The 144179-nt window shown below is 44.1% G+C and overlaps 1 protein-coding gene across 1 annotated transcript; it reads left to right on the top strand.

The window, feature by feature from the left end:
* The first annotated feature begins 45379 nt into the window (after positions 1 to 45379).
* On the top strand, positions 45380 to 99137 carry SH3BGRL2 (SH3 domain binding glutamate rich protein like 2). Its single transcript, XM_084754096.1, has 4 exons — positions 45380 to 45607; positions 78696 to 78881; positions 93904 to 93984; positions 97564 to 99137. Exons 1-4 carry the CDS (start codon positions 45563 to 45565, stop codon positions 97573 to 97575), a joined length of 324 nt encoding a protein of 107 aa, XP_084610222.1. The 5' UTR covers positions 45380 to 45562; the 3' UTR covers positions 97576 to 99137.
* The last annotated feature ends 45042 nt before the right edge of the window (positions 99138 to 144179 follow it).

Here is a 144179-nt window from a genome sequence, read left to right as displayed (position 1 = left end):
CATGTCTGCGGGGCACTTTCTTGACTGCTTATTGTGGTGGTTTGAGTAAGACTGGGCCCACAGAATAGCTGGTTCCCAATTGGTGGGTCGTTTGGGTGGCATTAGAAGGCGTGGCCTTGTTGGAGGAAGTGTGTCACTGGGGGTAGGCTTTGACGGTTCAGAAGCCTGCAAGATCACTTTGCCTTTTGCCTTTGGTCAGGTTGTAAGCTCAGAGCCACTGCTCCAGCACCATGCCTGCCTGCCTGTCTGCCTGCCTGCCAACCAACATGCTCCCCCCCCCCCCATGTTGATCATGGTCTAGCCCTCTGAAGCTATAAGCAGGCCCCCAACAAAATGCTTTGTTCTGTAAGTTACCTTGCTCATAGTCTTGGCCATCTCTTCACAGTAATAGAACAGTAACTAAGACACTAATTGACGTGGGAGGGCCCAGCCAACAGGAGTGGCACCACTCCTAGGCATGTAGGTCTAGGCCGAATGGAAAAGGAGACTGAAAAGGAGCAAGGGCACGGGCCAATAAGCATTATCCCTCAACGGTCTGCTTGACTTCTTGTCTCTAGGTTGCTGCTCTGACTCCCCACCCCTCACACCACGTTCATTTTCAGTACTGGGTATCAACCCCGAGACTTTTCACATTCTAGGCAAGTGTTCTATGACTGACCTACATTTCCCCACACTGAAGTTAGTATTTGTACGTGGCATAGAAACCTTCCTATATTAAACATTCAGACTTAATGAAATTGATAGACACGAACATATGTACACCATCTTAATAATAAGTTGTGGAAATGGACAAGTGGAGTTTGGATGAGTGACAGGAAGTTTTGGGAGAGTGACAATGTAATATGTGTAGGGGAAAATTATAAAGGATAAGGGTTGGTTTTAGTAAGATTGCTTCAATAGATTTGTCTTCATTATTTATTTATTTTTTTTATTGCTATGGTAAGACACCATGACCAAAGAAACTTATAGAAGACTTTATTGGGGGTATACTGGCTGGTTTTGTGTCAATTTAACACAAGTCAGAGTCATAAGAGAGAAAGGAGCTTCAGCTGAGAATGGTTCCATGAAATCCAACCGTAAGGCATTTTCTCAATTAGTGATCTATGGGGGAGAGCCCAGCCCATTGTGTGTGGTGCCATCCCTGGGCTGGTGCTCCTGGGTTCTGTAAGTAAGCAGGATGAGAAAGCCAGGGGAAAGCCAGCCAATAACCATCACCCTTCCATGGCCTCTGTATCAGTTCCTGCCTCCAGGTTCCTGCCCCGTTTGAGGTCCTGTCTTGACTTCCTTTGGTGATGAACAACAGTGTGGAAGTGTAAGCCAAATAAACCCTTTCCTCCCCAACTGGATTTTGGTCATAGTGTTTCATCACAACAATGGAAACCTTTAAGATAAGAGGTTTGCAGCTTAAAAACCATAGAGTCCATGACCATCAGGGCAGGGAGCAAGGCAACAGGCAAGCAAGCAAGGCTCTGGAGTAGAAGCTAGGATCTTACACCTTAATCCATAAGAACAATGCAGAAAGAGCTAACATGGGATGCCATAGGCTTTTGAAACCTCAAAGCCAGGCTCTAGTGACACACAGACTCCAAAGAGGCTAAATATCCTAATCCTTCCCAGGCATTTCTGTCAACTGGGGATCCAGTATTCAAACATATGAACCTATGGAGGCCATTCTCCTTAAAAGCACCCCCAAGATGCATCTCCATATCAACTGCCTGGGCCTAACAAGAAAGATATCAGTAGGATTACATTCTCTCCCTGGAGTCACAGTGGATTGTGAGGGAGAAAGTGTATGGTTGAGGATACCATCCTGCATCTCTTGTTGTTCAGTCGCTTTCAGCCCAGAATAATCAGTTTACTAAAGTGATAGGTTTTGAGATGATGCAATTTTATCCCCTTCACAGCTAATCACTTAGAATGCACAGAACTCCCAGGGGTAAATCATTTTATGAAAATAAAAATAAGTTCTTTCAAAAACTTAAAAAAAAAAAAAGTTCTTTCACATAGATGTCATAAGGTTAAGTGCACTGAATCATTCTCTCGTCCATACATAAAGAAAAGATTTTGCTGTTGGTTTTGGGCACTTCCCAGAGTCAGGTCTGGGATGGAGCCAGGATCGAGCTTTCTTGGCAGCCAGTATAGTTGACAACTGATGGTTCCAGAGTCACATAGACAGCGACACCACATCTGATGAGTTGCTAGCGTGCTTCAGAATGCCTGAGAGTTAAAAAATACAATTACAAAAGGAAGCTAGTAAACAATTTGCTAAACTTTATGAAATGTAAGGTTAAATCAGTTTTACTAATCCATAAAACTTCATTATCTCACAAAAATGCCACTCTTTAGATGTTATCATTTAGCCGAAATTCTCAAGCATGCTTGTGATGTGTGGTGAATCTTCGAGACAGGGTCTCTCCGTGTAGCCTTGGCTGTCCTAGACTCACTTTGTAGACCGGGCTGGCCTCGAACTCACAGTGATCTGCCTGCCCCTGCCTCCCGAGTGCTGGGATTAAAAGCATGCGCCACCACCACCCGCTTGTAAACCATTCTTTATGTTAATTAATAATTGCTCAAAAAAAGTAAAATACCTATAATGAGGTCCAATTCATTTTTAAGGAAGCTTTTTTTTTTTTTAAAGATTTATTTATTTTTATTTTATTTACCTGAGTGTTTGGTCTCTGTGTATAAAAGTGTACCACATGCTTGCAGTACCTCAAGAGGCCAGCAGAAGGCATTAGATCCCCTGGAACCACAGTTACAGGTAGCGGTGATGGGACATGCTTTTAACAAAATCTTAATAGTTCACTTTTACCAATGAAGACCTGAGGAGCCAGATGTGGGGGCGAAAGCCTGCTATCTCAGAAAGGCAGGGAAAGAACACAGCTGACCTTCTTCCTCAGCCGACGTCCCAAAGGGAAAAGGAAAAGCGAACCTCCTTCCCCACAGTTTCAAAAGCCTTCAAACTGAATGGTCCTCCTTCCTACTTCCTGTGCATCTCTCTATCTGTCCTCCTGACTTCCTCTTACTCTTCATAGTTTTTTTCTATGTTTACTACCTATCAACTGGTTGCTTGCTCCACCTCTTGACTTAGGTTAACTTTATTTAATTCAAGCGGAAAGCCCTTCAGTTAAAGGTATGTGCTAGGACTGAACCACAACCGGAAACAGGTTTTTCCAGTAAACAACAGAATCTCCGGTTCCCAGTGTGACCAAATGTCCTACAGCAGGGACATGTGTATGCTAGGAACGAAGCCCCTGGTCTGCCCATGCTCATAAACATGACCCATCTCTCCAGCCCTGTGATTTGAAATGGAAATAATCCTAATAATTTAATACATAATACACTTAATACATAAACAAACATTCTGATACATTTGCTGAATAAAAGGGCTCAGGTTACAAAAAGAACTTTGTTTCTGTTTTTCGAGACAGGGTTTCTCTGTGTAGCCTTGGCTGCCCTGGACTCGCTTTGTAGACCAGGTTGGCCTCGAACTCACAGCGATATGCTTGCCTCTGCCTCCCTGAGTGCTGGGATTAAAGGCGTGCGCCACCACTCTCAGCTTACAAAAAGAATGGTAAATGACCAAAAAGCAGTCAATAGTCTTCAGGGTTTTTATTATGAACATTTTAATTATATGTGCTAAATAAAAATTTAAAAAGTAAGCCACAACTATAAAATAATTTTTTTGGCTTTTGTTTTGTTTTGGGGACAGGGTTTTTCTGTGTAGCCTTGACTATCCTGTACTCGCTTTGTAGCCCAGGCTAGCCTTGAACTCACAGAGATCCAAGTGTCTCTGCCTCCCTGAGTACTGGGATTATAGGTGTGCACTACCACGCCCAGTTTAAAATAACACTTTTTAAAAAGATTTGTTTATTTATTTAATGAGTGCTCTGTTTTCATGCACACCAAAAGAGAGAACCAGATCTCATTACAGATGGTTGTGAGCCAACATGTTGTTTCTGGGAATTGAACTCAGGACCTCCAGAAGAGCAGCCAATGCTTTTATGCAATGAGCCGTCTCTCCACCCCCTAAAATAACATTTTTGATGGTTAAAAAAGTAACAGTTTTTTTAAAAATATATATATTATAAAGCATGTTGGTATTTGTAATCCTCTGTAGAGTTTTTACTGGATATTTTAAATATATCTTTCAATTTTTTTCTGTGTCTCTTAAAAATATTTAAGCTCTCTAGACATAATGATATTTGAATCCCAGATTTGGTTTTATATTATCTTTACATTTTAATTTGAATGCACATTGAACAACCCAATATTAGAGTTAGAATTAGACTCTAGCTATTTTTAAAAAGGACATCATGAAATGTGCAGGCAAATGGATGGAACTAGAGAAGATCATCGTGAGTGAGGCACCCAGACTTGAATGACAGCCACGGTACATACTATGAAACAATCAAGAACTATGAAACAATCATGAACTATGAAACAATCAAGAATTATATAAATGTTACATTCATAGTGTTTTGCTATTTGTTTTTGGCAACCTTGAATAAAACATATTTCCTATCTTGGTGAGCTTAAATTCTGAATATAAATCAATATCTATCATATCTCATCTCTATCAACTTAAAGCATCTATCTAGACCTAAAAACATCTTAACCCATAAACAACTAAGCTTAATTGTAAAACTGAACTATCTGGTCTTCAACTCCATCAGAGACTTGAGAAGGAATAAAATTAATTATCTGAGTAGACAGGAAGTGCAGGTTAGCAGCTTCCAAAATGGGGAAAAAAAAAAAATGAAAGAGACAGTTTGCTGCCTGAACAGTCACCCAAAACTATAACGTTGGAGCATCATCTTCAGCCTTCTGGCCCATAAGTCGATATTAGCCATAAAGTATAGGATAACCATGCCACAATCCACAGACCCAAAGAAGGCCCAAGAAGGGACACTTGAAACTCACTGAGTAGGGTAAATAGAATAGACATTGGGGTGAAATGAGGGAGGGAACTGGGTTAGGGTGGGGAGAGGAGCAGGAGGGATCTTGTGGGAGAGAGGATGGAGAGAGAGCAATGGGAGAGAGAAGTGGAATTGCTGGCAGGGGCATCTCTCAGAAGAGCTAGAAACCTAGGACAATAGAAACTCCCAGGAATCTCTGAGGGCGACCCTAAGGCTCCTAGCAATGGAGGATATGGAACCCGAAAGGGCCTTCTCCAGTAACTCGAAGATTTCCAGTGGAGGGATTGAGAGACATCAACCCACCCACAATATCTTTCACCCACAAATTTTCCTGCCTACAAGAGGTGTAGGGGTAAAGATGGAACAGAAATTCAGGGAAAGGCTAACCAATGACTGGTCCAGCTTGAGGCCTATGCCATGAGAGAGAGACTACCCTTGGCACAATGACATTCTGCTATGTTTGTAGACAGAAGCCTAGCACAACTGTCATCTGAGAGGCTTCACCCAGCAACTGATGGAAACAGATGCAGAGACCCACAGCCAGACTTTACGGGGAGTTTGGGGGAATCCTGTGGAAGAGGGGGAGAAAGGATTGAAGGAGCCATAGAAGTCAAAGACACCACAAGAAAATCAACAGAATCAACTAACTTGCCCCACAGGGACTGAACCGCCAAACAGAGAGCATTCATGGCACAAACCTAGGCCCACTGCAGATATTTAACTGTTGTGCAGCTAGATCTTGATGTGGGGCTCCTAACAGCAAGAGCAGGAGCTGCCTCTGACTCTGTTGCCTGCCTTGGGATCCCTTTTCCCCAACTAGGCTGCCTTGTCTAGCCTTAAAAGGAGATACACCTCATCCCACTTCAACTTAATATACCAAGGCTAGTTGATATCCATAGGAGGATTTTTTTTTCTAAAGAGAAAGGTAAGACTGGAGGATGTGGAGGAAGGGAGGTAAGAGGAGGGACTTCAAGGAGAGGAAGGAGGGGAATATGCAATTGAGATGTAAAGTTAATTAATTAATTAATTAATTAATTAAAAATATACATTGATGAAAACATTAAGTGGCAGTTCCATCAAAGAAATCCAGCTACAGGCCTCAGGCTACATGATGATGCTTAGCCTTTTGAGTTGGTAGAAACTACTGGTCTGTTTATTCCAAAGGTTAGGGTTCTGTTTGTGTGTGTGTTTGTTTGTTTGTTTTCTATTGGTCATAGGATGGTAAGTCTGACACAGGTGGGCAAGCAATGCCTATTTAGGAGGCCAAAGATATCTCAATAAATTATAGTTAGGCTCTGGACCCGCAGCATTCCCACATCTCCACATCATTGTAGTTCTAACCAGCCAATCTACCTTGAGAAACACAGCTTCTTTCCAGGAATTTTTGTTTGCACGGATATTTTTATTTTTCCACAAAAACTAAAAGCCTCATAATATCAGGAAATCTTATTTAAAAATGGTAGGTGAGTAAGACAATTTTAAAACACTAAAGTGTCATCTTTTTGGATGTACACTGGTACTCCTGTAGATGCTGAAATCTTCAGGTGTTCAAGTACCTTTCATAAAACAGCATTGCATTTGCATGTAACATATGTACATTCCACATATATTTTAAATTATTTTTAGGCTACTTAGAACACTTAATACAATGCAATTACTGTGTAGACAGTTGTCACATTCTATGGTTTAAGGAAAGGAAAAAAAAAACCTTCCCTTGTTTAGCACACTCACTTTCATTTTGTACATGACTGAGTCTACAGACAATAGACTTCTGAGACAAAGAGCCCACAGTGTTCTCACTCCATGCACTTCTCAGACTACAGTCAACCGACTCTAAACTTTAAAAAGTAGTGAAAATGCTAGAAAAATCTCAGAAGTACATTACTGTATCACACAAAATAAAATCTCACAGATGTTCAAAATTAAACAGAACTTGTTAGAGTTTTGGGGTGAGATTGGGGAGAGGTCACACAAGCCTCTTTTACTCCTTCTTTGGAACAGGATTCTTTCATCTGTTTTCTACCTTAACAGCTTCAGCAGGAAGAGATGAAGCAACAGAAGACTAAGCCTGGAGTCTTCCTGGAGAAGAGTCCACACTATGCGTATAAGACTCCACAGGGCTACTTGCAGGAAAAGGATGAAGAAGAAGAAAGCCTAGGGATCAGCAGGAGACTGAAGGGAGCCAGGCAATCTCCATCCCATCTCGGAAAGGGAGAGAGAAATTATTTCATAATAGAAAGTGCAACTCAATCACTTTTCAGTCACTTTTCATAGAAACTGTGTAGTCTGAGAAAACTGAAGGAAAACATAAAGTAGTGCCAATCCACAGTGGCCTGTATGACCAAAGCAAGTGAACATCCCTGTATAATGACACGAAGACGCCAAGACAAACAGAGCCATTCACAATGAGTTCTGTCAAGTGCAAATGTAATCAGTCTGGGAGAGAAAACTAAAACGAGGTGGCTGAATCTAGCATTGAAAGTTCCTAAACACAGTCTAGGAAATACGCTTAATGTATTGAAAGAAGCAGTGGACAAGTCTAAAGCAATGAATACTACACTTGACATTTTAAAGGATTTTGGGATAAGACACAGGAAAAAATGAGAGTAAAATTGTTCGGCTGGGGGACAATGATGAAGATATTATTCCAAACCGCTCTCCTCTGTCCTGTCGTTTCTGTACAGTTATCGTCCTTGACTGGAGATGTGCAGAAGCTGGTCTCCTAAGTAACAGTGACTTACTGGTGGTCAAGTTTCTCCCAGATGCTAGGAGCTGTGTGTGACATTAAGCTTCTTGTCTTTTCTCTTTTGGGCATCTCTTCTGTACAGTGGTCCATCCCAAATGAAAGAAAAAGTTCTCTATCCCTACCTTGAGCACTGGTTAAAGGAACAGAGGCTGTGGTAATTTAGGTTGGCCTGGTGCCAGGTCTCGGTGCTCCCACAAGAATAAGCACAACAGGGCGGCATGGAAGCTGGCATCTCCATGGAGCGCATGGAGACAGTTGGCAGATGTGGCCGCAGCTGCAGAAGCCAGGGAGTCATTTAGGAACTCTGCAAGAGCCATGGAGCTGCCTAGGGAAGGAGAGTCTGGGTTCAGGAACTCAATTGTGTCCAAAACTATAGGACATCCATGAGGGACAATACAGTATCCACTCCTTAAAACAACTCCTGGTAGAGCATAAATTAAACTGAATAAGAAAACCTTTTTAGAGAAATACAATTCCATGCAGTAGAGAGGGGACTTTTAAGCAGGTCTTTAAACTGCAGAATGTAGACTTAGCATTTTATAAGATGGGCTTAGAAATCTACTCTCCATCCAAAGACTACACAGACAGACAACTTTGGATAAAATTTTGAGATATATATATATATATATATATATATATATCATATTAAAAAGTATATATATATCATATTAAAAAGTTGAGATTAAGAGGCCAGGCGTGATGGCTCACGCCTTTAATCCCAGCACTCGGGAAGCAAAGGCAGGTGGTTCACTGTGAGTTTGAGGTTAGCCTGGTCTACAAAGTGAGTCCAGGACAGCCAAGGCTACACAGAGAAACAATGTCTCGAAAAAAAAAAAAGTTGAGGTTGTATAAAAATGTTTTTGTTTATAAATCAGCTAGAAAAGAACAAATAATTAAATAGAAAAATGGGCACACTATATGAATAGTACTTTGGAGAATAATGCAAATGGCTTGTGATGTTTTCTTTTTTCATGTTCAAACTGAACATCTAAAATCAGTTCATGAAATAACCCACAGTATAGAATGTAGGACAAAAAGCATTTGATTATCTCAGTAGACACACACAAAAAAAGCATTTGCTTAAGTTCAGCACCCTTCATGACAGAAACACTCAATAAATTAGAAACAGAAGGACGATTCTACAATCTGATTAAAAATATTTATGGAAAAAATTACAGCTTCTGCCTACTTGCTTTCTCCTGATGAAAAGCAAGAAACAGATGTCTGCTGTCATTTCTGTTCAACATTATGCTCAATAATCTAGCCTGGGGCCTATGGCCCAAAAAGATTAAAGGCTGGGAAGGAAGAAGTACAACTACCACTTTTGGATGGGTTTATCTCATATTTAGAAAACGTAACTTTAGCGTTTAGAGTAAATTGACAGAAGTTAGAAACTTAAGCTCTGGAAATTACAAAAGCTTTTGAAAGAAACTGAAGATCTAAATAACTAGAAAAACAGTCTGTGTTCACAAAGCGAAAGACCTAATAATGTAAAAATGAGAGGCAGTAATCCAACATAAATGAACGTATAGACTTAATGCCGTACACATCAAAACCCCAGCTGGCGTCCTTAGAGAAGCTGACAAGCTCAACTTAGAATTCATATGGAAATTCACAAGACCCTGGGCGGGCACAACAATCTTGAAAGACAAGAAAGAGTAGAGGAGTCACACGTTTGAATGAGAAGAAGATATGAAAATACAGAGCTGGGCACAGGAAAAGGCACAGGGTAAAATCACTGGAATGGAGCTGAGAGTCCAGAAGTAAACTTTCAGGTTTGGGGAGGGTTGATTTCCAACAAAGCTGCCAGAACAACTCAGTAGGGAGAAAACTGCATAGTTTTCAAGAAATGGTGTTGAGAGGGCAGGGTATCCACATGAACAGTCAGGAAATCAGATCGAATGCAAATTTAATCCAAGGTGGACCTGTGAGCTGGAACTGTGAGCTGAAAGGACATCTCAGCAGAAAACACAGTGAGTCTGCTTGACCTTGATAGAGGCAGTGACTTCTCAGGTATGACCAAAGTACAAGCAACAGAAGCAAGAAGAGAAACAAGAACAGAAATACAAAACATCTGCATATCAAGGAAGTAAAAGGGAAAAGGCAACTAAATGGTAGAATATCATCATCATCATCATCATCATCATCATCATCATTATTTGCAATTTCTGTATCTGAAAAGAGGCTCATCTGTAGAGTTTATGATAAACTCTTACTATTGCATCATTTAGAATAGACAAATAAGCTAACTTTAAAATGAGCAAGTGACCTGAATAAACATTTCTCCAGAGAAGATGCACAAAGGTGAACTCCCAGCGTCATTAGCTGCAGGGAAATGCAAATAAAAACCAAATTGAAATACTGCTTTACATCTGCAAGGTCAACTAGGAAGAGGTCAGATAATAGTCAAGATGTGGACAAATTGTAACCTTTATATCCTGTGTATGTAAAAAAAGCTCCGCACCTTTGCAAAAACAGTCTGGCAGCTTCCTCAAAAGATGAGCAAGGAGCTATCACATGACTCAGCATTTCTACTTTTATGTACTGTGGTGACTTGAGTGAGAAATGTCCCACAAATACTTATGTATTTGAAAGCTTGGCCCCTAGTTGGTTGTAGTATCAAACCTCTAGGAGGTGGAGTTTTCCTTGAGGACATACATTACTGGGTTCAGGGTTCGACAGTTTATAGCTTTGTCTCACTTCCTGTTCTAGATCTCTGTTTCCTGTGTGTAGAGGAAATGCGATCTCTCTGCTTCCTGCTCCTACACCCATGCCTTGCTTCCTCTGCCATGATGGACTTTTATCCCTCTGGAACTGTAAGCCAAATTAAACTCTTTCTCCCCTAAATTGCTTTTGGTCATGGAGCTTATCAAAGCAACAGAAATGTTGTTAATACAACTACACACCTAAGAAATAAAGCATACATCCATTGGAAAATGCATGTGTGAATATTCATGGAGACATTGTTTATAATAGTCAATGGAGGGAAACAACACAGTTGTTGCATATATATGTGAATATATATACACACATATACATATATACATATTACAATGTGGGCAAACTTTGAAAATATGCTAAGTAGAAGAAGCCACAAGGACCATAGTAACTGATTCTGTGTACAAAAACACCAAGAGGAAGTAATCTATAGGCATAAAAAAGGCATCAGGGCTGAGGCACACTGGGGAAGATGATAAATGGATGTTCCTGGGTGGATACCAAGATTCCTGTGGGGAAAGCATCCTGAAGTTGCTTGCAATGATGGCACAACTCTGTACATAAACTGAAAACTCTTGTCTTCGGTTGCTTAAGTGATTAAAGAATAAGGCAAGTAAATGCAATCTGAATTAAATTGTCCTAAAAACTTAAAAAGTACTCAGCTCCATTCAACATCAGCTAGGTGCAAATCAGAGTCACATTTATAAATAATTTTGCTGAGGACAGGTAGAAAATTTCTAAACTTTGGAAAATGGAAGCTACAAGAGTAATTGCTGAACAATGAGAGTGCTCACTTGCTGCTTAGGAAGTGTGAATTGGCGAGCACTCAGACCATAACTCAAAAGCCAACCCAGAAAATTCCCTCTCTTGCAGCTTAGCACCAGCAGATGAGTAGCAATGTAGACATCTCCACAGCAGCAGGAGACGAGGTTCTCTAAATGTTTGTCAGATATGGAATGGATTCCACTGATAGGAACACAGCATACACCGCACAGACTATCCCATCAAAATTGCCCCCAACAGGAGAAGATATTCTGGAAATAAAAACTAGGCATTACAAAGAAGAGGAGGAGGAGGAGGAGGAGGAGGAGGAGGAGGAGGAGGAGGAGGAAGAGGAAGAGGATCACTACCACAAAGTCAACACTCTCTATACACAACTTTTTGTTTTTTACTCAGTTTGTTCAGGTCCCTCAAGCCACTAAAATGTTGCTTCCTGTTATTAACCCACCCCTGAGACCATACTCATAGGGCAAAAGTATGAGAAAATGGGAGTCTTGTGACTGGATACTTTCTCTGCATATTACCTTTTTCATTGATGTGATAAAACATCTGCCCAGAGCAGTTTTAAATGGTACACACCTTTAATCCCAGCACTTGAGAGACAGAGGCAAGAACACCTCTAGGAGTTTAAGACTAGTCTGATCTACATAACAGGTTCCAGACCAACCTATGCCTCATAATGAGATCCTGTCTCAAAGAAAATAAAAACAAACCAAAATAGAAGGGAAGGGATTGGTTTTGGCTCAGTTTTAGGTGGGTCGGTACATTATGTTGGGGAAGCCACAGCGGTAGGAGTGTGAGGCAGCTGGTTTCTCTGTGTCTATTTCTCTGTCAGGAAGGAGAGAGACAGAGAGACAGACAGAGAGAGAGAGAGACAGAGACAGAGACAGAGAGACAGAGAGACAGAGAGACAGAGAGACAGAGAGAGACAGAGAGGTGAATGGTGTTGTTCACCTCTCTCCTTTTTCATTCTTATTCAGTTTAGAACACCAGCCCATGGTATGGTACCACTATTTCAAGTGGATCTTCCTTTCTCAGTTAAACCTCTTTGGAAACACCTTCAGGCACATCTAGAGGTATGTCTCCCAGGTCATTCCAGACCCAGTCACGCTGACAATGAAAATTTACCATCACCCTAAAGATGGGACTGTATTGAGGACGACCATATAGAAAGACCAGCACTCCTTGCTTTCACATAGGACATGATCTCCATTTGTCCCCTAATCACACCCCCTTGGCCCAGACAAAGCAGGCAGGTGCTAGGGAATTAGAAACAAGGACATAAGCCACTGGACCCTCCACTCTCAGCTGCATTTATCCTCATTAGCCTGTATCATCAGCTCCCCATGGGCCAGGAAGGAAAATCAAACTCATCCTCCCGCCTGTCTCTTCTGGTCCTCCTTAGACAGAGAAAGTGGAAACTGTCCCTCTCCTTTGTTTCTGGAAAAGCACTTTCATCAAAAATAGGCTCCAAGCTTCTTCTCCTACCACTAAATTATTTACCAAGTGTGACATTTTTCCAGTCCCTTCTATTAATAAACTTTCACATGTCTCACCATCCTCCCAGGTGACAGTGATGTCATTCGTTTGCTGCTCCCCCACAGTCTCGCACCTTTTAAGTGTCAGGCGTCCTTCCCAAAGCTCTCCCCACTGTCCAGGACAAACAGCCCCGGTGTCAGCCGAAGGCTTTCATGCCCAGAGTCTGCGTGTGGCAACAGCATTTGTCTAAGGTGGTAAAACCCACGAGTCACACAGTTTTTATGGTTTTCTCTTCTTTGTAAAAGGGCAGCAGGGAATCTATAGGCCACAAAGAGGAAGGTGAATAGATCTGCAAGGGTATCCTGAGGGAGGAGGTCAGTAATTGCAGTGGATTTTATACTTTAAACCAAAGTTATATTTTTACTGTATTGTTCAGTGTTTTTTGTCACCATTCTTGTCAATATTAACATTTTAAAATTATTTTTATTATAATTTATTCAGATTACGTCCTGATTGTTATCCCCTCACTTGTTTCTTCCCATTCTTACCCTCCCTCCCCCTTTTGCCCTATTCCCCTTTCCTGGACCTCTGACAGAAGGGGACCTCCTCCCCCACCATATGAAACACTAAAAGTTAACCTTTTACAAGCCACATCATTTTCTCTACAGAAGTCCTGAAATATTATATTGCTATAAAGCTTTCATATTATTTTGGTTAGCACATTCTGTGTTACTTGCTTTTACGAAGCATTTGAGATACCTTACCAAATGATAACGAATGCAACTAACAATAATAAAGGGGAAAAAACCCCACATAGTTCTAATTTTCTGATGCTGTGGTAAGTACCTTGAACAAAAAAGCAGCTTACAGTAGGGGAAATTTTATTAAATTAACAAGTCATTTGTTGTGTGACACTACTCCTGGGGAGACATGAACAAATATCTGCTTACCCTAGACAAAGAACTGATGACAGAGCAAAGTAAGGACACCACCAAAGTCTAGCTTGATGAACCAAAGAGTTATATTAGAGTTCATTACAAGCATATGGGTGAGAAGTTCTTTACAGGAGCAGAAATGACTCAAGGGCAGCTGAATCACCAAAGCCTGCCCCAGCCTGGGTGACAGTTCACAAAAGCCTGGAAGGCTGGGGGACACTACACAACCTGCAGGTAGCTCTATAGGTAGGAGACTATCCTTTCTTGGGAGTTCAGTTGGTCTGAGACTCTTGCGGAGGTGGGGGGGGGGGCGGTCTCTCCTTCTGTCAGGAAGAAGTGCTTGTCTGAGAGTGTTTCTCAACAGTCCTTGCAGCTATTTCATGCTTAGCAATAGAGGGATTTAGTGTATCTGGTCAGTTTCAGGGACTTTCTGAAGCCTTTGAGTTGTGTATTTCCTGAGTTTACAGAGCTTCCCTACAGGATGGGATGTTTCACCTCCCCTTAGAACATTCAATTGTTTCACTTCCTTTCTAATATCCTGTGCTTTAAGGAGCTTCCCTCTAAGAGAAAGCTCATTGAAACACCGGAATCTAAGAGGAAGTGGGCACACAATTCCAGGTCACAGACCATTAGTGAAAGCAAGTCAAGGCAGGAACTCAAGTGGCTAGTTAACTATGGCTCACACACACAACCAAAACCAAAGAGCTAAGGCACAAGCTACTTGGTTGTTCTCGGCTAGCTTTCTTCTCTGTCCAGGGCCCCTTCCTAGTGGATGGTGTCGCCTACACTGTTTTTTAAGGGAGAAATGGAATAAATACCAATATTTTCTCTCCAGCTTCCCACACAATATGACCTGCTCCCTGCTTCATGTTCTTGCTGCCATGACATTACTTTCATGAATACTTTTTTTTTAATGATTTACTTTTTTTAATGTGCATTGGTGTTTTGCCTGCATGTATGTCTGAGTATCAGATCTTGGAGTTACAGACAGTTGTAAGCTGCCATATGGGTGCTGATAATTGAACCTCTGTCCTCTGGAAGAGCAGTCAGTGCTCTTAACCTTTGAGCCATCTCTCCAGCCCCTCTTGAATACTTTTAAAAGTATAAAATGTACAAGAGTGAAAGAGTCATGGAGGCTGTGCTAAGGTAAAAAGAGATACTTCAGATAGGAAATATGTGGGACAAGGTTAGTGTCCCTGCAAGAAAGCCCTTGTGTTAAATCATGGAAGTAAAGATAAGGTTGCTGTGGGGACTTTGGGATGTTAGAGATGCCAGAACCATGGGCTGTCTGCTGAAGAAAGCTATTGACAGAGTGGAGCTAGACCAAGAGAGAGGCTGTGTGTGCTACTAGTGGCAGAGCTGGAAATACAGGAAATGTCCAAAGCCTTGGCAACCCAGATGATTCCATCATACACCCAATGGTCTGGACACCAAGCTACAGATGTTAATATTTGCCCTAATAAATTTCAGAGTTGCTTCTTCATCTGATCTTTTTTTTTTTTTTTCTGTGCCTCCATTTCTGTCAGTTGGATGAGGAATATTAATTCTGCGCCTGGTGTGATGGTGAATACCTTTAATCCCAGCACTCAAGAGGTAGAGGCAAGTGTATCTCCCAGAGTGCAAGGCAGCCTGCTCTACATAGAAACAGGGTTGGGGGTCAGGGGGACAATCTCGTGCATGGAGTCTTGGAAGAAAGACTTTGACTTTGGACTTGTAAACAGTATTGGGACTGTTAAAACCCTATGGAGATGTTAAAGTTGGAGCAACCAAATTTGCCATTATGAGAGGACGGTGAGCTGTGAGGGCCAAAAGTAAAATGTTATGATTAGAAGTGATGTTTCGGGTGTTGAGTGGACAAAGGGTAGCGCTTGGTGATTAATCTTAGTTGTTAACTTGACTAGATTTAGAGTCACTGTGTGTGGTGGTTTGAATAGGTGTGTTCCCCAAGGACCCGTATGTTTGAATGCTTGGCGCTTAGAGAGTGGTACTCTTAGGGGGTGTGGCCTTGTTGGAGGAAGTGTGTCACTGTGGGGGCAGGCTTTGGGGTCTCCTATGCTTAATCTATGCCCAGTGACACAGGCTCCTTCTACTGCCTGTGGCTCAAGATGTAGAACTTGCTACTGCTGCATGGTGGCGCACGCCTTTAATCCCAGCTCTCAGGAGGCAGGGGCAGATGGATCTCTGTGAGTCTGAGGCCAGCCTGGTCTACAAAGTGAGTCTCTGGGCTACACAGAGAAACCCTGTCTCAAATAAATAAATAATTAAGAACTCTTAAACTTCTCCTCCAGTACTATGCCTGCCTCTGTGCTGCCATGCTCCCCACCATGATGATAATGGTCTAAAGTTCTGAAACTGTAAACCAGTCCCAATTAAATGTTTACCTTTATCTGAGTTGCCATGGTCATGGTGTCTCTTTCCCAGCAATGAAACCCCAACTAAGACACAATAGAAAAACACCTCTGGGTATGTCTACCAATGTGCTTCCAAGTAAGGCTGAGCTGAAGATAGAAAGCCCACCCTGAATGGAGGGGAACCAGCTGATGGGCTACAGATCTACACTGGATAAAAGGAAGAAAGTAGGCTGAGCCCCAGCCCTTAACACTCTCTGCTTCCTGACTGCCACACAATGTGAGCAGCTTTCGCCTCAAACTCCTGCTACCATGACGCCCCCACCATGACGCCCCCACCAAACTAACTTTTCATTCCAGAAGTTCCTTCTGTCACAACAGAAGATCAATGAATACACATATTAACGTCTCTAATATGCAAGACAGGTTTTTATTTTGTCTTCTTTTGAAGCCAAATTCTACAAGTTGATAAGAAAGGAAACGTTCATTCACACATTTGAAGCGCATCCACTGAATTCTTACAGTCATCTAAAGTGTACAGAGGCCACTGGGAATACAGAGCCAAACATTTCAAAGCGGTCTCTACCTCTCAGTGCTTGCTGTCTTCTGGGAGAGATGGAAACAAATAAAGTAATCAATAATACATAAGTAATATGAAATTAATTGATAAAATAACTGAGGGCTGGCAAGGCCTCTCTGACATTTAAAAAAGACAGGTAAGAGGTGAAATGTGCTTCCCTCGCCGAGGTCTGACTCAGAAGGAATAGGGTTCCGGCACTGCCCGTACGCAAGACTTGACTCTGCAGTGCAGAGCCCCAAATTCATTTGCCAGAGACCTTGCTGAGTGAGGTCAGAGATGGAAGTCAAAGACACAGCTTTGCAATCAGTGCCTCAGTTTGGGATCCATGATCCAGAAGGAGTGAGTCTCTGGGTGCAAAAAAGCCAAGGAAGGCTTTAAATACGAGTGTCGCCAGAAGATGAAGTTTTCTCAGATGTTTCTAACCCTTAGCGGTGTGCATACCCACTCGGGCCCCTGTGACCTTGCCTCTACTTAAAGGTTGAGAAAATTCGTCTCCCTTGGGTAAAATGTGGCTTTATAATTACCCCACATACCCTCCTCAAGTGAAAGAGAGACAAGTTATGTGATTAAAACACGGTGCAGATTGATATTTAAGATTTGAGCAATTTAGAAATCGTAAGCACGAAAAAGTGATTGGAAATCTATTTCTTCATTCTTTAGTAAACACTGATCAGAAAGGGTGAGTTAAAAAAAAAGAGGGATTAGGATAGAGGAGGGAGGGAGAGAACATAAAAAGGGCATGATGTTGAAAAAGACTGACAGGCAGAAACAAGCTCAAATCTTGTTGCTATGGAAACCCTGTACCCTCTGCATTCTACCCAATCTACACGGGAAGGTTATATGACCTTGTAGTCAGCTAAATATTAAAGTGGCCCTCGCAGTGGAAGAGGTTGTTTTGTTGTTTCTGAAAAGGGCATCTCAAAGTCAAAATGAAGTACTGTAAACCTTTCTTTACATCTACTCTGAGAGCCCTGCAGGATGCAGGGACAGTTTTCCTCTGAGCGTCTCAAGAAAAATCTGAAGTGCCCTTTTATTTACCTTTTGTGGTGGTTTGAATAGGTATGACCCCATAGACTCCTGTGTTCAAATGCTTGGCCCATGGGGAGTGGCATTATTAGGAGGTGTGGCCTTGTTGGAGAAAGTGTGTCACTTGTGGGGGCTTTCAGGCCTGCCTCCTCTGCTCAAGCTACTCCTGATGTGGCCCACAGCCTTCCTCTGCTGCCTGGGGAATCCAGCTGAAGAACTCCCATTTCCTTCTCCAGCACCATGCCTGTCTGCATTTTGCTATGTTTTCTGCCATGAAACAATGGAATCAGCCTCTGAAACTGTAAGCCAACCCCAATTAAACGTTTCCCTGTATAAGAGTTGCTGTGGTCACGGTGTATTTTAGCAACAATGAAGGCCTAACTAAGGCACCTCGTCATGAGGCAATGCCACAGCACTTGATGCATCGATAAGCTCCCAGTTGCAGTTGATTCAGCATTGAGCCAAAAGGCAATCTAAAACAAAAGCTGCCCTGGTTGAGGCCAAGAGACCTCAGCTGCTTAAAAGCAAACCTAACTCTCCTCAAATGTAGGAATAAGTGATACACTCTCCTGTCACAGAAAAGAGAACACTCTTAAGTCCGCATCACTCATTAGAAACAGAATCTTCTTGTCCAACTACATGGGAATTGTCATAGGAACTGTGGAACCATGCCTGATAGGAAGCTTAGCTCTGGGCCATTGCCCATAACGCTGCCCCGCAAGGTGACAGGTTAGAACTTTAGGTCTCTAATAAACAGCCTCCAACCACAAGACAGAATCCGGGAGGTACTGGATTTTAGCAGTTTCAGCCAGACCTCTTCCCAGCCTTCCTGGAGAACCTACTTTAAAGATCTCCTCGAAACCAACCATTTTGAAGTCTATGTTGGTGCCCCTCAGTTCCTTCTCCATACATACCACAGAGACATTTCATGTGTGGAAACACTACTCCAACTTTCCCACAAGGCACTACATGTCTTCTCTGTTGCAGTTACTATCCAATCTGGAAAGGTCTAAGCTACCTTAGCATCCTCCAGCCGTGTATCTTGAAAGTTATCTCACCGCTCATCAGTCTGCCTACGTTTTCCCCAGTTGTCACAGTATAAGTCAAGTGGGAAAGTGTGGAGGATGTGCTCAGAACAGTGCCTGCCTCTAGTAGATGCTCAGGAAGGGACAGTGGCTTCATGGTCATCCCTGGCCTAAAGACTTCTGTGACATTCTCTGCCCCCTTAGGAACTCCAGTTGCATACAGTATTTGTCCCTCATAGCCTTCCATATCCGCCTTTCCTTTTTACTCACTGTCCATGCGGAGAAGGTAAACAGCCTGTTTAGTTAACCACCTTCCTGAGAGAAAGCATTTCTCAGCCAGATGAAGGAACACAACCCCTTCATCTCTTGTTTGCCCCTGGCTGATGACTAGACCCTAAGCTTTGAGCAGACGCTATTCCAGGATAAGCTTTGGTGGGAGGCGGTGACCAGTGCTGCTCTATGTGAGAGGAGCAGGAGTTGGCACAGCGGGGAGCAGTTTTTGAAAGAGGCAGTGTAAATCCTGTAGGTCTTTTGCAATGTGAATTTCTTCTTTTCTCCTTTAAGAGATGAACTCTTTTCTCTCTTTAAGTCTAAACTAGCTTGCCAGGTGGGCATGGTGGTACACGTCTCTAATCCCAGCACTCGGGAGGCAGAGGCAGAGGGATCACTGTGAGTTTGAGGCCAGCTTGGTCTACAAAGCAAGTCCAGGACAGCCAAGGCTACACAGAGAAACCTTGTCTTGAAAGTCAAGACAAACAAACAAACAAACAAAAAAACAAAACAAAACAAAACAAAAATCTAAGCTATCTTAATGAGTTGCTTGGATTGAAAAAAAAAATGACATCAACAATGTAGATCTCAAGGCTTTGGCTTAATAGGTTCTAAAACACCATTTGCAATCTTGAAATTACTTTTCTAAGGATATTATTTTACCAGATCGGATGACACAGGCCTGTAATTGCAAGCTGAGGCAGAAGGATAAAAGCCCAAGGCTTGCTGGGGGCCACAGAATGAATTTACCTGAGGTACCTACCAGCTTAGGTACCTTGATAAGAACTGGTCTCAAAGTTTAAGAGTGCTAGGGATATGTCTCCATGGTAGAGTACTTGCCTAGCATGCTTAAGCGCCTGAGTTTGAGTCTCAGCAACTCCTCCCCCCAAACAAAAACAAACTCAAGAACAACAACAATAGTCCAGGACTGCTTAGGACTCTCAGACCATCAGCTAGCTCGTGCTGGTTACTTACTTGAGTGGCCACATGCGATGATATCACCGCACCATGGCTCACAGCCTCCACTGAGCCCACGTCCTAATCTGCCACAGGGATGGAACCACTAATGATGCTGAGAGAGATCAACAAAAGAATCCCCCAGACAACCGACATCATTGTAGACAACACAATAAATTGTGGTGCTATTAAACCGTGCAAATAAACAATACCTTCATAATCTAGCCCCAGTCTTCTGTGGCAGTTCATTCAGTACTTTATTCTTGTCCTTGAAGTTGTATCAGGGAGTGGTCAGACAAATAGTAAGGTCATAACTTTTTTTTTAAACTCAGAACTCAGGATGTAGAAGCAAGCATAGCTCTGAGAGTTCAAAACTAGCCTGGTCTACACAGGAAGTTCCAGAACAGCTAGGGCTACGTAGTGAGGCTGTGTCCCAAAAAGAAAACAGAACAAAACAAAAACAAAAACAAAAAAACCAAAAACATTATTTTAAAAAATAATAACTTTTATCACAGTGTTGCTAACTTCAATTTTCAAAGTCCTGAAAAATCTGTATGTAATATTCACAGTAAATTTTAAAATAGATGAGTTAATTCAATGACTATTACCTAAGTTCAAATTTTAGATTCCAATAAGAAATGCATGGGCATTGAAGTAGCTAAGTAGGCATTGCTATTATCCAGGACTGCTGGTGTAGCTTTCAACACATGGGAGTCAAAATGGAAGTCTCACAGCGACTTTAAACATGTGTTATCACCCTAGTCATTTTCACTAGACACACAAATGATAAATTATTCCTGTTGAGTGAATAAAGAAACAGAACTCATATCTGGAGGATTTATGGTAAAGTTTGTCACCAGCAAGCAAATTTCTCCTGGTTGTAGAATCTTGATTTTGGTTTTTTTTTTCTTTGTTTTTTTTTTTTTTTTTTGTTTGTTTTTTTTACTGAGTTACTTTTTCCTGAATGGTCACTAATCAGCACATTTTAATCCAAACGGAAAGCATCCAGAAGCCAACTTAAACAACAGAGAGTTCACTTGGAAAAGCCCTTCAGTCAAGCCTAACAGTTCAAGTTAGAGCCACAAGATGGGAAGGAAAAAACAGACTCCCTGCAAGTTGTCCTTTGACCTCCACATGTGCCCTGGGACACAGCTGTGCCCTGCCTCAAAAAGTAAATATAAAAATAAATAAATAGGGGCTGGAGAGATGGCTCAGAGGTTAAGAGCACTGACTGTTCTTCCAGAGGTCCTGAGTTCAATTCCCAGCAACCACATGGTGGCTCACAACCATCTCTAATGTGATCTGATGCCCTCTTCTGACATGCAGACACAGCACTGTACACATAATAAATAAATAAATAATACAAAATAAATAAATAAAATAAAATAAATGACAATATAATGACATTTTGTCACTCATTGTAGACTAATAGGAGATTGGCTGGCTGTGTGAACCTGAGAACTGATACCATGGGGCCACACGTGATCCACAGTGCAAGTTAGGCAGAATGCGTGGTTGAGGGGATGTCACAAGCCACCTGGCCTATGTTTGCCTTTCTACTGAAGGAAAGGAAAAGTCTACCCTCTTTAGAATCCCCAGTGTGCTTAAGGCCTAAGGAAAAATGTTTATGCACTGTCTTTAGGGTTGGAGTAGTGAGAAACGTCTTTCGTTTTTCCTGTTTGTATGTATATACAGTAATGTATCTACTGCCTTTGTATAATGATCTCTTTTGTGTTGTCAAGTCTCTGGAAAATTTGCTTTCTTCATGTTAAGTGTTCGATGTCCTTTCTGGAAGAATTTAGACCTTGCTGTTGTCACAGTTACATTTACACTACATCTCTGCCATAACAATGAATACAGCTGGCTCTCCGGTTCTGGGGCTGACACTGGTTGGTCCCACACAGAAAAATAGCCTGGCCCCTTGGTGCCTGGTTGGCTGACAGACCCTTCAGAAACCATAATAATAATAATAATAATTTAATAATTTTAATTATTTTGCTTTTATTATTATTGTTGTTAAGATGTCACTGATTGTTGTGTCAAAGGCATTTGATCTTTGCTCTTTTAGAAATCAGAAACCTACATTCTTTCTTTTCACTTGATACCATAATTTTGATATTTAAGCCCAGAAAAATTCCTTAGAAGAGCTTATATAAGTTAACAACTTTTGTCATTCATTTATATGCCACAATTTTGGAAGTTTGGCTAAAAATAAACATTTTGTAAAAAATACTATTAGCAATGCATCCTTTCAGTTTTTAAAGGAAAACTTTTCTTTTTCTTTTTGGTATCCATTATTTTCAGAATTCAACATTAGGTTCCAGTTTAAAGATAGACATAAACATTTTTTTTCCTGGTTGTTTAAAAGCAAAACACACTTTGCTTCTTCATTAGAATAGAAATAAACACCCCTCCTGACATATTTTTGGAATCTGCTGGGCCTTTCAAAGGGACTCATTGTTAACTTTACTATGAGAATTCCCCCACCTACCGCTTACCTGTCTACTGGTGTATGAGACTGTAAACGGCCTCTGCACACAGGCCTGGTGGCTTTCAGTTGCGCTGGGCATGCAGTTTGGCTTGGCTGAAATTTCTTCAGTTTTAACTACTGGCCTGTGATAGTTTGAATAAGAATGACTTCCACGGGCTCATATATTTGAATGTTTAGTCATCAGGAAGAGGGACTATTTGAAAGGTTTACAAGGATTAGGAGGTGTGGCCTTGTTGGAGTAGGTGTGGCCTTGTCGAAGTAGGTGTGGCCTTGTTGGAGGACCTCAAAGTTTTCAAAAGCTCTTAGGGACTGCTCCAGTGCCACGCACACCACCATGTTCCCAGCCATGATGATAATAGACTAAACCTCTGAAACTGTAGGCAAGCCCCTGACTAAATGGTTTCTTTTATAAGAGTTGCTGTGGTCATGGTGTCATTTCACAGAAATAGAACAGCTACTTAGACACTACCTATATACCACTCTGGTAACTGTGGCTTTGAGCTCCAGCAGCCGAGCTCTGCCTTTGCTGTTTAGTCTGAAGGAATAAAAAAAAATCAACCACCTGTCAGACAGAGCTAAGGGTGGGCTGCAGAGTCTGCAGTACCAGGCTCAAAATGCACCTGCAAGCAACACTGCTGTGCTTCCACATTCCAAATTACTGAGCAGGAAACACACTTCACCTTTCTGAACTACAACAGACTCTTCTTATTTATTATTTATTTATTTATTTATTTTTTTACTTTTTTTCTTTTATTGAAGATAAAGGTATAGATTCTTCTCTCATACAATATATCCGTATTATAGCTTCCCCTCCCTCTACTCTCATCTTATTTTTTTTTTAATCTTTATTATCATTCTATCCTGTCTTTAAACCACTGCTGAGCATTTTAATCTTGATTATATCCAATCCTTCCATTCTACAATGCCCCATTCCGACACTGTGAGCGAGTGGCACCCAGTTCAGAGGCATGGCATGCTCAGTGTGTCTTCTACTGCTGTGAGAAACAGCAGAAACCAAGGCCAGCGCATCCCCTCCAGGGACAGCTAGCAATGGCACCGGGACCACCTCAGCAGCGCCTTTTGCTCTTGCAGTCTATGGATTCTTGTCTGATTGTTCACGGTTAGGAATCTGGCTTTCTAGAGAGTGGATTCGGCGCTCGCTTCCTGCTGACAGAAAACACTTACCTCATCCTAAGAAGTTCTTACTTAATGCGCTGTAGAGATTCTGCCAAAAAGATCGCAACTTAAATCTATCATAGGCATTCTGACAGTAGTTCATAAATATTTATAGAGTGCCTTGGCAGTTACTCTTCTGTGGGAATGTTTAAGATACAAAGGTATGTGTGTACGTGTGTGTGTGTGTGTGTGTGTGTGTACTAGAAAGTTCAACACAAGAAGCTGACTTCTTATCTTGGATATACCTCAGAACCATACAGAGGGTTTTTTTTATTGTTGTTGTTGTTTTGTTTTGTTTTTTGTTTCTTTGATTGATTGATTTTTCCCAATAGTATTGATCCAGAGCTTCCAATATGCTATGCCAGTGCTCTATTACTGAGCCCTATCCCTGAATTTTACCCCCTTTCATTTTCTTTTCAGACAGGACCTCTCTAAGTCATTCGGCCTAACCTAGAGCATACCTGGTAGCCCAGGCAGGCCTTGAGATCGTGATTCTCCTGCCTGAGTTTCCTGAGTAGCATGGATTGCAAGTTTGGGGTGTTTGTCCGAAGCACAGACGCTCCCCCCTACTTAGTTTCCTTCATTAGAAATTTGGACTCATTAGCTACTAGATTGTAGTTGAAAATACACTGTGTGTCCAATCTGATGGTCTCATACCTGTGGGGTCTTGATACATGGTCCTGCCAGAATGCCGAAAAGCACAGGCCAGTGCTAAGGGGGAGGGGGAGGGGGACGCTAATCCTCCCACTCTGCAGAATGGCTGGGGAAGCTGTGGGCTCAGCATTCCATGGGGCTTAACACTGTGCTTCCTGTCAGGGCTGGAATAGGGGAGGGGTGAGGATTCAAATCAATCATTTATACTGAACATGCACTAACTAACAGAATTTTCCATTCTGTGCTAAACACCTTTTCCACGTAGGACGTGGCATTTTAGCACGCCTGCTTGAGGCTGCTTGCTGCTTGTCGGTCTAGTTAGTTTGCATTGGCTATAAAATGAAGGTTCTATTGGGGCAAAATAAAAGTGTGTGTAAGGCAGAGTGGATCATTCTGAGTGTGAAGCCAGCCTGGTCTACAAAGAGAGTCTAGGACAGCCAAGGCTACAAAGAGAAACCCTGTCTCAAACAAAACAAAATGAAACAAAACAAAACAAAACAAAAACGTGTAAAGGGAAAGGAAGGATACTGGGAATATCAGAAAAGTCTCCCTTTTCCTACTGAGGTCATTGCTGATGCCGCTGGATAATTGACCAGAAGAGGGAAGGTCATACCCGGTGCTGGCATTAATTCAAGAATTGGTCCTCCCTTTCCAGACCTGGGTCTAGACCCACATCTGCCCTGACCTCTCCTCTGGATGTCCAGCTGCTCTGTCCTTTCCCCACTGTCAGGGGCTTTCCCAATAAGAGGAGTGTTTTCTTTTGCTTTTGTTTGTTTATTTGTTTGGTTTGTTTTGCTTTTCAAGTTCTGTCCAGCTTTATCCACCGCTGGTTACACAGCACGGTTAAGGCAGTAAAACTATCAGAGTTAGCAGATTGTTTTTTTCTGTGACAATTATTAATGGTTCATTCACACACAGGTACATTGATCCAAGAAGCCGCACCGCTCCACCCCCATTATTGGTCAGAATTTCAAACTCAGAGCCAGCCATGTGTCATCCCGCCTGCCTGTTTTACAAATACAGTCCTGCTTTCTTCTAATGCTGCAAACATACTGTGGGCACAGAGCTAGAAGAAGCTGGCTAAAAGCTTGTCCATTTATTGACTGAAGAGGGCAGGCCATTCAAGGACCATTTTTCATGTATTCCAGCAAATAGAAGTGTGATTGCATTTCTGCACACGGAAAGTGCATTTCTAATGTCAAATTAGAGAACCGTAGACATATCATCATCTGATCGTCTGATCTGTCTTAGGGAAAATGCTTGCTTTCCCGTACCCTGGCTTTATATCTACTTCTTCAAAGATTGCAAGGCATTTTGCTAACATTTGTACTCTAAAGAGAAGGAAGGCAGGATGATACAACCCTTTGTTGTAAGGGAGAAAAACTCAAAAGAAGCAAATCAGGAAAATAAAATAGGAATCTGACAGACGCTGTGAGTTCAAGATTGCAATCAAATACTTAAATCAGTTTGGATGTTCGTTTATCTCGTGAGCTTGCTTGTCTCAGTCATACCTTTCTTTAATTCTATATGTACTTTTTGAAAATTTGCAAGTTAAAAACTGAAAATAAATCTTTTTTTTTAATTAGAAGGTCTAGAGAGATGGCTCAGTGGTTAAGAATGCTTACTGCTCTTACTTAGGAACCAAGTTTGGTTCCCAGCACCCACATTAGGCAGCTCACCACTTCCTGTAACTCAGGTTCCATGGGGAGATGATAAATCTGGCCCTTACAGGCACCTGCACTCACACACACACATATTCCCACACTGATGCATGGAGATGTGTGTATGTGTATAAATATATATATACCTACACACACACACACACACACACACACACACACACACACACACACACACATATATATATATAATAAAAATGGAGCCTGGAGTGGTGGCGCATACCTTTAATCTCAGAGGCAGGTGGAAGAGCCAGCCTGGTCTACAAAGTGAGTCCAAGATAGCTAAGGCTACACAAAGAAACCTTTTCCCAAAAAACTACTACTACTACTACTACAAATAATAATAATAATAATAATAATAATAATAATAATAATAATAATAATAATAATGAATCTTTAAAAGGTGTCTATTCTTGGAGCTAGAAGAGCCTCACAAATTAACTGCTTCATCAGCTAATGACTTCAATTTGAGGAGACAGCAGCAGTGTCCCATTGTTGAAGCCAATGGGACAGCTGCCCCCTAAGCCTGCCCAGTGCACAGTGGGTCCTGCTCCTCACCGTCACAGTGGATTCTAAGTCATGCACATGACAAATATGGCCCCTTGTTATAAAAGCAGATGCTTCTCCTTAGTCTTATTAACGGCATTAGGATAAATCATCCTTGTGTTTTGGGAGAACTGAACCAAATGGTTGGAATTCATTTTGTACAAGACAGATCACTGAGGCGGTTTCTACATTCTCAACTAGCATCAGGCAGAGGCCACACCCTCTAGCTTCAGAGCAGATTGGACGTTTTTCTTACTGTGGTCCATACCTGGTTTAGATGGATGTCCGGGCTGCATGATTGCTATCTTTGTCCTACCTTCTGTTCAAGATCTGTCTCTGGGATGGGAGACCTGGCTATCCATGGCAATAAGTAGGTTGTCAAGTAAGAATTATCCATATAATCGAGTCTGTGTTCTAGTTTGGATTCACACCTTGCTAGGTAATGTGTAAGTTTGGAGAACAACATTTTAAACATATTTAGAGTGGGAGTGTTAGGATGGGTCACCTTGACTGCCACTTTGGCTCCAAAAATATTATTTTATCCTAGTTTTAGCATCAACTTGGATCCAAAGCGTAGTTTTCCTGAGTAACATTCAGCCCCTCCCCCAACTGCTCCATTAAAGGGTGGTACTTATCCTCTAAGCTCATTGTCCTCATTGGTAAAGGTGAACAGCGGCATGATTTGTCCTGTGGATTAAGAAACCTAGAAAACATTCAGAAGGTACAAATGACAGTCACTGTTACATTCATTGTTAGGTGACAGGATTTTCCTCTAACTGTTTGATCAATTTGCCTCCAATCAACTACAGTTAGCAATTTAAATCTCCAGTCTAGAAATAATTACTATAGACTTCAATATTGAGCAAATCCAAATTCTAGAGACAGCACTTGCTTACTCCAGTGTAACCCTAGGTGGGTCACAGAACCATTCAGAATCTCAACAGCCCCATCTAGTACAATAAAGCATTTTACCAGGCAGATGCCTCAGTAGGCAAAATCACTTGCCATGAAAGCCAGATGACCTGGGTTCAGCTCTTCAGAGCACACATAAAAGTCAGGCATAACAACGCAAGTCCCTGTGGTCTCAGTGGATCTACAGGGAATGGGTGACTTAGGTGGGCAAGTCTCCTTACAGGCCAACCAGCCTGGTTTATGCAGTACAAGAAGACCTCTTAAAATGGAAAAGCAAGGATGCACACCCAAAGGTTGTCTTCTGATCTCCCACACATATGCTATGCCACAGACACACATGAACATACACACTTGAATAAAATACACACACACACACACACACACACACACACACACACACACATACACACACACTCTTAAAGAAAACTTAAATACATCATTTTGTATCTTTGGTTCTCCATAAGAATTTAGTGTAGGTAAAGAATTTGCCAGAGAAATGCCTTAAGAAAGTGTATCATCTTAAATTCACTTATGTGACTATCATCTTAAGTAAGACCTGGGGTTTCATAACTTCATCTCTGAGAAAGAACATGCCTGTGTGCTCTATTAAATTATTTTTTCTTTCTTTTTTGCATCTATTTTATTTTGTGTTTTTAAAGTTTTTATTAGTTCTTTTCTTTCTTTTTTGTTCTCTTTTCGTTTTGGGGGGGGTTGATTTTGGGATTTGGTTTTTCTTGGTGTTTTGTTTGTTTGGTTGGTTGGTTTTTCAAGACATGGTTTCTCTGTGTAGGCTTGGCTGTCCTGGACTTGCTTTTGTAGACCAGCTTGGCCTCAAACTTACAGTGATCTACTGGTTTCTGCCTCCCAAGTGTTGGGATTACAGGATAGAATTTCTCTGTGTAGCACTGGCTGTCCTAGACTCATTTTGTAGAGTAGTTTGGTCTCAAACACACGGAGTTTTTATTGGTTCTTTGTGAGTTTCACATCCCATTCATCTTCCCACCCCCTCATATCTGCCCACTACCCTTGAAACCTCCTCTTGCCACCAAAGAAAATAAAAAACACACAAACAAACAAAAAACAAACAAAGCATAGAAACCATCTTATCATGGAAGCCGTGGTGTGTCACAGTGTGCCCCACAGTAGATCTCTATGTCCACACATCCTCGTTTGCAAATGTTCATTGCAATGAGTCATTGGTCTGGTTTGATTTCTGGCTTCTGTGACACCATTGATATCAGATTCTAACCTGGTCTTCTCCTGGTTATCCTGTTGTTGCCTTGTATCTTGGAGATTCTGCATCTTCGGATGAGCAGAACTAGCCCGTTCACGTGCTCCAACAGTTCACAGATGATGTAGATTTTGTGGCGGGCCAATGCAAAGCCTTGACTCTCTACTAGGTGCTTATATGAACTGGTCAGCCTGCTGGCTCTCTCACATCTGTACCACCAGGGTGAATTCTCTAGCACAGCTCCAGCTAGGTCATCCAATTGGCAGGAGGCAGGGTCAGATCTCCCACTCTCAAGCCCTCAGGACTCGCTCACCTATACCTCTTCCTCCAGAGCCAGCTCCATGGTGTGGCCAAGTCCAGGTGCAGGACCCGCTCTCTCAAGTGCTGCAGCCACTGAGGGGCTGTGACAGCTCTCCTGCTCTCACATCCTCAGGACTGGCTCACTGGTGCCTTCTCCATTAGGGCCAGCTCCATTGTGTCGTCCAAGTGAGGAACAGGACCCCCACTTCTCAGTGCTACAACCAATGAGGGGCAGGGCTAGTTTTCCTTCTCTCATAACCTCAGAGCCAGCTCTTCTGACTATTGCAAGTGGTGAGGGGCAAATAGGGGAGAGGGCACCACACTCCCGTGCCCATTCTACCTCATGGCAGAGGAGTAGTGGGACCTACTCTCCTGCGCTTACACCCTCAGGCTAGCTCCCCCATGCCCACTCCCCCAAAACCAGCTCTCTGTTCTGCTGCTCAGGCAAGGTGTCTGCTCTCCCAGTGCTAGTGCTGCATCTGGTGAGGGGCAGGGCCAGCTCACCCACTCCCATGACCCAGGGGCCAGCTCTTCAGACTACTGCAGGTGGCAAGGGGCAAGGCAGCGGGGAAGGGGGGAGGCAGAGTATCACCCCCACACTCATGCCATCTCATGGCAGATGAGTGGCTGATGAGTGGCAGAGCTATCTTTCCCCTGCTCTGCCCATCAGAGCCAGCTCACCTGCAGCCCCACCACCAAAGCCGACTCTGCTGTGCTGTCCAGTCAAGGGGCAAGGCCTGCTGTCCTGAGTGCTGCCAGTGATGAGAGGGGAGGCCAGCTTCAGAATGACAAAAGCAGGGGGCGGGGGCAGCTCTGCATAGCCCTGTTTTACTATACGGTATCTACATGGTGTCTACATGGTCCCAGGTGGCTGCCCAGACCAGGGACATCCTCTCTAGTGGTAATATGAGCCATGGACATCACACTGACTCCTGCTGCTGCATTGCCTCACACCCAGACATGGCCCTCAGCAGTACCACAGGCTGTGATTTCACCATGGCCTCAGGTGGCAGGGCTGGCTACTCACAATGGGCTGTTCCTCATCTCTTTCTCTCCCATCTCTCTACCACTTGGCACATTGTAGTAGCTCCTACTGCAGGTGAGCCAGATGGCTGCTGGGCTTCTGGGTGGCCTCCTCTGCCCATACCAGTGGGGTGGTGGCAAATAGGCCTCTGTGCTCTACCACATTCTATTTTTCTATTTATCGTATATAGCGACCTATGCCAGTGTTCCCCAGGAAGATGTTATTCCTCAACCCGACCTTTACCTGGCATCCCAGTTTACCAGGGATCTGATGATAAGTGGGTGGGGAGCATGTTTCCAGAGAAAGGACAGTCCCTGGATCCTATTTCCAGTGATGATGCCATCAATTACAAGCTCCTGCGTAATGTAGACCAGAAACTGTTCTTCTTTGTCTTTAGACTGAGACTGATTTCTTAAGGGTTTCGATTGCTGTGATAAAATGCCATGACCAAAAGCAACTTTGGGAGTTTATAAGTCCTGGGTCACACTCTGTCACTGACAGAAGTTGGGCAGGATCTCAAGACAGGAACCTGGAGGCAGGAACCAAAGTCAAGGTGATGGAGGTGTACAGACTTGCTTGTTCCTTGTGGTTTGCTCAGCCTGCTTTCAGGGGCATTTTAAGAACACCTGCTGAGGGTGGCACAATTTACAAAAAGTTAGGCTCTCCCATGCCAATCATTTTTTTAAAAAAGCCCTACAGACTTGCCCACAGTCAATCAGATGGAGGCATTTTGTTAATTGAGGCTTCTGTTCCCAGATAGCTTTAGCTTCATTCAAGTTGAAAAACAAAAACAAAAACGAAAATGAAACAAACAAACAAACAAACAAACAAAACCAAAAAAACAAAAACAAAAACAAAAACTAACCAGCACACCTGAGATGTTTTGGCAACAAACTCCTTCTAATCAGTTCACTTTCTGTTTCTTGAGCTCACATTATCAGAAAGCAGGGGGAGGCAGCTCAAAACCTACTCGGTTTCAGAGAAGTCCACTTCGCTCAGTGTTGAACATCTGTTGCACAAATACCCCAACAGTACACAGGATTTGTGTAGTCACTGAATGGAAAAATGCTGCAGTGTACTGATTCTGTAAGTTTAGCAGACACTGGTCGGTCCTATCCACACACATCCTGACTGGCCACCGTGGACCTGGCAGGAGACCACAGGGATATCTCATTATTGACTTGTGTCACTGATGGCAAACATGCTTTTCATCATTACAAGGGTACCTGAAATAAAACAAGGTATAAGGAGGAAAGGCTTACTTTGACTCTTAGTTCTAGAAGTTTTAATTTATCATTGGTCAGCCCTGTTGATGGGGGCAAGGTAGCACCTCATGGTGGCAGTGTGTGTAGAGGTACTTGGCTCATGACCAGGAACTAAGAAGAAAAAGAGGAAGAGGCCAGGATCCCTTTACCCTATTAAACTGCTTGCCCACAGTACCCTAAAGGCCTCTCCCTCGATACAGTTCTTAAATTTCCTATCACCTCCTCAGGTTGGGGAACAAGTCTCTACTACATGCCTTTGGGGGACATTTAAAGTGTGACTCATGGCAGCTGGAAGAGGTTCTGCACAAACCTGTGGACACCTAACCTGTCTGGAACTTTTCTTAACTGAGAAGTTGGGGGCTGGGAGCGGGGGGGGGGGGAGGGGGGGACCACTCCGCAAGGCTGGTTAACCACCAAAGCAAGCAACATACAGCTGGTGGAAAACCAAACCAAACCCTGCCTTTCACAAACCAGAAACGAAAGCAATCTGCGGTTCGAAAGGAGAAACGTTTTGAAGTTCCTTCATGCTTATCCCAGCACCAAACTCTGAATGAAAATCTATCTGATCAGATATCTGAAGCTTCGTTCTTAAAATGCTGGAAAAGTTATGAGCAAAGAAAGGCGCTTCCGCTCTTTTATATTTTATACCAGGCAACACAGGCTCCTTTTAAACCATCATGCGATTGTTTACAATACATATTACAGCCTTTACTTTCTGGGTGTAGTTTAAAGAAACTGTGTGGAGAGGGGGTTGAAGTCATTCCCTGCATCTGACAATATTTGCTCCCAGAGATCAGGCTCTTGTATAAATTTGTGACAATGTTTGCATGGACTTTGGAGTCCCTACCTGCAGTTACTCCTGTCTGCGGTGGCGGAAGCAGGGTCTGTGCGCGTGCGTGCGTGTGTGTGTGTGTGTGTGTGTGTGTGTGTGTGTGCGCGCGTGTATATTTTGACCTATCCTTTCCCTGAAGAAACACCATTCAGAACATTTAAGCGATGTGAAAGCAGGGTCCTCTGTTACCTGGACTTTGGCTCCGGAAGGGTAGAGTTGGGAAGGATGAGGGCATCACAGTGAGAGTCCAGAAGACAGCTATGGTACCCAGGGAAGGGGCTCCATGCATATGCATTGCCGTGGCCCACACAGCCCCAGCTCGTAGGTTATGTTCTCTCTCTCTCTCTCTCTCTCTCTCTCTCTCTCTCTCTCTCTCTCTCTCAGCATTCCCTATGCCCTCCCAGGATTCCTGCCTCATTGTTTGCTCCAGGGAGACACCAGACACAATGGGTAGCCAAGCCTTGGAAGAGGAGCTAGTATAGGGACAGGCACCACAGGACTAGGGGACATGGAAGGGAGAGCCACCCAATCAGAAAGAGCCAGCCTTTCCTGCATTAGAAAGAATTCTTTGAGTCTTTACCCAGGGGGGACAAAGAACATGCTTGGCCCTATTGGAACCCTGTGATGAGGAAGGGGCCAGGCCTCAAGACAACGACAGCAGGGAGCTCCTAATAAGGACACTCACAGGTCCTTAGTGCCTAGGTTGAGTGAAGAGTATGTGGCAGGCATAGTCAACAGCCTCACCCACTGTGGGGGTCCTAGAGCACCCATGTTTGCAGAATACTCATGTTTTCAGAAGCCGGGACTTTAGGAAGCAATCAGGCATAGTCAGGGTGCTGATAAACACTCACTGAATGGTGATTGGATCATGATCTTGAGAGCTAAGATTTGAACTTGTGCTTCCTGTGGGAGTGAAATGCAAGACCATAGCAATACGAACCCTTCATTTCAGTGCACTGTAGTACCACAGTATTAGTTTACTATAATTGGGACTTTAATGATCCACAGCAGGAAGGGAAAATCTACAGAACCATAGTATGATTTTGGAGAAAGAAATATTCATTATTCCTCTTCCCTTTTACTTCCCTGCCACATCCTTTCCGCCCTTTTTTCTTTTCACTCTCCCTTCTGTGTTTGTGTATGTTTGGTGGTGATGGTGAGGGGTGGTGCATGTGCCTGTGGAGGAGGACAAGGTTGATGGTGGCTTTGTCATTCCTCAGCCACTCTCCACCTTATTTACTTACTGGAGTCAAGACTGGTCTCTGAACATGGAGCATGCCCATTTCGCCGAAGCGGCTGGTAGGCAGGTAAGCCCCAGAGATCCACCTGTCTCTGTTTCCCCAGTGCTGAGATCACAGGCCTGGGTCTCCACAACTGCCTTTTTCTGTGAGGGATGGTAAGCCAGACTCAGGTCCTCATACACTTCATTAACTAAGCCACAACCCCATCCTCTTTTCTCCTCCTCTTACCCCCTGTGGTGGTTTGAATAGGTACAACCCTCATAGACTCATGTGCTTGAATGTTTGACCCATAGGGAGTGGCACAATTAGGAGGTGTGGTCTTGTTAGAGTAGAGGTGGCCTTGTTGGAGGAAGTACGTCACTATGGAGGTGAGCTTTGAGGTCTCCTATGCTCATGCTATGCCCAGTGTGGTACACAGTCTCCTCCTTCTGCCTGTGAATCAAGATGTAGAACTCTCAGCTCCTCCAGCACCATGTCCGCCTGCCATGTTTCCCGCCATGATGATAATGGACTAAACCTCTGAAACTGTAAGCCAGCCCCAGTGAAATGCTTTTCTTTATAACAGTTGTCATGGTCATGGTGTCTCTTCACAGCAATAGAAACCCTAACAGACACACCCCCATTCTCCTTTTCTTCTTGCCTTGGGAGGTGTGCTATAGTTTAAGGAGCTCCTGTTCATGGCATGTGTCAAGGCTCTGAAGGGTTTCTTATAATCCCAGTATATGAAGTGACTAACTAGACACCATGCCACCCTGGAAGTGTAGTGCCTGTCACTGCCCTGTCACGGACATTCTTGGATGGAAGAAGCACAGCATAACTGCCTCATCAGCAGGATCTGGAGTTGCTAGAGGTTGGTGTGGATATTTTTTTTCTTAAAAAAAGTAAATATCATTTTCTGCTTCAGATTTGAAAGGAAGAGCTGCAAACATTCTACACATCTTGTTTTGAGTTGGAACTTTCTAGACAGAAGTGATTTAAGCATTTTCCACTATGATCCACAGTAAGAAAAACATTCACATATGACCATTCCATATGCCAAGATCCAACCCTGATCCCAATATCTGTTCTTGTTTGTTGTTTACCCCTTTTTAAAAATTACAGTTTTGTTTACGTCGTGTGTATGAAGAGAGGGTTGGGGCCATATGCCAGAGAGTGCCTCTGGAGGTCAGAGAACAAGTTGGTAGACTCAAACTGTTTCCTTTCACCAAGCGGTCCCAGAGGTCAAACTCACATCATCAGGCTCGTCACCAGGCACTTTGACCTGCTAAACAATCTTACAAGCCCTGTTTGTTGATCATTCTAACTCATATTTTAGTATTTGATTTGACACACTAAGTTGGGTCCAAGTTAAAAAGCACTATCAAAATTACAATTCAAACAATGTTTCTGGGGTCACACAGGAAACAGTTACAGAGAAAGGAGTGAGAAAAAGCAAGAACTAGAAGTCAGGTCTCGAGATCATTGACTCTCATGGCATGGTTCAATGATTGGAATCAGTGACAAATAATTAAGCAAGTCTCTCTGGAATGGACAGTGTTGGACGGGGACTGGCCGGTTTGTACCATTGCTGGCAGTGGTCACTCCTTCTCCAATTCATGCTATTAGAAGGTAAAGCCAGAGTAGCCTTCATTCTCCATATTCATTTAACCATCATCCATCCATGCATCCGTCCATCCATCCATCCATCCATCCACCCATCCATCCATGCACTCATTCCACCTCCATCTGCTTTATAGACCTAATGTTGAAGGGCAATGTTTGGACATACAAAGATAATTGAGTCTAATGTGTATAGTAAAGGAAATTTAAGCCCAGTAATTTATGACATAAGAAGCACGGGCACAGAGTCAGCGTGGACTTTTGGGGTGCCACAAAAGAGGACACTTAAATCAACTCGATGAACCTAGGAAGGTTTCCCAAAGTGTTGAAGAAAGTCTGACGGCTCACTTGGCATAGTTTAGGGCACTGGTTCTCAACCTGTGGGTCACAATCCCTCTAGGGGTCGAATGACCTTTTTGTGGGGTTTGCCTTAAGACCCTTGGGAAACACATATTTACATTACTATTGATAACAGTAGCAGAATTACAGTTTGAAGCAGCAACGGAAACAATTTTATATTTGGGGGTCACCACAACATCAGGACATATGTTTAAGGGTCACAGTATTAGGAAGGTTGAGACCCACTGGATTAGGCAATACCATAAAAAGTAGAGAAAACAGGCAATTTCAAGGAAAGATACAGCAGAGAGAGACACTGAGGGGCAGTTGCAGAGAATGAGGTTACTAAAGTTAAAGCATAAAACTCTCTGATACATATTCTGGCTTCTATACACAAATGCTCTATTGTCTTTGGAAGTGCAGGAAAACCTTCCAAATCTGTTTATGTTTCAAACGGTCTTGTGAGAGGAGAAAGTTTCCTGCAAAAGGTTGTCACCAGGATTAAGTGTGAATACACCAACAGCATGCCTCCTCTAGTTTCTGACACTCATTAAACATTTGACAAATTATTTTTAACTTCAGAAGCCTTTGGCTCTTCCTGTGTGGGTTGTATGTAGCTCACAATACTAAATGTCAATTTTTTTTCTGGGTTTATATTTTCTGATATTTTGTATTTGCACAGGAAAAATACCGTTTTCCTGAATGCTCCTGATTCCTTCAGGGTTTTATTTGATGATACTGCGAGCTACAGCCATCTCCTTCTGTTGTGCTTGGAAGGCAGCAGGGCCCTGAACAGCTGTTGGTGAGTTGTTTTTTTTTTTTTTTTCCTCAGCAGAATGGCCCCACATGGCTCCCATCAGATGGCAAAGCCAGACCAACCCAGGAGAAGCAAGGGCTCATTTACATGACATAACTCATGAATACTCCAGTGAGAAGGATGCAGAAAAGGTTATCTGCAGGAAAAGCCACAGAGGCAGAAAAATACAGGGAGGCTGCAGAGGCCCTAGGGGCCAGTAATGAGGCCAGATAGCATGGCAGATGTCCTCTGAGTCCTTTGTATATATTTTTCTCTCTCTACTCTCATAATGGCTATGTGAGCATCGTTTACCATCCTTGTTAACTGACAAGAAAGATACATCTCAGTGACATTAATTGCCTTGCTCAGAAAGGCTTTGCATCCGTATCTTTCTCATTCTGGATCTCAGTCTCCTCCTGGGAAGAAGGAAGAAAGCCTTAAGGAAGCTAAGCCTGACTCTCTATCAACCTTTGTGTTCAGGGACCAGTCTCCTCCCTTGGCAGCATTCTAAAGCTAGAAAAGATGTCTCCATACTCCCTTCTACTTTCATGTGCTGCTTTGTCACTTTGGGGAAATTCTGCTTGATAACTCAAGGGGGAAAATGCATAGATTATTTCAATGGTTCTCAATCTGTGGGTCATGCCGCATTTGGGGTCAAACTATTTTTTCAAAGGGGTTGCCTAAGACCACCTGCATGTTAGATTTTTTATATTATGATTCATAATAGTATCAAAATTATAGTTATGAAGTAGTGGAAAAATAATTTTATGCTTGGGGGGTCACCACCATATGAGGAACTGTATTAAAGGGTCATAGCATTAGGAGGTTGAGAGCCACTGCTCTCTTTCTTAGCGGTCAGATATTATCTCTGACTCTATTTTGTATGAAAATATCACTTTGATTCAATCACCATTAATATTTTATCATTTTTTTATTCTTTGGAGCATATGTACTAACTATCAAGTTCATTTTATATAACAAGTAATAGACACTTTGGCACTTCATCCCTGAACATTTCATCATGAATTATAATAGGCTCTAATAAGCTGCTTTTGCTATAAGCCATTGATGCCTCCCTTGTGCTCACATGGCAACTAGGGCAAGAGGAAAGCCTGGCATGGATGTCTTCATTTCTGTGTGTCTTCTTTGTTTCAGCTCAGACCTCTGCGTAACTCTGAACAGGCTTGTCAACCGACAAGGTGCATCCATTTTAAAACCCTGGTGCCAAAGGTACCAAGATAAAGAGTCCTTATTCTAAACCTACACACGCCTTAGATTACAAAAACTCCAAAGCCTGTGAGACAGACCACCCCTCAAAATGAGGGAAGATTTTCTCTGGTAGAGAGGCAGCGATCATCTCACAGGAACCAGATTGTTCCTCCCGTTAATCCGAGAATAAGACCACCATCACAATTTTGAGCCAAATTTGAAGTGAGCTTTAATTAAACACTGACCAGGATGATGGCCTGTGGCCAGGGCCATTCCTGGGTTCCCAGGACATGGCCAAGAGTCACATTTTTGTGAGGCTTATAAAGGCAAACCCATAAGGTTAGGTATTTCCCGTCAAGGCCAACCGGGGCAAACATACATTTTTTTAAAAGATTTATTTATGTATTATTGTGTATACAACACATGTACACTTGCAGGCCAGAAGAGAACATCAGATCACATCATAGATGGTTGTGAGCCACCATGTGGTTGCTGGGAATTGAACTCATGACCTCTGGAAGAGCAGCCAGTGCTCTTAACCGCTGAGCCATCTCTCTAGCCCCAAACATACATCTTGATGAACTTCCTTCCTACGGATGTCCTGCCTACACACGATCAAGCACATCTGGTGTAGCTGAGTCGAAGAAACTTATGAGGGGAGCAAAACCACGTGGCTTGTTATTGTATACAAAGTTTCCAGCATCTCAGGTAGTATCTGTCCTTGGTCAACGGGCTTCTAGGTTAGAGGCATTTTTTTTTTGTTGTTATATGGATCTCTTAGGCATAGCGATTACAACTTAAACTATAACTCTGGCTCTTGCACTCTCAGGGAGGACAGTGATAACACCTTCTTTGGACAACTTTGATGACCCAAACCAGAGATAACCAGATGCGTTTTAACTAAGGCTGCTTCATTTTTACACACCTCTCACCTCTGCCTCAGTTCTTCATCTTTAAATCTAACGCTCACGTCAGTATCTCACAGATACTTACCTGTGCCCTTACCTGTCTTACTTCCTGATTTTAAATAGATTGTACAGAGAAAACACCATTAGTCTCTGTTTTCCATCATTAAACCATTGTTTCTTTTTTTTTTTTTTAAAGATAATTTATATTTTTTAACAGCACATGCCTGTCTTTTTGTTACAGTGCCAGGGCTCAGCAGTTCTGTACTCTTGCTGGTCTCTGAACAAAGCAGTTCAGCGTTTATCCCTTTGCTGTGGGCCTTTTGTTTTTATTTATGCCCTCTTGTCCTCTCAGACCTCCGAGGTTTGGACTCCAGCTAAGGCTTTCCAGATGGGCTGAGCAGGAAATGCCAGGTACAGCCCAGGCCTACGGGACGCCTCCTGCCTGCTCCACTTACCCTTGGAGGAGATGAGGGCAGATACGGTCCCAGCTGTTGCTGTTCTCCTATGAACCATTTTCAACCACAGGGCTGTGCCCTATTTAGATGGAAAGATGAGGGGAGGGGTGGAGCTTGGATGCAGCGTCTAATAGACACAAGAGGGAAACATTTTCCTCTTAGGCTATCTTCAAGGCAATTTAGGAAGAGAGACAAAGGGCCGCAGCATTTCCCTGCTGCTCAGAAGTCGTGGTTTGGATTTAGCGGAAAATGAGGAAAGGTTCTCTTGCAAGATGAAGCTGAAATGCCCATTTTTCAAAGCAAATGTTTCTTATGTCTCAGAATAGCATTCGGTTCTTGCTTATCGGTGCGCTCTCCGCTGACTTTTCCACGCTCCTCTCCAAAGCCCACAGCACATAACTCCCCCGCTTTCCTCTTCCTGCATTTGGGTTTTTCCTTTTTTAAACAGGGAAGTATCATTTCATTGTTTTATGACAGCGAAAGAAACTGGTGTTTAGTGAAGAGTCTGTGCCTTTCCTCAACTCATAGTCAGTCATAGAGCTTGTAAACACTGACACTTGCAAAGATTAAACAAGGCAACCAAGGGCAGCTGAACCCAAAGGGCCTGGCTGCTCTCAGGTGCAACTTTGTTATTTCCAGCTTGGGCGTGGGCTCCACTCCCAGGGTTCTTGGTTTTAGGGTGGCAGTGTTGAGGGACGGACTGTTGGGGGCCCTTGCTGGGATGTAGCTCAGGGGTAGAACTCTTGGGCGCGCAGGGTGTTGGGGTGTGGGGGGGGAGGGGGTGAGGGGGTGTGTGTGTGCGGGGTATGTGTTATGAAGGGATTGTGAACATCCAGTCTCTCTGGGCCTGTTTTTATCATGCATTCTCTTTCTCTCACTGGGCTTCCTCAGCACAGGTGCCATGCTGCGGAACCTCCAGCCCTGTGTGTGATCTTAAATCCCTCTTTTCTCCATAGTGACCCAGCTACCAAGATTTCATGGTAGGCTCAAACAACAGAGTAATGGACCTTATAGTTACTAACTCATCTTAGACACTCACAGGAATGCGTAGAATTGTGTCCCTACCCCTAACTTATAGGTTGAATATAATCTTAGATGAAACTGTTTGATGTTGGGGGGTGTTCAAGTGTAGATTAAATTAAGACCATGTACATGCATATGGAGGCTAGAGGTCACTCATGGGTGTAGCTTCTGAGGAGGTTTCCTGTATTTTGTGATAGGCTAGGCTGCCTTCCTAGGGTATCCCAGGAATCCACTTGTCTCTGCCTCCTCAGCCCTAGGATTGCAAATGAGGTCAGGACCTCCTGCTTATGTAGCAAGCACATTACCACATGATCTGTCTTTCTACTCTCTTGATTGACAGAAGGAAAAGAGGAGGAGGAGGAGGAGGAGGAGGAGGAGGAGGAGGAGGAGGAGGAGGAGGAGGAGAGAGGAGTAGTACTTGTTCTGTGGGCAGCTAGTGAGCCCCTTCATCTATGTCAGGTGAAAATGATAGAATCTCATCATGAGGCAGGAAACAGGCTTTCTCCTTCACTGGGCACTAAGGCTGCTGGTGCTTTGATTGGGAGCTGCCAGCCTGCAGAAATGTGAGAGATAAATTCCGGTTCTTTGCATCTTTCTGTACACACTGTTGTTGCTATTATTTTAATGGAAGAACTCGATGTCACTACTGTTGCTTCAGGTTTGTCAAGTCTGGCCAGGTCAGGCTGACATGGAGCCTGACATGGAGGTGGATGGGGGAACAGAGAAGTCTGTCTTTAAGACCGACAGGTTTCTACTCACTACTGAAAAAATGCCATTTCCCCTGCACTGGCAGTCCTCCGAATTTGACTCCCTGGTACATGCGCGGTGTGCATACACACCCACACCCACACCCCTAAGCTACTAACAAATGAACAAAGGCAAAATGTAGCAAAGAGAAGAGAGGGGTTGTTTTTAACCACCATGGACTTTTCTACTAGCAACTTTTGCTCATACTACAGAGATTCTTTTCAGCGGAATCACATGCAGCTCTCACTTAAGATAAGAACACAGAAACACTATTAACATTTTTTTTTCTGGACTTGAAAATCATTAAAAATGGATGAAGAGAGGAGTTTGATGGGTTACTGCTGGGAGTCAGGTACTCAACAAATGATTTGAACTAAATTAAACAGGCTGATCTGTTTCTAGCAAATGTAGACAGGGAATAAAATGACAAATCGTTTGTTTCCCTATGTTGCTCTCTGAAGAAGGGGTTAACGAACTTTTCCACACAGTGCAGAAGGATGCAGTTTTAACCCAAAGCCCTGGCTGCTCTGGAGGGAGTGTCGGGCAGTGCACGGTGGTACCTGCTACTTAAACTGCCCCGGAATGAGTGGATAGAGACGGAGACTAATTACTGAGGAGTAGCATTGAACTCATGTCAAGTTGTTTTTTTGTTCTATTTTCCCTTTTGGTTTTACTTTTAGGAAAGAGGTAAGGAATTAAAAGAAGACCCTGTTATTCTTTCCAAAATTGTACATCTTCTGGTATTAAAAAGCACTAAAAAAAAAAAAAAAAAAGCCAGGCATAGTGGTATATGCCTGAAATTCTAGCATTAGGAAGGGTAGAGATAGGGACATCAGCTTGAAGCCACCCCAGGCTGTATGAGACTCCTTCTGTCTTTAAAAAAAAAAATGCACTAACACGAAGTGTTCATAATTTTTTATCTAGAATGTCTTTCAAAACTTCAGAAAAATAATAAAAATATAATTGCTACAAAATTTAATTTTCTATACTCGTGTCTCTATATAAACTTCTTATACTTTTGCTGTTCCAATTGTCATAAATGGCCTTTATAAGCCTGGCATAATGAGAAATTAAATTGAATTCACAAAAGTCACTAGCAATGTATTTCTGTGGAATCAAAGATAATTTCTGAATTCAACTAGAACTTAAATGCAAAATGTTATGTTTATTGTAACATGGCAATTATTTACAAAATAGCAGACTAGTAACTAAAATTTAGAGTATTAGAAATTCCTATAGTCTGTGTCACCTAGAACTATTTAGGCAGTAAGCAGCTATTTTCATGTCTAGTTATGTGTGTCTTTATGTCTGTGTGTGTAGGCACGTGCTTATGTAAGTGCTAGAGGAGGGCGGAGTTACAGGCAGATGGTTTAGTCTCAGTGCATCAGTAAAGACCAAGATGACGTCGAAACAATTCAGAATATTTTACACAAGTATGTAAATTGTATGTTCGGTACTGTCTGTTCTGTTCCTCATGCTGCTGGGTCCTAAAGCTATACGAATATATGTCTCTCAGCCTCACCTCCCCTGTTTATGCCACTGGCAGAATCCCAAAGGAGCATTACTTACTGCTTTCCGGAGTGTCCTGTTCTCTTTAGGACGAGGGACCTCCTTATGCCAGTGCAAGAGACAGGAGAGGGGCTGGGAAGCAGCAACGCAAGTGTGGGAGCTGACAGACATGGATTCGTGAAAGCGAAGAGTGAAAGTGAGGCCATGCAGTCTGTTAGCTCACGTCTCTCAGTCACAGTGCTTTCCACCCTGCGCCAGCTTCCTCTCCTCTTCTCTCCTCATCCGTTATTTTCAACCTCTTCTTGCCCCAAAGTACATAATGCTTCTCATCTCCGTCTCTGCATCGCAGCATCCCCCATCGCATTTCTACTACCCTTTCAACCCCCCCCCCCCCGCCCCCGCAAGTAACATCCTGAGTGAGGAACTTGATGGACCAGGATGTATTGGCAAGCCCTGCCGCCCATTTGGGATAGTGTCACGTCCTCTGTAGTCTTTTTGAGAAAGAACCCATCAGCTTCATTAGGGATAAAGGGCCCCTGGTTTTCTCCTTGAGGTGCTAAGGATCTTGGCGGGCCATCTACCATGATCCATGGGGGACAGCAAACCCAACGTGACAAGGCAGCAGCTTTTGAGCCACTCGGCTTCCTGAGTCTCGTCATCAGCTTTTACCTGCCTGTTCTATTTATAGACCAGCATCTAAGTAGCTCCAAGGCACCCCTCCAGCTTTGTGTTTTTAAATTCTAGGTCTCTACTTTCCTCACTTGGTTCCTGTCTTGAGAATATATTTTGTGTGCTGCATGTAATCTCTAAAAATACTTTAAAAAAAAAAAACTAAACTGGAAAAAAGTTATCATCACAATAATCCTCAAATAGTCCTTGGACTGTTACAGATGAATCATAAAATTGTTTGGGTTCTTCGTGCAAAACAAAAGCCACTTGTAGTGCCTTAAGCCAGTCAGAGGATTTATGATATAGACAAAGGTGTGTCCCTACCCTCCTCCCGTCAGTAATAGCAGAACCTGTTTAGCCAGAACCAGATTGGCAAGCTGTCTCTGTAAAGTAGTGAAAGCATCTGCCCAGGAGGGTCATGGAGTCTCTCATGTTCTGCCATTAATAATATGGAATATGCACCGATAAAACTTTATTTGTAAAAACAAACCAGGCTGTAGGTTACAGCACTGCCAGGGCTATTTTCTGAAGCATCTGTCACTCCCAGTCTGCTTCACTGTCACCCCTCTTACTGGTGTGCTCCTCTAGCTACTCTGGCTCGTAGGAAACAGCCAACCAGACATGGCTTCAGTTACGGCTAGGATTGTGCCCGTCTCCCAACGGCTCATGCTCTGAAGCCTTGGCCTCCAGTCTGTGGGGCTCTACTCGGATACAGTGGGACTTTTAGGGGGCGAGGTTTCATGGAGGGAATAAGCCACTATGGGCATGGCTTTGGAGGCATGCTGAGATCCAGCCCCCTTTTCCTTTGCTTTGCTTTCTGGCCTCACCTCCTCCTCCTCCTCTTCCTTGGTCTCCAAGTGGTGGGATAACAGGTCCATGTTATCACATCTGGCTGACCTTTGCCCTTGTTAAGTTATCCCAGGTGATTTGCCACAGTCACAGGGAAATGACTAACACAGCTCCTCAAAGCTGTGAGTTCTATGTCACAACTTCATGCTGTCTGATTTCCTCAGTTCTGGTTCCAATTTGCTGACTGAGGAAATGACTTGGTCATTTTCTTTTTTTTTTAAATCCATTTTGCTCAGAGTGATTCTGAGTTCATTTGTTAGGCTGTTTATCTTCACTGTTACATTAATTCCACACTGCAGAAAAAGGGTGTTGTTTTGTTTGTTTTTTGGTAAAGACCCATATTTATACAGGAAACATGTATCTACTTCTTTGAAAATTATTTCATGTTTTATATGCATTTATTACCATGTTAATTGCAAAGTTAAAGAACATTAACAAAGTGTTACTAAGTACAGCAGAACTTATAATTGAATTTTTAACATGAAAAAAATAAAGTCCCATCAGGATTGTATACTCTTTTACTCTACTAAGTTTAAAGAGGCCTATGACAAAAGTAGATTAAGACAAGCAGTATCGGACCAGGCGGAGGTGGCACATGCCTTTAATCTCAGCACTTGTGAGGCAGAGGCAGATGGATTGATGTGAGTTCAAAGCCAGCCTGGTCTATAAAGTGAGTCTAGGACAGCCAAAGCTACCCAGAGAAACCCTGTCTGGAAAAACAAAAACAAAAACAAAACAAAACAAAACAAAACAAAAGACAAGCAGTAGAAGGGCCAGCGAGATGGCTCAGTGGGTAGAGGGGCTTGCTGCTAATCCTGGTTCACATGGTAGAAGGAGAAACTCCCACAAGTTGCCCCATGACCCCCACAAGTGTGCTGTGCTAAATGGATGCACACTAACAAAACATAAATATAAATAAAACTGTTTAAAACATAAGCAACAGGAGAGGCTGGAAACTTGAAATATTAATGAACTTAAAAACCAAAAAGTCCTTCAAGCAACTATCTGTGCCACAAACTTGCAAAGGAGGGAGACTTCATCACGAATTTCCTTCTCTCTAGAATTAATTAGCCTCATTCCCAGACGCTGCTGCTAAAGTCCCCTGCTGAAAGGAAGAAAGTAAATACAGTTCTGTGAGAAAAACCGTTCCCTTCCACAAAACTTTGAGTGGCTTGAGCATTAGCCAAGCAAAAAACAACCTGCTAAAGAGCTATTCGTAACCTCTTAGCTACGACATGAAAGCTTTCTCTTTAATGGTATCCTCCAGGGATACTGCACTGGAATGCACAGTGATTAAAAAAAAAAAAAAAAAAACAACAGCAACAAAAGGCACAGATTTGGCTCAACTGTAAATATCAGTAGGTGCACAGAGGCAAAGCCATTGTGCAGAGTAGGAGTTGAGGTGGGTGGGTTCTGATTCCAGTGTTGATAAGAGGATTTTCATTTCTCTCGGCACTTATTTTGTTTTTTTCTCTCCTAAAATTACAGTCTTGCAAAGAAAAATAAAATATCGGTCTTGTTCTCATCTGGGTTTCCAATTTTCAGTGTCTTTAGAATAAAGGAGAAAGCCTGTTTCATTTACCTAAGAGATTCCTTTTACAAACTAGGCATGGTGATGCATGTTTGAAGGAGCAAAGTGAGTTTCAGGCCAGGCTGGGCTGCACAATAAAACCACTTCCAGGGAGAAAAAAGAAAAGAAAAAGGGGAAAGAAAAAGAAAAACTCTTTCTACAGTTTTCAGGGCTGCAGAAAACAAAACAAAACGAAACAAACAAAAAACCCAGATCAACCTACTGTCACATGTCTGAACCCTTGAGCTGCCCAGACTCTGGGGCGTGCCTGCGCAAGGCAGCTCTGACGCAGTACAGTAGGTCTCAGCAGCCCTGTAGCTGCTTCTAGCGGAGGATGCTCCACCCGTCTCCACCGCATTCAAAGCCCAAGCTTGGACTCTGCACCCAGCCCTTTGTCTAGTTTGTTTTTGCCTTTGCAAGCTGGATTCCCAGCACGTAGCTTCTCCCATTTAAGGGTCCTTCCTGAGTCAACTGGGTGTACGATTAATTCATTAATTCATGGGAAGCAGGAGGCAGATTGTAGGGAGCCCAGTAGCTAGTCACGTTGGGTGCAACGGAAACTACAACTCCCGTCAGGCCCCGCGGCCGCCTGGCCCCACCCTCGCCTCCCGCTCAGCCCGCGGCGGAGGCGCTGGGCTTTCATCCGCGGAGCGGCGGGAGCGAGACGCGTCTCGGCGGTCCTCTCCGACGGTCGCTCGTGAGCCGCTTTTAGTCTCCGCGTCCGTGTCAGCGGCGGTCCCCGGCGCAGCGAGAGGATGGTGGTCCGCGTGTTCGTCGCCTCGTCCTCGGGCTTCGTAGCGGTGAGCGGGGCGGGCGGGATCGCGGGAAACGCGCGGCGCGTGCGCTCGTGGGAGACGCGCGGGCAGGTAACCGCCAGGCTCGGACCCGGTGGACGCGCCGGGCTCGCACGCCCCGCGAGGGGAGCCAGGGGAGCGAGTCCCCTGCCGCAGCTGTAAGCTCCGCGGCGTCCCTTTGCTGAGTTTAGAGATTCCCGACGTGGGACGATCGTCGGCTTATGTTTTCTATGGGAGTTGAGACTACTTTGATTTGCTGATCTGGCGTCTGAAGGAAACGCGTTTAAAAAAAAATTGCTCTTCACTTTCTCGTCCACAACAAGTCCATGTATTTTTTTTTTTTTTTTAAGTTTTACACGTGAGCAAAGAGAACAGCAAACTACCCTTGTTCTGTTGGACTGGAGTTATTTGTTTTAATTATCGCTTTTTAGCCTAGGCTGTTACAAATACTTTTACATTTGTAAGTAAACCTGTGTGCATTTGTCCGTTCCCCCGGTGCTGTGGTACATTTATTTTAAGAATGTATAAATTGTGTTTTCTGTCTTTAGCTATTCTGTTAATAGAGTGTTAAATTCTTTTAGGGATATTCTTTAAAAGAATTAAGTAGCTAGAGACCTCATACTTCAAGGAATAATGCAGAGGTATGCGAGACACCCCACTGACTAAGACACATGTAGTGCGTATGTTTTATGTGATTATTAAGACTTGATTTTCTTGGTTAAAAGTTAAACTACATCTCCAAACGTCTGATTATGAGCTACTTAATCAAATACAGAAGAAAGGACAAGAATGATTGTTTCAAAGTTTAGTCTGCCTGGTTGCCTGCCCAGTAGGCAGATTGTGCTAGGATTTAAGTAGTGGTGAAATAAAATACTGCTTGAAAAATCCCTGCAAACCACTGAAACTTTTAACCCAAATTTTTACCACAAGGACCCCCACTTTTCACTAGAGACAAGAGTCGGAGAAATGCTAGTGTGTCTGCATGTGCAGGGGTGCTGTGGTTCTCAAACTCTTAACGTTTCCGATTTTTCCCATTGCTTAGTCATAGGTGACTTTTACGGGCTTTTCCTGGTTAGAGCTGAGCTTCACGGAACGTGATATTTCCCAGACAGATTTAAATGTATTCCGTACAGAAGAGCTTTTGGTCTTACCATGAACTTACCGGCTTCAGCAATTATTTCAGGAGCAGTTTATTGACTGTGGAAGGGATGTGCTGTGGTGTTGATCTGCAGTTGTGTTGGGAGAGTCAAAGGCAATTTCCCTGTCTTATCCACCGTGTATCGAGACGGACTCTGCATCCTGTATCTCATTTTCACCAATTCCATTAACACATAGACATTTGTTGCCTGCCTACTGTGTGACTTAAGTTTAGGTTTAATGCTAGGCACATGGAACTAAACGGAGGAAACCAGTGGCCAGGGTAGTGGGGGCAGTAGTGCCTCAGCTCCACCCTAGTTTCTCTCCTGTACCATGAAGGATTTTTGAAGCACCCACAATTGTGCTGCCTTTTAAAAATGCTTTGCCTGTCAGTTGAGTAAATGTGGGTGAATGCCCATAACAGCTTATTTCGTTTGAACAGGATAGTGGTTAACTTCAAAGTGGCGTTTTTCCACTTTTCTTTCTTTCTTTTTTTTTTTTTAACTGAGACTCAGATCCTCATGGTCTGATGTGGTTTCGTTTGATTGGGAGGTTACGCTCAGTCACCACATAGACACAGCTGGTAAACACTAATTATTCATTTCCCTCTGCTGTTTGAAAACTTACTCTTTTCAGGTCCTACAAGTAGTCACTGAGTCTCCCCATTTTTGTAACATTACCTCCTACTTCATGTATGCTTTGTCTTTAATATTGATATCTTAGGCTGTATACAATTTATGCTTATCTGCAAGAATATTGATTTCTTAGCCTTAGGAAGGTGTGCAGGTGAACTCATGGCTGGGGAGGGAAAATGGTACTTACAACTTCAGGCGATATTAAGGGTTTGTGGGAATGCTGTGTGTTCTTCTAGCAGTGTTGACTGGTGGCACTGTTTATTCTCTTCCCACCTGTGACTGGCAAATACACTGAAGAACAGTGTTATTCCCAAGCCAACTTGGTTTTAGCTAAAGTGTGTTAAACCACAAGGCGGGAATGTGACAGGAATTAAACCTAGTTAAGTCCAGTCGGCAGGACATTTAAGCACACTGTTTAGAGCAAATCCTCCTTTTTTGTGGTTCCCTGAGCTCTGCAGTATTAGCAGTAGGAGTGACTAGGATGAAGGAGTGAGGGCCTGCTCATCCTCCTCAGCTCCAGGCGAAGCCTGTTGTTACTAGGAAATAAAAAAATATACCGCATTATACCATGGACATGTGACTGTCACAGTGAGGACATTTTATTCAGCTCTAAGAAAATAGAGCCATGAAAGGTCATTTAAGATATTAATTTATTCTGTATTTGTACCCAACAGGGAGGCATTGGCAACTTCATCCAGGAAATATGCTAATGTGACTTTACTATTAAAAGGTTGTTTTTGTGGATTTGCTTTGGTCTGCTGTTGACTTTGTTGTTGTTGCTGTTATAGTTTTTGTCTATTTTATTTGGCTTCTTATGTCTACCACCTTTCTCCAACTCAGTCCTTTCCCACACCCCAACACCAGGTAGGAGAAACAGAAGGTTAGACTACTTCCTGCTGAGCAGGGGCATTGGGTTCCTTGGGGTAAGTCCACTTTTCATCTTGTTGGGATAGCTGCAATTTCTCCTTGTCTCCTCTGTTGACCACTTGACAAGCCAGCAACCGTAGAGGAGCAGGAGCAGTAACCAGCAGGAGGAACGGCCACACCCCTCTTTTGGGGCTCTGGTCTTTTTGTAACCTCTCTAGTCTCCCCAGAATTAAACTACCTTCAGCTGGCAGAAGCTCAGGCACTAGGCAAATAGTCTGTTGCTGTAGACGATCCGAAGCACAACGGGATTAAAACAAACATGTTGACATAACATAATTAGGTATGTATGTATGTATGTATGTATGTATGTATGTATTGGTTTTCAAGACAGGGTTTCTGTGTAACCACCCTGGCTATCCTGGATTCACTTTGTAGATTAGACAGGCCTCAAACTCACAGAGGCCTCTGCCTCCTGACTACTGGGATTAAAGGCCGGCGTCATCACTTCTGGTCCATAACTGGCTCTTTAGGAAGGTGTTGAAATCCAAACCCAGGTCCAAACTTTTGTTTTGTTTTGGAGACAGCATTTCTCTGGGTAGCCCTGGGTGAACTGGACTCACTTTTGTAGACTACGCTGGCCTCAAACTTACAGTGATTTGCCTGCCTCTGCCTCCCAAGTGCTGGGATTAAAGGTGTGTTCCACCATGCCCAGCTCCATAACTAGGTTTTTAAAGGAACCAAAACTCTCTACAGTCCTGCCCCTACCTGCCCAGCTTTGTCCTTGGTCTTGCACCAAAGCCTAGGAGAGTAAAGGGTGCGGTCTCTGTTCCTGACCATGTGAGCACATCAGCCCGGAAAGGTGAAACCTTCAGGAGTAGCCTGCAGATCAAGGACACACCTCTTGGGAACATTCTTGCTAGGCAGAATGTCACAGTCAGCGGAGGGATGCATTGCCGGATGTAGGATACGGCGGGGATATGCTAGAATCATAAAATATGCATGTGGAGGCGGCCAGCCAGGGAGAGGAGTGTGGGAGAGGACTCCCGAGCCCATTTTATTAGGCTCGATCTGGAGGTGCTTGGGGAGGAGGGATGAGCAGGTGATGGCCCTGTGGACGTCTTTCGATGACAAGGTGGACTCTCTCAAGTCCCCAGAGGAAGCCTGTCAGTTCATACCCCACAGTGTTCAGCATCTTGGAGATGGTTTTAGTATCTGCAGCCTGTCTGCTGCTTGGAGCCTTTTGTCCTTCAGCTAGCAGGTTACTGCCCTTCAAGGGTGGACTCCAGGTATGAGATTTCTAGAAGACTCTTTTCCTGCTTGTCATAGGCTGAACTTCACCAAAAACCAAATAGAGTCGTGGTTGAGGCGAGAGCTGTGCTTTTGCATCCGATAAGGTTCCGTGGCTCAGCTGCGTTTTGGAAGGGACCCCAGATACACACAAGTGAAATCCAACCACACAGGTTTACACAGAAGGAGACCTGGGCATGGAGGTGAAGTGATTTGCCCTCATGTCATTTATGCAGTTAGTGCACAATGAGATGAAACTGGAAGCCAGATCGATCGATGCACTTGCTTATTTTAAACACTGAAAACTAAGTCTCGCTCTGTGTATGTGTGCACATGTGTGCCGCTGTATGTGTTGGCGCGCAGAGGCCAGAGGAGGAGGACATAGGCGTCCTGCTTTATTATTCTCCTCCCTGTTTCTTTGGGACAGGGACTTCCGTTGAACCTGGAGCTAGGCTGGTAGCCAGCAACCCTCCTATCTCCGCTGCCCATAGCACTGGGGTCACAGGTGTGTGCAAGGGCTCCCCTGGCTCTTTAGGAAGTGTTGAAATCCAAACCCAGGTCCTCATGCTTTGCAGCAAAGACTCTTACCCACTGAGCCCTAGCCTGGTACCAAGTCCGGTGACCCTATAGACGAGGATGGTCAGGAGACTAGACCTGGCCTAAATCATCAAGCTCAGACTTGGCATGCAAGCTGTGCAGTTAGGGAGGAATGCCGGTGGCTCAAGGGATGCTGTTGTGAGGCAGGAAAGGGGCTACGTGCCAGTACATCCTGCATCTCTGTATGATGGAGAGTCAGCACTTGGGGACAGAAGAGGTGAAGACACTGGAAGGAAAGCGTGGAGATGGAGAGCTTGCTGTGACCAGCACATTGTTTTAAAGTGAGGGTGGGTATGAAGGGGAGGACAGACAAAGCTGCCTCGCTCTTTGCAGCTGTGCAACGTGTCCTCGCTGCTATGAATGATTATTATCTTAAGCGTGCAATTACCAGTTCAAGCTGTTGCTTCCCGACAGAGTGTGTTCAGTGAAGCTCTTCTCTGAGAAAGCCTCCGGAAAGAGGTCAAAAGTGGTAAAGTCAGGACGTGATCGTGCGCAGTAACTGGACTCTGCTAAGATGCTTGACCCTCACAGGAGCTGGCTCTTGAGGACCTCTACCTTCTTGGATCTTCACTGTCCTATGGCAAGATAGTTATTGTCACCTCACAGAGGAAGAGGCTGAAGAGACCTGACTCTGTGTGTGTGTGTGTGTGTGTGTGTGTGTGTGTGTGTGTGTGTGTGTGTTGGGGAGGCTGACATCCTGTGGTTTGTAGGTATATCTGTACAAAGAGCTACCCTATGAGTCGGTGGCTCCCTGACCAAAAATAGTGCTGCAGGGCACTGGAGCAGGAGTGAGGAGCAGGCTTCAGAATGAGCTTGTGCAAGAAGTGATGAAAAGCGGCAGGAATAACCTGAGGGCCCAAGGGCGTGGTGAAGACCAGGAGAGGCTGCATTTGTTTCCCAGGGCTGTGGGGCTTCATTTGATCAATATAGTTCTCAGTCTTCTTGCTGATGGAGGCTGGAGTTTGCACGGTTGGCTGCCTCCCCAATCCCCGACCCCTAGACAGGGTTTCTCTGTGTAGCCTTGGCTGTCCTGGACTCACTTTGTACACCAGGCTGGCCTCGAACGCACAGTGATCCACCTACCTCTGCCTCCCGCCTCCCGAGTGCTGGGATTAAAGATGAGGGCCACCACGCCCCCACGCCCGGCATCCACATTTGGCCTTCTGAGAACTGTGAGAGGGAGACTCTGCTCCTGGGGTCTGCTGGCAGCTGTTGGCATGTCTTGTCTTGTAGATATGCCGCCGTGACAGCCCGTGTGTTTGTACATGCCTGTGTCTGTCTTGGTGTTCAAAGTGCCCATTTTTTTGAGTTAGGCATGTTGCAGTAGGGCCCTAATTTAACGACCTCATCCTAAGGAGCATCTGATACAAAGGTCCTGCTTCCAAATAAAGTCACATTCGCTGGTAGTAGAAGTCGGTACTTCAGTATCTTTGAGGTTCACTTAATGCAGTCTAGAGCCTGTCCGGTCTGAGGGTTGACCTATAGACTAATAGAATTTTTTTCGTTACTCGGAGAGATCTAGGCAGGTTTCTTATACTTTAAAGTTAGCAGCTAGATAGCAAGTTGTATGGACATTGTCTGTGCGTGAGGCTTGCTGTTCCGAACGGAGATTTACTGTCGTCGCTAGGGACGGCCTGGCCTTAGGTGTCCTAGTGCATTTTAGTGTATCCCAATTTTGACACTTCTTTCCATTTTACCAGGACATTTAATTTTGCCCATATGAGTGTAATCAAGGCATGGATTCTTTTGTGAAATTAGGGACTTTTGAATCCATTTGTGTTTAGAGACTTAGAGTCAGGATTTCAAACCATCTAGTTAGGCTACATCTTGACAAGTATTTGTGATAGGAAGTTCAGGGTGGTTTCCACACCCCAGGCGGAATGTAAGACTACATGAATCTTGTTTTGTTTTTCAGTTAAAAAAAGAAAAAGACAGAAAAAGAGAGCTACTATTGTGAAAAAGACTCACAAGTTCAGTGGAAAGCAGAGCGAGCTCCTAAGTAGATGGGATTTCTTTTTGTGTATGCTGTGTGCGTGCACGTTTGTGTCCATGTGTGCACGTGTGTGTGTGTGTGTGTGTGCGCGCGCGAGCGCGTAGCAGTTCACACATGGGAATGTGGAGGCCCCAGGTCAATCTTGGGTGACTGCCTTTATCACGCTCCACCATACTTTTTGTGAGAGAATTGCCAGCCTGGCCAGGGAAGGTCAGAGACCCTCCTGGCTCCTCTTGTCTCTCCCTGCGCTGGGATTACAGTAGTAGTCAACATGCCTGGCTTTTTTGATTTTGTTTTTAAACACAAGTGCTGGAGATGCAAACACCAGGTCCTTAGATGTTTGCAGGGAGTACTTTGTCACTAAGTAATCTCTCCAGCACATTTAAGGTTTTTAATACTTAGTTTTACAACAAGTTTTTAAATGAATTACGCTTTTCTCAGATTAGAACAGCATGACAGAATAGAAAGTCTGTATTTATCAAGAGATTTTGCTGCTTAAAATAAAAGTTGTCCTGATTTACTGATCATTATATATATAGAAATGTTAAGTATTATATTTTGAAATCCAGATTTTAAAAATGAGATCAAGAAATCATTCTCTTGCCAAAAGTCAGTTTATAAAAACTCAGCAGACTGTTAGAGGAGAGGGAGGCGTTTTCTTCAGGGGTATAGCAGCTGGAGGCCCCTGCGTCAGCGAACGGTCTCCCACTTGCACCTTCATTAAGCCCAGTGGGACGGACACACACACACACACACACACACACACACACACACACACACGACAACACACCATGAGACAAAATATGTATACACACGTACATGCACACATGCATACACATGCACACACATGCACACACATACATGCACACACATGTACACACGTACATGCACACATGCATACACATGCACACACATGTACACATATACATGCACACATGCATACACATGCACACACATGTACACACGTACATGCACACATGGCTTGAAAGCAGGAGGAGAACTCGTTGGAAAGAAGAAAGGGTTCAGTGAGAGAGAGGGAGATGAGTGAGGATAATGGAGAGTGCATGTGACCAAAATATACTCTATACGTGTATCAAACAACACACTAAAATATTTCAAAACAAATGACCATCTGACCACACTCGGAGCACGTAGGTTCATTACAGCTCTGTAGGTTTAGGAACAAGAACTGTGTCCTGTCTCACACTCACTCTCCTGCAGCCATACCCTGTCCCATGTGTGTGTTTTGGCCTTTCTGTTCAATTTATCAAATTCTGTCAGCTTCTCTGCCCCCAAATCCTCCTTCATCCTCCTTTCTAATAGAAATACATGATAAAAATCTCTCTTACTTGTCTTCCAGTTAGTGACCCCATCTTTCAAATCCAAATTTTAAGATGATCTTTAGAACATGTAGGGGGTTAAAAAAAAAAAAAAAAGAACTGAAAACGGTCAGTTTGTAACTCTGAGCTGGAAGGTGACCCTCCAGGGCCTTGGCAGCCCTTTGGTGAGAACTCGTTTCCTGGCTTAGGGCTACTTGCAGCTGCAGAGTGAGACACTTACATTCTGACTTAAGTCACATTGTGTGGTCATTACTTTTCTAAGGTTGATCTTGTATTGCTTATCCAGTATGCAAAAAGAGAATTTCAACTTCCCAAATTATGCATTTAGTGAAAATCTGCTTTTTGTGTGTTGCTATGGCTTGGAAGGCGGTTTGTCCCCTAGTGGCTGTCAGAGGGAATGGGGCTTAGTGGGAAGGGGTCGAATGGTCATCTGGGGCCCGCCCTAGGAACGCATGAATGTAGTTTTCATGTGACCCTAGTTTGCTTATGAGCTGTGGTTTCCTATCTTTGCCATATGCATGTTCCCTCTTCTGCCATGATGTGTCAGAGTAAAGCACCTTGTTAAAAAATGCTGAACTGTTGGGACAGCCTGAAGTGGACCTCAAACCTCTAAGCAAATACATAAAATAAAATATATACACACATATATAATTATATATAATAAAATATATAAATGTTATAGATATATACACACATATATCTCAGTTTGTTTGTTTCTTTTGTTTTTCGAGACAAGGTCTCTCTGTGTAGCCTTGGCTGTCCTGGACTCGCTTTGTAGAGCAGGCTGTCCTTGAACTCACAGTGATCTGCTTGCCCCTGCTTTCTGAGTGCTGGGATTAAAGGCGTGCGCCACCACGCCTTGGTAAAAGTTACACACACACACACACACACACACACACACACACACACACACACACACACACACACACCAGTGGTAAATTGACTGATACATTTAAGGGAAATCTCCTGCTTCTGACCCTGCCTTGGGGGGCGGGGGTCTTCTTCCTAGTTGTAGCTTAAGCGTGTGCCATTGAGCTGTATGGTCGGAGGTTTTGGACTGATCAGCAGGTGCCATAGCCTAGGCTTGGGGGATGACTGGCCTTTGGAGAGGTGGGAGAGGAGCCTGGAAGGCTGAGTCAGCTGCCTACTGAATAATCTGTGTTCCTGCAGCCTCCCTCTGTCTCCTCCCTTAATAGGCTTATCTGTGTCCCCTTGCCTGCCCCCTCCAGCTGCTGCTGACTCAGGAGCTGCTTGTCGGAACTTAGAGTTAGAAGTGTTATCTCTTGTAGAGTAGGTTGCTTTTCTCCCTCCCCGCCCCCCACGTTAAAAAAGAAATCAAACTCAGAAAAGTTTTTAATTGAACGTTTCCTTTGTGGACCCTGACAACTTTGCTGTGGAGTTGAAAGCTGAATCACAGGCCTGTCTACCTACAGAGGCACTTTGGGGTCTGTGATGTAGTCACGTGCTGCCTGTTGCCCCAAACCTGACAGTTTTCGTTGGTCCTTCTGTCACCATGACAGCTTATTCCTGAGGGACTCTGACTGTTCAGGACTGGCTCAGTACCTGGCAGAACTTAAGGAGGGGTTTCCTGGAACTGACCCCTGTCGGTCAGGCACAGGGTGAGGTGTGCATCTGGGTGTGTCTGTATTGTTGTGGACCTTGGTGGCCTCTGGCCAGCACCACTCTGGACCTCCCAGAGGAGCAGCACAGTGCTGGCTGTGACTGAAGTAGCTGATTCTGACTAAGGGCAGTTCCTACTTCCCAGTGGGTGGTGGCCCAATGCCTGGAAGTGGCATTTTGCCATCTTAGATCTGGTGCGCTGAGTGAAGGGTTGAGAATAAAAGACCCAGTTAAGTAACTTGCTTGACAGGTAAGATCAGTGGTGTTTGGTAAATGTCATATGTAAGGCAGCAGCCACTGCTGCATTCCAGTCTGAAATAAAAAAACAAAGCAAAGAAAACAGTAGCAGCCAGCATAGCCACATAGCCCAACAGGAATGGGATGGGGCTGCTTAGTTCATGGCATTCTCAGGACCATCAGTCTCCATTTTATTTTTTGTTTGTTTTGTTTTGTTTGTTTTCTGTGGCTGGTCTCTCACTGAGCAGGCTAGGCAGACTGATTGGCCAGCCCCGGGGATCTGCCTTTTTCTGCCATACTAGAGCCAAGGTTCACAAGAATGGACCACCACTTAGACTTCTCAGATGGGTTCTGGAGACTGAACCCCAACATTGTGCAGACTTGAGAGTTTGCACAATGAGCATTTTGCCAACTGCGCTAACTTTGCAGCACTACACTTTACTGTATTAAAAAAAAAAAAGAATAGGCACTCGTGTTGAGTATGTGTCAACATACTTAAATTTAGATTGGTTTTATGTTCAGCCCCAACACTTACCTGTGGGATAGGCTGTGCACAGCATGGGTAAGGCAGTGGCTCTCAGCATCAGAGGTGCCACTGGTGAAGGGTGAATGTGCTGCCTCATGTTGTCAACTGGATGCAAACTAGAGTCACATGGGAAGAGGAAACCTCAATGGAGGAAGGGCCTCTGGAGCATTTTCTCAACTGCTAATTTAAGTAGGAGGACCCAGCAGCCCACTCAGGCAGGTAGTCTTGAGCTGTGTAAAAGAAGCTGAGCCAGTCCAAGGAAGCAAGCTGGTAAGCAGCATTCCTGAGGATTTCTGCTTCAGTTCCTGTCTTGAGAGATGGGTTGTGTTTTTCTATTTAATCCTTCTAAGCATCCTCTAAACTGATTTGTTCTGCCCATCTGTAGATGGGCGTACGAAACAACAGGGTTTCTTATGCTGAGAGCAGTCAGCTCATTGCCCTTTAGTTTTGTGTCCTATGCTTTCTTCATTGCCATGTTGCCCCCAGAAGATCCCCTGACTGGATACTGGGAGAACGTGTGTTGTGCTGAACCATCAAGCTGACCAGAATAACTGCAGTGTGCAGGCTTGATCTTTACAATGAGATGGGGCAGCCCGAGTCCCCACTTGGTTGCACAGCAGGTAATTATAGGCACCGTGTCCGTAGGGCAGGAGAAAGCAGTGGCTCTTCTTCTGCAGAAACTGGCAAATGCTGAAGGGGATGTGGTTGGAAACAGGAAGGTAAGGCTTCATAACAGTAATAGTGCCTACTACGTGGAGGAAGTACCAAGGGGCCTTGTGTGGCGCCCGCGCCACCGTAGTACCGAGTCGAGGGCGAGGGACTGCGGATTTAACTCATGGGGCGCGCACACACACACACACACACGCGCGCGCGCACAATAACACAGCGGGTACTTCGTGCTAAGAAAGCAGCAGCCGCAGCCTCGGCAGCGGTTTATTATTCTCCTCCCAGAGTTCCAAGGAGCATTCTTATAGGCAGCAAAACAGGAATTCCCCTTCCCAGGTGAAATCCCTCAAGAGGTAATCGCACACAGGAGGAAAAGTCTCAAGGAAGGGAGAGACGCGTTCTCAGAGCAGTAAACATGACTAGCTAACCAAGATAAACACAGACATGGAAGCTGCTAGAAACAGGACATGAAACAGCAAGACAGGCAGGCAGCCTAGTTGGGCCTGGTTCCTACAACCTTGTGCTTACTGTTTGTAGTCCCTGAAGTAAAGAGATGCAGTAGTCATTCCTGTTTGCTGTCTCTATTCCAGTGGAGGAAGGGAGAATAGCTGAATGGACAGTTTAGTGTTTGCCTGGTGACAAGAAACTTAAATGTGTGATTTGCCTAAAATACGATTGTGTTGCTGTGTGTGACAAAGCCAGGTAGAACTGACTTCATGTGTCAAATTGGGGAGGGTGCGATGGGATGGAGGGGAGTGAGGTAAAGAAGGAGAAGAGAGATTGATAGGATCTCTGGAGCCCAGAGATGGGGTGAAGGGCAGAGATAATTTGATATACTGGGGCCTTTGAGCACTAGGTGATCTTCTGGGCTGGGTGGTGGTGGAGAGGGGCGCCCTCCTCTTTTCTACCTGGACCTTCAGTTCTGAGAGAATGAGTTTCCATGGCCTGATCACTATAAGATCTGATGCCCTCTTCTGGCCTGCAGGTGTACATGCAGGCAGAGCACTGTATACTTAATAATAAATAAACCTAAAACAAACAAACAAAAAACAGTAGTCAAGGGGCAGCCTCAGTGAGGAGGTAGGAAGTGGAGGCAGTCAGGCTGTTGGTGAAGAAGGCCTGCAGGCGTATGGGCAGCCTTCTAGTGCAAGGGGAAAGGTGTGACCAACATACCCTGGAAGGCAGAAGGAGGAGGAGGGCAGGAATAATTACTGAAGAGCCTCCTCTGCTCCATTAACTGTTCAAAACTATTTATTTTTATATTTTGTTAATTTATTCATATTACATCTCAATGGTTATCCCATCCCATGTATCCTCCCATTCCCCCTTCCCTCCCATTTTCCCCTTACTCCCCTCCCCTATGGTGTGATTGAGGGGGACCTCCTCCCCCTGTATATGCTCATAGGGTATCAAGTCTCTTCTTGGTAGCCTGCTATCCTTCCTCTGAGTGCCATCAGGCCTCCCCATCCAGGGGACATGGTCAAATATGGGGCACTAGGGTTCGTGTGAAAGTCAAGGGTTCAAAGTTTACTGCATGTATTGTCCTTGGCTGGTGCCATAGTTTGATTAGGATCCCTGGGCCCAGATCCACCCGTCATAATATTCTTGTAGGTTTCTAGGACCCTCTGGATCCTTCTGTTTCCCCATTCTCCCATGCTTCTCTCACCTAGAGTCCCAATAGGATGTCCTCCCCTCTGTCCCACCTTCCTGGTAAGTGAAGACTTTCATCAGACATGCCCCTTGGGCTAGTGTCCAGATATAAGTGAGTAACCATTCAAGACTCTTGCGCTCTCATGCTCGCCCATCTCTCTCTGTGGTCAGGTTCTTTATATGTAGTTTACTCTCAGGACTCGTTAAGCTTGAGAGAAGAAATTCATGTGATGCAAGTAGGCCGATGCCTGGAAATAGAACAGAAAGATCTGGCTTTGGGTCTTGGCTCTTGTGTCCCAACAGGCAAGGAGGCTGAGGGGGTCTTTCTCTCCCTGTATCTCACAGCTCACAGTTCTAAAGCTGGGGGAGCTTGTTGAAGTCACAGCCGCTGTTACTAGTAGGGATGCCATTTAAGTTCTGTGCAGTCATCGTTCTCTTGTCTTTGTGATTCCTCAGCTTTAAATGAGCGGTTAGGGTTCCTCTGAGGGAAGAACCGCTGTCACATCAGATAGCAGATACTGAATTAGGTTGGCCCCAGCCTTAGGAAGACCTGCAGCGGACACTGCTCATTAAAGCTAATTTCGACTGGATTCCATGATTGGATTATGGTCTGAAACCCTCTTTGTTGAGTTAACAGAGGTTTGGAGATTTTGAGCAAGTGTGTTTTACGTGCTGTGAGATGTCTGTGTCACAAAAACATAATATGATGGCCTCTCTTCCTGAGGCGAGTGAAGAAGTCCTGCTGTCCTGGCGCCTCCCCTCGTCATAGCAGCATTGTCACGCAAGTCTCCCGGAGCTGTGTGGTGCTTCCTTCATCAGCGATTTTACCCTCGAGGTCTCCATAGCCCGCTGCTGGTCCGAGGTTTTCCCAGCTGTGAACTATTTGCCATCAACCTTGTGTTTGTTAGTTTGTTTGTTTTTCTCTCAAAGTAGACATCAGCATGCATGTCTGTCAAAGACTGCATGTCTGTCAAAGACTGCAGTGACAGCTGCGTATGCTTTCTGACGATGGGAGCCAGTTTTGTGAAGGAAGGAAATGATAGTCCCAAATGCTTGATAGTTGCTGGGCTTCATTGCCCTGTGTTAGCTGCCTGACACCCACAGGCACTTAAACAGAAGCAGTGTGGTCAGACAGTCTGTGTGGGTTGTTATGGGAACAAGTGAGTGCCCTGGGCATGGTGCTAGTTGGGTGCTCATCTCGAAGTCACACCAGCCACTGAACTGCTGCTCTGACATGGTTGTACTCAAGGACTGATGCTTTGATCAGACTTTCCATCTGGGTACTCACCGCGGCAGTACTGATATTTTGGGCTGAGTGACTTTCCTGTGTGACAACTATCCTGTGCATTCTAGACATAGAGCTATGAGTGTGTGTTCTATCTGCTGGGTTCCCCAGTGCCAGAAGGCTAGCATGTTTCCAGACTTCCTGAAATGACCTCGGTAAGGTAAACCACCCCCTTCCTGTTGAGAAGTACCCATCCGCCTGTAGGAACAGAGGACAAATAATATTGCAATGGAAGAGGACTCAGGTTGTCTTAGAGTGAGCAAGCTGGGCTCAGTGATGCACCTATTACCATATTCCCAGTACCCCAGAGGCAGAGGCAGGAGGATCCTGAAGTTGAAAACATCTCACTCAGCTTTCCAGCTCATAACGTTGGCCTGGCTCTTGTAGAGGCTGCTGCTGTGGGCTGCAGGGGTGTAGATCCAGTGATATCTTTTAGTCAGCTCTGATCTTGATTGAATGTGATACTGAGCTTAGATTTATGTATGCTTTATTTTGTTTTGTTTTTAGTTGAGGTGTAATACACATACTGCAAAATTCACCTTTTAAAATTGGATATTTATATGGTTGGTAATGTGTTCACTGTGTTGTGCAACTATTTAATTCCAGAACATTTTATCACCTCAGAGCGACAGACAGCTCATGTTCTTACCAGTCACTCTCCTTTCCCTCCCTCCTCTTGCTCCTGGCAAACGCTGTCCTGCTTTCTGGCTCCCTGGCTTTTTCTGATATTTGGTTTGGGTACAGTCAGGCAGTGTGGGCCCTCTGTGTCTGGCTTCGTTCACTTAGCAGTGTGTTCAGGGTTCACCATGTTATAGAATATGCCAGCGTTCTTTCTGTGGCCAAATATATTAACATTATGTATGTCCATCCACCAGTTGATGAATATTTTGGGCTGTTTTCACTTGTGTGTGAGTCCTTGTGTGCACTTGTTTGTGGTATACCAACAAGTAGAGCTGTGGTTCCTAGGATGAGTCTGTGTTTTATGTTTTTCAGACACTGCCAAATTGTTTTCAAATCACTCTACTTTACAGTTGCATTGGCAGGGTAGGGGGTCCCCTTCTCTGTGCTTCTGTGTCTTGGCCAATTCCAGTTCTCAGTTGTCTGTCTTTTCTTTTTCGTGAGACAAGGTCCCACGTAGCTTAAGCTGGCCTTCAACTACTAGTCACGGCCTCCCTTTTAATACTTTGTGAGGCGAGCGTGAAAACCGCTATACTGCAAAAACACCTAGTCTTTTGATATTGTAACATATAGTTGTCCTCCACAGAGTGCACGATCAAGAATCACAAAATCAAGTTTTAAAAAGTGCTCATGTTCTAAGTAAACTCAGGATCTGTGTTGGGCATCTTCATGGCTGTCCTTGGGGGCATGTGGCCCGGGAGGCACAGGTTCAACATGCGTGCAGACCTTATAGTTGAAGATAGTCTTGAACTCCTGATCCTCCTGTTTCTGCCTCCCAGATGCTGAGATCACAGGCCTGAGCCCCCACACCTGGCCTCGCCTTCCTGATTTTAGCCTGATTTGGGGAGGGGGATGCCAGTGTGACTTTTGAATTGAATTGGTCTTTCTAATGAGCAATAAAGTTTTTCATTTTTTAAAGAAGTGCTTTTGCTTGTTATTCTGCATTTATTTATTTATTTATTTATGAAAAGCTCTCTTGTAGTCCCAAGTTTTCAGTTTCTTTCTTTTTCTTTCTTTCTTTTTTTTTCTTTCTTTTAAAACAAAACAAACACAGGGTCCTGTATTATGGACTCAGAATTTCGGATCACAATCCTTCCTGATGGAGCAGGATAGGAGGGTGATCCAGAGCTTCAGGGGCAATGGGCTTATAAAGGGAAGCGGGGGTGGGGGTTGGTTCAAGCCATTGTGAATAGTGGGCCAAACCTGTAAGAGAGCCATGTTTTGATGTTATTCGAGTTAGTGAGTTCCTGTGTGGTTATGAGTACTCTTATTTCCTAGTGTTTGTCTTTAGTATGCAGAGTGAATGTGTGGCCATGATCCTTTCTCCTGAACATCTGATTGTGGAAAAAAGAAGGCAAAAATCAAGGGCAGAGTGGGGTCATGTGGAAGCTAAGCATAAAGAAAAGAAAAGAAAAGAAATGTTTAAACAAAAGGTTCCAGTGGAAAACTTGAAGACTCACACCCCTCCCAATATTTTATATTAGCTTGTGGATTGGAATGGATGCTGTCTGCTCAGTTCTTCCTGCCACAGAAATGAGTGCGACTTGTCTGCCTTACTGTGGCCTTTTGCTTTAGACTTGAGACACCCTTTTCTGCTTGTATTCTGTGTGTTAAGAGGAAAGAGGACGCATTATGTGTTTAGTCTCATGTTGACCTTTTTCTAGTGAGTTCCTGGTTCTAGGAGATAATTAACAGAGATGCGATGATTAATAATTTACCCTTTGAATCTTGTGTCCATTAAAAAAAAGAAGCCATCCTGTTAATGAGGTGCAGTCTCTGTATTAGGTTTAGAAAGCCTGGCAAAGTCCCATTGACCCTCAGTGCTTAATACCCAAGTGCCTGCATGTTTGGCCTGGCACTTGGGCAGTCTGACTGCTGCTGGGCTATCTGTGCGGTTTTCTCTCACCATAGATAGACCAGGCTCCTCCTCCTCCCTGGCGGATGCCATGGTCCTCTCTGCCCTGTCTGTGAGCTCCCTATGTGGCATCCAGTCCCATTCCCTCCTCTCGTCAAAGCAGAGTATGGGGCTGTTTTCCCATGGCTCCCTCTTTCCTCTCAGTTCACCTTGCCACCCATGGGGTGCCTCTCAGGGCTGCTACCTGTGATTTATTGGAATTCCAAGTTCTCCTGGGTCAGGGACTGGTCTGTGTCTCTTTTGTTCATGCAGATTTTCTATCAGAGAACTTGCCATTTGAGTGGATACAAGGACATTGTTTCTGTAACATTGTATTATGAATAAAAAGCTAATCAAGAGTTTATGAACACTTCAGAGAACAACAGGAGTGAATTTACAAATATAGTTTGCTTTGAAACATAAAAGCCTTGGGGACATGAATTGTTTTCACTGCTTCTTAAGTAAATGGCTTGAAGAATCTGATATGAAGACAATGTATTACAGTATTACTTTTATTTGAGAATCAGTCTTCTAGAACACCCATGCAGGCTAAAGTTGGAGGTGTGGAAGGGAGGCGGTTGACTTCACTGTCCTCAGGCCTGCCTGCTCAGCTGCCCAGGACGATGCCCTGGCTTACACTGTAATGACAGGGAGAGTGTTCAGAGCTACTGCTGAGTCAGACGATCACTGAGAATTGGCAGCTGCCTTCTAAGGGCAGACCTGTAGAATTCTAGGCCAGTGTGGATAGTAAAGCAACAGATTTTTACATAATAAATGGCCTCTAAGAAAGTCAGCATGCCCCATCAAAATATATAAAAAAATCCTGCCTGTTCCAGATTAAATCAGGTTGGGTGTATTTGGGTTCAGCATACTTGGCTCAACAAATAGAGAACATATGTGGTGTATTTTGGAAAGATTTTTTTCAACTCAGCATGTAAAGTAAAATAGAACAATACTTCCGTGGCTAGATGCGTAAGCATGAGAAAGTCTCAGTCTATAGTTCCTGGAGAAAGTAGCTAGTTTGTTCTTCTTCTTTTTTTTTTTTTCCCCAATTTTTTTTACTAAGTATTTTTACATATATATTATTGTTATTATACATATATACAATAAACTCCCTACAGCAAGAAGAACCACGAAACAATCAGGAATTATATATATGTTACATTCATAGTGTTTTGGCTATTTGTATTTGCAAGCCTCAAAGAAAACATCTTTCCTTTCTGATGAGGTTGAAGACCAGATTGTTTAGTTTTACAATGAAGCTAGTTTGTTCTTGACTCAGCCAAGATGGAGCCTCTTCCTTTCAGCCTTGGGTTGTCATGCCTGCAGACACACTCCCTCCTTGTCTGGAGGCAGTTCATCTTCAGAACAACTTCCTCTTGTTGTGTTTCTGATGCTGGCCTGTGTTCTTTGCTTGCTCCTCACTAGGTTCAACGTCCCTCACGTAGTTTCCTCTTAAGGTATATGCCTTTCTGCTGGCTTGGCCTGCTTGGTCAGTGAACCCAGTACTATCAAGTGTTTTTGCACTCGAGCTTTCTTCATTTCCTAGGGGGACAAATGGCACATCCCAGGAGCTCATCAACAGCTGCGAGTCTTGATTCTGAAGACATGGAGGTTTTCTTCCCTGCCTCCTCCCGACTGTCTCTCTCTTTTGTTAGTTTTAATTTTTCTCCTCTTTTGAGTCAAAATGGGTTGGAGAACTCTGAGGCTGAAGATGGAGTGAAGTTAAGTCCTTGCAAGTCAAAGGTGCTTACCACGTCCACCTGGGATGCAGAAGTTAAAAGTTGCCTGTGGAGCTGGGCGTGGTGGTGCATGCCTTTAATCCTAGCACTCAGGAGGCAAGCAGATCAATGTGAGTTCGAGGCCAGCCTGGTCTACAAAGTGAGTTCAGGACAGCCAAGGCTAGCTAGAAACCCTGTCTCAAAAAACCAAAACCAAAACAAACAAAACAAACAAACAAACAAAAAAACACAAAACAAAAGTTGCCTGTGGGTAGAGCAGGTTCCTGGAGAGATTTGAGCTGGGCATCAGAGCTCCTGGAGGAATTTTCCTTATGAATGAAACATCTGGTGCCCAGTTGAGGTGGATGGTTGTCCTTTTCCCTGGTGAAGCAATACTAGCTGGGTATGGTAGTGCGACCCCTGATGCCACCACTCAGAAGACTGAGGCAGGGGAATGGTGTGTCCAAGCCAGACTGGGCTACACACACACACACACACACACACACACACACACACACACACACACAAAGGGGATTAAACACACATACACAAAACCCACCCTAGACCACCCCACCCCACACAGTGACCTGAGGAGGGAGGAAGAAACTGATAAGCTGATGGTGGCCAACCCTGGACAGAAGCCTGGTCTGTACAGTATAGGTTAGAACATCTACACTTTGACGTGTTAATTTATGCCTGCTGTGGAAGTGCGAACAGATCATGGCCTGTAATTACCGTATATATAATACAATCATGAAATGATCGGCTGTCTCCCCCTCCTTACCTTTCAGCTGTAAATAGTTGTTATCTGCTTGCCAGTCACTCTTTACACAGTTTCCAGTTGACTGATGGAGACGTGGGGTAGCAGAACCACACCTCAAGCCTTTGAGGCTGTTGCCTTGGGCACTGTAGCATGCTGTGGAAAATACCGTCATCGTCAGCAGGATTTCCTCCCAGGGGCAGGGTTTTGACGGTCTTAGCAGATTCTGCTGGAACAGCTTTGCCACACAGTGTCCTCTAATTAACAGGAAGCACATGTATGACTTGTATATAATTTGCAGAGAGAATCTCGCCAAAGAGTGCCATCGTAAATTCATATTTTATGCTTGGCTGACTTTTTTCTTTAGGAAGTAAACATGTAATCTTGACAGAAAATGTAAAAACAGTAAAAGCCAACCCACCCACAGTTTTCTTTTCCTGCTTCTGCTAATGTCGCGTCGCCAAATGATTCAGGTTTCAGAGAAAGTGGAGCCCAAGCACACTGCAGCCAGAGGTGCGAAAGGAGACACACAGCTGGGAGGTGTTGGGGGGGGGCAGCAACAGTAAGTGTACCCCTCAAAGACCCTCAGGGTGCACAGGTGACAGTGCTGACCCCTATTATCCAGAGGAGCTTATGGTTCAACCGGGGGAAGGGGCCAGAGGCAAACCAGTGTTACTCAGCAGTCAGACAGGCTGTATGCCATTAAATGCCAGGTCACGGTGACTGTGGTGCTAATAGTTGGATGAAGAAGGTGATGTAGCAGGTAGAGTCACCCCTCACTGTTGAACTTCAGACTAGGGAGTTCTTTCAGGGACTAGCCTGTGCATGGTAACAATTGCAGTATGACAACCAAAACTTCCTTTGGACATGGCCACGTGTCTCGTGGAGAATAAGGCCACCAGGGACCATGCACTAGGGCCTCCTGAGGGGCCCAGTGCTTTTGGGACTGAGCCATGAGGAATAAAAGAGAAGGAAGAATGGGTGATGAAGGAGGGGGTGTAGTGGGGAGGAACCAGCCAAGGGAAGACACAGAGGAATGCCTGACCAGTCATCCCCAGGAGGTGAGGAGAATCTCCTGGAAATGTTCGTAGCAACTCTACCGGGTAATTTTACGTTTCTCAACTGGAGTGATGGAAACTGGCAGCTTCTATTGGGTTTCCTTTGTTACTTCATGTTTCTAGGCTTTCTTGTTTTAGAAAAGTATTGTTGTGTGGCATATGGGAGTATTCTAACATAAACACCAGCAAGCTGGTCCTCTGCCACTGAGACTCCCGAGTCTATGCTGGCCTGGATCTTACTTAGGTGGTCAGGAAGGAAGGGAGGGAGGGGAAAAGGAAAGAAGGAAGATGGATGGGAAGGAAGAAGGAAGGAAGATAGATGGGAAGGAAGGAAGTGAGTAAGGTGCAGTCTGCATGGAGTCAGGAGCTGGAGTGGTGTCAGGTTGTTCATGGGCTTGGTACAATTTGTGCTACGATTTTAGTAAGTGTTTTCAGGATGAATAAATGCCTGGGAAGCCTCCAAGCAGAGGAGAATCGACCTAGAGCAAAGGATGGGTCCTTTCTTGGGTGACATTTTGACAATGGGAATGACTTTGTTAATAATGCCAATTAGTCACTCTGGTTTTAGTTTTTTTGGTCATCTTGATATATCCACATAAAACCCTTTTCTCTTAATTCTTTTTATGTGCTTCCAGTCCTGAGTGCTGGAATTTGATTCCAGGGTTTTGTGCATGCTAGCCAAGTGCCTTACCACTCATCTGTGTCTTCAGGCCTTGGGGTAGGTTTTCTGTGTGTGTGTGTGTGTGTGTGTGTGTGTGTGTGTGTGTGTGTGTGTGTTTTCATACATGCATGTATATTAATACACACAGGTCCATTCACTGAGATTGAAGGAGGACCTTGAGAAGACTCTATCTGTCTCAGTCCTATTTCCTGGAGAAGGGTGTCTCATTGGTCCTGGAGCTTGCTGTTCAGGGCTAGACTGGTGGCCAACAAGCTCCAATGACCCTTCTTTCTTTCCTTATCGCTGCACTGGTGTTTCAGGCATGTGCAGCCATGCCTGGCTTTTTATGGACCCATTGGGCCTTCTCCCTAGAAACACTTTCTAGTTGCTTTCTCTTGAACTGTAAGTTTGGTCTTTGAATAATTGCCCATTTGAAACTGTGGTTTATTCATTTTAGAGCATAGGTGTCACTTTGTGTCACGTATCCTTGCACCTTGAGGCTGCAAACACTTTTTATGTGGTGCACAGTAACGTTGGTGATGCTTGTAGCAAAAAAGGAGAGCATTTTGTTTGTTTCTATTCTCTGTGAGGGGTAAAATATGATCTTAATTTTTCTTCAGTACTAGATGTGCAGTAGCGTCAGATTGATTGGCTGGTGGCCATAGACCTGAACTAGCCTGTGACTTGTTTTTTCCCTTTCTTCCCTCTAGACTCAGTCCTCTGCTACTTTTTCTTCTGGAACAAAATGTAGTGCTGCTCAGAAAAAAGATACCAGAGCTTTGTACTGAAACCAAATTGGAGAGGAGTAAGATGGAGTAATTCAGTAATAAATGCAAGACAGTCATGCTGACATTTTCATGTAATGGCCGAGCTGAGGAGTTTGAAGGAGTTTTTTGACTCTGAGAGAGCCTAGGCTACAAAGCCAGACCTTTAACAGAACTGCAAACCAAATAACTAAGTAAGTATAGTAGATAATAGATTTTCATTTCAGTAGAATTCAAAAATGAAGACAGCAGTGTCTTCAAACACTGTAGAATGCAGCAGCTGCTTTTAAAAACATTCAACACGAACTTCTAGACATAAGGGAGAAAATGTGACTCATGGTCAAGGTCAAACCGTGGGTCTGGAGCTCAGTGATAGAGCTCTTGTCCAGCCACGCTCCAGGCCCAGAGCCCTTGTCCAGCCACGCTCCAGGCCCTGAGCCCTTGTCCAGCCACGCTGCAGGCCCTGAGCCCTTGTCCGGCCACGCTGCAGGCCCAGAGCCCTTGTCCGGCCACGTTCCAGGCCCAGAGCCCTTGTCCGGCCACGCTGCAGGCCCAGAGCCCTTGTCCGGCCACGCTGCAGGCCCAGAGCCCTTGTCCGGCCACGCTGCAGGCCCAGAGCCCTTGTCCGGCCACGCTGCAGGCCCAGAGCCCTTGTCCGGCCACGCTGCAGGCCCAGAGCCCTTGTCCGGCCACGCTCCAGGCCCAGAGCCCTTGTCCGGCCACGCTGCAGGCCCAGAGCCCTTGTCCGGCCACGCTGCAGGCCCAGAGCCCTTGTCCGGCCACGCTGCAGGCCCAGAGCCCTTGTCCGGCCACGCTGCAGGCCCAGAGCCCTTGTCCGGCCACGCTGCAGGCCCAGAGCCCTTGTCCGGCCACGCTCCAGGCCCAGAGCCCTTGTCCGGCCACGCTCCAGGCCCAGAGCCCTTGTCCGGCCACGCTGCAGGCCCAGAGCCCTTGTCCGGCCACGCTGCAGGCCCAGAGCCCTTGTCCGGCCACGCTGCAGGCCCAGAGCCCTTGTCCGGCCACGCTCCAGGCCCAGAGCCCTTGTCCGGCCACGCTCCAGGCCCAGAGCCCTTGTCCGGCCACGCTGCAGGCCCTGGGCTTGCTCTCCAGCACACAGATAGGGAGAGAGTAAGAGTGAGCAAGAAGGGGGAAAGGAGGGGTGTGAAGAGTAACATCACCCAGACGATGAGATTGAAGGGGCTTACCACTAGTTTGGGGAGCCATGCGATCTTCCAGGACTGTGCACACTGGGTACCATTCAGGGAAAACCTATGTCCCCCGACACCATGATTATCTGTCACTGTCTCTAGTTGCCATCATGTAATAGGATGGCAGCACTTATATCTCCTTTCCAACTAGGCTTTATAAGGTACCTGTTGCCCAGCCCGTCCATCCCTCTCATACCGTCCCTCCAGTTCTGACGGTCACTTTTCTGCTCTCAGCTTTGTGCAGTCAGCTTTTTTAGAGTCTGTATTGAGAGAGACCATGAGATACTTCTTTTCCTGCCTCACTTATTTCACTCAGCATAATGACCTCCACTGAGGCTGCTGTTGAAATGACAGGATTCCATCTCTTTCTGTGGCACAGTTGTGTTCTAGTATGTGTATAAGTCACATTTTCATTCAGTCAGTCACCTGCCGAGGTGAACTTCATTAGAAATCAGAGTGGCATGTTTGAGAAAGGAGCTGACATGAAGTTACAGTTCACAGTAAGCTTTATTCTGATTGGGAAAAAAAAAAGCCTCCCTATCACGGGGACTATGATGTGGACTTGAGGTGGAAGCACAGTTAGGAGGGAGAGAGGACTGTATCAGAGCCAGGTGATGGGATGGGGCCTTAAAAGGAAGGAGAGGGTTTTCTTAACACACGGAAAGGAGCTTCATTAAGAGAGACACTGTGAAGTAAGAGAGTAAGCCAGACAGATGCCATAGACGGGCGGGGAGAGGGGGTGGAGGGTGGAGGAAGGGGGGTGCTAAAGGGGAAAAAGAACACTCAGAAAACCCGTGAACAGAGGGGATGTTCTAGCATTTATAGGTTTTGGCAGAGTTTGGGTAGGAAGTTTGACACTACATGATTTAGTCTGACACAGTCTGTGCAACACACAAGGGCCAGGATAGTCCACTTACCTTGCAGGTTCAAGGGTGAGGTGCTGCAAGGCCACAGCACAGCACAGGCTTTGAACTGTCCAGAGAGACTTACCTTGTATTCTGTGTCTAGTGAGTTCCGTCTTAGATGCTTGTAAGATCTCCCCATCCGCATTCCTCCCTATGGTTTTCATGACTTCTGGTTAATGATGCCTTGTGTGTTTCCTGGACAAATTTGCATATGCTTAGAGTATTCACTTATTCCTTGCGACCATCTCAAAAGTAATTCCTTGAAATGATACACAGTGCTTTAGGCTTTGTATCTTCACGTGACATTAACTCACACACTGAGTTATTTCTGGTAAGTTACATTCATAGCCGTTCTGCCTTTTTTCTTGTCAGATGAGAGAGGTGTAGGCGACTGAGTGCTTATAGGTATAAGGTGACTTCAGGGCTGACTTCAGGGCTGTGGTCCAGGCCTTGACAGTGTCACATCCATTCTTTCTGCAGTACCTCACATGCAGAAGTGTAGCCTTGGCTGTCCTGGACTCACTTTTGTAGACCAGGTTGGCCTTGAACTCACAAAGATCCACTTGACTTTGCCTCCCAGAGTGCTTGGATTATAGGTGTGCAGCACTGTACCTGGTGAGAATCTTTATTCTTTTGTCCACTTCTGTTTCAGTTTTTTGCTAGTCAATTTAAGAACATCCTGTGTTCTGGAACTAGGAACTCTCTCTCATCCCCCACCTGACCTTCAATCCCTCACATCCATTGTAGTTAGCTAGTGTGCACGCGCTCTCACTCTCTCCCCCCCCCCTTCTCCACACACACACAGTCACTCAGAGGCAGCCTTTTGTGCCCTTCCTTTCCCAATAAAGCTCTTGGGTGAGGTCCATTTTATGGTGTGATTTTGTGGAGTCCCTGAGCCTCTAATCTCCAGAATACCCTTTTGCAACAAAACCCTTCCAGTTTCTGTCATGTGCTGCTTTTCCTTGTGACTCTGTACCATTACAAACATGCCAGTGGGGGTACCCCAAATATGACCTACTGTCCTTATTCCAACTTGAGATACATAAAAAGGCCTTAGTTAGTCAAGCAGCCACTCTAGATTAAAGGAAAGGAGACTGTGTGTTTGAGCTGTGGGAGTAGGTGAAATAAAGACCTATTACATCAAATACCTACAGCCTTTTAAGCCATCTAGTGAAGAACCAGCCTGCCTCCATCTTAGTCTTAAAAGCCACCGTATAGAAAAGACAAACTAGGTCCATCCCTGTTTATGACTAACCCTCTGTTTCTCAAGGATGGGGCTATGCCCCACCCATAACCTTAATACAGATAGTTCTGTTCTGCCTGTTCCAGGAATGGCAGCCTCATCTTTGTTTCCGAAAGTTGTTCATAGCCATCTTGCTACCCGACCTTTGTTTCAAGAGGTCACATGACCACCTATGACTATCTTACCATGACTGCCTTGTTATACACACTTTATAACCATGTCTTTGTCTCAGGAGGTCCACAGAACTAAGACTAACATGTATGCTTATGCTCTGTTCCTGTAACCCCGCCTGTTTTCCTGTCACATCGCCCACTTGGAAACCCCTTACCCCTGAGCTATAAAAAGTCTTGTCTTTCTCAATCCAATGCTGAATTCTCAAACCCTGCCTTAGGAAGAGGCAACCCATGTACATGAGTAAACAAGTTTGCTTTAATTAACTGTGTGCTTTAATTAATTTGGCCATGATGATTTGGGTCCAATGGTCTTTCTACTCCCATCTTTGGGATTAACACTAGAAGTCACTGGATGGTTCTACACAAGGTCACATCTTGGGCAAAGAAAGAAAAGCAAGCATTCTTGAATGAAACAAACAGTCCAGCAGAATCTTTACTGTCACCTTTCTATCACTGACAGTGAGAAGGTCCGGGGCTCATTTCACACTTTAGGCCACTGAGGCTGGGAGAGAAGCTAAGTAATTTCCCTAACACTCCTACCCTGCAGGACTCTGATTATAACCAGGCCAGTCTGTTCCTGCCCTGCCCCTCCTCCTCCCCTCCAGCCCCCAGGTCTTCCTTGTCCTCTGTGTGTGCTTAATTTGTCTGTAATTAAACTTGCTTGCCCACAATTGTACACATTAAATCTCAATTTAAAAAACAAAACCAAACCACATGTCACTCAAATTGATTATGCCTTCCTATTTACAAGTGAGTCCCGAGGTCCCATGGAGCCACATCAGCTTGCACACTTGGAATTTAAACAAGAGGTGACATGTTGGAAGCCTGTGGATAGACTCCGACAAGGCTGCTTAGTCATACAAATTAACTGGCATCCTCCCGGGAAAGAACTAATCCTACAAGAGGCATGAAAGTTTATTTGGAGGCCACTGCCACAGACTAGGGTGTAAGCCTGGGTCAGGGGCAGTGCGATTTATTTAGCCTGTCTTCTGATTCACTCCCTCGAGGTTGCGAGGGCCTGTAAAGGCCACAAGCATCTTTACTTAGATTTCCATGGGTCATCGAGTGACCATGCCATGTCAGCAAAGACTGCAGCACAAGTCCAGACAGCTCACTGCTGAGACACTTGGGGTGTGCCATTAACACTGAGGTGCGGACATTGGGTTCCTCTTCAGATCTAGGGGTGTATAACCAAAGGGAAAGTTTTGCCACAAGTGGCCAGGAAGGTTGTCATCAGTCATGTCTGAGGACTTTGCTTCAGAGTCTGGAAGTGTTTGGGGAAGTGGCCAACGGTGACAGAGTCCCAGACTAGGAGTGAGAAGCAGCCACAACAAAGCAACATCCTTGCCTGATTTTCACTTAGCATCGGTTTGCAAATCTAGCAGCAACTAGTGAAAACAAAGCACTAAGTTATGTGTTTTGTTGTTGTTGCTAGCACAGAAAAAGAATGTAATAATTCTACAGTCCCCTTATATCCACAGGGGATTGGTGCCAAGACACATACACAGGAATATCAAAATATACAAATACAGGCTGGACTTGATAGCATATACCTTTAATCCCAGTACTTGGGAGACAGAGACAGGCAGATCTCTGTGAGTTCAAGGCTAACCTGGTCTACATAGTAAGCTCCAGGACAGCCAGAGCTAAATAATAGACCCTGACTCAAAAAAGAAAACAAAAACAAACAACAATAACAAAACCCCAATTAGAATTAGAAATTAGAAATACTCAAGCTCCTTAAATAAAGGTCTTCAGAATTTGCATAGAACCCACATGCAACCTACTGTATCTTTTACATTTTTAAAATTGATTCTTTGTGATTTTTCACATAATGCACCCCCAATCACACTCATTTCCCAGGCCTTCCATATCTGCCCTCCACCTTTGTAATCTACCCCTCAAGAGAAAACAAACAAACAAATAAACAAACCTCACTGTGGAAGCCATTATGTGTCCTGGTGTGTCACACGGTACACCTTTTTGTCTATACATCTCAACTTGCAAATATTCACTGCCTCAAACCAGACCAGTGACTCACAGTAAGTTGTCATGGGACAGCTCATAACCCAGCATCTGGGCCTGGGTGGTAGCTGAGTTGGTCAGCCCAGCAGCTCTGCTGTGACCCCGCCAATGGGGCCAGCTCTCCTGTACTGCCCAGACTTGAGGGGCCAGGCCAGCTCAGCACAGTGCTTGGACATCTGCGTGGCCTTTGGTGGTAGTGTGGGCCTTGGACATCAACAGACCCTGGCTGCTGTAGGACCACAGACCCAGACATGGTCCTTTGGGCCTAGACATCACCATGGTCTCAGGTGGTTGTACAGGCTCCTCATATCTGCCTGCTTTTCACCAAAGCTTCCAATTATACCTCCTTCCACAGCTGAAGAACCACTCATCTTAGCTTTCTCTCTCATCGCTCCACTGTGTACACCATCTTTCCCTCACGTATTCACTCATGGTAGTGGTGCCTGCCACAGGGGCAGGGGTGGGTACTGGGTATCTCTAAATTGTGTTCTTGTTTAAAACAAATTAATAGTAGAATTTAAACTAGAAATGTGTAAACAAGAGTATTATGTAGTTAAACCTGACTTCTTCAGTAACCGTCAGTTTGAAGCAGTGTGTTCTCTCATACTCAGGGCCCAGATAGCTTTGAATCATGACAGTTGATTACAATTAGGTAGAAGAACCTAGGTACACTGCCTTTAAATTCATAGAGCTTTAACATTGAGAAATCGGAGTATTCGAACCACATTTTTATTGGGTTGACTTTCAGTTAAGTTAGGTTGCTGTTTTGGTTTGAATAGCTTCTCCTCTGTAGGGCTTGAGTGGGAGTGGGGATCTGCCGTCTTTCTCTCAGGAATTCTCACCGAGGACCACCTGTGTGGCCAGTTTAGGTCTGCAGAATTTGTACTGTGGATGGAGAGAGGTGAAAACAGCAGTAAGGAAACACAAGGTAAAGGGTTAGAGCATGCAGGCCTTGAAATGCCTGTAGTGTGGTTAGAGAGGGTTGACAAGGAGGTGCTACTGTGAGGTGTTTGCTCCTAGCTGCAGATGAAAACTGCATTCACTAACAAATATGCATTGTGTATCTGCTGTGTTCAAGGCGCTGTGCGACATGCTCTGGACAGAACAGACAAAACTGCCTGTCCTTGGGGAATTTATATTCCATGTGAGGGGACAAATGTTCAGATATAAAACAAGTGCTAGCTGTGGAGAAAAATAGAGAACTTGAAAGGGAGTAGAAAGTTCTAGAATGGCTGGTTTAACACTCCAGTATGTGAGGAGGGCTCACTGGGAAAATGAACCAGAAATTTTATTTATTTTTTGATACACACATACACACACATATTTTTTTTTTTTGAGACAGAGTCTCATTATGTAGTCTTGGCTAGCCTAGAATTATAGCCCAAACTAGCCTCATACTTTGCTGCAGTCTTCTTCCCTCTGTCACTCAAATGCTGAGTGGCTTCCCTTATTAGGAGTTTCTTTGTCTAATAAAGAACGTTCAGGGTAAGGAAAAGGTTGGGGTGGCAGCTGTAAGATGTCACCAGGGACTGAGGCTCCTGCGGATGATGTTTGTTTCCACATTCGTAAAGGGTTTTCTGTCTCTCCAGGTCACCCCACCTGCTATTGGGCAAGGAAGGAGTAGAGAGGGTAAGCCGTTGTTCTCAGCCCCTGCCTGCTGGGCCAGCGGACACAGCCACACTGTGTTGGGGATCACTTCCTGCTCCAAAGACTGGGGAAAACTGGTTTCTGTAGCAGAGTAAGGGCTGTTTGGGAACAGACTTCTGTTATTAAAAGGGTGGGGCTAGTTATGGGTAAATAGCCATAGTTTGCAGTGGCTTCTATTGTATTTGAGTAAAGACAATTGTGAGCTGTGAGTAACTTCCACCTGTGGATGAATTGGCTCAGATGGAGTCATCGACAGTGGTCACACAATTTTACTTTGTCTGCCCAGCACTGAAAAAAAAAAGTACTTGTAAAATTTGAAACTTGGAGAGAACAAATGTTTCCTGTGAAGGAGTTGGTCATCAGTGCTGTTTGTATTTGCACTCCAGTGTCCTCCAGCACTTCCTGCTGTCACCTGGGGCTCACCCATCAGGCTGGGTGTTCTCTGTGGCCCTGCCCCCCTCGCAAGCCCCAGCTCCAGGCCACCTCTGTAGCTTCTAAACAGCTGGTGTGGTGTTACTCATCTTCCTTCCGGAGAGCCAGTGTCACAGACATCCTCTGGGATACTTGGTCCGTTGGTTAGACTTCCCCTGCTCTGTATATTTGGTGGATTCACTGAGGAGGATTGGCTAATCCTCTAAGGTTCCCGCCCCGCCCTCCCCCCCCTACCAAGCCTGGAGGTTGATGACAAAAATGCTTTGAGCTGTCTTCCTGTTAGTTGGGCAGTTCTCTGTAAGCCTCTAATATGCCTCTCTGTCTCTTGAAATACATTTCTTCTTAACGTTTTGAATAGTCATACATTTATAATGTCCAAAAAGATTTTAGAGTAAAGCCCTGGCTCCCACTGTTCTCTTACACAGTCTTTACTTTCCTCCAGTCCCTCCAGTCTCCCACTTTGTTCCTGCCTCCCAGCACCTCATATTAGTTTCTTACAGGACCTTCAAGAGTTATTCTTTTTTTCTTTTAAATTTATTCAGATTACATCCAGATTGTTATCCCCTTACTTGTATATTCCCAGTCCCATCTGCCTTCCCTCTTCTGCCCTATTCCCCTCCCCTAGACCTCTGACAGAAGGGTGATCTCTTCCCCCACCATCTGACCACAGCCTATCAGGTCTCATCCAGTTAACCTGCTTCCCCTTCCTCTCTGTGCTCAGGGCCTCTCCACCAAGGGGAAGTGATCAAACTGCGGGGGGAGGGCACCAGAGTTCATGTCAGAGGCGTCCCCACTTTCCCCCTCAACCATGGAGAATGAGCTGTCCCTTGGCTAGATCTGAACACGGGGTCTAGGTTTACTACATGCATTGTCCTTGGTGCAACAGTTTGTGCAGCGCCCCCAATCCAGATCCGCCAGCCTTGATGGTCTCTTTGTGGGGCTTCTGAATCCTCCGGGTCCTTCCATCCCCACCCCATTCTTCTTTTCCGTATGACAAATATGTTCCCAGATTTTTTTCATTGTTTTTCTTTACAAACAAAACAAAAATTAGCCTGGCCTACACTATTTGAAACCTATTGATCCGTCTTATAGATCTTTCCAGAACAGTGCTAACAGTTCACAGGAGGGCTGCTTCTCTTTCTTTTTTGTTCTTAAGCTGTAGATACAGTAAAAAAACAAAAAACAAAACAAAACCAAAAACCAAAACAAAACCATAAAACAAAAAACAAAACCAAAAACCTATCCCATTGAAGCACAGAACTGGCTGTGCCTCTTTTAAAAATATAGATCATCTCTGTGCTAACTGCTTGTATGTCAACTTGACACAAGCTAGAGTCATCTGAGAGGAATGCGCCTCAGTTGAGGAAATGCCCCCCCTGCCCCCCCACCCCCCACCCCCCGAAGATCAGGGTCAAGGCGAGCCTGTAGGGCATTTTTTAAATTACTGATTGATGGGGAAGGGCCTAGTCCATTGCCGGTGGACCCCTCCATGGCCTCTGCATCAGCTCCTGCCATTATGTTCCTGCCCTGAGTGAGTTCCTCTCCTCACTGCTTTTGATGTTGAACTGTTTTATAGAGCTGTGAGTAAACTAAGCCTTTTCCTGCCCAAGTTGCTTTTGCTCTGATCACAGTAATAGTAACGTTAGCAGAGGCAGTCTTTCTTACCTTTTACTCTATACAGACTCTGTCAATCATCACTGTTGTCCGGGAGTTATCCCTTCATTTCTGAGCACGGTCAGTGTTAATGATATCTTTGAATTTGAAATTGAATTTGTTAATGTCCTTGAGTTTTAGTATTCTGAGTTATTGTCACTAAAGAGGGAGGGTGTTGAAACCTGGCCACTCTTGAGCACAGCTCGTGGTCCTGTAGACTGCTGTGGCCTTGTTGAACGCAGATTAGCATAGGTCCATCAAGAGCCTGAAAAATACCTGTGCAGTCTGACTGTTGAGCTTCCTCATTGTGTCTGTTGTGGTTGCACATGCCAGTAGGATGTGCTGAAGAGGCAGAGGCAGGGGGATCACAAGTTTTACTCGCAGGGCTTTTAACCTGGGGTAGTATTGGGAGCTACACTGGGAGCACTTTATAAAGATGCTGTTGTGGACCGTTTGTGTCCCCTCAGATGTATGTGTCTAGATCTGATGTCTAAAGCGATGGGATTAGGAGAAAGCTGCTGGGAGGTGAGGGGTGAGATTAGTGCTGCAGCTCACAACACACAGCAGTCTCCAGCCACGGTGCTTTAGGCAGCGTTTGTTGGTGTTGAGTTTTGTGAGGGCCTTCACAGAACATATTGTGTGTTCACAACCTAGGATGCAGTGATGTCGTGCATCAGTAACCCAGTGTTGCCACGAACACCTCAGGTTTTGAATTAATATGTGGCTTGCTGCAAGTTCAAAACCTCCTACCCCACCCCCAGCAACCTGTTATGGGACCCTCTATGAGGGTTAGGGGAGTTTTAAGAAGCTGGGCTCTAGGCTGGGCGTAGTGACATATACCTTTAATCCTAGCACTCGGGAGGCAGAGGCAGGTGGATCACTGTGAGTTCGAGGCCAGCCTGGTCCACAAAGCTAGCTCAGGACAGCCAAGGCTACACAGAGAAACTCTGTCTCAAAAAACAAAACAACAACAACAACAACAAAGCTGGGCTCTAGTCCCACTCCTGGATTTTGACATGTGTTGTGTGGGTTAGTATTAATAGGACTATAGGCCACTGTTATGATCTCAAAATTCGGAGGCTTTTTAGAGTCAAGAAGCTAGATCATGGAAGAAAGTGCCTGCCTAGAAGTATGCATGGTCCCTCAGAGCAGAGGGAGGGTTAGAAAGGAAGGCTGTAAGGCGGGAGGATGCACTGAGTGTTTTACCAGCACACCAGCTGTCAGACCTTAATCAAACACTGGAGAACCACTCTTGGCCTTGGTTTTCTTACCTGTAGAGACAATAAACTGTAGGAGCAATAAAATCAGTTTTCAAGCTGACTGAGTAATTTCCCCCCCTTGGGTTAAAGTTTCTAAACAATACAAGAGCATTTCTGAAATTATGTATCTGATGTGAGGGTAAACAGTCACCTTTTTCAGAAATGAAAGATGGCTTCATTATCTATTTGGATAATTCCCAGATCCACGTACCTGCGCGAGGTGCTGTTTTGCTGGCATTTTATCTGCGTCTGTATAACCGCACCATCATGTTAGTCACTCATGGACCCAGTGATCAGGGAGAGCTGTTTGCTTATAGTGTATTGCAGATTTCCAACCTTAGGGTCACATACTGCTGGTGATTTCTCAGGGCTGTCTGGGAATGGAGGCAGAGGGAATCTGTGTGAGAGTTTGTTCTTCAAGCTCTGGTTTTAAAACGGCGTCTTCTCCAATCACTTAGAAAAGGCAGCCATGCTTTATGTTCAACTCGCTGTGTTTAAGACACTGAATACTGGCACCCCAGGTACATTAGTGGATGCATACCATTACATTGGGAAGGCCACTGAAGCGGCTGAGACATGCTGACCCCTAGTGACTGGAAAGGGAATCGTGGAGGGTTGGGGGGAGGGAGGGGTTAAGACAGTTCTCTGAGAGGTGTTTGTGGTTTTGTGTTACCCAGAAGTGAGGAGCAGTGTTTCCTCTCTTGAACTGGTGAAAGCATCATTCTCTGATCATGATTATACCTGCAGAGTGTCTGAGAGGGGTAACAATGTTGGTGCTCTCGCTGGTCACCGAAGTGTCCACCTCAGATGGGATATGCATAGCATACAAATGGTCCTAAGCAGCAGGAGCTTTCTTGCTTGTTAAGTGTCAGCTTCTAGCAGGCGGGAGATAGGGAGTGGCCATGGCCTGCCGAGAACTAAGGCAGTGAGTGTCTCATCTCAACTGCCACCTCATCCCCTGTCCTTGTAGGCAGACAGGGTTGAGCACTAGCCTTCCGGGATGTCTGGGTGTAAGATTCACTGCATCAGAGCTGGCTCAGTCCTGTCCAAGGTAGACAGTGAGGGCCGCAGTGCACATCTCCTTGGACCATGGGGGAGTCTAGACTAGTTGAATCTGCAAACACACACTTACTGCATCAGGTAAGCATTTCTCTTTGTTTATCTTCTCTTTAGATCAAGAAGAAGCAGCAGGATGTGGTGAGATTTCTAGAAGCAAACAAGATAGAGTTTGAGGAGGTGGACATCACCATGTCGGAAGAGCAGAGGCAGTGGATGTACAAAAACGTCCCTCCTGAGAAGAAGCCTGCGCAGGGCAACCCGCTGCCACCTCAGATATTTAATGGGGACCGATACTGTGGGGTAAGTGGCTGAACTGTTTCCCTTTGTTACCCATGGCGTGATACCCTCCCGTGCATTTAGATCCTCTTCAGTAAAGGCAGTAGCTTCGTGCAGCACCTCTTCAGGGTCACTGGCCTAGCAGAGTGGAGCTCAGAGCAGTTACCGGTTCAGCATCACAGACAGGGGGTTGTTAGAGAACTGTGTGGTCTGTAAAGGAGTTCAAGGGTGCCTGTCAGTCATCTGTCCTGTCCCTCTCTGCTTCGGAAAGCAAGTGGAGAGCGTGTCTATTGTATTCTGACTTTTCAAGCACGTCTCTTCATTAAAGCATTTGGGGGCCAGCTGGACGAGCTAATTATTCTTGAATCATTATTCCCCAGTGAGAGCTGATTAGAAAACAGAGCTCATATTCAAAAAAAGATTATCAACAGAGGGATTGCTGCGAACAGCTAAAGTCTGTTTGGGTGCCTTCCTGCTGGGCAGTGTATGAGAAAATTTGGTCAGTTTTGTCGAGTAGCCCACCTGGCTTATTTCTTAGGTTAAGAAACAAATCTGAGAAGCTTGTTCCAACTGAGTAGGTTGGGATTTGACTTTAGCCACAGCTACAAATTCCATACACATGTGTTTATTTTGGGATTGCAATCCTTTTTGAAGGAACTACAACGCGGGGCGTCACAGATGCTGTCAGTGGCTGGGTTGTCACTAGGGTGGAAAAGTGGGTGATAGTACACTTGGTGGCTGTAGAGGCAGAGAAGAGAGTAGGAAATGAGAACATACATCTGAGAAGCATCTGCACACAGCCATCATGGTCCCATGACAGCGAGTCCTGCACCCGTGTCACCTGTCTGCTGCATGTTGTCCATGGCACTTGGGGAAAGTGTCTTGTCGCCTTAAGCCCCAGTTTCTGGTCTTTAAACTCACCATGGACTGAACTCCTGATCTTGTCCACCTCCCAGGTGGTGGGAGCGCAGGCGTGCGTGCCAGGCTCAGCTTTTGGTTGTACCCTCTTCTCTGTAGGCGCACCACCTCCAAGCCACGCATCAGCTATAGGTTTCTGCTCTTTGAGCAAAGATTGGGACTGTTTCCAAAGCTATTCTCATATAAGTTATCACGTGAAGATAAAGGCTAGGAGTTGTTGTTGCAGCATCGTGAGTTTGTGCTTTATTGGAGAAGTGTAGAAACAAAAGGTGCACACTGTTCACGATGGCCAGTGCGTACCTTCTATGTGGCTCGATGACTGAAGTGAGGGACTAGTTGAAATGCGGATAAACTGCAGCTCAGAAGAAAGCTACAAGGATTGGGTTGGCCCCAAAGGAGTTGCAGGTTAGGGCATGAATTTTAAATCATCGTGTCTAGGCTCCACTGTATCTTTATTAATCAAAAATAAAACCACTGTAATTGACTTGTCATTTTTTTTCCAGTAAGAAATGTTTGCTTCTTCCTGTAGTGTAAAAATCTGTGCCTTAGGATTTAATGAATTTACAGAAAACTTTCCTTATTGTGCTGCTCTTAGAGGCGTTTTTTTCCATAGAAAGTTGTCAAGATCCTTGAAGCACTGAGTGTCAAGTTACTATGATGGATGAGGCAAAACTTCATAGCCCAGTAGGTTCAGCGTCTGAAGCGTTGGCTGTGTGACAGGTGGCACTGGTACTGGGAGTTGGGTCTTTTCTTGTGGACAGTGTGGGAAGCTTGCTGTCCGTCTCATCCACTTGTGGAGCCACCTTTCAGGTGACAGAGCCTCTTCCATGTTCTCTGTAGTGATCAGTCTGGCAGAGACACCTGTGACTGTGCCCTTTTCTTCTGTGTAAACTTGATTTGGGGACATGCTTTGGAGCGCCTCAGTCTAAATGCTAAGCTGGCCAGCGCTACTTTTCATCACATATCACAAAGACAGGACAGTGGTTCAAAATGACAAGTCTCTCTCTCTCTCTCTCTCTCTCTCTCTCTCTCTCTCTCTCTCTCTCTCTCTCCCTCCCTCCCTTCCCCCTTCCCCTTCTCTCTTTCTCTCTCTCTAGTATCTCTGTCTCTCGTCTTTCTCTCTGTTTGTCTCTGTGTGTCTCTCTGTCTTTCTCTTGGTTAGTTCATGAGGCACCCTCTTAGCAAGCCTTTTTACCTTTCAAGTTAGCTTCAGTGCCAGATAGCCACCAAATGGTCCACACTGACCTGTCTGTGATAAGAGGATCGGCTTTAGCAGGCGCTCTCAACTGGTCATTGTCAACTCCCATAGCCACCATTATGCCCCTCATCTTCAAAGCTCTGTCTCCTTTGCAAAGCTTGTTGAAGCATTGCCTAATTATATGTTCATTAGCAGTCCCCAACAAAGGTTTTGTTATGTTCAGCGTTGTCTCTACTCCTTAACCATCCATTTTGAATTCAAGTAAGAAATCACCTGAATTTGCTTGCTATTTATGTAACATGTTTCTGTTCTATAATGTAACACAGACTCCTGATAATAAATCACTAGCAAAATAAAGGAAGATAGAAATGGGTGTAAAAGTTATGTATAATATAGCTACATTTATTTAAGAATGTATTCCAATATCAAATGATGAATTGCAGCAGTGCAAAAACTATAGTGCTTTTCGCATTAGCCTAATAAAATAGTAACATAAAAGCCAGTGGCTGTTTCTCCCTGGGAGGTTACTGCTATGAAAAGGCCTTTGTTTTGTTTGTTTGTGGAGTCATTTCTAGGCATAGAACTCTAGGCGGGGATGTGGGGGGGGGGGGACTGTAACTGTTCCTTCATTATCATCTGGTTCTCAGGGATGTCGGTCAGATGCCAAATGTTGTTCCCATGGTCCTGCAGGTGTTTGTCCATTTCTGCTATGCAGAACTGGAAGAGTTGTTGCATACTTGTGTATTCCAGCGTTGCTTGGTGAGTCACCAGTAAATGAAGTATTTTCTAAAGTTCATTGGTTGCTCAAATTGTAAGCACAACTTATTCTGTACTTTTCTAATATTTCCTTTGAAAACATCCTTCTTGTCTCTGTTTTCTTGTGTGCCCACTCATTGGATATTGGACTTTTAAGAGTGATTTTGTGGTGTTTTTATCTTTTCCTCCTGTACCTGTCTCTTTGACTTTATTTTCTAGGGAAGTTTCTTCAACTTGTGTCTTAATTTTTGTAGAGTATGTCACACACACCCCTCTTCCTGTTCTGTTTCTTTCCCTTTTAAATATTATGTTTTGTGGTATGACACAAGGTCAGAGTTCAGCGAGGATACCCAGTAATTTCTTTGAAGTTTTCTTTTGTAGCAACTCTTCCCTTCATCCACACTGACCTCTTCCTCCTCTGCCTCTTGCCACTACACACCCTTCCTCTTTCCCATTTTTCTTCAAGTTTCCCTTTTCTCCTCCTTTTCCCATTTCCCTTTTCCCTTTTCTCTTCTTTCTCACTCTCTTCCCCTCTTTTATCTTGGTGCTTGGATTGGGCTGAGGGCCTTATTCCTCCTGGGTCTGTAACTGAGGTCCCCTCCCTCCCACCCCCTAGATGCTTGGTTGTTTTTTCCCCAATGCTTATGGGACACTTTTCTATCCATGTGTAGAAATCTGCACATGTGTCTGTGTGTGAACGCAGGTTGTTTCTGGGCGGGCAGTGATGTAGAATGAGTGAGCCCCCGTCAGCCTGCTTCCTGTGGGCTCTGTTGCCGCATCTGTAGGTCTTTTCTCAGATGACACTTGAATTCATCAGAGAATGGGCCCTCTGTCTCTTGTTTTGGGAACACACAATGGTTTAGCACTGCAGAGTGACGGAGTGGGAAGGTCTCTGTCATGTGTTTATGTACCATCTCTTTGCAGTCCCTTTCTTCAATGTCCACATTTGTAAAGCTTTCGCTTCCAGAAGACATGTCTGCTCATTATTCCTTTTCACTTCTTAGAGGAGAGTGAGGCATCTTGGGAACAGAACTGCCATTTATGTAGTCTTTCCATCTCTGCTGCCCAGGCCTTCACAGTAGCCGGGTTATCCACTGACTGTGCCCTGGACGCTGTGGCTCGCTTCTGCTGTTGCTGCCATGGCTGTTCTCTGTTCACTAACATCTACCACCATCTCCCCATTCACTGCCTGCCTGTGTGAGGTTTAGGATGTTGATGCTTTTAGCTATGTAAAAAATGAGCTTCTGTTTCTGGTTTTAAACTCCGTGTTTTGTTGACCTTTTGAGAGAAAGGTGCTAGAGACACCATTGCCCCTGTCTTGGTAAGCAGTCTGCTGAGGGTTTAGAACAGGGGTTTGTATCCAGTGAATAAAGGACTATAATACTATAAAATAAGATTAACTTGATTCTTCTTTTTACCTCTTTCTGACATCTAAGCTTTTCTGTTCCTTTGCTCCGCAGCAGGTATGGAGCTTCTTCAGGTAGACTGTGTGGGAGTTGGCTTTCACATTGATTAAACTGTGCCAGATCAATGGCTGCGCCTCTGCCTCAGCAGCAAAAGTCCCAGGTGGAAGTGGCAGCAGCTACTGCTAGCATCCTGTCATCTGTCTGCTAGGGCAGGAGTGTTAAAGACGATGTCTGCTCTTTCCAAGGTCAAATAATTATGACCTTCACAGAGCGTCAGAGGGACATGTAACAGTAGACTTATGTCTCTACCTACTTTTGTGCACCTTGTTTCCCACTGGTGGTTTCTGGGGGGGAGGGTCTCATCTTGTGGACACTGTCATGTTGCAAGTGACAGGAACCAAACACTCTGTTGTACCCAGGAGTCCCTGGGAATGTTTTACTTTGCTTAAGTGGATGAGACCTAGAGTAAGCACCTCCTTGGTGACAGTGTGGACATGTGACTCTTATGTTTAGGATCTGGACTTCCTGTCTCCTGAGAAGTCTCTACTGCTTGAACAAGCTTCTATGACTGTCAGTTCCTCACTCCCTGGAACCAAGGGAGTGATGGAGAAACTCAGGGTACTGTTGAAGGCTCATTGCAATAGGGCCTGTGTAGGAGGGATGGGGACCGGGCTTAGCTGGGGCTTTTATAGCTAACCCTGATGTGTGGCCTGAAAATGTTCTTTCCAACTGATGCAACAAGAGTTCCTCCTGTTTTTAAAACTATTTTTACAGCTGTGGTAGGTTTTTTTTCCTCCCCAACCTGGTGTTATACCTCCATAAATTTCTTCCCGCAGCCAGTATCCTTGTCGAGTGTTTGCAACCAAGACTGCAACCTGGTGCAGCTCTGCTGGCTGTCCCAGTGCTCCTGATTCACTGCAGCATCTCACTGTGAGGCAGGAGTCAGGTGATGGGACTGACTCCTCCCGAACCTCCCAAGACAGAGGTTGTTTGATATGTTTTAATGTCTAATTTGGAGTCTGGAAAGCTTAGCTCTCCCATTTGAGGTTTTAAGCCTTTTTCTCTCTCTGAATTGATGTGTGTAATGCACTAAAAATGAGCATGCCTCTCCACAGGAGGAAAACATCCTCTCTTCCACTCATCTCTTCCCTGTTAGCACACAGATGGTTTGGATCATCACATATGTTTATTTCCTGTTAAAAACTCTTCTGTGTTGTGAAACACATGAAATTTACTGCCTCAGACATTTTAAGGTGTGCAGTTCATTGTTGAATTTATTCACATTGTTGTGAGTGACATGGTCCCTGGGGTGCTGGGCTGCAGGATGGGAATCTACATCCCAGGCCCTGGTAACTACCTTCTTTCTGTTCGAAAACTCACATACGTGGGGTTATGCAGTGTTTTCCTTTATGCGACTGTCTTCTTTCACTTAGCATAATGTCCTCAAAGTTCATCCATGTTATGCTAATCAGTCTAAAGGCTGTGTAGATTCCATTATGTTTATTCACTCATCCATCAGTAGTGTTTGGGTTGCTTCTCTTCCTGTGCCATTTCGAGGCGTGCTGCTGTAAGCACAGGCGCTCAAGATAGTCTTTTGAGATTCTGCTTTCAGCTGCTTTATAGCCAGAAGTTATGACCAGAAGTGGGGTTTCTAAATTACATGGTAGTTTTAGATTGTCTGTCTGTCTGTCTGTCTGTCTGTCTGTCTGTCTGTCTGTCTGTCTATCTATCTATCTGGGGGGATAGACAAAGAACCCATTTCTATTCTGTTACACCAACAGAGCCAGGAAGTTCCAGCTTTTCCATATTCTTATCAACATATCTTATTTTTAGTGTGTGTGTGTGTATGTGTGTGTGTGTGTGTTGAACACTCTCATAGGTATGAGGTGATTACCTCACTGTGGGTATGGTTTACATAACTGGTGATTAATTTGTTGACTTGGTGATGTTGTTCCCCCTCTCTATTGCAGACTCTCCTTTGAGGAATGTCTGGTCAATGCATTTTCCTCCCTTTCAGTCATTAGTAGGTTTTGTTGTTGAGTTGGGGCTGTTCTTTATATATTCTGCATCATGATCCTTCAGCAGTATCTGATCTGTTGATGTTTTGACTTTTCTCATGGTTGATTGTACCTTTCAGTGAGTGAAAGTTTTCCAGTTTAATGTACCAGTTAACTATTTCTTTGTATCTGTCACCTGTACATATCCGTAGCTCCTCTCTGGGCTCTCTTACAGGAGCTATAAAATTTTGGACCATAGATTTAATTAGACATCTAATGTTCTGAGCTAATTTTTGTCTGAGGACTAACTTTACTTTCGTTGCACAAGAACATCCAGTCTTTCCAGTACTGTTAATTTGGGAGAGCATCCTTTCTCTACCGAGTGGTATGAGTCCTCTCATTAGAACATACATTTATGGTTTCTTTTGGGCTTCCCTATTTTGTGCCACTAGCTAATATATTTTTCTTTCCACCAGTGTCATACTGTTTTGATGATCATAGCTTTGCAAAATAGTTGGTTCAGGAAGTATCTTTTTCTAAATGTGTTGACTGTTTGGGCTCCTTTCACATTCCTTAGGAATTTGGGGGCTTTTTATTTTTATTTTTTCTGTTTCTAAGGAAAAAAACCTGCTCTTCGGATTTTAGTAGGGATTTTGCTCCATTGGTAGTTTGTACCTTGGTATTCACATCTTAACAAAATTAAGTGTTCAGGATTTTCAGTTACTGTATCTCTGGTTGTTTTCATAACATGTCATTTTTAGTGTACACGTCTTTATCTTCCAGACTAGATGTATCAGGAAACACTGTATTTTTATGAAGCTGTTCTCCACCTTCTTTCTCTTCCAGCCCTCCATTTTTTTCCCTGTGTGGAAATTCAGCTAACTCCTGCGTACAAGTGCAGTTGACTGTTCCTGTGTAGAAATGCAACTGACTGTTCCTGTGCACAAATGCAGCTGACTGTTCCTGTGCACAAATACAGCTGACTATTCTTGTGCACAAATGCAGCTGACTGTTCCTGTGCACAAATGCAGCTGACTGTTCCTGTACACAAATGCAGCTGACTGTTCCTGTGCACAAATGCAACTGACTGTTCCTGTGCACAAATGCAGCTGACTGTTCCTGTGCACAAATGCAGCTGACTGTTCCTGTGCACAAATACAGCTGACTGTTCCTGTGCACAAATGCAGCTGACTGTTCCTCTGTACAAATGCAGCTGACTGTTCCTGTGCACAAATGCAGCTGACTGTTCCCGTGCACAAATGCAGCTGGCTGTTCCTGTGCACAAATGCAGCTGACTGTTCCTGTGCACAAATACAGCTGACTATTCCTGTGCACAAATGCAGCTGACTATTCCTGTGCACAAATGCAGCTGACTGTTCCTATACACAAATGCAGCTGACTGTTCCTATACACAAATGCAGCTGACTGTTCCTGTACACAAATGCAACTGACTGTTCCTGTGCACAAATGTAACTGACTGTTCCTGTACACAAATGCAGCTGACTGTTTCTGTACACAAATGCAGCTGACTGTTCCTTTACACAAATGCAGCTGACTGCTCCTGTGCACAAATGCAGCTGACTGTTCCTGTGCACAAATGCAGCTGACTGTTCCTGTGCACAAATGCAGCTGACTGTTCCTGTGCACAAATGCAGCTGACTGTTCCTGTGCACAAATACAGCTGACTGTTCCTGTGCACATATGCAGCTGACTGTTCCTGTGCACAAATGCAGCTGACTGTTCCTGTGCACAAATGCAGCTGGCTGTTCCTGTGCACAAATGCAGCTGGCTGTTCCTATACACAAATGCAGCTGACTGTTCCTGTGCACAAATACAGCTGACTATTCCTGTGCACAAATGCAGCTGACTATTCCTGTGCACAAATGCAGCTGACTGTTCCTATACACAAATGCAGCTGACTGTTCCTATACACAAATGCAGCTGACTGTTCCTGTACACAAATGCAACTGACTGTTCCTTGTGCACAAATGTAACTGACTGTTCCTGTGCACAAATGTAACTGACTGTTCCTGTACACAAATGCAGCTGACTGACTGTTTCTGTACACAAATGCAGCTGGCTGTTCCTTTACACAAATGCAACTGACTGTTCCTGTGCACAAATGCAGCTGACTGCTCCTGTGCACAAATGCAGCTGACTGCTCCTGTGCACAAATGCAGCTGACTGTTCCTGTGCACAAATGAAGCCAGCTGGCTGTTTCTGTGCCAAAATGTAGCTGACATTTTTGTGCTGATTTTGTCATGTGGCTTTGTTGAATTCCTCAATTCCCTTCCCCCCTTCTTTAAAAAGCTAGCACTTAGAAATTCATTCAGGATTAAAATCACAGTAATCAGTTTGTGGCTTAACCACCAAAGAACAAGACATGATAGCATTCAGTAGTCCCTGCATATTCGTGAAGGTCTGTCTGCAGATGCTACGCTCAGTCAGGTGTGAGTTGACCGTGGGTTGTGTAGTGGGTGTAAAATACTACTAGTTTCTTAAGAGTGAAGTCCTTTATTCATGTTGGGTCCTGATGACAAAAGACAGCCTATCTGAAATACAGACAAACTGACTTTTCCGGTTAGACAGTTTAAAGGTTATTAATGCTTAAAAATTGCTGACTGTTTTTTATTCTTTTAAATGGCATTTATACTGTTAAATGTGTGCTAAGCATTGGGTGCACTGCTTGTTAACCAATCAGGGATGATAAGCCATTACCCAGTTTATGTCAGTAGTGCCTTGGAGCTCACTGTGGCCTGCTTTCTACGTACTGCCTTGGCTGTTGAGGCCAGGTGCATGTTACCTGACTTTGGCTGAACCTGACTAGGCTACTTTGGAGGAGGAGCAGAGAGGGTAACTGTCCAGCAGTATTATCTATTGCCTCCCTTCTTCTTCCTGTAAAAGGAGGTGAGCCTGTGCCGACCACAGCGGAGCATGCCTATGTCTGCAGCTACAGTGGTTCTCAAGTACAGTGTCTCTGCAAGACCTGGATGCATTTCCGTTTTATAAAGCTCAGAGCCAGATGCATTAGAAGCAAGTCGACTGAACCTACTTGTAAACTCTTACAGGGAAATCCATTAAAATCGCCTCTATTAGAAGCTTATGGATCTCACACATATTTTTCTGGGGAAGCTTCATGTTAATTTAAAATCGTGTTGTATTTCAGCATCGTCTGTGTGAAAGCCCAGTTATCTAGTCAAGGAGAGCCTTCTCTATCAGCTGTGTGGCTGCAAATGTTCTTTCATGGCACCCTTCCGCATTCATTGGGGGACACTGGGGGAGCAGGGCATGTGACTCATTCTCACGGTCGCCTGTCGCTCAGCAGCTGGCATTGGCATTCTTTGCAGCTTTCTCTTTTCTAACCTTACTTCTTCTTCTTCTGCCGTCTATAAATGTTTAATCTCCCATTTTCACCTCACTGAGATGTTTGCCTCAAAACCGTACAGTGATGAGTCCCTGAGATGTGACTGTCATGAAGATGATAGATCGTGCCGTGAATGCCGAGAGCCTTCGTCCTGCAGGTTTGAGGCCAGCCTTGTTGCAGTGGCCTGAACTCATGTCCAGATAGCTGGTTTCCTTTCTGTTCACATTACTCTTCTAAGCCATTTATTTGTAACTAAAGGCAATGAAGAAAATAAAACTGTGCCAAAAATAAGGCCAATTAATAGCAATGTTGAGACACCAAAACCTGTTTATGAGAGGATCGGAAATGGAAGGTCCTTTCCTGCCCACTCCCTTTATGGGCTGCCCCAGGGCTGAGCCCAGATACTGCCGCCTTCTCACAGCTTTGCTTCCTTGTTGTCTGCTTTTTCCATCTCCGTTTCATCTTCTATATTATTTGGTTATAAGATGTGATGGTATTTACTTTTTTCTTTGAAAGATAGTAGGAAACTGGCTTTCTTACAGTTTCTCATTTCTTCTCCGTTTTGATAAATATACATTTGTACATGATGCACGTCTGTAGCTATAACTGCTGCATAAATGTGTCCTATATTGATGTAATTCTGTAAATACTATTCTACAAAGCTGTTTAGCAATGTGAGCAGCCAGAGGGAGGGACATATAATCTTACCTTCCGAAGTCCCCGAGGCTTAAAGAGAGTGATGCAAATGTCAGTATTGGGATTCTCTTAACAAAGCCCAACACTTTCACTCACTCCCACTTCGGGGAAGATGCAAGGATTATACTCTTTCTTATATTTCTTTTTATTTGCTTAGACTTCTGACTGATAAAAAAATATTTCAATAGCATTATATTGTGTATCTATCTTGTAAAACATTCTGATTGTTGTCTTTTTATTTTTTTCATGTTTATTCTTACTGGATAATTCATTTGCCACAGAATTTGAGATTTAAAATTATATTCTGTTCAAACAGGTGACTTCATTTCCTGTAATTCCTTCTTGGTTGGAAGCAGTCATGTGTGCCCAGTAGATGCTCAGGCTGGAGGCCTCTTTGGGGTCCTTGAGAGTGTGGTTTTCTCTCTTGACCTCTGAGATGCTCGTGTCTGTGGGTTCTGTTCCTTGGGTTGGTTTGCTCCATCTGGAAGTTTTGTGCTTTAGCTTTTTGTTTGTTTGTTTGTTTGTCTGCTTCCTGAGCTCTGGAATCTGCCACCTGAGAGCTCTGCACAGCAGCAGTCGGTAGGACTGTTCAGTCTGACAATTGGGAGAGTTTCCTCCTTTAGGAGAGTTTCTGTAATTCTTTGACTCTTTGCATTCTTCCCATTTGCCTGCAGGATTTAGTGGTCTTAGCTTAAAAAAAAAAAAAAAAGCCCCGCAACTTTTCATTGCAGCTGTTAACCTTGATGCTGTTGTACGCAGGTGAATAGCCTTTTTGAGTTTATTGTCACTAGCTGGATAAACATTTTTTTTCTAGCTCTACACCATTCTTTTTCCACATTTTAAAAAATTTAGCCATCCAATTTAATTTGTGTTGTCTTATTTCTCCTTTAAAAGTAATGTCTTGTTCTTGTTTTATGGGTACAGCATCTTTACTCTTGCCAAGGATATTGATCCAGTGTACATGGTACAACGTTTTTCCCCTGTCGCCCCCAACCATGGACTTGCACAGGGTAGGAAAGCAAAGAGACTGTGTAAGGGGGTTGGACTGTCTGAACTGCTAACAAAAGAGAGAGAGAATTAGAGACATGAAGGCCAGTGTTGCTCTTCCACAGTGACTACCTGGCTTCTGGAGCTTTAGTAGGAACTGCACCAGGATAGATGGCTGACTCTGCCTTTGCTAGTGCATCTCTTCCCACTCTGGTCTTTGCCGTTACCTCTTTCCCCGGCACAGTGCTCATCCTCTGAGACCCACAGCTTCTGCAGAAGGCCTCCTTGCTCATCTGTCTTTGGGATTCAGTTTCCCCTCGATCTTTTCTCTACCAGTCCAGTTGTAATGCTGTGCATTCTTGGTGATGATTACATTTTATTGCCGGTTGCTTTTCCTAAGTGCAACTGTCATGTTGCCCCTGCCAGCCTCTTTTCAGATTGCATCCAGACAAGACAGTTGGTGACTGCCATGCTGCACGGTATCCTTAGCCAGTTTGGTCAGAAATACTAAACATGATTTCAGAATTGGACATCATTAGGGTCTGGCATAAGAACAAACAGCTGACCGGAGTGGGTTTGAGGTAGCTGCACCTTACCTGTCTACTCTGCCAGGGCTGGGTCTGCCAACTATTTTTTTTTTCTTTCTAAATCAAGGTTTCATAACATAGAATATGCCGTTAACAGTCCTTAGCCCAGAATCTCCAGAATCTGGAGATTCTGCTCGGAGGCTACTAAGGCTGGAGAGAGAATTTCAGCAGGAACTTCCATCTGTGTTACACAGCGGCAGCAGCAGCAGTTCCAATAGCCTTCAAAAGTTGGTTTTTAAAAAATAATTTCTGGGCTGGGTGTGGTGGCACACTCCTTTAATCCCAGCACTCGGGAGGTAGAGGCAGGCACATATTTTGTGAGTTCGAGGCCAGCCTGGTCTATAAAGTTGAGTCTAGAACAGACAAGGCTACACAGAGAAACCCTAATCTCGAAAAAAAATTTCCATTTGGATAAACCAGCTTTTCCTTTGACTCATGTAGACTGATTGCTTTCTCCTTTCCTAGCTGTTGCAGCGATGACTTTTCTTCCATCTTTTGTCTTAACTGTAATGAAAATGTATCAGCTGTTAACCCAGGCACTTTAACCTTGAATATGCTTTCTGTGTTTGTGTCCTTTGCAGAGTCAGTATTAGCTGGTCTTTATAGTCTGAAGTCACAGAGAGGATTACTCAGTAGACACATTTACAGATAGCAGCTTCAAAGACTGCCCTTGAGCTATAGGGAATTCAGAGGGCCTCTTTTTAAAGGCTTGTGGGTATTTGTAATACTTTTCATAATACTTTTCATCTTCAGGAGGCATTCCAGTACACACACACACACACACACACACACACACACACACACACACACACAAATATATTTAAAAGCTTGACAAAGAAACACATTTCATGAGAAAGCATTAACTATTGTTCTCTTATGGCCTAAGGTTATAATATAAGAAGCTATATTTTAAGAGGATATCCTTTTTAAAATTCTATGACTGTATTAACTCTTAAACAATTTCAGATCATACAGTTTCTGACAGGAATATTAAATAATTAAAATGTTCTAGATTTTTACATTTTCAATAATTCACTTTGTCCAAACATGACCAAAAACCATATTTATTTTTGCATACTTTAGGATTCGGCAGGGTTCACAAAAGCCTTTGAATGTCAGAAAGCAAAAGTTTTTAGAGCTGGTAAAATGCTGACACATGACAAACTGGTCAGTACTTAAACACAATTGATCTGCCCAGCTGACACAGGTTTTATGAGTAAGCGGAAATGTATCATGTACTAGCTAAATACTGACTTGAAGAATTCCTTTCTGGGCTGGCTAGATGGCTCAGCAGGTCTGGCAAGCCTGGTGGCTGTGCAGGCCTGACCACCAGAGTCTGTCCCTGGAAGTTAGGCCTCACAGAGTCATTCTGTCTCTGACCTTCCTCAGGTGTTCTGGCATGGCCACGCCTCCCCCACATCCACTCATACCATACACACAGTTTCTGCCTTTGGGACACATCTCCTGCCTCTGATCCTGGCTGCCACCATTGCTGGTCTAAATTATCACGTACCCCCTTAGTGTTCTCTCTAGTTTTCTCAGCGCTCTCCTTTCCTGAGACATTTTTCACATGCCTACTGAGTGTTGTCATAGAAGTGAGATCATTTTGTTCCCTTGTACAAAACCGTTACAGTTTCCTTTGTACTTAAGGTAAAATCGTACAGAACCCAGCATAGTGGTGCCAGGCAGCCTGCCAGCTTCCTGCCGTCCCATGCTTTTCTCTTACCCAGTGTCCCTATCTCAGCCATTTGCATGGTGAACTCTATTTATCTGTGAGACTTCTGCTTAACATGTGGAGCCTTTCCCTTCAGACATATTACTCCTCACTATGGTCCGCAAACGACAAAAGAAGTAGCTACTGTGAAACTCGGGGCCAAGGTGACTGCAGGTTAGACTCAGAGCTACTTTTAAGGCTGTGAGACTCAACTTGGCTAGTAGGGGCTGTCCACAGAACCAAGTAGGATAATTCAAACATGTTTAGCCAAAGGAGGCTTTATGAGATCGAGGCATCTACAAGGACTTAGATTTCGGATGTACTTAAAAGCCCCATAATAACATTAGCTCAGCTCGGCCACACGCCCCTTTGTTGTGCTCAGCGACTAGGACGCATGGGCTGATGCTGTACACAGTGCAGAGAGCGTGTGAAGTTCAAGGGCGGTGCAGCATAGACAGATGCCAGCTCTCCCACTCACTAGCTGTCACATGTAGGCACTGTTCTTCTTTCCTCTGACCCAGTCCACAGACACCTGAGAAACAGAGTAGAAACTCTCACATTAAGGTAGACACCTGCAGGCTCCTGTGACTTTTCTGTTTACCAGTGACTTTTTTTTTTTTTTTAAAGTCTTGGATATCAAAGTATCAAGCATGGCTTTGGAATGTGCCTTTCCATATTAGCAACCAGGGTATAATCTAAGGTCAGGGTGAGTGTATTCAGGTAAATTCTAGTTTCACAGTTTGTGCAGGCCTCCCTGGCACCAACCAAGGACAGTGCATGAAGTCCACTTAGACCCTGTTCAGATCTAGCCAACGGACTGCTCATTCTCCATGGCTGTGGGGAGAGTGGGGACTGCCTCTGACATGAGTGCTGGTGCGCCCCCTCCCATTTGATCACTTCCCCTTGCTGGGGACACCTGCCCAGTGGCACACAGAGAAAGGGAAGCAGGCTGTCCAGATGAGACCTGATAGGCTGTGGTCATATGGTGGGGGAGGAGGTCCCCTTCTGCCAGAGGTCTAGGGGAGGGGACTAGGGTGAACAAGGAAGGTAGGGTGGGAATGGGAAGATAACAATTGGGATGTAATCTGAATAAATTAGAATAAATGAAAAATTTAAAAAATTCTAGTTTGACACATGAAGAAAAAGGAGTGTGTTTGCTCCTTTATTTCTGCTGCCAAATTTTAATCCTGTCCTAGTTTTGGGTAAACAAAACAAGACAAAAACTTTGGTTACATCTGTGTTCTTACTCAAAGGTGCTCTGGTGTATTGACACCACTGCATGAATGTAGTTCTTCCTTGACCTTGGCAGAGCGGCGGTACACTGTTTTCTACTTCCACACAGCATTTTTTTTGAAAGCATCAACTATAAGGATAATTGCTTGCCGTTGCTCACTGGTTTTATTTTCCCTTCCTTTTTTCCTAGGACTATGACAGCTTTTTTGAGTCGAAGGAAAGCAACACAGTCTTTTCATTCTTAGGCCTGAAGCCACGACCCGCATCCACGGTAGGTTAACCTTCTGTACTCGAGCTGGTAGCCCACTGCGCTCTGCTCCAGCATCCGTGGTAGCTGACCCCTCTGTACTCTCGCTGCAGAGTTTATCTTGCTGCAGAGAACCCTAGGGAGTGAGGCTGAATGGGTGAGAGGGGTACAGCTGCTCTCTTAAATGTTCCGTCCCGCGGGTGAGTGCAGACTGCAGTGTTAAACACACAGCCTTTAACTCCCTTAGGTCTTTACCCTCTTTAAATCAGAATCTTATTTTACTTTTAATTTGTACCGCTATTCTTTGAATAGGAGTTTAAAGTAGCAAAATCAGTACCTAATTTGTATTTAAATTAAAAATTCACATTACAGCTTATCCCTGTGTCTATCTTTAAAGTTTATGATTTGTTTGGTCACAGATTGAAAATATTTGGGTGAAAAATCACATCTGTACTAAATATGTGCAGCTTTTCCTGCCCTTCTTTCTGTTTGTCTGCTTGTTTGTTTTGAGACAGTGTCTTTTGGAACTTATCATGTTGGTCAGGCTAGCCTTGAACTCATGGAGATCCTCCTGGCTCTGCCTCCCAAGCACTTGGCCTTCTTGTCCTTATTTCTTAACTGATGAATAGAGCGTAACAGCTGTTTGCATAGGTGATCATTGTTCGAAGCCTCCCAGTCACAGGTGACATGCAGGTGCTGAGTCCTGGGGAGACTAGAGAATCCTGCGCTCCCAGCAAGGACTTAGGATGGATGCCACAGATGCCAAGAGGCTTGCTACCTGGAGCTCCTAACCCCATCTGGGTGTTTTTAAAGGCTTTGTATTGAGCCATGTCGTTTGGAAAATATGAAGAACCCGAGTTTGTCTTGTGCAAAGACTTAGAAATAATGGATATTTCCATATAAAGCACAAAATTTACTTTAAAAATAAAAATATATTTATCAAGTAAGTTAATAGTTTGCTTATTTCATTTAAAAGTAGTGGTTTGTAGCTAGAAAGGTAACAGGTATTTTTTTAAATCAGAAAGATGTAAATATGTGTAAAATAGATATGAAACTCACTACCCAGAGCCAACCACACTGACACTTCCCAGGTTTGCCTTACAGTCTTTATATACATAGTAACTGAGGCTTGGCTATAGCTCAAGTAGGAGCTGAATTCTAAAGTATCTATTTTTAGTACAGCTGAACCTGCAGTGCATTCTGGAAACTTTGTCTAAGTCACCTGTCCTTTGAGGCTGCCTGGGCTCAGTGCTGTTTCTGGAGCACCTGTGGGAGGAAGCGGAGGCCTTCGATAATAGGTGCCCTCCAGCAGCACCTGCAGAACAGAGCCAAAAAACACAATTTGTTTTTACATCAGCAAGCCAGCAGATGGGTGGTGGGTGGTTCCTATGCACAGGTTTTTACCAGAGGCACACCCACACAGAAAGCATTTACAGGTTCTTAGTACTATTTTTATATAAGTCAGACATTTGAGTATTTGTTAGGAAATTAGTATTTGTATAAAATATTTCACTCAAAGATACTAAACAATACAGATTTATCTTCAGAGTACTAGGGTGGGGTGCTATGTGTGCATGGGTTGGGGGCAGCCTGGGGCAGGGATTACCAGCTGGCAGCAGGAAACAGTAGGCACCATTGTCTGTGTCAAAAACCTTATAGAAAATACTGTCTGCACACCATCTTTGCTCTTATTTTTTCCAAAGGTACAGATTCTTTGGAGATTCAGTAGGCTAATGTTTCTAGTCTTTAGACCAGTGGTTCTCAACCTGTGGGCCATGCCCCCTTTGGGAGGGTTGAATGACCTTTCCACAGGGGTCACATATCAGATATCCTGAGTATCAGATATTTACATGGTGACTCATAACTGTAGCCAGATTACAGCTATTAAGTAGCAACAAAAATAACTTTGTGCTTGGGGGGTCACCACAGCAGGTGGAACTGTGTACAAGGCAGGTTGAGAGGCACTGGTTTAGACAGTGAGGCTGGGGGCTGTCATAGAGTCAGTACAGTGCTTGTTTAGCATGCATGACATGCTGTGTTCAGTCCCCAGCACTGACTAAGCTGAGCATAGCATGACATCCCTGGAACCCTAACACTGCGGAAGTGGAGCGGGGATCAGAGGTGAAAGGTCTTCCTCAGTTCTTTAGCGGTGTCCTGGCCAGACTAGGCTGCTTGAAACCCTGGCTCAAAACAACAGTAACAAAATGGCACAATCCTCAGCGCTTGTAAAGAAGTTATGGTCTAGGCAGGGTCCATTCTCATGTGGTGGTTGATCAGTGTGATAGTTGGTCTTAGCCCCTTTGAAGTAGCTGGGAACAGCCCTGAGGACAGAGCACACAGCCCTGGCATAGTACCAGAGCCACTTGGACACTTGAACCATCAGAGTTATGGAGTAAGCAGAGCACACTTGATCTCCATCTGAGACAAGTGGAAATGTAAGAGCTAGTAAGCACCTCTTCCCCTTTTTAGTTGCTTATTTTTCACATTGGTTATAATTAATTACAAAGTGTATAATTCAAGGCTTGGACAGAGAGGCCATAGATGTGATATAGCAAAAGTGACCTTGTCCCTCCTCCTACTGCCTGCAGCATGCACACGTAAAAGACAGAGCCAGGGAGCCAGCCAGGAAACACAGAAGCTGACCGTTAGCATCTGCCATTGCTTTGCACAGTAGGTAGGAGAGTGGGTTGATGATGACCCGAAGGCAGGTGTGTACTGGCTCTGACTGGGCTGCTCTCCAAAGCACACAGTGGAAGAAGGGCAAAGGTCACTAAATAGTGGCCTAACACATGGGCTCAGAACATACTGTTTGTCTTGCATAGGACTTTTTAAAGTAAAAAGCAAATGGATGACTAACATGCAAATTTGAGGTTTTCTACCCATCAAAGCTGGGGAGAGATGGAAGGGACCGGAAGGGAACACCAAGAGATGGGAGTCAGCAGTGGCTGGTTTCCATGGCATCTCCCTAGCTGAGGAAAGGGAGCTCACTCACTAGCACTTTTCAGGTAAAAAGCCATGAAGTTCATTTTTCTAATAGACTCTAAGCAGATCCTGTTAGGGACGTTTCTGTTTCCAGGTCTCCACCATTAGGTGACGGTTTCCAGAATACGTAACAGCTGGTTGTACTGCACACTCTTTAGCTATACCTGGAGCAAGTTGCAGTGGCATCTTGGTGACATTTGTTTAATTGGGTCCTGGAGACAGACAGAGTGGCACTTGGACAATTGAGGTGATGATGCTTTGTAACGATTTGGCCATTCACCCAGATGACCCTGAACCAGTGCCTCTCTGCGGCTCCAGAGGTCACAGCCACCTGCTGTGAGCTCCTAGCACAGCAATGTTCAAAGGAAAGAGACTTGGTGGCTGCTGGAAAATGGAGCTTTTCCTTGCGTGTTTGCAGGTTGAATGGGTACAAGTGAAATCGAGGCTCTGGCTTAAAAGCCAGGTCTTGTTCCTGTCACTCACAGAGGGTGATTCATTATGACTTCCTCTATCTTTCTTCCTGACATAAACAACAACAACAACAACAACAAACCACTGCCAAAGGCCAGTTTTCTTATCAATGCAGCTTAATAACTGTCTCTCCCCTCTTCTGTTTGGTAGACTGAACCCTAGAGATGAACAGTCGAAGGTGTTGGAGTTGCATTTTGGAGCACCCCTGGTACTCAACACACACCTGCTTACCTGATGCATCCACCACTGTGACGAAGCCACGCACACAATCAGTAACTTCGCCTGACCCGGAAAAGGTGTTTTTGGAGGACATGGGACTAATGGAGACTGCATGAATTTCTTGTTAAGCCAATCAGGACTGTGGTGCTGGATTCTCTTATTTTCTGATTTGTCTGCAGTTGCCTCGCTCACCTGAAAGTACTGTCACCTGTGATAGGTCTGCTTTCTTAATGACTGATCGATATTTGGACAGCTTCATCAGGGATAAAACGTTGGACCCACCCTGAGTCTTAATTAAATACTGGTATTGCATAAGCCCATTCCTCCCTAAGCTGCCTGCACCTCGTTCTTGAAGCCAGTTTGCCAGGATGGTTATGTCTTTGAAAGCAATGCTGGCCGACAAAGGACACTGGGGGTTCTTGCTGCAGTAGCTCTGGTCCTTTGTCATAACTCCTGCTGGAGAAGTTAGATGCTCTCAGCTCCTTCCTGTCATGGACACCCTCACCCATGCACATTCTCCAGGCTTCTACAGGTGCTTCCAAAACCACCATCGCAATATCGAATGATCACAACCAATATACAGGGCAGAAAAGAATTGCTGTTATGGAAAATGTCCCCTCCTTTATCTCTTGCACGGGGGAGGTCTCGCGATATGCATAAGACTACTTGAGAGATGTTAAGAAGTGCACTACTTAGTAAGCTAATGGCATGTTCGCTGTGTCTGGATGCAAAGGCATTTTCAGCTCTTGTACTTTACCTGCACACATATGCACATATATTTTTAAATGCAGCTACCCAAAGTGATTAGCTGTTTGTTCTATTTTGTGAATGGGATTATATTTTTGAAGAAAGGAAATGCTTGGTTAGCTATATTTTGTGAACCCTTGGTGTCAGCCCTCTGGGGCTGGGACCGGATGGTAGAACATTTGCATAGCACACACAGGGTTCCGCCCTCAGCTCCAGCACCACTGGAAAGGAAAAAGAGACGGAGATTGCTGTTTTGTGTGAGTTCCCACGTTACTTACTGTTGTCTCTTTACTCTCTAGGTTCATATTTTAGGCCAGTTCAGTCTCAGGTTTTCAGACTAGCACAGACATGTATTCTTGCTGGTGTTTGAGCACAACAGATTTCAGAGCAGCACAGACCAGAAGGGGGTTGTCCAAAGCGTGGTCCTGAATGGTTCTTAGAAGCAAAGTCCCTGCTGCCTTTGGGTGACCATTGGTGAATACTCAGCAGTTTTGTTTCATCAGAGCAGAGATAGCGTTTCTATATCCTGGCATATTTTTTAGTTAATTGCCAGACATACTGATGGCTTTGAATAGGATAAACTTGGGCTGACTGAAGTCTCCACCTGTCTCTAGCAGCATGGTGCTGGGCCTTTCACTCTGATTCTGAGATGGGAAATGTTTGAGAAATTGAAAGAGTAAACAAGTGGCTCTCTCCGCCACCCCTTCCCCAAGCTTCACTCAGTGTGGCCTGTTCTGCAGCATATTTTGGATGCAAAAGCTGAGTTTGTGAGTCTTCTGACAAGATGTATTTCTGTTTAACATAGAGCGATTTTAAAAACTGTCTTCATTAAATCATCCAGGCTTACATTTATCAAGGCTACTCTTGCCAGTGAGTGCCAAGAACCAATTTGGCAAAGTGAAATCTTGGCATGTTTTTGATTGTAGGAGCAACAATCCTACAATGCTGAAGAGACAGAGAAAGCCATCACGATTTGGCATGTAAGTCTTTAGTGGGCCATACTATACCTACTGTGACCATGTTAAACACACCGAATAGACGGTGTTGTTAGAGTTACTGTCACAGTTGCATACCATTTTCTTGCCATGATTCTTCTGGGAGCATGGGGTAGTCAACAGAGAAAAATGAGATTAGTGGTAGTGACTTGTGTCAGTGGCTAGAAGCGCAGTATAGACAGTCAGCCACAGTCCCCAGGCAGTGGTGGGTGCAGAGCGTGTTAGGTCTTGTATGATTACCAATCTGACTGACTTCTTCCTTTCCCTTTTCTGTTTGTTGTTTGAGATAGTCTTGCTCTGTAGACGCCTGCTTCTGCTGAAGTAGTGCTCTTTGTATTCCCTTGGATTAGCTTGCCTTTAGATTTGGTCGCCACCGTCTTCAAAGCCCAGGAAAGAAGTGCAGACGTGGCTGTAATGTCAGTGGATTTCAAGGCAGAATGTTGACATCTTGCAGGCTTGTGGGGCAAAGAAATGTGTTGCTGATGACCAAATGGTGCCATTTAACATTAGGTGCACATGAAACGCCATGCTTCTAGGTGTCTGCAAACCAGAAGAAAGTTTAGTTCAGGAAATGCTTTGCCAAATTCTGGGGGGTTATTAAAATCAAAGAGAAGAAAGAGAAAGTATTTTGCCTTTAGTTGCTAATATATTTTAGTGAGTTTTTTTTCTGTTTATAAACTTAACCCAACATTTACATTTTTATATTTAGTGAATTTAACCATCTAAATATTTTGTTTGTTATTGAAAGGTACCAAAGGCTTTTTATGTTTTGTTTGGTTTATTTGATTTTATTTTGTTTGGTTTGTGGGTTTTGTTTTTCTAGAAAATACCTTTTATATAGAATTGTCCCTGACTGTCTGGGTCACTTCAGTCTCTGTCATTGTGTTGCTCTCAGTCTGTGTTTGTCTCTCAAGGCATTGGTGAAATCTCAGATTTTATATTCTGCGTTAAAGGAGAATAAATTCCAGAAAACGTGCATTATGAAACTGGACTTGTTTTTCCCCAGTCTCTCCCGTTTTCCAGCTTTTCTTCTGGAGTTCAGTGGATCCTTCCTGTTGCGCTAGGACGCTGAGTTTCTGCTCCCATCCATGAAAGGGTCAGACTATAGCCAGTACAGAGCTCATGCGGCCACTCGCTTCAGAAGGAGGCCTCACTTGAGAGGTTCCGCTTCCTCGGCACACTGGGAGGAACACAGAGCCCTTCTGCAGCCCAGGACTAAGGTGGGACTTACTCAGCCATGGGTCTCCATGTATCATGTGGTCTCCCAGGCTCACTGAAGCCACTCTAGTGCTTTATCCCATACTGGCTGCAGAAAACACCAGAGGTGACCATGACTTCTCTCACTTGGCCTTTCTTTGAGCAGAAGAAAACATTTCTGAAGGTGGAGGCTAAGGCTGAACTCACCAAGAAACAGTTGCAGAACTTAAAACACCAGCATGGATGGAGAGAGGGGGAGGGGCCAAAAGCAATAGTCTGTAAGCTGGCAGAAATGTGTCAACTCATGAAACCAAATCAGCAAATAACCCTGCCTGTCGTGTCCTAGATTCCAAAGGGCGGGGTTCCCAGGTCTCAGCCTGGGCAGATTAGCGTGGCTGCTGCTTCTGCCAGGAGGTATTAACGACAGTGACTGGTGCTGTCTGAGCAGTACAGTAGGGTGAGGAGAGCAGGCGACAAAAGCAGCAGATGCAGGTGAGTTGGCAGCACTCCTACAGCTCTTTATCAGAAATGTTAGTGTTTGTTTCCTTGTTACAACCACCCTGACTTTTTAGATTTTATACATGGCAATGGACTATATGCTACATACACACATATCTACTGCAGTGTAAAGAGTAATAAGAAGAACCCCTGTATGCCTGCTGCCTGCCTTATTGCCTTCCTCCAGGCACCCCATGTGCCCATCTCGTCCCTGTTGAATATAGAAAGCCTCATCCTGTGTTTGTGTGGATCAAAGCCTTCCTACCCTTGTGTCACCATGTATGTATCCTTCAAGAAAAATAAACAGAATTAAACCAGAAATGATTTTTTTCTTATTCTTCTCCTTCCTTTTAATGTCCAACGGCAATGTTAGCTTTCCTTGTTAAGCATTATCCCACTATGAATATATAGCATTTCTCCTTCAATTGTTGACCGTTGAACCTTGCTGTGAATATTCTTTCATTTGACTTCTGTTTCAAGTAAGAGACTTCTTACACAAGATGGAGCCACACCTTAAGTGCTGTTGCTGGCACACAGAAAGAGCACACATTAGCTTTAAGGACAGAGTAAATTGGCTTTCTTGAGCTATGGTACCAGGGTATAACTGCCACGAGAAAGCTAACATTTTTAGGACTGCTGATCCAGAACAGTCTTTGTGGATTTTAGACAACTTTGTGCCAGGCGTGTAGTCCAATATGGTATCTTGTGGTTTCACTTGGCTTTTTAAATTTTTTTTAATCATTAGTAAATTGAATGTTTAACATGGGATTCCAGTGTTAAACTTCTCTGCTATTTGGATATTTGGCTATGTTTTTAGTTGCTGGGTATTCTGTTTGTATTGCAGGGGATGGAACCCAGGGCCTTGCACATACTAAGTAGGCATTCTACCACTGAGACATACTTCTAACCCATGCGTTAGCTCTTAAAGTAAGAGAAACCAGGAACAAACAGTCTTGGGAGGCTTTTTCTGGAAATGTGAAATGCACACACATATTTATTCTGTTCAGGAAATAAAGGTAAGTGTGCTGGTTTACATCCTGTCTGGCAGCCATGAGATGTGCTTGGGGACGTCTGCTCTCCGAGGCTCTCATCTCCGGAGGTGTCTTGAGGCTTATCAGTTTATTATTTGACAGGAAATCAATGTCATTAATGCTATGATTCAGTTTGCCTTGCCGGATTTCTCCAGGAGGAAATCTTTATGCAGACTTTATGCTCATGTGTACATGTTTGCTTAGGATGTCAACATACAGCGGGCCTGCCTGTAGTGATGGGGCCAAACACAGCCTGACACTTAACAGCTCAGTCACAGGGGGTCGTATTGAACTTGAGCTCTGACTTAGATAGTCCCCAGGCTGAGTAAGGAAGATCCGTGCGCTGTGGAGCATAACCCTGTGAATGGCAGGGGCAGCAGTTTGCACCTGAGTGGAACTACAAGGAACTAGAATGCAGGATTTTCTACCTAGGGACGTTTTCAGTAGACGGTGGACATTGCCACTTATAAGTGTGTTAGCAAAAACTGTAGTGAATACAACAGAAAATGAGAAGAACTTATAAAACAGACCTCTACACTGTTATACATAATATGGGAGCGCTATCACAATAAAAATCATTGTCCTCAAACCTTCCCCTGAAGAAGCTATAGAGCACGCGTCTGTGTCTCCCACTGTTAACACTGTCTTTGAAAGGTGCCCACTTGGGTTTGTGACGTGATTTGAGTGTAAAGATATCTCAGATTTTATGTTTGTTGTGAACATTTAAGTGAGCTCATAGGTGATTTTTGTATTGGTTACACATTAAAATAATATTCCAAATATATTAAGTCATGTATTAAAATGATCACTTGCACCCTTACATGTGGCCACTGGGATATTTTAGTTTTCATATGTGGTTTTCATTGTTTTCCTGCTGGACAGCACTGCTCTGTGTCACTCTGCCTGAACTGATAGTAGAGAAGGAAATACGTTTGAAATGTTTTTAGTCTTCGTTAAATTTTTCCTTCACTTATAATACTGTAAGAAACTATGAACATCTTTGGGAACATAATTTTTTGACACAGCTGCCAAAATGACTGTCTCATTCTGTATTTGTTTGTTTGTTTGTTTTACTTTTTTGTTTTTTGCCCCTGTAGCTTGAAGTGCCTTTTTTTTTTTTTAATAGTAAAATGTCTCCTCTCCTGGACGTTGGCAGTGCCATGGGTCGTCAGAGGTCATGACCTCTCTCCCTCCAGCCTCCTGTTTCCCGTCATCTAACGGAGCTCATGTCTGGAGTTGCCCTGTGTCTGGACTAGGTCACAGTGGCATTGTGTATTTCCTGTCTTCAAAGGGGGCTCTAGTGACTCAGGCAGATGCCAGCTATACTCTGCAGAACTGTGCCACGTGTTCCTGGGTCTCAGCCCTCCGATCCTTGGTTATCTGCAAAGCTCACAAAAGTTTGTGGATGTGGATAATCTGCCTTCTGGAGATTGTTTTCAGGTCATAATGCCAAAGATTAAAACACACTGCCAAGGGTTTTATAGAACCTTCTGCTGTTCTCTTAGAATATTATTTTTGAGGTAAACCTATAGTATTGCCATTAAGAGAATTGAGTGGAAGATTTTCTCTTTTTAAAATTAAATTAAATAAAAAAAAATGTTTTGACTTTGGGAATCTTTCTATAACGAGAGTAACCTAGACAAATAGTTCTTGCAAGCCTGAGAGACACCAGCCATCTGCATTTCATTTGGCTGCTAGTCCTGTTGCTTTGGGGTCCATAATCTGCTGTGTTAATGAACTTCATACCTGGGTAGGATTTCGCTTTCTTGGGTGGGCAGAGCAACATATTCAGAATAAACATTCTTCTTGTTAACCAGGTTTATGTTATTAGTGTTTTTATCCCACTCCTTTCATCTGCCTAACTTCTCTGATTTTTCTCCCTGCCAATCCATTTCATGTCATGTACTACTAAAGTCACTGGGGTCTGGAGACGTCTAAAGCTTGGCTGCATGGCAAATGCCAAGGATAACAGTCATGCCCAAAGGCCAGCAGTTTGACAGCAGAAGGCTTTACCCTCTCTCTTCTCTCTTCCCATCTTTGTGGTGAACCACCTGATGCTCCCAGAGGTGTGGACACCAGCTAGCTAGGGTGACAAGGTGTGACAGGAACAGCATCCCTGTCTCCAGCCTGGGAACCTGAGTAACCCTGGCTGCAGATTCCTCCACTGGGTGTCCTAGTAGTGTTCATTAGCATCGCCCAGCGTTGTAGTCATGCATGAGGAAGTGAGTGGCAGCAGGTTAGCCTGCCTGCCCAAAAGGTGGCTCTGCAGACAGGATTTTAGCTGCTAAAATGACTATAGCATTCACACCTGTGAACTACTTCTGAACAACAGCAAGAAACTGTCCGCAGTCATGACTCAGCTAGGGCACCATGCTGCCTCTCAGTGAAGGAGAGGCCGGTGTGACCAGCTCTCCTACTGCAGCCTTACTGGAACTCCAGAGTGCAAACAGTTACATCTCCAGTAAGCGCAAACAAAAACTGCTAGAACTTCAACAGCTCCAGGAATTCTGCCGAGGCCAGACAGTAACATGGAAGAGGTGTCTACCTCAGGAGATGGCCTTTCAGCCAAGTGCGAAGGGTAGATGTTGGTCAAGGTCTGTATTTTCCAAAGCTTTCCCAATTAATAACAATGGCATATTAGTGACTCTGAGCAAGTGCCTCTTTCAATGTTGTTATAATTTACATTCTGGTGTTTTGCTTGGGGCATTTGGTATCATATGGAAATTTTCATGACATGACAGGAAAAAAGTCCTCCATATAAACTGTCCAGCCAAGGCCTGAGCATCTGTGCTAAGTTAGTCTGTCTCTCTCCGTCTCCCCTTACCCCATCCTGTTGGGCTGGGGTTGAGCCGGGACATCATACATGTTAAGCAGGTACCCTACCGTGCCACTATGTCCCTAGCCTTTACTTTTTTTTTTTCTTTGTATGTTGGCTTCTATCTTTAGGTTGGTGAACTTGTGAGAAAGGAGGAGGGGAAAACAAACCTTTCCTCCTTCAGTGAGGGCATAAACGCCAGTTCACGGCAGGGCCCTGCTCTTGTCTCCTAGGGCTGTCTTGTGGAGTTTGCTAGTGGTGAGTTTAATGCTTACGTTTGTGTGCTGCTGTTAAAGAAAGGGTAGTGCCTTTGCTATGCCACCTGTGAGTATACCTGTCCAAAGTATAGTCTCTCAGATGTTGCTTCTCTGGTGGATTTAATTGTCTTTAGTTTGCCCTGCTTTTGTACTAAGAGAGCTATTGCTTGTGTGTCTTTGTTCTACTTGTGGGCCATATATTTGTCACCAAGCTGGCTGTCAGATGAAATATGTGCAGTCTTAGAGTATGCGACAGTCTATTTGGTAATTCACTATATGGCTGTGTGCTAGGAAGTCCCGAGTTTTTCTTACTTTATCACTGGACCTTTGATTCTTTTTTTTTTTCCTCCTGCTGACAGCTGTAAGTTTGAAATACATTAAATTAGTCTAAGACCAATTAGGAGATAAGAATATCACAGTGATTTAAGGGAGATGATTATAAGGAATTTCTGAACTCTGATTTTAAAAAAAAGAAAAAAAAAGCCTGTCAGATATAAGAAACCCCTGGGGAGTGATGGGGAATATTCAAGAAGAGGAAAGGTGAAGGGAGCTGCCCTTCAAAAGTCTTTGGAGGAGATCTGAGTGCAATCCCTGGATGGCAGGAAACAACCCATGGTGTGTATGCTAGGGCCTGCTGAGTAAGTGGGTAGCCATGCTTATAGAAGGAGCAGGTGGCAGTGTGGAAAGAAGGCCTGGAGCAAGTTATCACACTGGTCAGGCCAAAGGTGCAAGGTCACTAAAGATAGATGCTATCCACACTGCTGACCTACTGTGCATCAGTCAGACACAGTAGGAGAGGCACTTCTCACCTTAATGTCGGTCCAGTATTCTGAGAAGGCTACTGCTGAGAAGGCTAGCATCTGACCTTTCAAGAAAACAGTTCTTAATGAAATTCTCGCTTACCACAGAGCAGCCATTGAAAAGTGAATTTGCAGCTAAAACAAATCAGTGACTAAGGCATGTCGTAAAGGGGTTCTCTCAAAGGACTCTGTCAGTGGCATTTGGAGTCAGTCGTGTTTCTGAAGAGCTTAAGGATGAATTTGCCAGTGTTTTGTAAAACCGCCATAATCTAAGTAAAAATGCCTTGCAGGGAATCCGCATGCTTTGCTGGATTGGCCTCATTGGAGAGCTAGTGATTCAGTAATTAAGCTGAGGAATGGGCTTGTCACAAATACAAGTGCATCTGGAAGATGCAAGGTTCAGGCTTGATATTTATTTTGATCATGTACCTGATATCAGTAAGCTGTTGAATTTTAATTTCAAGCTGTGTGTGATCCCAGAAATTGGGAGGCTGAGACAAGAGGATGGAAAGGTTGTGGTCAAGCAGGGCTACATAACAAAACCTACCCCTGTATTTGCTTTATGTAGGAAAAAAGAAATATTGTGATGCTGAAGGATGTATTTAAAGCTTATAATGTAATTTCTTGTCATCAGATATTCATGGTAAGCACTAACATGTTTTAAGAGCATTGGGCTTAGCCTGCCTAGTCCCTTGAATTCCAAAACTGTAAATATGAAGAATCCAATAATTCTGTAATGTCTAAAGGACCTGGCTGTTAGAGCATGCGCACACTTAACTCCCCCACTTACTCCCGCAGTAAGTAAAACAAACAAACAAAACCCTTCTCTGTAGCATCTGACTGACTTGTTTGCCCTAAAAGGTCATACCTGAAGTGAAGAACCAAGCAGTTCTCATTAGGAAATGGCAAGTGCCAACTCTGATTGCATGTGCCCTGCCTCTTAGTTCAAGGTCAAGGCATCCAGCAAGTCAGTGGATAGGTAGATGCTTAGATTGGTGATCCTGCCACAGACCCTCCTTTCACTAACTTGGAGGAAGTGCAAAGTCAAAGAAAAAAACAATTTTACCGACAAAGTAATTGGCTCTGAATGATGCCTGGTCCAGATGCCTAGTCCAGGATGTGTTTCTTCTTCCTGACTGATGCATGCTCATGTCTGCACTTGAGCCTTCGAGTATGCCTGGGTTATGTTTTGATTTTTCTCACCCTTACCTTGTGGATTTGTGTGCCATTGAGACATGTTGACCAAGCCAAGAGTAGCAGATCAGAGTAGTTAGTATTCAGAGTGCAGTGCCAGTCTGTATCTCGATAGGCACATGAAAGGCACTCCCAGCATGGCTTGTCACGGTGCTGTCACCATTGCACAGGACAGTCTGCATGGGGAAGGTGCTGTAGGGGAGGAGGCTACACTGGGTCTTCAGCACCCGTGGGCTCTGTACTGTGGATTATGTGGACGTCCACAAAGCAGTGTTCAGTACTGCTGTTGGTTCTGGAAGCTGACGACCTTCATCCAAAAGCCCAGAATTTGTCAGACATTGACTGCAGTGTCAGCCACATAGGGAGATGTAAGACTTTTATTTTAACAAAACATTACTTGACTGAACAGCCTGATTTTTTTTTTCAATAGCTGAGAAAGGCTTGCTGCTTCTATTGTAATAGGTGAATAAATCTAAACCTGATATTTTCATGTACTGTCTACTTTTTGAATATGATCAAAATTCATTTAATTTCATGCATATTTTGTATCCCTTAACTAGCCAATCAGTTTAGACACTGACAATTTTTGAGTTGTTGCTCTAACTCCAAACAAAACAAAACAAAACAAAAATCTCTGGTCTTTCTGGGTTTCTTACTAACCTTAGTTCTAAAGTCAGAAATAAATATAAATTGCTTGTAGAAGGATGACAGAAATCTGGCAGTTTAGCAGTTACTAGATGTAGCCCTTAATATACGAAGTAACTGCTGTTCAGTGTTTTTCTTAGGTAGAACAAGTGGGCGGATGGTAAAAACAGCGTGTTCTCTTGTCTTACAATAGCTGTGATTATAGTCAAAGTGGAGTTCTTTGCCTAATAATAACTTTGGTTACATTGAAAGGTGGTGGGAAATGACTGCATATATATTAAATGTAAGATCAAGGAAACTCATATTTTGATTGATATGCATATGTTATATAATATAATAGGTAATGCATAGGTATAATATATGTGTTATATACATGTGTGTATATATAACACACACACACACACACACACACACACACACACATATATATATATATATATATATATATATATATATCTTAGTGGATATTTGTCTCAAGTTTTAGTTCTACTAAGATGCAGAGAGAAGAGCAAGGAGTATCCTTCAAAAGGATGTTCTTAGGATTTCTGTCAACCTTTAGTCTGGGCCTAGGCTATGGCGAATGCCCTTCAGCAACAGTGAGCTATAAAGTCAGCATAAGTGAAAGGAGTGACACCCATGAGACAGTGCTGTAAAGCTAGAGAGATGGCTTACCAGTTAAGAGTGCGTACCGTTTGTACATTCCTTTCTCTACATCTGCGGTTCACACTCTCCAGCTCCAGGAGAGCGAATGCCTCCAGCCTTCCTGGAGAACTGCACTCATGTGCAAATACCCACACATGCACGGTTGAAAAAGCACACTTTTAAAGCGAACAATGCTAAAGACAAAAGGAGTGGCTCAGCCGACAGCTTTGGAGGAAATGGACACATTGTAATCAAGACACACTCCCTGTACCTGGTCATAAGGGAAAAGGGATCCAAGGTCATATGGGACAGGATGGTTCTTGATGGTAGCCCTGTCACCTCCCTCTAAGGCTGTGCCGGTTAGTTTTTGACAGCTTGATACAAACTAGTCACCTGGGAAGAGGAAACCTCAGCTGAGAAACTATTGCCTCCATCAGAGTGGCTGGTGCCACATCAGGGGGCCTTTTCTTGATTGGTGATTGATGTGGGAGGTCCCAGCCCACTGGGGTCAGTGTCACTCCTAGGCAGGGTGAGTGGGCTGTGGGGAGCACTCCTCCAGTTCCTGCCTTGCGTTCCTCCGCGGAGGACTGTAAGCTGTGAGATAAAATACTACCTTTTCTTGCCAGGTAGATTTGGCCGTGGTGTTCGTCACAGAAACCAAAGTAGAACAAGGGTGTTCTCTGTGTTCTTTTCTGTAGCATTCTTACTTCAAAATAATTCGTAATGAGCAAAAATCTTCGATTGGGAAGGCACCAGGTTTTAGTGAATCCTGGTTGGTCGTGGTGTTTTCAGATCTCTAATGCACTCTTTGATGCCTGCTGTTTTCCACTGCCTTGAAACACAAAGTGACTCACAGTTGATTCTAAAACTGCAGGTAAATCTAGTGGAAGGAACAATACTGCAGAATGCGGTAAATGGAAAATAATTTCTGTATGCATATGGAGATGGGCATACTGTTAATGAAGAGGCAGTTACATCATATATCCAGCGCTGTGTGGTGACACACACCCGCGGTCTCAGCTGTTTGAGAGATTGAGGCAGGAACATTGCAAACCTGAGTCCACGTGAGAAGATGAACAAGACCCATGTAACAAAAGGAGGCCGGGTATTCTAGTGCTAACGAGGAAAATAGAACAAAGCAGTGGTATCTGCAGGTGAACAGGGACATTATTTAGTCTTTTCAATTTTACACAGAAAGGGAGAAGAGTGATAATGATCTGTAATTCAGACACACACACACACACACACACACACACACATACACACACACACACACCTTTGCTAGATAATCTTGAGAAAGCAGTAAAAGCTCAGCCAGTGTGTAAGAGTGTAAGAGCTTGCTGTCTTTTGGTAACAGGGCTTGGGCAGTGGCGACACCTAGAGGCCTGGTGTCTGGATACAAGTAGAGGGCTTCCTGTTCATTGTAACCGTCGCTAGAACAACAGCAATAACCTGAAGATGGCAGCGACAGTGACATCTGCCTTTTAAGAAGCCCTTAGCAGCATGCAAATCTTTACAGTCCTGTAGATTACCAAAGGGGGGTCAGGAAACCTTCTTCTAAAGGGAGGAGAGGGAGACCGTGCCCTTGTGGAAGGGAGAGGTGAGCCTGGGTAGGAGCAGGCCTGCCTCAGTTTACCTCACAGCAGCGTTCACTGTCAGAAGATCTTTAAAGTACATCATAGAACAAATCTGATTTGCCATGTCATCAGCCACAGGATCTCGTTCCACTTTGCAATATAGAAAATCTTTAACTATGATGTAAGCTCAGCGAAGCTGCCCAGTGCCCAGTGCCCAGTGCCCTTCATTGCTGCTAACAAAGAGGAGGAGAGAAGATGGGAAGAGAGAGGCCTCTCAGTTACACTTTGCACAGCAACATTAATTAAACTCTGCAGTGGTTCCCTGCTGCTGATAAACCATCTGGATGTGGTGGCTTAACACAGATTCATGTAGGATTTAGGTTGGAGGTCTTGCACAGCGATGCCAAGTATTAAGTGGGGTGACTTCTGTTGGTTCCAGAAAAAAAAAATCAGCTGCCTCGTCTTCCCAGCCCCTTGAGGCTGCCTGGTTGGCAGTCACATCACGCACGCCAGCGTCTCTTCCTCCAGCTCAGACACTCCTCCTCATTCCTGAAAGGACCCCTGTGATTACCTTGGGTCACCACACATAATAATCCAGTGTAACTTCTTCATCTCCAGAAGTTTCCATCAGCAAACCTGCTGCTGCCAGGGTAAAGTGTGCATTCACAGCCCATCTTTAGCAGAGGACATTATCTCAACTATGGAGAACACTGCATGCGTGCACTAACCATATGATCCTGGCTAAGGTTATTTAAAGTCCCTGGCTCTAAGGAGGGAGGGTGTAAGTCATGCAAATAAATCAGATTTCCAGCGGGGAAAGCCAGGAGGAAGAAAGAAGTGGGAAGAAGGGAGGGAAGGAAGGACAGATGGAGAGAGGGAGATTCTTACAAAAATCATTACTTCCCAGTGGTATAGAAGATTGTGAAATCTGGCCAAACAGTCAAATATTTCAAATTTATTTTAATCTACTCTCTATTAGCCATGTCTAATGATAAAAAGAAACTATAAAGCTAGAATGGAGATAAACAATTGATGACCCAATGAAAATATTAAAAGAACAGTTCTAAGGAAGATGTGTAGTGTGTGTGTGTGTGTGTGTGTGTGTGTGTGTGTGTGTGTGTGTGTGTAAGGCTGTTACACAGTTCTGCTCTCATACCACTAGCCTCATGAAAAATTGAGTGAGATTTTCATTAAGTTAATAGAAAAATCTCCACACTAAGGACCAGAATGTGTGTTGTTAAGGAATGTTTAACGAATGTGATGCTACCGAACCATCTCATACTGAAGAGCTCCTGGAATGTCTGTGCCCTGCTGGTGTGGAAATTGTATTTGATTTTTATCTCCTGAATGCGGCCTAATCCGCAGCTGGGGCAGGCATCCCAGGCTAGCTTTCAAAAGGGATACACACCGTGGCTGGACAGCTGGGCGGATCGCAGGACAGCCCTGTGGATCTAGCAGCTCCTTTGCTACAAGGCCCGGGAAGGTGGCATCCTTAAAGAAAGCAGGATGGGCGATAACTGCAAACTCACTTTGCACAAAGCCTTCAAGAAACAAAGTTTCCTGGGATGGCTGTTTTTGGGTGTCTAGAGTCAAGTGAAACCCAAGCATCCCGGCGTGCCTGTGAAGGATTTTCTTGACTGGGTCATTTGAGGTGGCACGATCCACCCTACATCTGAGCCTCACTTTCTGGTGGCAGCCCACATATAAGGACATGGAAGAGAGAAGGCTTTGCTGGCAGCTGTGCTGAGGTATTCCTCTGCTGCCTTTAGAACCTGCTTCTCTGGGATTCCAGCATAGGTTGATGGCCAGCTGCTCTTGAGGACTCCAGTACTAGATCAGGACTGCTGAGACATCCTGTCGCATGGGCTGAATATCTACTAAATTCTTGGGTTTTATATGACATTAATTCTTGGCCTGTATATTAATTTTGCCTGTTATGTTTCTTGAGAGAACACTGACAAATTCAGTTCCCCTGAGGGAACCATGGACCAGCTACAAGGTAAAGATGGGGGACAAATGTGTGCAAATTGTTCTGTTACTTTATATATTAAGTGATCACACTGAAAGCACCCACTAACGTGCACAGTGGTTTGACCCCTAGCACTGAAAAAAACAAAAAGTACCCAGAGTAAAAGTGCTATTAAAACGCAAGAGGAAGCCTTTTAAACCCAGTTCTGTCATGGACAGACTGCCAGAAATAACTTGTTAGAGGAGGTTATTTGAAAGCTAAAATCATGATCAATAGAAAGGAATTTCCCAGGACAAAGGCATCCATTAGCAGCAGCAGTGTGTGCACAGGCCTGGGATGGAGTAAAGCTTTGGAACAGGCAACCCTGTGTCCTGAGCAATGGCCTGGTCTTAAGGGGCCTGGGATTTCATTACTGTAAGATTCGAATCTCTAAATACTAGATACTTCAAGTGTGGCCCAAGGACCAGAGCATCTTACGGACACCACGCCAGTCAAAATTCCATTTTAGCAAGATCCTTGGGGTGACTTGGGGCCATGTTAATATGTGAGAATTGCTGTTATGGACTCAGGGAAACACTGAAGGCTTGTCATTAAGTGTGTCAAATAACTATGTCTGTGTTTTAAGGTGGCAGTGGCAGGGAAAGTCGGAATGGGGATGATTTGAGGACAAACAGGTCAGTTGACTACTCAGAAAGTTAGCTCAGCAATAAAGGCTTCAGCTGTGGTCACAGGCATAGAGACGCCTTGGTTCCCCTTGAGGGGAAGGAGAAAGGCAGATGGAATTGATCCAAGTAGGGAAATAGGCTGTTTTTAGACTGTCTTGTTTTGAGATGCAGGTGAGATGCCAGGCATAAGCAGGCAGGTTCACCCCCTCGACATCCTAGTGTCTGTAATGAATTAGCCATGAAGTCCCAGAGGGCAGAAAAGGAGATACCAGCCGCCCTGAGAAACCAATATTCACTATTATAGGAGAAGCAAAGTTAGGTTAAGCAAACACAAGGACACAACCTTTGGATTGGACTTTCTAGAAGTTTTGGGTGAAATCCTCCAGTTTTCCTGAAGTCCAGAAATAGTAAAAAGAAATAAAATAGATCCAGCAATGCCTGAAGAGCATTACTAAAGGCCAAAAAAAAAAAAAAAAAAAGTAAGTTTGGGTAGGTAGAATTCTAGTAGCAGGTGTGCTGGTACCCTGTAAAAAAAAAAAAATGAAGGGAACCCAGGAATAAGATGGTGAAAAAGAACCAGAAGGCAGAGGCACTAGCAGCCCATGGAGGTCTACAGAGGGCAGGCGAAGAAGCCTGGTGAACAGCTGACGGGCACTGACTGCATCCTTGAGAGCACTTTCAGCTTCATCCCGGCTCACTGATGGCGGATGTGCACCATTGAGCCTTCCTAATAGCATCTCAGCTGGCTGGTCAGGCTATGCCATGGGATGGAGGCTCTCCATAAGGGCCTGCTCCTCTTTGCATTCCATTCCTAAGGATGCTCCTGTGGTGCACTAGGGCCTGGAAGGGCATCAAGATCTTAACTGAATATAAATTTATCATATTTTCTGCGCTCTTTGGTTTTGTTTTGTTTTGTTTGTTTGTTTGTTTTTTTGTATCTTGAGGGGAGCCCCCACCCTTTTCCTTCTGGGGATCATTTCTACACAGCAGGCAAAGCTATGGGAAACTTTAACACAGGCAAGTAGTGAAACCTCCGGACACCTGAGTGACCCACCTGTGTCTAAAGCTACTGTCTGCTAGGATAAGGCAAAGAACCTGGATTTGAAGATGCCCTCTTATTGCCATCATTTTTGCTGCCCTAAGTTTTTCTTAATTAAAATTAAAAGGAGAGAGTAGTTGTTATGTTTGTAGGAGTCCTTACTTTTGACTCTGTCATCAATGCAATGACTCCTCCTCTAAACCAATTAATATATTTGAAAGATTTCATTTTAATGGCCTGCTAATTGATTGAGTTCAGTTGTTGGACCTAGAGGGAGGCTTCCCACGTGTGACGTGCATCCCTTTAGCGGTGTTTAAAGTTATTGGTTCTAGCGCCTAGCCTTCTTTCCTCTCATTCGCCTGGTGCTGAGCCCAGCTTCTAGCCTCATTAAGCCCACCCACTGAGGCATGGCCTGAAGACCAGCCCATTTACAGTTCATGGGACCATCACTTGGCAGACAGCGCCCAAGGATAACTGAGCCTTGTGCCACAGAGAGGCCCCACAGAAGGAAAACTGGTCCCAAGGTCCCCCAGTAGTTAAAACAAAGGATCACACATTAAGGATCAAGGAAGAACTTCTCTAGCCTGTGTCATATGCCTGGGACAGATGACCAGAACTGGTTTCCTAAAAGAAAGTGGAAGGCTTTTGCCTGGTGATGGAAGCCACACTGTTTAGATTAAAAATAGCAGGCATCTACTGCATCTCAACCCGTGACCAAATTCTCCATTTGTAGATATTCTGAGCATGGCTACAAATCAAAGCAAACTGAAGCCTGAGCTTGGGCATAAGAGATCATAGCTTCAGATTAGAAGCAGTGACAGTAGATGAACAGCAAAGCAATAATGAGTAGAAACTGGTCCACAGTCCCAGTAGGAACCCTGGTAGGATAATGCAGGTACTCTCAGCAAATACTCAGAAAATACTTAGCAAATACTCTGTTCTAAGCCAGGGGCTGTCCAGGGTTTGTTTGTTTGTTTTTCATGAACCATATGAAAGATGTATATCACACATTAAAACCAAATAAACACATATTCTGTATAATTAAATGTTAATTAATATTCTTTCACTCTACAGAGCTCATAGGCATTGTCTATGCACTCTATCATATGTGTAAGATCTGTGCACATTAATGTTCTGAAAATCCTAAGGTCAAGGTGTCAGCCGAGTTGGTTTCTTCCAACACCTCTTTCCTTGATTTGCAGATGGCACCTTCTCTCAGGATCCTCACGTGGTCTTCCCTTTGGGGTGACTATATCCAAATTTCTTCTCTTGTCATGCTGGATTAAGGCCCACCGAGTAACCTCATCTAATTGTAACCTGAAGCTCCATAAATCATAATGAGGCTCGATCAGACTTTGTAAAAAGCAGCGCTTCAGTCAGCAGTGTCAGGCACAGGTCAGTGTATAATGCTCTATCTTCAAATACAGACATTCCAAGGCACTGAAGGTCACGGTTTCATTGTATAAATTTTTCTTGCGATAATGGTGTTGAACCGTCTTGATTTCCACCAGCAAGTTAATGTCACAGCCTGCTATCAGTGGTGATATGCAGTTTATAAACATTGTTCAAGAAAAAAATTGAGCACTCTCCCTTATACAATTTATTGTTGATTCAAGGCTTAGGGCATTTTTTCTGCAATGGGCCAGATAATAAATATTTTAAGCGTTGTGGGCCATGTGTGGCCTCTTCTTGTATCCTCTTCATTTTCCTAACCCTTGGACAATATACAGTCTTAGCTTACAGTTTGTGTACAGGTTGATGTAGTGTGTGTACTTTAGTCTGGCTGCTTGCCTCCTTAGCAGGCACTTTCTTCAGGCATTGCAGAGGAGGACACATCTCTCTAAATTCTCCAATCTGATTCTAGGTATGAACAACCCTAGAAATAACCTGCCTGCCTGAGCAGACTGCACAATTTCCAACAAAGGAATACTAACTAGAAAGCACAATTACTCCGCATTAGTATCCTCATTCAAATTTCGAACCAGTAAGTCTTTCATAATGAGTGAAGAATGAGGTGTTTGTTTAGTCAGATTAATTTAGTTTTAGTTCTGAGGCTGATCCTACCAAAGACTGGATGCTGCCACATGGCTGTGACACTTTGCTCCACCCTGGATGGGCAGGTGTAGGAGTGCAAGAGCTGCTCTTTCTCAGCATCATCAGTGCTCTCCATGCGTGAATAAATGAATAGGGAAGAAGAGAGGGTAGTTGTAGTAGAAGCTTTTGTTTCTTTTAAAAAAAAAAACTTAGTTATGTTATGTAAATATGTTTCTGTTTTAATCCCAAGTATGGGATATGGGACTACCTTAGTTTGTCCATAGCTGATAACAAACTCATGCAGCTCAGAGAGGGGCTTGGTCTTTGCCAGCTGCAGTTAGTTTAATGCAAGGACTCTGAAAGGGTATAAATATGAGAGCCCAGAGAGAGAGAGAGAGAGAGAGAGAGAGAGAGAGAGAGAGAAGGCAAGCTGCTCTGAGGGATGCTCTGAGAGAGGAAGGAGGCTTTGAGGAGATGGATGGAGAAAGAAGACACTTGCTGGTTCTGCTGGGCTGCTGGATATCCTGACAACTGAGATTACTATTTTCCCAAAGAGCCGGAAGACCCTAACCTAAAAAGCTCCACATCCTCTGACCCTTCTAGACTCCTTTCTTCCTACCTAGGGTTATGGGGTTAGAAGGGAGGTAGAAGCATTAAGCAACCCCAAGTAAAATAGTTAAAAAGTAGTGACTATAACTAGTATTTGGCATTTGGCTCTTCATATTTAGTAATGGTGTTCTAGTCTCAGTCTCACCGTACCACTCTTGAAGACAGATTTTTTTTTTAATGTCAAGTTTTTGGAAAGACCAAAATGTATATAGTTAAGTTAACTAGGCCGAGTGAGTCTGGTTAAGATTGTTAAGCACCAGGGCACCTGGGCTACACAGACTCCTTTAAGGCTGTGAGATGAGCCCTGTAATGTGCTTGTGTGAACTCATATGTCTCAATCTGCCTTCTGTCACTGATAAACTCCTGAGACAACGTGAGTTGGAAAGACTTATCTTGCTTCATGGCCACAGGGCTTTCAGTCTACTGTAGTATGGCCCCATGGTTTTTAGCCTGTGGTAGAGGAGTCTGGGATAGAGGAAGGTGTTCATGGTGTCTTGGGAGGAAAGAGGGGAAGAGGTTGGAATAAGTGACAAGGGCCAAGCATGATTATACAGCAAATATATACTTTCTTTGTTTTGTCTTTTTCTTTAACTTTGTTTTACATTGTGTGTGTGTGTGTGTGTGTGTGTGTGTGTGTGTGTGTGTACGTGTACATGTACATGTGCCTACCATAGCACATGCATAGAGGTAAAAGGATTAATTCTTCTAATATGGGTTCTAGGTACAGAATTCAAGACTTAAAAGCCTAACAGCAAGTGCCTTTACCTGCTGAGCCATCTCCTCCTCCTCCTCCTCCTCCTGTCCCTCCTTCTCCTCCTCCTCCTCCGGGGTCCCTCTTCCTCCTCCTCCTCTTCCTCCTCCTTCTCCTCTTCTTCTTCCTCCAGTTGCTAATGACAAGTTGTACTTGGTGCCAAGGGCTTGACAAGAGGCTGCATTCATTTCTGATTCATGGCTGACTCCTTACTGTTTTTTACTCAAAGTTTGCTAAAAAAAAAAAATTATCTTCCAGTATAAATAAGCCCCATCCTTTCACACCATTCTTTCTAGAGTCTGCTTTCTCCTTCAAAGTGAAAAGATTGGATTACATATCCAGTGGGGTAACACAAGTCCAGTGTAGCCAAGTACTGAAAGAGATGGGGAAAGACTTGAGTGGGATTCAAGTCAGCATATATAATTTTGTTTTCTTTATTTTGAATAAGCTCCAGGTCTCATAAAATTTGAACTCAGATCTGGATACTAGAATGTCTTGAAAGTTCAACTAAATACAGCCTGCTTTCTCAAAAGAGGAAGGCCCCATTGGTGACGTGTGCCTGTGATGCTGGTCTACAGGGATGATGCATCTTGTACCTGCAAGCACTTCTCTTAGTGCCATAGGACTTGGGCTCCCAGGCCTGGAGGCCAATGTTTGTCTTGAAGTGTTCATCTGCCGGAAATCATGATCTTGTTGATGTTGGAGGGGTGAGTTCTAATCTCTGTTAGAAGATTTCTTTTGTCACAGTGAGCAAAAGCTCCTAAAGCCACTACTTCTGAGTCACCATCAACTACCTCTGAGTCTGCACTTGCTGTGCAGAAAGCTACATGGTCCACCCTGCTGCTAATCATGATGGTCACTGGTGATGTCTATCCCTGGATAAACTAAACAGCTGTTATTTGAGCTGGTGCTTCCTACTGGTCCTCTTTTGAGGCAAAGGATACACATTAAATAAATTATATTTAAGTTCCAATTCCAACTACTGGAATACTTTCATGCACAACTGAGTTTTGCTATCTGCACCTTTAGTCCTCTTCTCTTTAAAATAAACATTACCATTGCAGCATCTGGACTTAGGAAAGAAGAAAGAGACACTGAGTCATCAAAACTAACAATTAGCCAGGTAGTGGTGACAAAGGCCTTTTATCCCAATGCTTGGGAGCAGAGGCAGGCAGATCTCTAAGTTTGAGGCCAGCATGGTCTACAGAGTGAGCTCCAGGGCAGCCAATGCTACACAGAGAAACCCTGTCTCTAAAACAAAACAAAACCCAGAACAACAATAAAACCAACCATTATCCCTATGAGTCTCTTTTTCACTTGAAGGTATGTTTTCTAGCCTTCACATCACCTCATATTCACTAGGGTGCTAAAGAAAAGGATTTCTGTGCTGCCCTCTGATTTGGGTTTAGAAAAGAAGCTCCCAGCCCATGAATTTTTATTCCTTTTTTTTTTTTTTAACATTATGCCTGTGTTGAATTTATGCTGTTTGAGAAAGTACCAAAATAACTCTTCACAACGTATTAGTATTCACTGAAATAACTGACCTGAACTTCATGGTTTTAAAAATAACCTCATTAAGCACTTTGACATTCAAATGTGTTTAATTTTCATGTGAAAGGTGCAGTTTCTCAAGATAGTTATTTGCCTTTTCTTATAAAGTTCTGTTGTTTCCCTTTTTATAGTGTGTTCTAGAATTTTCTGTAATCTAATGTTAAGTGCATAAAGTATCACATTAAAATGTAATAGAGTTGATCCCAGAGATTGTGTGTGTGTGTGTGTGTGTGTGTGTGTGTGTGTGTGTGTGTGTGTGTGTGTTTGTTTAATAGGAAAGCTTTTAGTTTTACTTTCCTAAACAAACCGATTATAATTCGTCTCTGGTTGTAACCATTTTTCTTCCCTCTGTGCTGACAAAATAAATCTTGTGCTATTGGATCATCAATACCTTTATTTTTTTTATAGGGTTTACTTCATTTATTAGTATATTCATTCTAGTTGTCAGAATTCATCTAGGGTAGTGTTCCAAGGTCAGTGCTGTCAGGATCTGCCTGTTCTAGTCATTGATGTGTTTATGGACTGATGAGCAAAAGACTCGGCTGTCTGAGCATCTTCTAAAATACAAGGCCGTGAAGTTCCTGCTTCTTGCCACCTGCACCGAATCTCCTCACAGGGAGGCACATGAATTTCGAGTCACCAACATGTAGCTGCTTGGGTTTTCGCTGCTGCCGGTTTGTGTTTTGGTGCTGAGGACTAAATCTAGGCTTTTGATCATTCTAAGCACTTGATGCCACAGATCTACACCTTCAGCTTGGTTTGAAGTTTTTATCAGCCTCTTATTCATTTGTTTATTACAAGAGTGTTTCTTCAACCATGCAAGATGCGTAAGATCGCTGATACTTTGTGTTTTGTGCCTCCAAGAGTCATCGTAATCAAGGACTGCTTTTTGGTCGTAATTCTTTTTCTCTAGAAGTGGTGTTTTTCTTTATTAAAGATTGTGTGTGTGTGTGTGTGTGTGTGTGTGTGTGTGTGTGTGTGTGTGTGTGTGTGTGCGCACGCGCCCATGAAGACCACAGGAAACACATTGGATTTCCTGGAGCTGCAGTTAGAGACAGGTGCTGGGAGCTAACAGGGGTCCTCCAGAAGAATAGCACGTGCTCCTAACTGCGGAGCCATCTTTCTAGGCCCCCAGAGGTGTGATTCTTTGTCTGTTTGTCTTTTTGAGGTATTACTCTTAAATGAGCTATAAGGACACTCTGGTCAGAGCTGACAGGAAGCCTATGATGTGGGTTGACACTGGGCTTTGGGCCGTGCATTCTAGGCTCCTCCTGGTTTTCTTAAATCATGGATCACTTCTGTAGTAATTAAAGTCCCTTAGAACATCACCTTTGGGATTGGATGACTCAGACTGAAAGCCATATCTAGTGCTCAATCTATTGGCAATGCTAAAGGATTGTTATTTTACTAAGAACAATTTGTCCTATCAGAGATGTGGTCACTAACTGAAGAGAAAAATAAAACAACAGACCTTAGATTTCAAGGGCGGCTTCAGGAAGGTGTCACCTGCTATTAGCTATTTTTAGAAACATTTCTGAAATGGCCTTTTGTCAGTCTCTTTGTAGCATGTGTACAGGCAGATGCACATGGACCTCTATATGGACAGCAAGTGGCTCTGCTGATGGCTGTCTCTGGGCTCAGAGCTCTGGTGATTGTTTCTCAGTATCATCCATGGAGAAAAGAAGAAATAAATTTAAAAACCAGGGAAGTGAAGAGAAGAGAAGAGAAGAGAAGGAGTAAAGACTGAGATTAATCAGGACAGCTTCACTAAGAGATCTTCCCCAAAGATCAGGCTCTCCTCTCTTTATGGTCAAGGCCTGTCTTGGACCACTCACACTGCGGTAGGGAAATATTTTAGGCTGGGTAATTTACTAACAACAGACATTTATTTCCACACAGCTATGGATGCTGATATTTTCAAAATGACTCCATACCTGGTTTCTTGGTTTCTGTGAGAGCCCTTCCTGGTTTCTGGGTGACACCTTGCTGTGTCTTCAAATAATGGAAGGCATAGGACAGCTCTTTGAGGTCTCTCTTATAAAGACACCAGCCCCATTTATGAAGGCGTCACCCTCAAGATCTAATTACCACCCACAAGAGCCCCCTTCTATACTGTTACTTTGAACATTAGGATCTCAGCACGTGCACTTTAAGATCATAAACATGCCCTAGTGATGGCCTTAGCAAGAGCCCTCTGGATTTCCCACCACCACCATGGAAAAAAGACACTAGTCCTTTTTTCCAGTGTGTGATTCTCATTACTTAGGGCAACAGCTTTTCAGAAGATTCGGTGCTTAACTCATCTTTCCAAAGAGACACATCAGGTCATGTAAATAATGCTATTAGCTGTGTGGCCAGTGTGTGGTCATAATAGGATTTGCCCCAGTTCAGAGCACTAGCTGAGTTTCCACCTTTGCTCCTAGTGCCTTACCAGTTTATTCTCTGGCCCTCTGTACAATGTGTTGGTCAATTAGACATACCCTTTGTTAGGTTGTAAGGGCAAAGATGTACAGTGTTTCTCACTGCTCAGTCTCTCCCACTGGAATGCCATCTGCTCTTTCTGTTGCCTTTGTGATTAGCCAGCTCTGTTATCTGCTGTTGGATGCTTTGAAAAAAATTATCAATTTTATATCCCCTGTCTTTATGTGAGCACATTGAGTTTACTCATTGTTAAGTGGACAACACTTGCTTAACCCCAAGCTCTGCCTTCCCTGTCTGCCTTCGTCTGAAGCTACCTCATTACTCTCACATATTTCAGCCTAATTTATTCTTTGGAGTGTGCCTGTCACCCTATGAGTGTGCCTGTCACCCTATGAATGTGCCTATCTCCCTATGAGTGTGCCTGTCTCCCTATAAGTATGCCTGTCTCCCTATGAGTGTGCCTGTCTCTCTATGTGTGTGCCTGTCTCCCTATGAGTGTGCCTGTCTCTCTATGTGTGTGCCTGTCTCCCTATGAGTGTGCCTGTCTCTCTATGTGTGTGCCTGTCTCCCTATGAGTATGCCTGTCTTCATATGAGTGTGCCTGTCTCCCTATGAGTATGCCTGTCTCTCTATGAGTATGCCTGTCTCTCTATGAGTATGCCTGTCTCCCTATGAGTATGCCTGTCTCTCTATGAGTATGCCTGTCTCTCTATGAGTATGCCTGTCTCCCTACGAGTATGCCTGTCTCTCTACGAGTATGCCTGTCTCTCTATGAGTATGCCTGTCTCTCTATGAGTATGCCTGTCTCTCTATGAGTATGCCTGTCTCTCTATGAGTATGCCTGTCTCTCTACGAGTATGCCTGTCTTCATATGAGTGTGCCTGTCTCCCTACGAGTATGCCTGTCTCTCTATGAGTATGCCTGTCTCTCTATAAGTATGCCTGTCTCCCTATGAGTATGCCTGTCTCTCTATGAGTATACCTGTCTCCCTATGAGTATGCCTGTCTCCCTATGAGTATGCCTGTCTCTCTATGAGTGTGCCTATCTCCCTATGAGTATGCCTGTCTCCCTATGAGTGTGCCTGTCTTCATATGAGTGTGCCTGTCTCCCTATGAGTGTGCCTATCTCCCTATGAGTATGCCTGTCTCCCTATGAGTGTGCCTGTCTCCCTATGAGTGCGCCTGTCTCCCTATGAGTGTGCCTGTCTCCCTGTGAGTGTGCCTGTCTCCCTATGAGTGTGCCTGTCTCCCTGTGAGTGCGCCTGTCTCCCTATGAGTATGCCTGTCTCCCTATGAGTGTGCCTGTCTCCCTATGAGTGCGCCTGTCTCCCTATGAGTGTGCCTGTCTCCCTGTGAGTGTGCCTGTCTCCCTGTGAGTGTGCCTGTCTCCCTATGAGTGCGCCTGTCTCTCTAGGAGTGTGCCTGTCTTTCTATGACTATGCCTGCCTCCCAGCCTACCCATGCATTCCTGACACCTTTGGCTGAATTTTAGTTTTCTCTTCTGAAAAGTTCTATATGTTGTCTCCAGAATTTTTCAGTTGCTGCTTCTTACTGCTGACAATTTATCTCCTCATGATGGCTCCACACTTGGAGACTACAGGCTACAGTTCTATCTGTCTTCTCTCTTAGTGGCTTTAACACAGGTCTTCTTTCTAGGAAAGGTGCTAAGTAAAGATTTCCTGAGCGAATGAGCTGCAGCATCTGGTGGTGAATGATTCCGTATCAGAGGTGGACACATACCTGCTGACTAGCACGTGGCTGGTGCCTTTCCCAGGCTGGAGGGGGAAGGGCAGCCGAGACCATCCTGTGCAGATGCCTTTGAGTCTTCCAGTGTCCTTGCTGGGTGGGTGGGGTCGGGTAGGGGGTTCCTGGCCCTGGCTGCTGCTCTGTGATAGCCTCCTTGGCTCTCTTGGAATACTTTGTCTCCTTGGTGAGTTACAGCTCTGTCTGTGCTGTGCACCCAGCTTCATTAAGAATGGTACTACACACTCATATGAACTACTGCGTGTGGATTTGCACGTAAAGTTCAATATGAAGAACACCTGACTTGAACTGGGGCTCAGAACAGTGAGATAATTATCCTAATCCACATAGTTTTCTGATTATTTGTTCTGTTTTATGTTTTTTTTCTAACAAAAATGATATTCTACACTCGATGCAGAGGTTTTTGTTTTTGTTTTTGTTTTTTTCTTGATGAGGAATTCTCTCCCTCCCATTATCTTTTAAGCCTGCTGTATTCTGACTTCCCATAACACAGTCACACCTCAGTGGCCATTAGCAGCCCCCATGCTTTGTGGTATCTAGTATGCAAATCTCCTCGGTCTTTATCAATAATGCAAAGTGAGGGCCGGCCAACATTTTCTATAAAGGGTCAGAATGCAGGCCCTTTCAGCATCTCGGATAATGTACCTGCCTGAGCAGGTAGGACAGAGTCAGCAAGGGATGGTACTTAATGAGGTGACTGTACCAACAGAAACTTGATGAGCACTGACATTTGAACTACAGATACATTTTGTGCTGGTTAAATGCATTAGTAATAACCTTAGAGGACCCCAAATGTGCCAGTGCCGTGTTTCGGAAAAGAAATGAAAGCACTACCCAGAGCAAGCCTGGATTTGGATTCTTTACTTCTCTCTCCTTGTGTCTTCTGTCATCTGTCTGTTGTAGGAATTTGACTCTGTGTCTGCCTGTGCAGTCTTGGCAATCTGTCTCCGTCTCTGTATGTGTGTCTCAACCAAAAGCTTTTGCACAGTATTTATTGGTTAAGCATAGAAAACATCACATGGGGGAATGAATGAAGAATTCTTTACAGAAATCTTTGAGTTTTACAAGGGATGGAAATATATTGGGTCCAATTGAACCAGATAACAAACAGCACTGCACACAGATCCGTCAGCTTATATCTACACTGTTTATGGGGGAGACTTATTTTATAAGGTTGCTTTCAACATATTTGTTTCTTTCAATAAATGACTGCCGTATCACATATACAGACACACATGGGTTGAGCTCTGAATCAGGGGTGTGAAAGACAAACTTAAATGCATTATACATCCACCCCAGTAGTGAAATACTAATTCTATTTTCCCCTACTGCTGGGGATTGAGCTTCCCATGTGTTTTCCAGGCAAGTGCTTTACTCTGAGCTATATCCCAACAGAAAATCTGTTTTCTTCAATAGCAGTTGTCTGTTGATCTGTGAGCCTTGCTATAACTAAAGACTGTTTTTAAAAAGGCAGTTACCTTCCAGATTTTGGCAAGGTGGGTGGGAAGAGCAAGTGAGAGACTTTCTTTACTCTGTTATTCATCTGGAAGTGCTTAGGCAGAATCCAGGCAGCCCCTAACCCCTGTGGTTCGATTAAAAAAAAAAAAAGCCTTGACTTCCAAGTGGTGAGAAAGTGATGAACCGTTGGAAACTGGACTTCGAGTTTTGAGTCTGATGTTTTCCCAGGCTAGGGATGGACTCCTTTGCCAGCAGCCATGGTGCAGTGGTTTGAATAAAAATCGCTCCACACACCCATAGAGAGTGGCCCTATTAGAAGGTGCGGCTTGTTCAGAGTAAGTATAGCTTTGTTGGAGGAGGTGTGTCACTAGGAGGGGGCTTTGAAGCCTCAGAAGTTCATGCCAGGCCAGTGTGTCTCGGTTGCTGCTGCCTGTGGATCCAGATGGAGAACTTCTCAGCTCCCTCTCCAGCACCATGGCTGCTTATCTGCTGCCATGCTTCCTGCCACGATGGTGGGCTAAACCTCTGAAATTGTAAGCCAGCCCCAGCTAGAGGATTTCCTTTATAAGAGTTGCCATGGTGATGGAGTTTCTTCACTGTAGTAGAACACTGACTAAGACACATGCTCAGAGGGATCAGCCAGAACTCTACAGTGCACTGATGTTTTGCTTGGCTAAATGTAGGCCCTTTGTAGGCCCAGAGAAGTCTGGAGAATGACAAAGCATAGCCTCCCACAGTGACATGGGACATTTACATGGCTTAGTTTGTGTAGAGGGATATCATATATTCTGGAGCAAGGGGTGCCTCAGTTTCCTCATCTGTGAGACCTGGGTACTAACATTCTGCATCTCTGAGGATGGGTTTGCCACTAAGATGTATCTAAAGACCACTGTCCATGGAGGATTAACAGTTGCTACTGCCCACAGTATTTTAAAGACAGGAAACTGAGCTGGTAGCACCCGCCTTTAGTCCCAGAACTCAGGAGGCAGAGACAGGTAGATCTCTATGATGACAGCCTGTTCTCTGGTCTACAAATGAGTCCAGGACAGCTAAGGCTACACAGAGAACCCTGTATCAAACAACAACAACAAAACAAAACAAAACAAACAAAAAAAGAAAAGAAAAACACAGAAAACTGAGGCTTTAAGAGACTGTATAGTGTAACCATTGTCTCAAAAAAACCCTGTCTCAAAAAACAACAAAAAAACAAAACCAAAAAAAAAAAAAAAAAGAAAAGAAAGAAAGAAAGAAAAGAAAAGAAAAACACAGAAAACTGAGGTTTTAAGAGACCGTATAGTATAACCATTTCTTCCAGACTGAATGACTTACCCCCTGGACGGAGAAGGAGGCTTCTTAAGACTCAGGAAGTAAGCAGTCTTACAGGGTCCCAGTAAGGAAATAAACACACAAGTCTCAGGAAACTCCTGAAACTCAAAGGTTTCACAAAGCTTCTCTGCAAGGTTACACTCACAGTAACGTGCTGAGGAGAGGAGATTCCAGTTGACTGAGCTGCCTGCAGGTCATGCAAGAAACTTCAAGGATACAGCTTACGTGAATGCTCACCCATGTGGGGATGGGGAGACGTCTTTGTGCTATGGTTGCCTTTGATTCATCCTAACTCCTGGAAGTAACCTGTTTCCTGTTTGAACCCACAGTAAACTCACTGGTCAGCAAGCTAGACTTGGGTCGAAGTGTTTCCTTCATCTGTCACCACTGGGCTTTCTGGGGTAAATAGGCATTTGCTGGTGTCCTCCTGGGCAAAGGCCCACACAGTAGACAGTTGCTACATAGGTGGTAACATGGCTGGATGTCTATTCACACTGGACACCCACACTTATGTATGATTTAGACCTCCAGCTCCGATTTTTCTTTTTTCTTTTTTCTAGTTTCAAGAATCTTTTGGTGTTCTTCCAAGAGCCTATGTTAAAAGGGGTTTTCTGCCTGGCAGTGTATGGCCAGCCTTTGAAAAGGAATATTCCTAACCATTAATCCTGGTTAATAAATTGCCTTTGTGGCTAGTGTATTAGCAATGTTCACTTTGCGTTTCCCTTTTTCTATCGGTAAAGTTAATCTTCCAAAACCGCCTAAAAAGGCACCAGATTAATTAATAAAAAAGGTCTTTGGAAGTAAGTACATTGCTGAATTTGAGCATTAAATGAAATAGCTTTAAATGTTGCCCTTTGCTAAAAATGCATACTTACATGAAGGGACTTGAAGGAATCACTGCATTCCTGTGGCCCAAGGTGATAAACACCTTCCAGAACAAGCAGTGCTGTGGTGATAGCAACTGTACTGGGGTCTGGTGTGACCGAGAACGCTCTGGACTCCGTGGAAGGTGGTGCGATTGGGCAACACACTAAATGCTCTGCACTGCAGCTCCCAACTGCAGTCTAATTGATAACGACACGGTGCATTTTAACCAAGCAAGGTTACCTACCAGAGCCTGGATCCGACTTGTGTCCTTTATCCTTTATGTATCCCTGCAGGGACCCTGTGAATATTTGCCATGTGGAGAGGGGAAATAGGCCACACAAATAGCCACACGCTGGCATTTTCTATCCTGCAGGAGCACCTCCCCCAAAGCTCTTAAATTCCCCATAATTCACGGTGCTGTGAAAGCAGCACACTTCCCGTTTTTCTCTCCTCGAATACTTGCTTATATTTCTTCTCCCGTGCCTGTTTGCAAAAACCAACAAAGAGACAGGATTCTCCCCACTCTGACCTTGACAACCTAATGGAAGGCCTGGTGTCTGCTGCCGCTTTCTTGTCAAACCCCTCTGTTCCTGTGTGAGGGTTTCTCTGAAACAGCCGTTCCGTCCTTCATGGCCTGGCTGTCTCTGTAGTGCTACCTGGAGCCCAGGTGTTTTCAGTTGCAGTTGTCTGGAATTATGTACGTTGAGTGAAATCACTGGGCTCAGGGACAGCCCCTGCCTGCTGCTCCCACCAGCCACAGACAGCCTCCAGGCAGCTCAGCCTGCAAGCGGCGACGCGTCAGTCATATGCAACCAGGCTCAAACAACTCCACCAGGGATGGATCCCTCTGTTTCCATTATTAGCTATGAATACACACAGGAAGCCCACTCAGCCCCCACCACTCCTCATCGACGACTGTCCTAAACATCGATTCTATTTTCCTGGATCAGAAATGATCAAATCAATGTGTAGCATGGTGAATTGTATTTTCTCACACGTTTTCCACTCTGATTCCTTGACAGGTTTTCAAGCATATTACATTGCATTAATTTTAAGGATTAAGGATGAGAGCTTACAGATTTAAATGCCAGTAGAGGCAGGGATTGCCCATGGAAGTTACGACATTAAATTTTAAAGTGACAGCAGTTATTATTAGGTCCCACATAAGATGGCAGTGCATGTTTTCTCTCTATGACCCACTAGCTCATTTACAAGTTAATTTGTGGGCTATTCATTTGACTATGTTAGTGTAGAATCTAGTATTTGGGGGAGCACTTGAAAATAAAAAGTTACATACTGTCATATAAAAGTGCTTCGAAAACTTCAAACTTCATAAAATATAACTGATTTATTTATTTTAATTAATGTATTTGGAAAAAATAAAAAAATAAAGACCCAACATTGGGCCAAGCTTTATCTGAAGAACTGTAGCTACACAGACAAAACAGAGCTGGCTAAAAAAAAATAAAATGAAACAAAAACCATTCACTTATAAGGCTGAGTTACAGGAAGCAAATGTCATCATAAGAAGATATTTAAAAAGTACTGAGTTTGTATCGACTAGATGTTTGCCACTTTATCATGGTGTGTGTGTGTGTGTGTGTGTGTGTGTGTGTGTGTGTGTGTGTGTGTGCATGTTTGTGTTTACCTGTGCACAGAAGTCAGAGGTTGGCATCAGCTGCCTTCTTCAACTGTTTTCCACCCTATTTTTATTTTTTAAAGATGTGTGTGTGTGTGTGTGTGTGTTGAAAAAATTCAACATAAAACCAGATATTAAAAAAATAGCAGAAGGCTGTTGAATAAATAGCTATGTCATCATAAACTATATCATAAGGTATATAAGCTATATCATAAAGTATATAAGCTATATCATAAGGTATATATAAGCTATATTACTATCAAGGATGAAAATGAAAATGCGAAAAAGCATCAAGCACTTACAGAAAACATATCATTCAATATGTAGAAAGTCAACTTAAGGTAATCTCCAACATGTAAAACAACACAGAGCTTCTAAACTGTCAGGGGATTGGAAAGGAAAATGAAAGAAAATAGAGAGCCACGATAAAGGCAAATAGAAAATAGAAGGAAGACATCAGTGTTGGTAATGTGCTGTTAGCAAACAATATAAAATCACCATGAGGACGCTGTGTAAATAGGCATCTGAACAATTTTTCAATGGTAAACAATAGACTATGTATGACTGAGCTGGGAGAACTATTTATTGCTAACGTTGAAGCCAAAGCACAAGGAGCAAGGCGTGTACATCTATAATGAAATTTATCTAGTTTCTCATGCACGCAGCCATGGAGGGTAGGGAAAGAGGAAGCTGAAGTAGACAAAGCCAACGCCTTTCCTTTACGTCATATTGCCCTGTGTTGGTGATTCTCCACTTGTCCCAATTTCTCAGACTTTTCTGATTCTTCTTAGAGAAACTCGGGGCATTCACGATTCTTCATGCACTTAGCTGGTATCGGTGCTGATTTCCTACATTCTTCTGACTTTTTAATTTCAAATTGTCTAGCAAGTGGGGAAGTGGCGGTCTTAAGCTTTTAACAGTCCCTTGGGTATTCCAGGGCCTGTCTGTTCTCAGTCCTTAAATCTGCAACTCCTCAGTCCCACTTTTAGCACGACGCAGAGGTGCCAACTCAGTCATAAACTTAGAATCATTCAAGCATGGGCTTTTGGTTAATTGCAAATCATAACTGAGTTTGGACAGCCACTAACTTTCTAAGATACTGGATGAGTTACTCAGTGATTATTGCTTTTTAAAAAAGCAAAAGTCAGCAAGATTATCTACCTGTTTAGTATGCCCAGTGCTATAACTGATCAATGACTCCTAGTCCTAAAATGACACTTTAGACAGTTTTAAACTGTCAAGGACTGGAAATGAAAATTCTCCTTTTCAGGCTTCACATTTATTATAGTCTATTTTCAATTTCTTTCCTGTATGTTCACAGAATATCAAAACTGGAGATATATATATGTGTGTGTGTGTGTGTGTGTGTGTGTGTGTGTGTGTGTGTGTGTATCCAATAACTCTACTTAAGTGTAAATTATTAAAAGTCACACAATCAATAAATGGTAGGAACAGGACTAAAGCTCTGTCCCTGTCTGTCTGTCTGTCTGTCTGTCTGTCCGCCTGCCTGTCTCTCTCTCTCTCTTTCTCCCTCCCTCTCTCTCTCTCTCTCTCTCTCTCTCTGTGTGTGTGTGTGTGTGTGTGTGTGTGTGTGTATGTGTGTGTGTCTTTCCCTCCCTCTTTCCTGTTGGTTCTGATTAGATAAATGCTCAACTCACTATAGAGCTCTGAACTCAAGATCTTCCCATCTCTGCCTTCCACTGTGCTGGGATTGCAGATACAAAGCCCAGAATCCCTCTTGATTCGTATTTAATGTTTGGGACTTTGTGGCGTGTGATGAGTTGTGGAAGATGATGATAAGTGGAGGAAGCCAGCAGAGGCCGGCTCCTCTCTTTCCCTTACCTGTGTTCTTTGATGTTTCTCATGACAGGGGAACTGAGAGGGTTGGAAATTCCAGTGAATATTGAATGTTTGGGAGTTTTGTTATCAGATTTCCTGAAGACATCCACCGCCGGTCCAATGCAGAATCTTTATTGTCATAACCCAGTGTGTTTTCATTGGAACTTGGGAGCATTTGGCTATCCAAACCAAGTGTAAATTGGAAACGGAAGTGCTTCATGTTCTAAGCACACAGGCCTGGGAACTTACTGACTGGGACTTCACGCTCAGGAAATGGAACATCTGAAGGACTTCACACTCAGGAAACGGAACATCTGAAGGAAGAGTAACATTATCTGCAACATCTGTGTAACTTAACAACTTTAAGGACTTCCCTTAAGAAATAAACAATATTCAGCTTGGCGTGTTGTGAACAATCTACCCCTACAACAAATGATTAGCTTACCGGCTTCAAAGCTACCACACGTGACCAGCCCAGCTGGGCCCTGAGACTTTATTAAACTAAACATAGCAGCATTCGGCTTGTGGTCTCACCCCAGGGTATTCTGCCCATGAGCAATGGTGACGAAGTTAGAAAACCAGTGCACAAATGTTAACAGCAGCCCAGCTGAGCTTTACCTAGGCTGCCAAATGAAATACTTGAGCCTGGATGATACAAAAAGAACAGCAGCAGCAGCAACAACAACAAATTGTTTTCATAGTTCTGGAAGCTAAGGAGGTTCTGCAGTCTCCATCGGGTGTGCTGTGTAGTGAGAGCTCATCTCTGTTCCAAGCAGCTGTTTCACCCCCACAGCTGCTTCCCTTTAGAGTGGGTGGATGCTGGGTCCTCCTCAAGGAAAAGGGCGGAGGCAAAGTCTCTTTTGTAAGGACCTTCATCTCCTTCACAAAGGAGGAGCCATTGTGACCCCAAGAGCTCTGATGGCCCCAACTCGGCATACAATCATACTGATGATCAAATTTCAGCCTGAATTTGGGGGGAACTCACTCAGTTCATAGCTCAGTTTTCTCATAATCACCTCAAGACTCAAACACAGCTCAAATGTGTTTTGCCTCTTTTATGGACCAAATACACTGGAATTCAGCCATATTGTGGAACATTGGTCAGCAGTCAGAAGAAGTAAAGCTCATCTGGGTCAGATGGGGATGGACCACTGCTGCTTTGTGCTTATTTGTGGGGAGGGGGGGTTGTCAGTAAACCATTTGGCTTGCAAGCCACAGATATTTACACATACAGATTGCCTATGACTGTTTTCATGCTACAGTTGTTGGTGGGTGGGTGGGTAGCCAGCCTTCTGGTACTCGGGTGGAAGGGTATCCCAGCCCCGAGGGCAGACAGTGTCCCAAGGGTACTCTGAGTCCCCGGGAACCCAGGACCCTCACAGCTCTGAAAGGAGGCCTCCTCAGGAGAGACAGTACAGCTCCCGAGGGAGGGTTGTCCCAACCTCGAGGAGCCTCGGAGCTTCACCCTGCTTCTTCCAAATAGCTGCATGTGACAAGAATATATAAAAGGCTTACTTGGCGTCTGTATGAAGGTTTAGGGACTGTCCCTTTGCTAATTGAAAGGCATGAGTAAGAACTATCAATTCAGCCCGTTCGTTTGTAGTTCTGGCCAGGATGGCCTGTGCTTTAATCACCATAGTAACTGAAACAATAGCGTATCCTGCTTTGCGTACTCCTTCATGTAGGAAGGAGCTGCCATCTGTGTGCCAAGTGTGTGTGGCTTAAGACAGTGATCCATCGTGTATGTGTGTAGAATGCGGAGGTAGTTCTTCTAGGGTTTCAAAGCAGGAGTGGGATGGGGATTATTATAGGATTGGCAGGGGAAGAAGAATTGAAATGTTGAGAGATGGGCGTGGCTGAAAGTTAAGAGTGGTGTCCTCGCTAATGCTATCTGAAGAGAAAGACTTCGGAATGGTGGTAGTGTTGGAGATCTTTGTATGTTGGAACATGGTAAAGATGGTGAGGAGAAGGCCGGGCGTGGTGGCACACTCCTTTAATCCCAGCACTTGGGAGGCAGAGGCAGGCGGATCACTGTGAGTTCCAGGCCAGGCTAGTCTACAAAGTGAGTCTAGGACAGCTAAGATAACACAGAGAAACTCTGTCTTGAGAAGGAAAAAAAAAAAGATGGTGAGGAGATAAGACAGTGATAGGATAAGACAGCTACTCTAAGGTGAACTTCTTTGATTCCTGTATAAGGAGTTCAGCTGCAGCCACAGCTCATGGACAAGGTGCTCATCCTTGTATAGTGTGGTCTAATTTTTTCAGAAGGGATTCAGCGGGCACAAAGGAAGGTCCTAGTTGGTGACCCAGGACTCCTAGGGCATACCCTTCCTTCTCAGTGACATAGAGAGAGAAGGGGCTAGTTAAATCTGGAAGAGGTAGGGCTGGAGCCTGGAGGAGGGCCTGCTGAAGCCTACAAAAGGGCTTGGTAATGGGTGGCCACGGACCGCCTCATATAAGGGGCAAGCAAAGAGAGAATAAGAGGGAATCCAAGAGCGTAAGAAACCAGCCATCCCTAAAGAATGACAGAATTCCGTCCTTGGTGGTGGGGACTGCGAGTGACCAGATTATATATTTTCTATCTAGGGTAACGGCCTTGCGAGTGGGAGTAATATCTTCTCCCAGATAGGTAACCTGGGGGCTGGACAACTGGACCTTAGAAGGTGAGACCCTATAGTGGTGACAGAGCTGAACAGTGGCAAAAGCAACCATATGTCCTTCAAAGCTGAAAATATCTATTACTCTTCACAGAAGTTTGCTAATCCCTGTGCTGGGGGCAAAAGGCCACATGCTGTATCATTTCCTTTATAGAACATTCTAGAAAAAGGGAAAAACCAAACAAACTATTGGGATGGAGTATTCATTGTTCTTGGGGGTGGGGGAATGAGTGCAGAGGGTGATTGACCCAGTACGTGTCTTTCCCCTGGGTTCTTGTATTTTCCTGTGAACTTGACAAAACTAACACAACTGAGGCAACTGAGGGGGAGAGAGAGAGAGAGAGAGAGAGAGAGAGAGAGAGAGAGAGAGAGAGAGAGAGGAACCTAAGAGCTTTAAATGGCATGTTTTAAGCTTCAAATTGTAATGAAAGATTTTTAAATGGAAGAAAAAGTTAGTCTTCGCACACATCTGCAGCAATCCCACCCCAGGTGACAATTCCAATGGGACCAGGGGGTCTAGACATCACTGCAGCTTCAGTTCGTTTTCTGTAACTTTCAAGTCTTTTATGCTTGGTCACCACCCCCTACTGATCCCCATCCAGCGTGAGCCTGTCCCCTGTAGTTTCAATTTAGAGAGAGTTTGCTGGGAATTGCCTGGGAGAGAGAATTTTTTTCAACTGAGTGCTCATTTATCAGCTCCAAGGAAGGCTGTAATTGGCCTTGCCAGGACACAGGACACACACACACACACACACACACACACACACACACACACACACACACATGCTCCTTAATCCTGCAGCTCTCAACCTGTGGGCCACATCCCTTTTGTGGGTCTGATGACCCTTTCAGAGGGCCACCTAAGGGTTGTCTCAGAAAACACAGATATTTTACATTATGATTTAGTACAGTAGCAAAATTACCGCTATGAACTGGCAATGAAAATAATTTGATGGTTGGGGGGGGGGTGATTAACCACAGCATGAGGATTCACCACAGTATGAAAGGGTTGCAGCATCAGGAAGGTTGAGAACCGCTGTCTCTTCATCAAAGAGTGAAGCCCTACAATCCTCTTGTCCCACCACTGTGATCCAAGGACCAGCATTCACTTTGACAAAACTGGAAAGCTTCTTATGCGGACAAACTCCAGTGGTGGCTCATAGCCACGAATTGATAAAAACTAACACAACTGACACTTCTCAGTCACATCTCTGGCTCCACGGTAGTTTCTTTATACTGGCGCAAGCATTAATTTGAAAGGCAGGTGGAGGGGATTAAAAATAGATTTTAAAGCATTCCATCCAAGTGGTATGTGACTGTAGTTCAGGAAGCCACTCTTAATTAATTAACTAATTAATTCAGCTTCCAGGGTATTGCACTAAACAATTGGTATTTCAAAAGGAGATAAAGGGAGCTGGCCCTGTGCTGTAGGTAGAGTTAGAGGACCATATGTAGATGAGGATGGTGCTGTATCCCCTTTCATGTTGTCTTTTTTTGTTTGAAGTATCAGCATTTAGATTTCTTGAGCATCTCCTAAATCAAATCTAGATAGATACCCTCTTATTAAAGGGAAAACATATAGAATTTTAAAGGTTTTCTGAGGAAGGCCTCAACCATCATGATTGGATTCTGTTCACTAATTTTCCCATTTATGTGTCAGCAAACTAGAGCCAATATTCTTTAAACAGGAAGGAGATACACACAACCTTCCCCGCCCCCCATGCAGTGTTTGTTCTAAAGAAATCATCACACAAAGGCTGAGCCTCCTTCCAAATCAAAAGCCCCAGGAGTTTCCTGGTGTCTCTCTTTCCCTTTCTTCGTTTATTGCAGGGGCCTCCACCCGATGGGTCAGCTCACACAGAGCAAACCAGGTCCTCACTGATCTCAGGTGCCCAAATTACCAGCCAGCAACAAAAGGAAATGAGAAAAATGAAAGTTGGCTTCCATTTGCTCAGGCTTCCGGGTCATTGACCCAGAAACACAGCATAGCTCATTTGCACGGCAGCCTCAATGACTTCTCCCCGGGAGAGAACCATCACAGGCAGCCATTCACCCTCAAGCTCTCTGGCCTGGGGATGAAGCAAAGGCAGATGAAGAAATTGGACCAAGACCTGCCTAAGAGCAACCCAGAACCATTTCAGAAGGGATTTATATCATGCAGTTTTCGGTCTGTAAACCTGATATAATAAGTGTACATCTTCAAAGCGAAACTACATTACGCACAATTCTATCGTCAACTAAAAACAAAAGCAATCACTTTTTCATTATGAACATATTGCCCTGATAGCACAGCATCTGGGAAAAGCAGTAAATTCATCCTGTCTTGCCTCGTTGTTCATTAAGATTACACCATCGCCTATTTTTTACAGGTCCTTGCCATTCTATTTTAAGACTTCAAATCAAGTTGAATGCTGGATGGCTCTTAAAGGAAATCCCTTTTCAAAAAATTGCTGTCGGAGGCTCAGGAAGATGGCTCTGTCAGTCGCGGGCCTACAGTGCAAACATGAAGACTTGCATTTAGATTCCTTGCACCCATATAAAAAGTGGAGCATCCAATCCTGGGAAGGCACAAACAGGAGGATCCCTGGGACTTGCTGGTTGGCCAGTCTAGCTGATCAGGGAGCCCCAGGTACAAGGAAAGACCTTGTCCCTTGCCTCAAAAACTAAGGTGGAGTGTAGTTGAGGAAAACACCTGACATCAAAATTCTGGCTTCTATATGCAAGCACATATGTGCACACACACACACACACACACACACACACACACACACACACACACACACGAGAAAAGATGTGTATTAGAGAAAAGTTCAAAATTACCTACTGAGCTAAAATCACTGCTGTGCGTTAAGCCATGCCAACTAGGGACCATCAGAATCAGCTGAAGATGCAGGTTTGGAGGGAGACACTGAGGAGAGGGGCACCCCAAAGTCACCACTCTTTGCCATAGCTTGACCTAGAAAGTGTGAAAGACAAATTCACTGTTGCACAACAAAATTGTTTCAGTCTGTGAGGAAGTTAATAAACCTTATGTCTTGGTAAAGTATGTCTGTGCCTCTTGTGCATTCAAATTTTCATTGTGGTATGCAGATTTTAAAGTTACTTATGTTTTTTTTTTTTTAAATTCAGATGTTCTAGCCTTGCCAATGAAGACATTTATAAATTGCTATCATATAATCCATAATGCACTATACTGCATGGCTTTGTTCCAGGGGACTCAGGGGAAGGACTGGCATTGCCTTGCCTTATAGATCTCCTCAGCTCCCGTCTACAGAAACACACTCTAGTGACCCGTGTCTAGATGAAGATATTCAGGAAAGCACTACACTAACATGTCCAGAATTAAGTAGTAATGATGGACAGACATGGCATAAAAACAGTGGAAAATGTATGCAAATATGATCCATGTCAATGAGAAATTAAAAAATTAACAAAGTGTTACAGAAAAAGAAAGATGTTGTGTATTATTAAATTTTAATGAGCATTTTGCATTTTGAAAACAGGGGAAAAGTATGCCTTTAGATCAGTCTGCTACACTAATGAGCAGCAGTAATGAGTGCATTACAGTTTTGTCCGGATGGACCTTCATACATTCATTTTCAATGGTTGGGTAGGCAGGTTTGTCAATCTAGTTCACTCACGGTTGATGGAGAAACATTTTTTTTTTATCAAGTTTGATTTCAAAAGCCTTGTCTGGAGTCAGCGAGATGGGTCAGGGTAGACCGTGGGAGATGGTAAAATGTTTGTACTCAGACAACACTTGGTTGGCTTTAGTCTCCTTAATGGTACGTGACACAATTAGTGTTCAGAATTTCCTTCTAGAATGTTCTTAAGGCTTGCTTCACTATTCATTGTTCAAGGCTGATTTTGACTGTTTGCAAATATTTGGAGACTTTATTAGCCTCACCTAAAACTTCCTATCAGAAAAAAAAATAGATAAGCTAGAAAAGAAAAAAAATGTCATTGATAGGAACTTTACTCTGATTCTCTTGGGTCCACATTTTTGTTTTGATTGTATAGTACTTTGAAGGTTCAATTCACTTCTTAAACTTCTCTGGGTTGTATAGCTCTGTAGTGAGCAGACCATCCCACCCAGGACAAGTTTTCTATTTTTTTTTTTTCTACTCATGAAGTGAGAATTAGACAAATGAAAACGTGGTCCAGATTTCCAAGGATCCATCCAAAAAGCAGCACTTCCAAAGGGCTGAAGTGCAGACACTCAAAGGGAGAAAAAGTAAGATGTGCATAAGCATTGTGGGGCCTTAGACTTTGCCTGACATAATTGCCTCTGTCACCGCTTCGGCTCTGTCATAGTTTTGAGCACTATGACCAGTCGTGCCTGTCTGTTATCACTTGGCTGTCTCATTGTCTCTTTGTGAGTCCTACAACGATAGTCTTCCAGAAATCACAAAGGAACTCAAAAGGGAGTCTCTCTTTTCTTTTTTTCTTCAATTTTATTGACTTTACCTGGACGTGCCTGACCACTTTGTTATGTGGGTAGAGTGTAAGCCATGTGGAATGCTGGCTATGTTCTTAAATACTGTGCTTTGTTTGTTTGTTTTTGTTTGTTTGTTTTTTGTTTTTAAACAGGGTTTCTCTGTGTAGCCGTGGCTGTCCTGGACTTGATTTGTAGACTAGGCTGGCCTCGAACCCACAACGATCCACCTGCCTCTGCCTCCCAAGTGCTGGGATTAAAGGCATATGCCACCACACCTGGCTTGTACCCTGCTTTTACACATGCCTGGCACTGTGCAACAGAGCCACTGATACAGTGTTTTATTGTACTTAAATCTTCCTTTAGTTGGCAATTTTTAAAACTCGCATAGTTGAACTCACTCGTAAAAAAAAAATTACTCAAATGTAGTAAAAACCTTACAACTCAAGTTTGCATATACCAACTGGGCAAAACCAGGTCTGACATTTTTGCTTCACTCTTACATTGTAAACAGTTAAATAAAACAACAGAACTGTAGAGTTCTAGGTTCATTTTCCTTCTCTTTACAATCCGGTTTAAAAGAGAGACCACAGTGGTTGGGTACAACTCAGATCTTTTTTTTTTTTTAAAGGAATGTTTATTTTGACTTACAATTCCAGAGGGAGAATCCATAACGGTGTCATGTCAGCACACAGTCCAGGAGTGGAGGCATGTAAGGAGTGCTTGTGAGAACGTTATGAGAAAACTGTGACCTCAGTTTCTTCAAAACCTGGAAGTGTTCTTGGAATTATGTCCTGTTGTGCCTCCCGGGTGTAGCAGGCAGGAGTGAGTTAGCTGCAGATTATTCATTATTGCTTGCTGCTGTTACTCAATTAAATGCCTATGAAGAGGCATGTTTTGCTTGGCCTTGTGACTGTTTGCAGCTTGAACTCATAGCCACTTTACTTGCGTGACCTTTCTTAACTCTCAGAGTATACGTTGTCTGGGTCTCTGAATAAAGTTGACTATTGCATGAGACTTTAGTCTGCTTTGTTTATCTGCTAAATTCTCCTGGGTCCCACTGCCTCTAGAGTGGTGAGAGTCGGGGAGGCACTTTTTTGTGAACTTATCTTTCTTGTAAAATACAAGTTAAGCTAAGTGCAGTGAGACACACCTATGATCCTAGCACTCAACTAGTGAAGGCAGGAGAATCAAAAATTCACTGGGCTGCATGAGATCCTCACTCAAAAACACAACAAAACAACAATAAACATTAACAACATCAACAATAACAAAAGGCCAAACCAGAAAGGTACTCAATCTTCATGCGATGGGGATTTTTTTGACACTCATGAAGAATAAATCTTTTTTTCTTTTCTTCAAGGCAGGGTTTCTCTGTGTAGCCTTGGCCATCCTGAACTGACTTTTGTAGATCAGGCTGGCCTCGGACTCACAGAGATCCACCTGCCTCTGCCTCTCCAGTGCTGGGATTACAGGCATGGGCCACCATGCCCGTTGAAAAATAAATCTTTATTAAAAACATGTAATAAAAATTGAAACACACATAAACAGTATATAGCAGCTCTTTAAATGTTAGGCTAACAAAGGGGATCTGTAGAGAGAAAATGTTTACCATTAAAATTGTTGTTACATAGTAATATTAAAAATGAAAAAGCAGATTGATTCATACTTGCTTTTATTACTTAATTTTTTTTTAAAGATCCTGCATTGCCCTTTGCCAGCATGTGAGACCTTGCCATCACGCTGCCCTTGGAGCAGCTTGGTTCCTTACTGGCCTGGACCAATTCTCTAGCCAAAAGAATTCCTTCCGAGGTCAGTGGACTTGTGTAGAAGGGACACTGCTTTTTTTTTTTTTTTGCTTTTTTTAAAAATTATTTTTAAAAAATTGCAGTTTATTCACATTATATCCCAATTGTAATCTCCTCACTTTTGTCTTTCTGTTCCCACCTTCCCTCCCTTTCCCCCTTTATTCCGCTCCCCTAGACCTCTGACAGGTGGGGTCCTCCTCCCCCATCATCTGACCGCAGCCTATCAGGTCTCATCTGGATAGCCTGCATCCCCTTCCTCTGTGTTCCCCCAGGTTCTCTCTGGAAAGGGGCAGTGATGAAATTGTGGACAGCAGGGTTCTGTTCACTGCTTTCTTATTTCAGAATGATTTGCTTAGCCAGTAAGCTTGACAACACACCTCTGTGTATGCAAGGAATTGGCTTGGTGTCACATTCTCACTAAAGTTACAAGAGGATCTGCGGCTGAGATCCTGGCAATAGAGCCTCAGGAAATTCTTTAGAATCAGTTCAAATAGAAATAACTTTCTTTGCACTTGTTTTGGGAGCTGTGTGTGCATGGGTGCCAATAGTGGCCTCAGGTGTCTGATGTCAGAATGCTGCCAGGCAGAAACAAAGCTAGCCATGTGGCCTTTTAACAGTCACAACTGACATTCCGATTCAAAACCAACATTGAGTGAAGAAAACACACTTCCTGGTTGACAGAAAAGCTAGAAAGCAAGACAAACACAAGTCATAGCATTTATGCACATTTAAAGAGGCAGAAAAACAATATTCTAGCCATGTTTCTCCTAAATGTGTTAGGAATTATAAAAATAGGTGCACTAAACCTATGACTCTCAAGAGGAAATTAAGGCAGAAGATGAAAGAGAAGAGGATTTCAAATGTATCCTGACTTTTAAACACACACACACACACACATACTGCGCGCGTGCGCCAAGGAACAAATTATATAGATTTAAACCAAAGTGGAATGGCAAACAAAATCAAAAGGGAGGGGGGGTGGAGCTCCACTTGTAGTCAGTCCTTCTGCCTCTCTTCATCAAAGAAACGGAAGCCTGTTTCTTTTATTTTTGCTTTTGTTTCCAGCCGAGCCCTTGGGCTTCTACATGTCCGGTCACGTAGTTACGCTCAGTAACTCTACTAGCCTGGATGCAAGCTGAATCCACATGAAGAGGAGAAAAGACGAAGCACTGACATGCTAATACGCTCTTTGGGGAGAGTGTGGGCATGTTGGAGTTCTCTTGCTATTTGGAGATAGAAAGTAGTTTCAAAAAAAAAATGCAGATATGGCTTAGTTAACAGCCACGCTACAGGTGCATCACTTAAAGGATTTGCATGCTATTGTCACCTGGTGACTGAAGAAGACATAGCTTTAAGCTGAGCTCCGATAAAAATATTAAAAAGTACAAGATATGGTCTTGAAGTCTATAGCAAACAGATTGCTTCCTTAAGAGGCCTGGGCATGCATACTGTTCGTGGATAAACAGCCACCCACATGCAGGAATGTGCACATCTGAGTATAATTTTAAATGGCTTCATTCTCACTGAGAAACTGGGGCTTGTCATTTTCCTGAGCAGGGTTGATTGTCCACAGCTTGCAGTGGTGCACGCATCCCCCAGGTAATTTGTAATGAATTGAGTTTTCCTTCGGCACACCTAATTAGTAACTCTAAAAATAAGTGTATAGAAATTCTGCTAAAATGCCAGTAAGGCATGGAGCCTCCGTTGTATCATACAACCCAGAGTCTCCTAAGAACATACCCAGAATACCTCAATGGGGTTTTTCCATACTGTAGCTAAATGTTCACGGCAGTGGCACTGGCAAGGAGGCAAAGCTTGGATGCCAGAGGAAGTCGAGGAGCTGATTTAACAACAACAACAACAACAACAAAAAAGATAAAGAGAATACAGTGTATAGATACAGTGAAATTCATCCACAAAAGGGAATGAGTGTGCAGGAACTGGGAAACCACCACCGTTTCTGTTCTCGCTGAGAAGGCTTACCCTCAAATCCTGGGAACCTGGAGGAAAAAGAAACTCTCTACTCAACCACTGCTAGGTTCGTGGCTGAGGAATTCATAACAGGAGACTGGTTAACAAACGAAAAAAAACACCCGACATATTTAGGGATGTTTTACATACCAAGGAGACTTCCTGGGGGATGAAAGCCTTAACCATTGTTTTGGTTTTTTTTTTGTTTGTTTGTTTGGTTTTTGTGTGTGTGTGTGTGTGTGTTGGGGAGGTGGGTTACGGGGGGTGGGGGGGTTTGCATAGGGGAAAGCATACAAGTGGAGATCAGAGGACAGCTTTAAGTGTGTAGTTCCTCAAAAGCCACACTATGTGATTTTTTTTTCTTTTTTTTAAAACTTCTCACTGATGAGGAGCTTGCAATTGGGCCAGGCCAGCTGATGGACAAGGCCAGGAATCTGCCTACCCCGCCTTCACATTACCAGGACTGTTAAAAGCACACCCTGCCACGCCCGGCTTTTTAACATGGGCGCTGGGATTTGAACTCAGGTGTTTGTGTTTGCATGACAAGAACCTTACGCATTAAGCTATCATCTCCCCAGCTCAAACTCGCACGGTTTTCTTCTGCAGTTCCATCAGGGGTACGTGTGAAGAGGATGATGGGCAGGTTCTGCTCGTTTAGGGTCTTGAAATCTGTGTCTTCACAGGTGCTTTTCCCCTCTGCATATAGGATGAGCTGTCCTTGAATGAGTGTCTGCTGACTCGCGTGGGGGAGGGCAGAGGGTGGGGGCAAGGAGGGAGGACTCCATTTTGTTTTGTTTTGTTGTCATTGTCAACCTACCATATTATGAAATATAGAGCTGAGGGTTAAATGACTTGCTTGGAGCAAATAGAGAGGCAGAGGGTGGGAGTGATGACCCCTCAGCGACTGCCAGTTTCTGAAATGTCAAGCTACTGTAACTGCGAGTAGCCACTTTTGTCATAGTCATGGAAGAGTTAAATATGATATCAAAAAGTCCCTAATTTCATTTTTTTTTTGCCACAGAAAAAATTCAAACCTTTTCTTTCTAGTTTGCAGTGAAAATAACACACAAGGAAAATTGCTCTGACTCTTCATAAAGACACTGCATTTTAATTAACTGTGAACATGGCTCTGTTAGACACGCAAGGACAGAGCTGCACGGTGGAAAGCTAACGAATGGAGCCAGTCATGAAAAATATATCTAGCTTGAGCTGTTTTACTTAAAATCCTCAGTTCTAAACTAAATAACCACTTAATCTCTTTATTTAGATAACCAAAGAACACTTAAATAGAAATTAAGAAAATGTTTTTTAGGAGTTTTTCAGTCTGTGGAACCCAGCTAGATGGATTTTGTTGGTCCTCCCTTGAGGAAACACAGCATATTTTACAGCTTATACATTCACCAGCTGATTCAATAATTGGGTCACTGTGGCATGCCAAGCTGGGTGCTAAGGATGTAAGCGTTGAGTGCAGCTGGCCTCAGAGCATCTTAAGCTCTGCGGAGGCAGCTCTGGGAACAGCCTGCCTCTCCCTTAGCAGCCACAAAAGCAGGGTGGGGGGTGGGGGGGGGCACTCATCCCGAGTTCCCATCTGCATCTACAAAACAAGCAAACGAACAAACACAACAAGATATAACCTCAATCCTTGAAATGATGTCCTGGCTGAACTACTTGGCATGGCACTGGCTTTCTTCCAAATGTGTTTCTGATGGGCTTTGCTGGCTCACTTGTTTCCTTTTCTTTTTCATATGTTGACTCAGTTGCCCTACATCCCAGTGAGCCACCAGACAGATGATAGCCAAATCCCCACAGCCCAACTCTTTCCTGAACTGTTTTGTTAATCTTACTGGAAATCACGAACCGCTTGGGGCGCCTCTCTGACCTGAGGTCACAGTGAAGCAGCAGCAGTGGGTCACCTCTAACTACATACTGAAGTGGAGTCAGCTTTTCTCCTGTCACTTGCCACCTTACCTCAGCAGAGGATGGCAGGTCCTGCAGGAGAGTGAGAAGTGAGAGGGAGTCAGATGTAAGGACAGCCTCCTCAAAATCCCTCTGTCACCATCTAATCCCATGACAGATAAAATATCTCTGATGTAGAGACCTGTATCTAAGCTAGACCATACACAGGCATTGTGTGTGTGCCTTAAAATCAGGAACACAAGCACAAATAATTATATATACACATACATATAAGTATATACGGGAGTATAACACTTACTTAAAGCTCCAACTACTGCCACCTTCTGTCAAACCTTAAAGGAAACCATCTCTCTTCTCTGCTTTAAGAAGACCTGAAGAAAGAATAAGCAGGCTACCAAGATGAGACTTGATAGCCTATGACCATATAGTGAGGGAGGAGGTCCCCCTTAGTCATAGATCTAGGACTAGGGTGAAAGTGGGAGGGAGGGAGGAATGGGAGGATACAAGTGATAGAATAACAATTGAGTTGTAATCTGAATAAGTTAATTAAATAAAAAATAAAAGTGTAAAATACCGAAGAAGAAGAAGAAGAAGAAGAAGAAGAAGAAGAAGAAGAAGAAGAAGAAGAAGAAGAAGAAGAAGACCTGTCATCAGTCTTCCTGGCTCCTTGCTACACACTTGATTCCCCTCTTAGCCTCTTTTCTCTCTTATCCACCTGGACCTCCAGTGGATCTTTCACTGCAGGCTCTAAATGTGTTCACATTCTGTAGTCAACAAATTGCAGGACAGGCCACAGAGTCTTCATCATCCTTTCAGTCTCCCATGGCAAAGCCTCCACCCACCTTTTTTTCCCATTTGCTTGTCAAGCCACTGTAGTTCTCTCACCTCCTCTATCCCCTAAGCTGCCTAGGACACACCTCCGTTAAGGATCTCTACCTGCAAAGGTAATCTAAGACTTTAACCCTTCATTTTGCTGTCTCTGGCCCTATGTGTGAAGTTAGACACAACAGATCCCTCTTTTCGCAAAACTCCCTTCCCAGGCTTTCAGATGATGACCATGTCCTGGTTTCTCTCTGGCTATAAGTATTGTTTTTCAGTTGCTTTTTTTTTTTTTTTTTTTTTTTTGTAACTCTTGGAGTCTTTGTGGTTATGCCAAGGCATGATAACAACGCCATCATTTTGGGATGAAGAACTATAGCATAGGCTGGAATAATGAGATGACCCTTCCAGGAGCTTCAGTCTGAAGTGGAGGCAGACATGTGTAATGGCGATGTCGGAGCCCCCTTCCTTCTGTGTAGTCTGGGGCCTGGCTGTACAGCTTTTCATTCTGGGACCTGCTCTGCAGGCCTCCGGTGGGTTCTTTTTCATCCAGTGCTCCCACTGAGATGTGGTTTCTGTTACTCACAGTCAGGAGCTATAATAGAAACTGG

This window comes from Acomys minous, assembly GCF_964271855.1.
Source record: "Acomys minous genome assembly, chromosome: 13".
In the NCBI taxonomy this organism is placed as follows: domain Eukaryota; kingdom Metazoa; phylum Chordata; class Mammalia; order Rodentia; family Muridae; genus Acomys; species Acomys minous.
Note: the sequence above shows the minus strand (reverse complement) of the source record. Positions and strands in the feature narration are given on the sequence as shown.

What these genes read in the sequence shown, in the direction of transcription:
- SH3BGRL2 (XM_084754096.1), top strand. Translation starts at nt 45,563, where the DNA reads ATGGTGGTCCGCGTGTTCGTCGCCTCGTCCTCGGGCTTCGTAGCG. An exon ending in CGTCCTCGGGCTTCGTAGCG is followed by an intron (nt 45,608 to 78,695) that starts GTGAGCGGGGCG and finishes TCTTCTCTTTAG; the next exon opens with ATCAAGAAGAAGCAGCAGGA. An exon ending in ATGGGGACCGATACTGTGGG is followed by an intron (nt 78,882 to 93,903) that starts GTAAGTGGCTGA and finishes CTTTTTTCCTAG; the next exon opens with GACTATGACAGCTTTTTTGA.